Source organism: Mustela nivalis (genome assembly GCF_964662115.1).
Source record: "Mustela nivalis genome assembly, chromosome: 2".
Taxonomy (NCBI): domain Eukaryota; kingdom Metazoa; phylum Chordata; class Mammalia; order Carnivora; family Mustelidae; genus Mustela; species Mustela nivalis.
The window spans coordinates 146,507,775-146,624,152 of record NC_139021.1 but is presented as its reverse complement, the minus strand read 5'-3'; the positions used below and the strand labels follow the sequence as shown (position 1 = coordinate 146,624,152).

Sequence of the window (116,378 nt, the reverse complement as noted above, 5' to 3'; positions counted from 1 at the left end):
CAGAAAGCTTTCTGCATAGAGCAAAGGGCTTGGGCTGGTTCTGCGCAGCTGGAAGACCTTGGGGAAGTTAAGCTCTGTGGGTCTCTGTTCCCTCTTGTCTACAATGAGGATAACCTCAGAGAGTTGTGGCTGCACCCACAGGCCTAAGCATCTCCCATGTGATTAGATGGTGTTGTTTTCTGTACTTTAGAGCTGAGTGCTTTGGAAGCACAGAGAGGTTAAGGACCTGGACCACAATCATAAACAAGTCAGTGAAGGAGTCAGGCTTCCATTCCAGGGAATCTTAATTAAGAGACTGTCTTCTTAATTATGCATCCAAACTGAAAAGATGCTGGTTTGATAGTTTTACCTCACCCCTATCATGTTTTAAGGAGGTCTGCGCACAGGATGCAAAAGTAGTGCCTCTAAGACAGAGGGCAGAGGGCAGGGAGTACTCCTGACAGATGGGACACCTCCACTGTTCTGTATGCTGATGTGTGTACCCAGAGCAAAAGGGGTGAGTGGGAGAGACAGACAGACAGAGACAGAAAGGAGAGGAGCAGGGGAGGATGCAGGGCTAGAGGAGGCAAGGATCTGGTCACATAGGGTGGGATAGCCTCTCAGACTTCATGCTTTAGGAGAGGATTTCCCCGCTGCATTTATATCCACTACAGAAATCCAAAAGGCTTTTCATTATTGTGGGGATAGGGAACAAGACCTAGGTCATGGCTTTCATAGAGCTTACATTCTAGTGGGGTAAGACAGGCCATCAAGAAGTATTAAAAGAAGACAACAGGTCCCAAATGGAGTCACTTACACTCAGCCACATGATCATGGAACCAGGACTTATAGTTTGGGCTTTTCCAGAAATGGAATCTTAAATCAGTCCATCAGTAATCTGGTCAGTACTAGTTAGGTCATCTACCAGACAGACCTCAACGATCCCCTGCAAGAAAGCAACCTCGCAATAACCAACCTGCATTTTTGTGTAGTGTAATTTCCTGCTCCCTCTGACTGTCAAAGTTTTTCGTTTTGTATAGCTCCTCAGAGATCCTCTCTTTTAGGTTGGATACTGCCCAATTTTTATGAATCATTGAATAAAGCCATTAAGATCTAAATTTACTCAGTTGAATTGTGTTTAATAGAAGTACATAAGATACATTCAGATTTTGATAACTGCTCTGAAAAAGGTGATCCCAGTGGCATATTTTAGATAAATTAGCCTGGAAGTCCTCTCTGAGGAGGTGAATTTGAACAGAGTGAATGACAGACAGGGCTGCCATGCAACTAGACAGGTGTACGCAGAAAAAAAAGAGTTGTAGAAGTTTGCACAAGTGCTGGCACCACTGTTGACATGGTGGGTGACAGAAGAGGCAGGAGCCAGACAAGGCCAGACTCTGTACGGCCTTGTCACCCAAAGTAGAGTTATTATTTTTAAAAAATCTTTATTTATTTATTTGACAGAGATCACAAGTAGGCAGAGACAGGCAGAAAGAGGGAGGGGGAAGCAGGCTCCCCGCTGAGCAGAGAACCCGATGCGGGGCTCCATCCCAGGACCCTGAGATCACGACCCGAGCCAAAGGCAGAGGCCCAACCCACTGAGCCACCCAGGCGCCCCTGGGGTAGAGTTATTTTAAGGGACACAGAAAAGCAATTGAAGGCTTTGAATCAATGGACATGAATTGGCTTGTATTCCAACAAAGTTCTTTTGGCCACTGGTGGGTAGTGGATAAATTTGGTGGAGGTGACAGGGAGTAGCTGCAGGGAAGCTAGCCCAGGAAGTGTGGTCCAGGCCAAATGTAGTAGAGTGACAGGCCAGCAACTAGACAGGAATGGTCTGAAGACGGAATGAAGGGTGAAGGGAAGACACAGTGTCCAGATTAATCTTTGTATTAGTCCTGATGTAAACAGGAGCAGAAAAATAGGGTAACAGAGTGAAAGGGAGTGAGAAAGAGTCTTTTATAGATGGGAATTACTATAGATGCGGATAAGAATGATTCAGTAGAGAGGGAAATATGATGATGAACAAATGAGGGTGATAATGAGGAGAGAAGTATGAAAAAAGATGCAAGAAAGTGGAAGGATTGGCTTCCGAGACAAGAACTAGGAAGACAAAGGACACGAACATGGTTGCAGACAGGTGTATACAAGCGCATACTAAAATTTTTAAGAAGTCCTGAAAAATGAGGAACATGCTCACCTCTAGAGTAGCAACCCCATAACTTACTTGAACACAAAAGCCATTATTCACTTAACTTCTTAGTCTTCACTTTGTAACGCCTGTAGAGCAGAGTGGTTCCAAACTGAAGATTGGAGCCAGACTGCCCAGATTCAGGTCCTGGCCTCACCACAAGCTGGTGGAATAGCCCTGAGCAAGTTACTCAGCATCTCTGTGCCTCCATTTGATCACAAGAGGGGAGAACAGTTTTTTACCAAATAAAGTTGTAAAAACCCTGTGAGCTCATACAAAGCACTTAGCGCCTGGTATAGAGTAAGCACTCAGTGAATCTTGTTACTAAGTCAACACAGGACAACCTAGATTTGGTAGTAGGTATTGAGTCTTTGAAGGGTTTTAGGAAGGGTGCCTGATCATTACTTTGGCTGCACCATCTGCCCCTCCTCCACTTCCACATCTCTGTCTTCCCTTAGCAGTCTCCTGATGGCTTCGCAGTTCCCTTCTTTCACAGTAGCCACTTGGGGCTTGGCATGCCTCTTTCTTTTTTTTTAAGGCTTTTAATAAAATTTTTTATTTATTATAAACATATATTTTTATCCCCAGGAGTACAGGTCTGTGAATCGCCAGGTTTACACACTTCACAGCACTCACCCAAGCACATACCCTCCCCAATGTCCATAATCCCACCCCCTTCTCCCAAGCCCCCTCCCCCCAGCAACCCTCAGTTTGTTTTGTGAGATTAAGAGTCACTTATGGTTTGTCTCCCTCCCAATCCCATCTTGTTTCATTGATTCTTCTCCTACCCACTTAAGCCCCCATGTTGCATCACCACTTCCTCATATCAGGGAGATCATATGATAGTTGTCTTTCTCTGCTTGACTTATTTCGCTAAGCATGATACGCTCTAGTTCCATCCATGTTGTGGCAAATGGCAAGATTTCATTTCTTTTGATGGCTGCATAGTATTGCATTGTGTATATATACCACATCTTCTTGATCCATTCATCTGTTGATGGACATCTAGGTTCTTTCCATAGTTTGGCTATTGTGGACATTGCTGCTATAAACATTTGGGTGCACGTGCCCCTTTGGATCACTACGTTTGTATCTTTAGGGTAAATACCCAATAGTGCAATTGCTGGGTCATAGGGCAGTTCTATTTTCAACATTTTGAGGAACCTCCATGCTGTTTTCCAGAGTGGCTGCACTATCTTGCATTCCCACCTACAGTGTAGGAGGGTTCCCCTTTCTCCACATCCTCGCCAGCATCTGTCATTTCCTGACTTGTTGATTTTAGCCATTCTGACTGGTGTGAGGTGATATCTCATTGTGGTTTTGATTTGTATTTCCCTGATGCCGAGTGATATGGAGCACTTTTTCATGTGTCTGTTGGCCATCTGGATGTCTTCTTTGCAGAAATGTCTGTTCATGTCCTCTGCCCATTTCTTGATTGGATTATTTGTTCTTTGGGTGTTGAGTTTGCTAAGTTCTTTATAGATTCTGGACACTAGTCCTTTATCTGATATGTCGTTTGCAAATATCTTCTCCCATTCTGTCAGTTGTCTTTTGATTTTGTTAACTGTTTCCTTTGCTGTGCAAAAGCTTTTGATCTTGATGAAATCCCAATAGTTCATTTTTGCCCTTGCTTCCCTTGCCTTTGGCGTTGTTCCTAGGAAGATGTTGCTGCGGCTGAGGTCGAAGAGGTTGCTGCCTATGTTCTCCTCAAGGATTTTGATGGATTCCTTTTGCACATTGAGGTCCTTCATCCATTTTGAGTCTATTTTTGTGTGTGGTGTAAGGAAATGGTCCAATTTCATTTTTCTGCATGTGGCTGTCCAATTTTCCCAGCACCATTTATTGAAGAGGCTGTCTTTTTTCCATTGGACATTCTTTCCTGCTTTGTCGAAGATTAGTTGACCATAGAGTTGAGGGTCTATTTCTGGGCTCTCTATTCTGTTCCATTGATCTATGTGTCTGTTTTTGTGCCAGTACCATGCTGTCTTGATGATGACAGCTTTGTAATAGAGCTTGAAGTCCGGAATTGTGATGCCACCCACGTTGGCTTTCTTTTTCAATATCCCTTTGGCTATCGAGGTCTTTTCTGGTTCCATATAAATTTTAGAATTATTTGTTCCATTTCTTTGAAAAAGATGGATGGTACTTTGATAGGAATTGCATTAAATGTGTAGATTGCTTTAGGTAGCATAGACATTTTCACAATATTTATTCTTCCAATCCAGGAGCATGGAACATTTTTCCATTTCTTTGTGTCTTCCTCAATTTCTTTCATGAGTACTTTATAGTTTTCTGAGTATAGATTCTGTGCCTCTTTGGTTAGGTTTATTCCTAGGTATCTTATGGTTTTGGGTGCAATTGTAAATGGGATTGACTCCTTAATTTCTCTTTCTTCTGTCTTGCTGTTGGTGTAGAGAAATGCAACTGATTTCTGTGCATTGATTTTATATCCTGACACTTTACTGAATTCCTGTATAAGTTCTAGCAGTTTTGGAGTGGAGTCTTTTGGGTTTTCCACATATAGTATCATATCATCTGCAAAGAGTGATAATTTGACTTCTTCTTTGCCGATTTGGATGCCTTTAATTTCCTTTTGTTGTCTGATTGCTGAGGCTAGGACCTCTAGTACTATGTTGAATAGCAGTGGTGATAATGGACATCCCTGCCGTGTTCCTGACCTTAGCGGAAAAGCTTTCAGTTTTTCTCCATTGAGAATGATATTTGCGGTGGGTTTTTCATAGATGGCTTTGATGATATTGAGATATGTGCCCTCTATCCCTACACTTTGAAGAGTTTTGATCAGGAAGGGATGCTGTACTTTGTCAAATGCTTTTTCAGCATCTATTGAGAGTATCATATGGTTCTTGTTCTTTCTTTTATTGATGGGTTGTATCACATTGACTGATTTGCGGATGTTGAACCAACCTTGCAGCCCTGGAATAAATCCCACTTGGTCGTGGTGAATAATCTTTTTAATGTACTGTTGAATCCTATTGGCTAGTATTTTGTTGAGTATTTTCGCATCTGTGTTCATCAAGGATATTGGTCTATAGCTCTCTTTTTTGGTGGGATCCTTGTCTGGTTTTGGGATCAAGGTGATGCTGGCCTCATAAAATGAGTTTGGAAGTTTTCCTTCCATTTCTATTTTTTGGAACAGTTTCAGGAGAATAGGAATTAGTTCTTCTTTAAATGTTTGGTAGAATTCCCCCGGGAAGCCGTCTGGCCCTGGGCTTTTGTTTGTTTGGAGATTTTTAATGACTGTTTCAATCTCCATACTGGTTATGGGTCTGTTCAGGCTTTCTATTTCTTCCTGGTTCAGTTGTGGTAGTTTATATGTTTCTAGGAATGCATCCATTTCTTCCAGATTTTCAAATTTATTGCCGTAGAGTTGCTCATAGTATGTTCTTATAATAGTTTGTATTTCTTTGGTGTTAGTTGTGATCTCTCCTCTTTCATTCATGATTTTATTTATTTGGGTCCTTTCTCTTTTCTTTTTGATAAGTCGGGCCAGGGGTTTATCAATTTTATTAATTCTTTCAAAGAACCAGCTCCTACTTTCGTTGATTTGTTCTATTGTTTTTTTGGTTTCTATTTCATTGATTTCTGCTCTGCTCTTTATGATTTCTCTTCTCCTGCTGGGCTTAGGGTTTCTTTCTTGTTCTTTCTCCAGCTCCTTTAGGTGTAGGGTTAGGTTGTGTACCTGAGACCTTTCTTGTTTCTTGAGAAAGGCTTGTACCGCTATATATTTTCCTCTCAGGACTGCCTTTGTTGTGTCCCACAGATTTTGAACCGTTGTATTTTCATTATCATTTGTTTCCATAATTTTTTTCAATTCTTCTTTAATTTCCCGGTTGACCCATTCATTCTTTAGAAGGATGCTGTTTAGTCTCCATGTATTTGGGTTCTTTTCAAACTTCCTTTTGTGGTTGAGTTCTAGCTTTAGAGCATTGTGGTCTGAAGATATGCAGGGAATGATCCCAATCTTTTGATACCGGTTGAGTCCTGATTTAGGACCGAGGATGTGATCTATTCTGGAGAATGTTCCATGTGCACTAGAGAAGAATGTGTATTCTGTTGCTTTGGGATGAAATGTTCTGAATATATCTGTGATGTCCATCTGGTCCAGTGTGTCGTTTAAGGCCTTTATTTCCTTGCTGATCTTTTGCTTGGATGATCTGTCCATTTCAGTGAGGGGAGTGTTAAAGTCCCCTACTATTATTGTATTATTGTTGATGTGTTTCTTTGATTTTGTTATTAATTGGTGTATATAGTTGGCTGCTCCCACGTTGGGGGCATAGATATTTAAAATTGTTAAATCTTCTTGTTGGACAGACCCTTTGAGTATGATATAGTGTCCTTCCTCATCTCTTATTATAGTCTTTGGCTTAAAATCTAATTGATCTGATATAAGGATTGCCACTCCTGCTTTCTTCTGATGTCCATTAGCATGGTAAATTCTTTTCCACCCCCTCACTTTAAATCTGGAGGTGTCTTCGGGCTTAAAATGAGTTTCTTTGAGGCAACATATAGATGGGTTTTGTTTTTTTATCCATTCTGATACCCTGTGTCTTTTGACAGGGGCATTTAGCCCATTAACATTCAGGGTAACTATTGAGAGATATGAATTTAGGGCCATTGTATTGCCTGTAAGGTGACTGTTACTGTATATGGTCTCTGTTCCTTTCTGATCTACCACTTGTAGGCTCTCTCTTTGCTTAGAGGACCCCTTTCAAGATTTCCTGTAGAGCTGGTTTGGTGTTTGCAAATTCTTTCAGTTTTTGTTTGTCCTGAAAGCTTTTAATCTCTCCTTCTATTTTCAATGATAGCCTAGCTGGATATAGTATTCTTGGCTGCATGTTTTTCTTGTTTAGTGCTCTGAAAATATCATGCCAGCTCTTTCTGGCCTGCCAGGTCTCTGTGGATAAGTCAGCTGCCAATCTAATATTTTTACCATTGTATGTTACAGACTTCTTTTCCCGGGCTGCTTTCAGGATTTTCTCTTTGTCACTGAGACTTGTAAATTTTACTATTAGGTGACGGGGTGTGGGCCTATTCTTATTGATTTTGAGGGGCGTTCTCTGAACCTCCTGAATTTTGATGCTCATTCCCTTTGCCATATTGGGGAAATTCTCCCCAATAATTCTCTCCAGTATACCTTCTACTCCCCTCTCTTTTTCTTCTTTTTCTGGAATCCCAATTATTCTAATGTTGTTTCGTCTTATGGTGTCACTTATCTCTCGAATTCTCCCCTCATGGTCCAGTAGCTGTTTGTCCCTCTTTTGCTCAGCTTCTTTATTCTCTGTCATTTGGGCATGCCTCTTTCTTGATGTTCCCTGTACCTCATCTGTGATTGCTCTTGGTGGAAAGTTGGATATTTATTTAGGTTTCTTTTTTTTTTCTTTTTCTTTTTTTAAAGATTTTATTTGACAGAGATCACAAGTAGGCAGAGAGGCAGGCAGAGAGAGGGAAGCAGGCTCCCCGCTGAGCAGAGAGCCCGATGAGGGGCTCGACCCCAGGATCCTGGGATCATGACCTGAGCCAAAGGCAGAGGCCTTAACCCACTGAGCCACCCAGGAGCCCTCTATTTAGGTTTCTAAGGCAGGTGATAACGGACAGAGCGGGGAAGCATACCAGAATCATCTTGCGCACTTGTAAGAAAACCATCTCCTTCATCGTCTAATTCTGTATGAGAGTCACCTTTTCCCTCTAACCTCTTCTGAGAAAACAAGAGCCTCAGAGAGTTTAGGGAACTTGCTATAGGTAAGGCAACTAGTGAAGTCAGAATTCTACTTTAGTATCTGGCATTAGAGCCCATGCTCACATTACTACAGTAATTTCAGAGTGCTGTATATAGTTTCCTCATGACCCATTTTGAGGGCCATGAATATTGCATTTCAGAGGACAAAAATAGCATAGATGACAATAGGTCCTAGTCATTGGCTTACCCAGCCCCACATTTATTGAACACCTACTTCGAAGGCATTCTAGATAGAAGTCAAGACAGGTTCTTCCATCCAAGGACTTCCAGAGTGAAGCATCTTGAAGAGAAGCACATAGGGTGCCCACACAGAACATTAAAAGGCCCACAATATATTGCTGTCTTACATCCTGTGGAAAAAAGTTGGGGAATGAGTGAACAAATGAATCAATGAGTTAACAAGCATGCACTGGGTATGTGAAAGAAAATGTCATGGCAGGGAAGGTTAATCAGAGAATTATCTGAGCTAATTCTTAAGCAATAAAGATTTAAAATAGGCAAATACAGGAGTAAGCAAAATCTTGTGCACAGAGGATATACGATATATGCCACAGAGGAGGCTCCGCTGGAATGGGGTGAACATTAGGAATGGTACATGAGACAGAACCAAAACAAAATTCTTAACTGTTCTAATTCTAAAAACAAAAAGCAAAACACAACAAAAAAATCCTATCGATTTTGAAGCATTTCTCTCAGGAATTATTCTTACCAACTACACAAAGACTGGGACTACATGGGATGGAAAAAGGACTTGAAGGTCAAGAGTGTACAAAAGTTCTCCTTTGCTCTTCAACATTTCTCTACATTAAACCATTTAAAAAAAAGATCTACTTATTTTACATTAAGCCATTTCTATTCCTTTCCAAGATTATAGTCAGCAATTGCACTTGCTTACACTAATTATTTTTTTTTTTTTAAGATTTTATTTGACAGAGAGATCACAAGTGGGCAGAGAGGCAGGCAGAGACAGAGTGGGGAAGCAGGCTCCCTGATGAGCAGAGAGCCCGATGTGGGCTTGATCCCAGGACCCTGGAATCATGACCTGAGCTGAAGGCAGAGGCTTAACCCACTAAGCCATCCAGGCACCCCTACACTAATTATTTGTTTATAAAGGTACACAAAGTCATCATTATAGTAGCCCTGTGAGACCATCACCCATCCTTACGTGACAAACAAAGCAGCACCAGGCTCAACAAAACTGAGACTTGTCCAAGATGGCCCAAACTCTCCATCTGGAGCTCAGGCTAACCTGGAGTCACAGGATTCAGTAGGTCTCACCCTCTCTGGGGGTCCCTGGGACCCTGTCTCTTCAAGACACATGTGCTTTTAGCTCCTCCTTTTTGATCTGTTCTGGCTCTTCAGACTATTTTTCTCAACACGTGTCATGATTCTATTTCCTGCCAACTTTACAAGAGTCCTCTTTACTGCTGCTTCACCACTCAACGTTTAGCAATCAGATCTATGCCCCCACCTATCCAGGTAACCCTAAGCCTTACATATGTTATACCCGACAGGAATTCCCTTTTTCCTTCTGTCCACAAAATAACACTAACGGAAATGGTTTATGAGCCATACAAGCAGATGACACAGACCACACAATGGAAGAAACTGGAGAGATATTCAATAAGGGAGATATTCCTTTTTCCCCCACTCTGAAACATCTAAGTGGCAAGCTGATGTGTGTTCCATCATGGCCTCTTCAAACTATGATGTGCAAACTGGAAAATACACTATTGGATGTTACTTTCCCTGCACATCTTGTGTGCTGCCAAATCCTTAGAGCTCAGCCCCAAATGCTAATCTTTGCCATTTCACCTAGCTAATGGCAACCTGAGTCCTCTTTCTTCTATTCTCATTGTGCAAAAAGGACCTCAGCTCCCTCAGCTGAGCATCTTTGGCCTCCCAGTCACCAGCCACCACACCTCCAGTCTAAACAGCTTGCTCCCACGACACATGTCCCTCCTAAAACAAAGGTCTGGTCACATTACTCTCTCTCACAAACTACAATTTCCTACTGCCTTTAAAATGAAGACAATTTCTCCAAATGTTTCAATTCTGATCCCCAACTTCTGACTTTATTCTCTTCATTAATGCTGGCCATTCCACATTCCTTGCCCACGAACCCACTTTTAAACCTCCTGTTTTTCTCTTAACTTGGGAATACCCTTCCATATACCCAGGCTCAAAAAATGCCTCCTCTGTAAAACCCTCCTTTCCTCTGACCAATCTCTCCCGGTGTTCCTTCAGCATGGTTCTTGTTCCTCCACACAACACTATTTCAATCAGGCTGACCAAACTGTCATCCATTTTTCTATCTTTCATTACCGTAACCCAGCTTCCAACAGAGGAACTTAGACACTGATGCATTCATCAACTGACAAAATTAAATGTTAGAATTCTATCATTAACAAAGCATATCTGAAGTGCTTTAATTTCAGAGTTCAAAGACATCCTGGTTCATTAATGGTAAAGCTAAAAAAATTTTTAAATGCTAAAATCAGTACAAATAGATTATTTACATGAAGTCAATGGACCTTTGAAGATACAATACTAAAATAAATGGAGTACCTAGCCTGGAAAGGATAAACTACTCCCATCTAATTTAGCATCACTAGGGTATTACAACTGGGTGGATATTGCCGGAACATTTTGATGTCTATTTTTGCCACCGTCTCTCCCTGGAGGCCTCTCCAATGACTGTGATAAAACAGAGTGAGTGCACGCACGAAGCTGGCAACCACATCAGCTGATGGAGAAGCAGTGATCAGGTAAAGACCTACCTCCGGTCCTCTCCGTTCCTCAGAGCAGGAGATTCTGAGTGCATGTGTGGGTGGGGACAGCATGTATAAAGCATGTATAAGATGGTTTTCTGGAGCATGCGGAGCAAGATAAAGGGGTGTAGTCCTGTAGAGACATCCTAGATGTATATAATGAGTGATCTTGATACAGAGCAGTGTGGCCAGCACAAAGAGAATATACGCTTGGCAAAGGTGAAAACACACTCAAAGCTGAAATCCCAGTTTATTTTGAAATAGACCCTCTTTAAACTTATTTTGACCGAGTGGCCATGATGACTGTTCTCCCACATAGTTACCAAGAACTAGTAGGTTAAGGGCACTGAACAAAATTCCTTTTAGGTAAAGTTTCTCTGGAGATTTTAAACACAAAGAAAACCAAGACCAGACAAACCAGAAAACCAGGGTGATATTTTAGGCTCTTCCACTCTATATAAATCCCCAAATCTAAGGAGCCTTACTTAGTACTACCTCTTAATCCCAATCCACAGGAAATCTTGAAATTACCCAGAATTTTAATTTTGTTTTCAATGAAAAAACTCTTAATTTCATATTTTTCATACCACTTTTTTCTTTTTTATTTAAAATATTATAACCAATTAACATACTAGGTAACAATGTTTACATTCCAGTGGTGCATGTTTAATGACTAGGGCATGAATGATTAAAAACCACAATAATTATCTCAGCATTCCCTACAAAGTGCCCCATTTTGTTTTGTCTAGAGGAGAAGGAGAGGGAATGGAAGACAGGGAAGGAACAGGAATGAGGAAGGAATGGTATCCTAGAGGGAGAAAAGCAAATGTCAATTATCTTATGTAGGTTTCCAGGTTTTAAAACCCGTTGAACAGGATAAACTGTAATGAGAAAATAGATGTCACAGTCCAGGTAGACAGCTAGTTCAGTTTAACTTCATCATTCAGCTAAAAGATTAAGAGCTTCTCAAAAATATACCAAATATCGGGCCTACAAAAGTAATTTATTTCTTCGTAAAATTTACTAAGATTTATTCCTTTTGTAAAATGTAAAGAATGGACTGGTATCACGAGCAGGTTTCTACTTATAAAAACAGACAATAATAATGTCCAACGAACACATCTAACACAATTTTCGAAGATATACAGTGAAAGATTTTCTATGTGAGTCTCTCTTACTGATGATGCAAGGTATATATTTTACACACTTATTGGTATTGTGTCGACATTGGCTATAAAGTATTTAACACACATTTATAATTCACACTCAGTAAAGAGCTTACATTAAGGGCAATAGCTTACTTGGGAAAGCATAGAAAATTAGTGTGAGGTAGTTCAATAAAAACCTAGTTTAATTTGTAAGTTATTGTGAGAATAGAACATTTGTGCAAAACTAATCCACAGGTAATATTTCTCAGAAGTTTCAGGAACGAAGAGAATCTAAACTAGAAATGACCAGAAATTGCTACTCTTACAAGACTCTCCTTAGGAGCACTTAACTAAGAGCAGTTAGTTTGAAATTAATTAGGACTTTTGTTTTCCTTGAGTTTTCTAATCGTACCCCAAACTATACATTTCTGCTTCAATGCCCTTTACCTCTTCATCTTTCTTGCTATTAAGGAAAAATCAGTTTCCTCTGATTCAGGAAAAACCCAAGAGAGATCATAGAAATACAATGTACACTAACATGTAAAGGATATGGAGGCAACATTTCAGAGGGCTGCTAATGACAGAACAGTGGTGTTTGGTTTTTCTACTGAGAAGAGAAGTTTACTGGGGTCATGGGGCTTCATGCATTCACACTACAGCTAATGTGTGACTAAAGAACACTCACAAACAAACTACAACAGTATTTTTGAAAATAGACTATGTCTTTACCTCAAAATGTTGTGCAGGCTTGTGCCTAGGCAACACTGAGCAGGTATGTCTTCATATGTATAGCACATACTGGCCCACAGTATAAATCAAGTCTTATCTGTAACCCCAAAAACAGTTTTACTTGCCCACTGCTGATCTATCAGACACTGATGTCCTCTTCAGCCTCATCTTTTTAGACAAAACAGCAGGATTAACATGGAAGAGAATAATGAAAGGGCTTACAGGAAAGTTTGCTGCTTTGCATACCATCAAGCTTCTCTGTACTATGAAGGGGGCTGTGTTGGTAGCCCCCTCATTTGAAAGGCTGGCATTTCTCTTAGAAGTCTGGTGTAAAGCACTGTGCCTTGAACCAACCTGGAAGAGTGTATACCAGGAACGATCAACAGCCAAGGGTGTGTGACAAAATGAGAACTGTTCAGCAAACAGTATGAAGAGTTGAGATGCTCTATTTATGTATATTATAATTAAGCAATCCCAACAACACAATCATTTTACAAATGGTCAGTATACATTAGTAACAGAGTAGTAACCAGGAAGAACTGTGTAGAAAGAATTAGTGTCTCTTTCCTCCAAAGCTGAATAATAAAATAATATAAAGTTGTATAATAAATCTTAGTCAAAATAATTTTCTGACAGTAAGATCTGGGTATAACATATAATGTTGAAAAACCAAAGTTATAAGAGAAGCAAGGTGGCTTTACATAAGTACTGCTTGACAGAAATCTTACTTGTAATTTCTCTTAAAAAAAAAATCACACACAAATGTTTAAGATATTTTAAAGGTTCAAAAAGCTTGTGAAATAAAAAGAACCAGTACATCTTTAGCTTAACAGATTTAAGAAACAAGGGAAAGTTGCATTTAGATATTGCATTTTAAAAACCTAGGGCACGCAACACTTAACAGACTTTCTTTTCAGGATAGAATTTGTTAAGTATTTTAGTTTACATTAAGAATTAATTCTACATTAAGAATTCCTTTTCTCTGAATCAACTGAAACATGCTGGTTGGCAAGGAGGAGCTGGCATTTACAACAAATGATACAAGAAGAACACCTGGTTTTCCTTTCTTAATCAAGTTCTCTAACAACAGAGATGGCTTACTACTATCAAACAGAAAATATGGGAAACTTCTGAAAGCATGTCGATTGTTAAAGTGCAACAGTGAAATAATCTATCCTAGGGAAAATAAAGCTGATTAACTGCCAAATACAAACTAAGTACACACTCATGCTCAAATTTCTGCTAAAAATCGTAAATCCAATTCTGTTTCTATACTTCAAGAGGTGTTATAGTCTCAAAATTCTAATTTGCTTAATAAAATTAATGCACCATGTTGTATGAATAGAAAAGGGATTGATAAAAAGGCTGACATCTTCAAGAAGCTAGAAATCATGACTTGAAACCATCAAAAAGAAACCTGTTATTTCAAAGCATAGAAAAAGGCTAATGTATTTTAATCCTAAATATTGCACATTAACAATAACCTAAAATACCTAACTCAAAAGGAATCTTGCACTACATATACGAACAACATGCCAAGCGAACTTTCAGACACTGCATATTGAGATGTGCCAGTTCTGGCTCCTATTGGTCATGAATTCCCACGGGCTTTCTGCCTAGAACCTTGACACTTACTTAAGTATCCATTTGCCAGTTCATTATGTGAAATCCTTCTTGTTTCAAAAATAACAAAAGGTGCCGGGGGGCAATACAGAGAACTTGTATTTCAGAGATTATGAAACTTCAGTGACATTTCCTTAAGAAAAATTCAGTTGTGGAGAAAGAATTCTGCAGGTATAAAATGTAAACAGTTAACATACACTTGTCAGGAGCAGCGCCATTCTTACACTACTCAACATCCACATAGCATGTTTTATTGAAAATCAGGTATAAAAAAACAAAGACTCAGACTAAATAACCACCACTTATGCCTGCTCTGCTCAATGTGAAGAAACAGTCCTTAGAAAATGATATCCTATATATGGCTGTGTGCTACTATTTTCAGATGAACGGTAGGTATATTGCTCATTTGATACATCACCTCCAGAATTGAAGTAGGCTTTGGAACCTCCCAACAGTTAGTATAAATATGATTATGCTACAGGTAGAATCAAATGGCCAGAAAACACCTTGAGAATTGGTGCTCAACTGACTGACACTGTGAAAGGAAACCAGAAAGGTCCAAGGTCTGAGGGCCTGAGGCTGCAGGAAAGGGAAAGACCAGACTCAAGACCACTGCTGGGACCTACAGCCTGAGATTAACTCAGTGTATACAAAAACAGGCTCATAGCTAGTAGAAGTGAACCATCTGTTTATTTGCATTGAAATGTATTATTCATGAAGTATCCTCTTGACTTTATGTGATCATAAGCTTTGAGCATGCCACAGATTTGCAGAAAATACCATATTCTTTGAACTTTACTTTTGTTGTGTGCGGTTCGGGAATAAGACGGTGGTAGTAGACGCCCAGCATCTTTGAAGACATGCTCTGAGTTATACTGCCATTTAGATGATGGGGCCTTTGCCAAAAAACAATGTAGGATACCTACCAATTGTTGTAATTAAATTAGGATTGGCAAGTAGCAAATATTGGAGGTTTTTTAATGCGTTCATCATTTACAGTAGTTATTCCTGAATACAACTGGCTACAGGTTATTTTCCCTCACTCCTCTGGGGTTATTTCATTGATAAGCACATAACCCTGAAGGATAGCATCATGAACAAAACATCTGAAATAAAATTCTAATAAAAAAAAACTATAAAAATCTTAAATAATTCATGATATAGGCAAGTCACCACATAATAGTTGTTTTGATAAACAAAATTTTACAAATTCAGTAAAAAAAAAAAATCAGCAGCATAAGATAAAGCAAATATGCAAAAATTTTAAACCATGATAAAATAATTAGGTTTACATTATACAGTTAATTACAGCAAAATACAATACAGTTTTGTTGCTGTTTTAAAACACAACTTAAGTTTTAAATTACATCACTTGAAATTAAAAAAAATAAACTACTTTACTACAAAATGAATTCTACATTTTTGAAAAATCACTCAAAAATAAGACCACTGAATTGTTTTCAAAGTAGTTCTATCAATGACTAAATGACTCCCCATCCCCCCACCCCCCAAAGGCCCAAGTAGTCATCTACAGCAGCCCAGAGGTCCAGCTGATGCTTCTAGACTGCTGTCTGTATCTGAGGCCAAAGTCGGATCTGTTGACATTGAAGACACATCATTGACAGACGATGATGACGATGGATGCTGAGAGCCATTGATCACTGCTGCACCTGTGCTATGAGAAACAAAACAGCAAATCAGTTGCAGACAGAGTTGTACACTGAGCTACCTATACTGTACTGGCTACCTCTAGTGGTCAGTGGTCAATACCTTTTTTTCTCTTGGCTTTGAAAAGGCTCATCAGGTTGTGCGTGAATAATACTGGTAATACATGCAAAAGTGTCTGTACTGCATTTTGTCAGAGATCTCAAAGAGATACATGACCCAGAAAGTTAAAAACTACTGCCTTAATAAAAATGACTTATGTTATCTTCTCACTGTAGACTTCAAACAGTATTCTGGTACTTTTTTTTTTTTTTTAAGATTTTATTTATTTGAGAGAGAGAGTGAGAGAGAGCATGAGAGGGAGAAGGGCCAGAGGGAGTGGAACAAGTAGACTCCCTGCTGAGCAGGGAGCCCAACTTGGGGCTCCATCCCAGGACCCTGACTTCAAATCCCAGGCTGAAGTCAAAGTCAAGACACTAATCCTACTGAATCACACAGGTGCCCCCTAGTCATCTTGTTTTAAAGCAAAAGCCAAGACAAAGGCTAAAATCATTTTAAAAGAAAGGGCCCTTTAGTTTAATTGTCCTGTTTTCTGTGAGGTTACATGACTTGGCAGGATCACTAAAATGCCTTAGGTAAACTCAAGTCTTGTTACTTTTACTCCAATACGTACTTGACAAGAGCAAATATGGATTTTTTAAACAGATAAAGTAGGAGAAGATGGTTTCCTTTACTGAAAGTATAGCTAACAAGCATCTCCTGAATTAGGAAAAAAAAAAAAAAGTAACAGGAATATATAACCAATAGAGAAGTCCTTTCAAGGGGGCTGGGTTAGGAATAGGAGGGAATGTGGGGCGGGGGGAATATGTTAAAAGCGATTTATGTTCTAAGTGAGTACCTTTTTTTTTTTTTGGGTAAGTACTTCTCAAGTATGGGATCACTAAATAAGGGTCAGCGCAAATCTGAGTTTATTAAATAATGAAAGTTATACTGTAGTTCTTTAGAACATGTTTATGGAATAAAAGCAATGGTTTCCAAATTGAGAAGTAAGAATTTCTAGGGCTGCATTTGAGGCACTCAAAGATGCTAAAAACAAAGCCAGTGGAAATCTACTGCTCCAGAACCCAGCATTTGTGTTTGAAATTATACTACTATTTTAATGATGAACAACAGAATACTTTATCCTTTGAGAGCTTGTCTTCAAATGCAACAAGGAAATAGCCAGGGGCTTGGGAATAGGCAAATCTTTAGGATGCCGGGGAGGGGGCTGGGAAACAGAAAATGGAAACATTAGGGACAGAGCAAGTGACACAAGGTCAAATGAACTAAAAAGCACACTGAGTATACTTCAGGTGTGACCCTCTACTTCAAATTCCATCCATAGGACACTACAGAATGTGCCTGTTCTGACTGAAGAGTTCACAATACAATGACTAGCTTCTAAGACTGGTAGTGAAATATTCAAATATTCAAATATACATTTTCATGCCTCTTTTCTTAATCCAAATTTTATTCAAACTTCTTAATCTGATAAAAATTAACTTTTATTTATTTTATTTTTAAAATTATTTTTAAAGTAATCTCTATCCCCAATGTGGGGCTTAAATTTACAACCCTGAGATCAAAAGACGCATGCCCTACCAAAGTGAGCCAGCTAGGTACCCCAAAAACTAACTTCTAAATGCATTAAGTGGTTAATTTTTATCTGAAAACCAAATTATCTATGAAAAGAAAAGTACTTGTTTTTTTTCCCCGAACTTTAAAGCCATCAAGTAAATTCTCAAATATTTGAATGGCAATAATAGGAAAAATGGTTAATTTCAGGTAGCTGGGTCATTTCCCTCTCAAGTAAGTCTCTACACCCTCAAAGGCAAGCAAACTCACTGCAGTATTATCCAAACCAAAATAAAAACAGTAAAGTGGGAAAAATAATATATTTCATTTTATTTATGTATTTGATTTTTAAACATTTTATTTATTTGACAGAGAGAGAGAGAGCAAGACAGGGATCAAAAGCTGGGGGAGTGGGAGAGGGAGAAGTAGGCTTCCTGATGAGCAGGGAGCCCGATGCAGGCAGGACCCTGGGATCCTGACTTGAGCAGGCAGATTTTAACCCCTGAGCCACCCAGGCACTGTTCATTTTTAAAAATCAAGTTGAAATGGCAATGTGATTCTTTGATATTCTAATTTGTCAAACACTTTCTTCTGTTTTTACATATAATCAACTGAATATTTTTATTACAGCTTGATTCACTAACAGTTTTCTCTGCACCCTATAACTGAGAATACATAAATGTCTAGAAACCTATAGTCCTGTCCTTTCCACTTATTTTATAACCACAATCCAGTGTCAAGAACCAATTTCTTTAAATAAATTAAGAACAGATACAACTGCTCTATCTCATGAAATTAAGTTTATTCAAACATTCAACACTTCAGATATACCACTCATTGGGATAGGATTCTGAAGTATAAAAGTCTCCAAATAATGGACTTTTCAAAACCCACTTGAATCTCCAACATGAATAATTTACTTATGCTACTACTATACATCAATACAATGCCAATTAATTTTGCTATTAAAGCATTTATAAATAGCTTTTGTTACAACTATATTGTAGGTAAAAGCTGTCAAAATTAATTTATATTTTCAATAGAATCTATATTATAATTTGGAAAACTCAATCCTGATCAAAGATTTAAAAAAATAATTTAAAACCCATAAATAAAACAAAAAATGTTATAAAAAGCCACAGAAATTATTTAAACAAATGTTTACAGTACAGCAGAATGGGCATTTGAAAATATAGTTAAAAACTGTACCCCTAGGATCTTTTTTTTTTTTTTTAATGTAGAAGAGTTTTAGAGGGATGATTAAAATGTTATTGTTTTACTCAAATTCAAGACTATCTGTCAAATACTACTTGGCCTTCAAGGTTCAATTCAAATTTCATCTCTTTCTAAAGCTGCCCTAATGTCTGTAGCCAAGGGTCTGCTGTCAGCCAAAGACCATATGAGATGCTGGAAAAATCATGCCTTCTGAAGTTACTGGTAAACATGGCTTCAAGTAGTAGCTTTTTTTTTTTTACATATTTGTAATTTTATATTCATTTACTTTTTCTGAACTTTAGTTTCCTCATCTGTAAAATGTGCACAATAATCCTTTCCCTGAGGCCTTAGGTAAGGTTTGAATGAAATAAAGTACATAAACCACCAGTGCCTACCGTTTAACTTTTCCCCCAATGCTTTATGCTTTCATAAGTGTTCACTCCTGCAAACCAATTTTCTTCTTAGATATGGAACAATTTTTTTTTTTTTCAAGATTTTATTTGAGAGAGAGAGCATCAGAGAGGGAAGGTCAGAGGAAGAAGCAGACTCCCTGCTGAGCTGGGAGCCAAAAGCAGCAGTACTCCACCTGGGATTCCAGGATCACGATCTGAGCCAAAGGCAGTCGCTTTACCAACTGAGCCACCAAGGCACCCTATGGAATGATTTCTAATGGCAGTTTTACTGTTACTGCCTTAATTTAGCAAATCAAAAATACCAAAATGAGAAAGATGGTAACTTAGTATCACATGTACCAGATTCTTCAATGAAACCTCAGTTCATCCAAAGTAAAGACTATTAAAATCCTGGTAAGTATACTGAATTGTGAAAAAACTCTTCTTTAAAGAGAACAATGCCAATAGAAAAAGGTTTTAAATTCCTCTTCTTGGGCGCCTGGGTGGCTCAGTGGGTTAAAGCCTCTGCCTTCGGCTCAGGTCATGATCCCAGGGTCCTGGGATCGAGCCCCGCATCGGGCTCTCTGCTCAGCAGGGAGCCTGCTTCCTCCTCTCTCTCTGCCTGCCTCTCTGCCTACTTGTGATCTCTGTCTGTCAAATAAATAAATAAAATATAAAAAAAAAAATAAATTCCTCTTCTTTAGTGGAATGTCAGTATTATAGAAAAGATGTACATTTTATGAAATCAGTTACCAATATGTTAGTATGATGTATTGGTATAACATACCAGTGCTATAACATACCAGTGCTTGGTATTACGTACTAGTGCTTTCAGATTTAACTACCCAAATTGTATTCCCTATACTTCTTAAAGTTTGAACAAGAACAGTGGTAGAAATGGGGAAAACTGAAGGATTCATGCAACTGAAGATTACAACAGAAGAAGTAAACTGCAACCTTAACCAAGCTTATATTGTAACCAACCTAAAGGAGAGGGCTGTCCCCTTATAACTCCATTCTTGGTTCTCTCCTCCAAGTCCATAACTTCTTTGTATATCAACTCTGAAAAAGAAGTGAATAAAGACAAACTTTTCAAAGTCTGAGAGCCAACCTCAGATACTTATGTTTTAAGTAAAACATTTTTACACACATTAACTATAACAGTGTTCTTTCAATGGCAAAGAGTCCCTTAAGTGTCAGTATAAGATTCAAAGGTATTAGTAATAATTCCTTGATCCAGAACTGTGAACTATACTAAAAGAAACAAAATCTCTGCTATAACTAATGTTTCTGAAGTTGGATTAAGGATAGCACTGGGGTTAGAAGCCTTATCTTTTTTTACTCCACCAGCATTTTGTACTATACCATATCATCCTACACATCATACTACAAATGCTCAATTCTGTGAGGCTTTGAATCATGTTTTTCTTATTCACATCTATTTCCTGAGCTGTGGCATAGTACATTAGGTGCTTATCTAGATATCTGTTAAAAGATTTAAATGTGAGCATGTATGGAAGTTTATTCAATCAGAATGGAATATAAATACATTTTTATTTTTTAAAAAAGCAGGTAGCTATCCTCCAAATCCTTTTGATTTGAAGCATGACATGCTATCACAGTCAAGAAGATTTCTCCATGGAAATCTATTGTTTTTTTTTAAAACTAGACTTCTGTACTTCTTACTACTCCGACTGAAGAGATAGCAGATGCTGTCCTGAGGCTATATGTGCCTCCTGCCCTGTGTTCTTCTATGTCAAGTATGATGCACCTTGGGAGTCTGAATGTATACTTCAGAAGAACCTTCTAGTGGATGTTACATCACCATTATTCATCTTCTTTGGGTCATGGAATCCTGTGAGAAGTGCTTAAGAGCAATGAACCCTCTTCTAAGAAAAATGTACAAGCAGAACATGTTCAAAGAACTTGAAGGCATTTAATTTCTTAAATTAAACTGATAAAGAATCTAATTATAAAGTAAAATAAGTGGACATATAGATATGAAAAGGAGCTAAAGACAGCTAAGTTTAATTGCTATGGTAATCTTTTTGGTCTTAGAAGGAGAAAAATAAGGAAAGAATGGAAGATGCTTTTCTTGAAAGAAACAAAAAGGAATGATAAATATTTCAAATAGGAGGATTTTTAGGGCGCCTGGGTGGCTCAGTGGGTTAAAGCCTCTGCCTTCAGCTCAGGTCATGATCCCAGGGTCGTGGGATCGAGCCCCACATCGGGCTCTCTGCTTGGCGGGGAGTCTGCTTCCTCCTCTCTCTCTGCCTACTTGTGATCTCTATCTGTCAAATAAATAAATAAAATCTTAAAAAAAAAATAGGAGGATTTTTTTTTTTTTAAAGAGAAAACAACACCTGTTTGTGAAAAGGTATTAGGGCATAGGAACCAAAACTAATCAGGAGTACTAACTAGGCAAAGCACAAGTTAATGGTTCTGGCAATGGGCTTTTCTTTTTGTTATAATACTAAAACTCTTAAGCAGATCTTAAACAAAAGGCAGTTTGTGGGGAACTGAACTTCACTTGGACTAGGAGAAAAAGATAGAAAATAAAGGTAAACATGTTTAGAGTAATCAAAAATCAGATACATCTTTACACACAAACAAAAATACAGCTGACTGCTGAGCAACACAGGTTTGAAATGCATGGGTCCACTGATATGTGGATTTTTTTTCAATGAATACACATACAGATGTGTAAATGCATTTTGTCTTCTGACTTTCTTAATTTTTTTCCCTAGCTTACTTTATTGTAAGAATGCAGTATATAAATAATGTAAAAAATATGTGTTAATCAACTATGTTATTAGTAAAGCTTTCCGAAAACAGCAGATTAGCAGTTGTTTTGGGGTAGTCAAAAGTTGTATGTGAATTTTCAACTGTGTGTGAGTCAGCACCCCAACCCCTGTGTTGATGGGTCAACTATACTATGCATCATTAATTTTAAGATGCACTTTTTCTAGTTTAATAGCTATGAAATGGAGTTAATTTTATAATCAATGATGCAGTGCAAATGCCAGTGTTTTCTCTTAGAGGTATAATTATGTGTTTTACGATTGGTGGCCTATTAAGATTACAAGAAACACATAAACGTCAATTGCAAATATAATGATGCATAAAAATATCAGGTAAGATATTTTAATACATACTTTGGTCCACAATTATATCCTTGTACATTACTTATTACATATACAGATGTACTAGGTTCTACTCAATTCTATCATTCTGGTGAGGTCTATAGAGTCTAACTTTATGTTTCCCAAAAGTTAACTCAGAGAAAACTAATCTTGGTTATTCCTAAGAAAAAAGAATCAAAATCCTTCTTCCCAAACAGATTCACAGATGGAACACTTGTTCAGGTTTATACCTCCCCACGACCTTTAGCCTTTCCAACTATTTAGCTACTTAAGCTCTTAATAACATGTCTCCATTTTAAGATCAGGTAAAGAAAGGACCAAGCGACCTGTCCAAAGTCACGTAGCTAAAAGTGGTCAAATTACTAAATGACAACAAATCAAAAGGAAGTAAACAGGATCTAAAATTGTCTGTCTCAATGATCAAGTGATTGTCTGCCTCAATGATCCAGTGAATCTTCTAAAGAAAGAAATATTTTAACATTTCTATAACAGTGCAATATTAATGTTTACCCACATTCTCAAAGTAGAACTACTATATTAGATCCACAAAGATTAAAAATTAACTCATTCTGTTGGTGAGAGTGAGTGAGTGGGGGTAAAACAGACATTCCTACACAATGCTGACAGAAATATAAACTGCTATAATTTCTTTGGAGAGTAATCTGGAAATACTTGAAAAAAATCCTGGTTTAGCAAATCTCCTTGTAGGATTTTTCTTACAGGCATGTTATTTATTACATGTGCACAAGAAGACTGCAGAGTTGTCTGTAACAACAATAGACAGGACAGAACTTAAAGCTCTTCAAATGGGAGTGAATACAGAAATTATGACACAGCCATCAACAGAATACTAACCAGCTATTAGACCAAATGAGCCAGATATGCGGGGCAAGATGGAACAATCTCAAAGATAAATGATTATATCAACAAAGTAAGTGTGCACAGTATACAGCCATTTGTGATTAACACAGGGTGGGAGAGGAAAAGAGGGAGAAACCAAACATAAGTTTGTATATCTGTATACTATGGAAGAATGTTCTAGAAAGCATCAAATGTGCTGTGGTGGGAAACCTGAGAGATGCAGATTAAGTCAGGGACAGAGGAGACTTACTTTCTACTTCTGTAAAAATGTTAATAATCTTTTAACCAAATATCAGTTATGAATAATAGAAAGTATTTTTAATTTCCTTAACATGAATAAATCAACATAAAGATCCATAAGCTCTTCCAGTTTCATCTCTGAGAATCTGGTGAATGTTACCTTTCCATTCTTCTATTGTATGTTCCCTTTCATCTAACTGCTTGTCAGGTATCTTTGGTGGTGGCTGAAAAACACAAGGCAACGATAACTGAGTCAGTTTACTGGGAGTATATAAATTCTTTATAATTATTTGAATTATTAGCCAGAGAGAGACTTTAAAAAATACATCATTAGACCAACACTGACCAATCATCAACAATCTTCTTACACGGAGACTAGTTTTGGATGACATTTCATGGCAGGAAAAAAGATGTTTAACTTTTTCTTTTCTTCTAGTTTTTGAAATTGTCACATTTATATCACAGAATTGTGTAATGCTTTGCACAGAAAAGTTGGTTTGTAACTAGTTTTCAGTTTTCCCAAAGTGCTCAACATTCTAGCACATCACGTACTAAAGCAAAAAGATAAGAAACAGTGGGATCTAACTTTATTTTGTGTGGGGGGTGCTTGGATATGCTCATTAACTTAAGATGCTATTCATGCAAAATCAGAAAAACACCACAACCATTTATGTATAGTTTTAAAATTAAAAAGTGTCCTCCAAACCTATCTTTAATTCAATATATTCTTCAAACATTAAGAAAAGAACTTACAGCTTCTGCTTCAGAAGGATCATACCAGACATTGATATATGGGTGCTGGAGAGCTTCATCTACAGAAATCCTTTTAGATGCATCAATTACCAGCATTTTGGATAACAAATCCCTTGCCTGACTGGCTGTAAAAATAATGATGTTAATGTACATGTATTTCATAAAAGTTTTTAAATAAATTTTAGAAACTTGAAACTATCATTTATCAAAAAGTGTATGTTTTAAAAAGAATAGATTTTACTATAAAATCATGCATATGATCAAAAAAATAAAATAAAATAACAGAAAAAATGAACTAAAACCATCCACTTTGGTCCCCCACCCAGAGAGAGCACTGGGTTATATCCCGTAAGAATATAAATACACACACACACATACACACACGTGCGCGACACACACACACACCTCAAATGGGACTAAATATACATATTTATAAAAAGTACCTTTAAGTTTGTTGTGTTCCGAGTCAGCTGGGAAAAGTACATCGGGGAAGAGTTTCTCAAAGCTATATCCAGCATATTTAGGTCTGTTTTCAACATAAGTCCTTACTGTTGGCTGTAGTTTCTTCATGAATTCAGGGCATGGTGTTCCAAGCTGTTCAATAACTTTATTCCACTGATCAATATCTAATATCAAGTAGCTAAGAAAAATATTCTGTATCTAATGTTCAACACATTAGCCATAGCTATATTAAAATAACAAGAAAATGGCAATTTAAAAAATCCTAAGAAAGAATGTGGCAGTTATAAATCTATCTTATAGCCACTTTGTAAAAGGCAATGACTGTAGATAGAAAGGATCAATAAATAAGCTTTGTTAACCTTACTGTATGTGTATAACTACTAATACTGATTTCCATTAAAAGAGAAGCTTAAACCCACAAATTCTAAATACAAATGATAAGTGACTCAAGGAATAAAGATAATTACTACCCACAGGACTCTAAATTTAAACTGTACACAATTCTAGAATACCAAATCTATCTTTTTTTCCAGCTTATCAGAAAATGTAAATGCTTCCTGGAGGATAAGAAATTATAATCGGTCCTACTTTTTTTGTTTTTTGCACTAACAGAAAATAACCAGTAGCAATAAAAATGATGGCTTTAACAAAAGTGGCATTTTCTTTTACCATTCTTTGTTTAGCTTATGTTAATTAAAATGTTTTTAAAGCTCTAAACTTAAGACAATGAGACTGCATTTTGGTAAGTCGTGAGGTTAAGATTCTCTGGTCTTTTTCATCCTAGTCTTTATAGTTCAAGTCCTTTGTGCAGACTAACTCAAACTTTATTATTATAACCCAGTAAGTATGGCTTTTCCCATTCCTCCTACAACAATTCTAAGTATTACTAACTGATAAACACATAACAGATCACTGTTAATAGAAATACTAAAACTAGTCTGATGAACAAAAAGAATGGATCCAAATCTACTCACCACAATATAAAACTATTACTGCTAAAATTCTCAGATGAAAAAAATCAGTATGTTATGTTGAGCAATGAGACAACAACCAAAAGCCACAAAACACATAGGACATTAACAAAAGAGGAGGTGGCTGGGGGAACAAAAGGATGAACAGAAGCAAAAGACAAGTCTAAAATTCATATTAAATCCTAAGTACTTCTAGACTTACTCAAGTGTATAATTATTAGAATTTTTAATGCAAGCCATGATTTTTGATTTAGGTTAAATAATCAACTCAAAGCCAGCAAGTAATTGTGGATAATTAACTTGAGCAGTTGTCAGAATTAACATATAAAACAATAAATGAGGGAAAGGAAAGTCTATGTCAAATAGCAGGTGGTATTTTGAAAGAGTAATTTAACAATATTTTATTATTAGGGAGCGACAAAACATTATACCTGACCAAGCTGAAGAGCTATCATACATTTGACCTTTAGAAACTACATTTTAGGCCAAAGATAAGGATACGATCTGTACCTGGGAACAAAACACCACCTTTGATCATTTCTCCCATGATGCACCCAACTGACCAAATGTCAACTGAAAACAAAATGCAATGACATTAACATAAAGATTTTGGTTAAAATTAAAAAAAAAAAAATTTAAACATTAAAAAAAAAATCACATACACCATGTATACTTTAAAATTATAGAAAGCAGTATAAAATAAAAATGAATGACAGAGAATGTGCTCTAACTACCAGCAGAGACTGTATGTCCTACTGCCAGATGCAGCCTACAGATAGTTCGGCTTCTTGTCTCAACAATTTTTGAACTATAACAGACACAAACTTTATATTTGTTTAAAGAAACCCATATGTATGAATGTACTATATTTATTTTCATTAGAAAACATAAGGAAGTTCATCACCTAACTAATTTAACTGCTGCAGCAGCACAAGGATACAGTCCCTTCCTGGAAAGAGGATTTTGTGGCAAACCATTTCTCCCATAATGCACCCCACAGACCATAAATCCACTATATGTTTGCAGCACAAAAGAAGGAAAAGCAAAGCAAAACGTCATTAAAATCAAAGAAGCATAATATGACTACATATATAAAAACTGCAAAACATCACAAAAAGAAAAAAGTGATTTTAATTTTAGCTAATGGAATAATTTAAAACACAAAATATTTTTCAAAAGGCTTTGACTCACAAAAGCAAATGTGAAGTATATAGCCTTTTAACTACATATCTAATTTTAAAGTGAGAGCTATGCACAGAAATCACATAATTGATAAACTTACACATTTTGTCTCTAAAAATTGTTTATAAAATATGAAACAGAACTGAATACATCTTTGCAAATAAGGCTGAAAATGAACATGAGGTGGCAAAATTTAAAGTTATTTAAATACTATTCTGAAGTTCAACTGTGCATTATACTCTCTCTTTAAGTCAAATTAAAAAAAAAAGCATGAGCAGAAATAATCTAGTATATTAAAATATTTAACAGAAAAATGTGTTTCTGAGTCATTACAGTTAAAAAGTTAATTAAAAGCTCTTCAGAAATTTTCAAACTGGATTTCAAACTGGATAATTTTATTTGAAAAGTCCTATGTTTATTCTGAATTAAAAGTTACTGTTTTCTTGGCAATGTCATGGTACTTTTACCCTATTATCCCAAAAGGAACAAGTGCATAAAGAATGAACAATCAATGAAGAAAACTTTGTCTTCTTAAAATTGTATGTTTTCCACCTAAGGGTTTCTAAACCCATAAAACCAAACTGTTTTAAGAAGTTAGTTTTCATTGGATTTAATATTTTCCACAGATTTATTACCTAAAAAGGTCTCCTCATTGACCTACTAACCCTCATCAACTTTTAATGGGAGCTGTAATCAATGCTGAAAAGAATCTGCTAGACCAAAAAAAAAAAAAAAAAGGGCAATTTGGAGATCTCCACTTGGTTCATTAATATACCCTCACATTTTACATCTCTGGTTTGAAAATTTGGTTTAAAAAAAAAAAAAAGAGGAGGAGGTAGTTAGATTCATTGTGGTGATCACTTCATAATGTATATGATAACCTGAATCACTATGATGTACACTTGAAACTAACAATAACATTATATGCTTATTATATACTTCAATTAAAAAAAAAAAGAGTAGGTGGTTGCAGTTTAATAGAAGAGGGGAAGAATAAGCAAATTAAAAAGAAAGCCTTAGAAACTTGCATTTGTTTTTGAAGTTTCTAGGTACTGTTTAAGAGCAAAAGAAGAAAGGTGAAGAAGTGTGTGTTAGGGAGAGTTGCCCATGCTGGTGGACTTATGAAATCAGAAGTCTGTACTTTCTAATAAAGTTATCATAAAGAGACTGCCAGCCCATTAAACAATCTTAGTAACAAAGGTGGCAATAAATTTTGGAAATCCTGTAGAACTAAAGTTTCTTTAAAATTTCTTATTAAAATTCATATGAATCTACATGATTCAACTTTTAAGAATAAAATTCTAGAGTAAAAGGTAATACTCATAAACCAGTTCAGAGAACAACTCTCTTCCAGGGTTTTGATTTTTGGACTAAATCTACCACAGTAAATTTCCCCTATAGATTTCAGAGAACGACAAACTTTAAATATCCAGAACAAAATTTATGTAGGTAACCTTAAGAAAAACATTTTTTTAAACAAATTTCAAAAGTTCCAAGCATGAGAAGATATTGTCTGGGTTAGTGAAAACTTTCTCAAAATATGGTGTAACTGATTCAAACACAAAACTAGCTTTAAATGGCCTAACTGCTTACTCTATTAGTTTAAATATATTCCATTGTATTACAGTTTGCAAAAAGCTTTATGGTAGCTTGCAATAAAAGACAAAGTTGTTAAAACAAGTGGGGGTGGGATGTTACTGAAAGAAGAAGTTCTAATGTTTAACCTTACTGCTAATGCTATCATGATTAAGCATTATATTTGACTTTGTTTCCTGAAGCAAAAACGGGCAATAAAGTGATCTATACAATTCCTATCTAAGACAGGAAAGCATGTCACTTCTTTATATGATAGTTTGCCTTGCTGCTAATTTCTGGTAGGAAGCTATCTCCAAGATCACATTTATAGGACACTGAGTGACACAGTATCTGTGACAATTGATAGCTTTATAGCAAATGCAAAAGCAATCTTCATGATGGTGACTGGAAGTCTCATTTCTCAAAAGAAAAGAGTCTAATGCTAAATCTGACTCACTGAATTCTAAGGTATAAAACAATTTTAGAAAGTAAGAAAACATAACAGCATGTTAAAGAAAAGAATAATCATAAATAAAGTATTTGTTTTTAATTAATTCAGAAAAGCAAAGGAAATTAAGCTAAAATCCTCAGTTCAATGCTGTCTTAAAAAACACATCTTGAAGACTGAAGTAATAGTTTCTTGATTCAAAGTGAAGCACTGTTTCAGATTCCTTGCTAAAAAACACACCTAAGGTCCTATTCTAGGGAGTACTTTGGATGAAATTACCACATTTCAAAAGTTATAGTTTAAGTCCATAATAATCCTGTGTAGATTTATATATATCCTAAATATCTGAGATTCAACAAAACTCCTTACATTACATGTATGTACACACATATATAGAACATTTTTAAAAATACGTGAATACATGCTTGATAATTTTCTTCAACCTTGATTCTAATGCTGAAATATTTAATTGAATATACCCATATAAAATAATGCCATCTCTGTAAGGTGGGACACAGGCTTTGATGAAATAGTTTCTTTTGAAAGATCACCTTAATTAATTATCTCATCAGCTCTGCAGAATGGCCTCACTGTAGCTCCTAAAGTTTATACTAAGTGTTAAAACTTTAGTTTCGTAAGGTTGGAGGTATGTTCAAATATCACTAACGCAAAGTAGGATTATACTAAAGATAAACTGTCAGTACACCATATACTTCCTTGAGCCCCTGTTAGAAATACTCATTTTCAAGTTACAGGCAAGTGAACAGCATACGGCATATATTATTTTAGGAGCCATAGCAATAAATCCTTTATCCAGTTGTAGTGTTGATAGTTATGTACTTATGTTTAAATAAACAGGGGCCCCAACTTTTTCCAAAGATTTATAACAAAATTTATAGTTACTTTCAAACTTTTGATAAACATTTCAGTGATATATTTAACTTCTATACACTTCAGCTTAAATATTTACACAAGAAATCTGATAAACAAAAGCAAAAAACGGTATTTCAAGTAAATAGTGTTTGCTGACCGTTTTCTTTGTAGCCCATCCCTAGGATGACCTCAGGTGCTCTGTAGTAGCGAGTCACTACGTAAGGTGTCATCATAAAACTAGTTCCTGCAGTCCTGGCCAGTCCAAAGTCAAGAATCTTCAAAGTGCAGTCTGATTTTACCACGATATTACTGGGCTTTAAGTCCTTCAAAATATTAAAGACAGAAAGTGACTGCTATGATATATACAAACATTTTACAGTTCACAAGTTATTAGATCACTTTTCAAAAAAAAAAAGATTTTATTTATTTATTTGACAGACAGGGAGTGAGTGAGTGAGGACGGGCCGGGCCAGAGGGAGAGAGAGAATCTCAAGGAGACTTCTTACTGAGCGGGGAGCCTGACATGGGGCTCCATATCATGACCCTGAGATCATGACCTGAACTGAAATCAAGACTCGGACATTTAACCCACTGAATCACCCAGGTGTCCTATTATTAGATCACTTGTAAAACAATTCCTGATAACTACTGTAATTTCTCTCATTATAATTAACATTACTACTCAGATTCATCATAACAGGAAATTCTGAAAAACTAGCTTCATGGCATTTTTCACTTATGAATACATACATACATACATACTAGAGAATTTGTAATGTTTTATTTTCTAGAAATTGTGATTAGCTAGAAATTATCAATGAAGTGCAATAAAAGCAATTTGTAAGGCATTTCGAAGTTATTATAATAAAAAGGGAATCGTTAAGTTAGCATTTATGCTCACTTGTGTACTAAATTACCAGATTTTTAAAAAGTCTCATTTTTAGGGCAGCCCAGGTGGCTCAGTTGGTTGAGTGCCCAACTCTTACTAATTTCGGCTCAGCTCATGATCTCAGGGTCATGGGTTCCAGCCTGTTGGATCTGCACTCGGCAGGGAGTCTCCTTGAGATTCTCCCTCTCCCTCTGCCCTTCCCTCTGCTAGTGTGTTCTCTCTCTCTCAAATAAATATAATCTTTAAAAAAATGAGATTTTTTACAAAATATATTATCTCAGCAAAGTAACACAGCCTGTTCAAGAATTACATATTGCAAGCTTTGATACCACTTCAGTGTCTACTGTGATGGGTAAAGATTAATGGCTCTTTATACTATTGCATTCTAGCCTAGAAATAAGATTCCAAACTTAAATACTTTATTTTGGAAAGGATAAGAGCACAATACAATGTTTTTTAGAAATATTTATCAAGAAAAAACAGTTTAAAAAGTGCTTCAAAAATATTGCCTGAAATTCATCTTTGTATAACAATCTATACCTTTCTACAGATGTTACTAACATTGCTAATTATATATGAGAAGACTCAGTGAATTTGTATAAATCTGTGGCAGAGGAAGTAGAACTAACTTAATATTCCAACTTCTCCCACATACATACATACATACAGCTTCCTTTACATGCAAGGCCCAACCGTGACTAAAGGGTCAAAAGGATGGAATGGGAGCAAAGAATAGAAGGGCCATGCACAACATCCTGTCATCTCTTCCCCTGATTTATTGATTAGTACCATTCCAGGTGGACCAGGTGGACCATTCCATCAGCTGAGGTTGTTGAGTACCTAAGTAAGGCAGAATGCTTTCCCCACCATGATCTGCCCTGGACACACAGTATGGAAAATAAACCTTAGTTGTGTTAAGCTACTGTGAATTTAGGGTTTGTCACCTTGGCATAGCCTAGTGGTAACACTGTAATTTATAATAAGAAATACATATTTGGTCTTTGTCCCAACTACTGGCACAGAGCTCCTAAAACCCTTAGAATTATCTAAAAGGTAAGAGCAAAAAAGATGAAAGGAGGGCCTTTTGTTATTCATGATAAGTCCCTTTCCGGGCACCTGGGTGGCTCAGTCAGTTGAACACAGGACTTGATTTTGGCTCAGGTCATGGATGATCTTAGAGTTGTGAGACGGAGCCCCACATGTCTGGCTCCAAAAGATTCTCTCTCACTTCCTCTGCATCACTCCCTCTCTCATCCCTGTACTCCTGCTCTTTAAAAAAAAAAAAAAAAAAAAAGTCCCTTTTGACCATACAGGAGTTTATGATAATGAGGTCTTTTGTAAAGTTCCAAAGGATGGGGGCTGGTTGTGGGGGTGGGGAAGACAACAAAGTAATTAAAGGGTTGGAACTTCTAGCATTTCTTAGCCCACAACTCCAAGGAGGGAAGAGGGCTAAAGCCTAAGTTCCATCATCAAAGGCCAATGATTTAATCAATCGGTAATGAAGTCTGCATAAAGACACAAAAGGACTGGTAAGGAGAACTTGTAGTTTGCTGAACATGTAAAGTGCTGGGAGACTGGTACACCCAGAGAGGGCATGGAAGCAGTTCCCCTTCCCATTTACCTTGCCCAATACCTCTCTCCATGTGGCTGTTTTTGAGTTATGTCCTTTGTAACAAACTGGTAATCTAGTAAGTAAAATGTTTTCCTGATTTCTGTGAACCACTCTAGTAAATTAATTGAGCCTGAGGAGGGGAGTTTTTGCAAACCTCTGAATTCCAGCCAGTAGGTCAGAACCACAGGTAACAACCTGGGTTTGAGATTGGCATCTGAACAGCCAGCACTTGTAGGACTGATCCCTCAACCTGTTGGATCTGATGCTATTTCCAGGTAGGTAATACCAGGATTGAGTTAAAATACAAGACACCCAGCTTGTGTCCAGAGAACCTGGACTTGCTTGTGTGGGAAAAACTACCACACATTTGGTATTAGAAGTAATAATGTAAGAGTAAAGGAGACACCTAGAAATGTTTCTCCTTTATACCTGTCTATTCCAACACTGAAATTAGTGTCAGAAATGGGGTGTTACTATTATAAACACAGGATCGTAGCTTAGCAGCTTTAGCAGCAGGCAGCAGGGAAACTAATACCAGAGGTTGGACAGGTGATTCAGATTATGTAATAGCAATACTGATACTGCCCCTTGCAATAACTTGGAAAGCACAGCACTTGCATAATTAACCTGAAACTCAAGAACAAGGGTTGGCAAGTTAAGGCCTGTCTGTTTTTGTGAAGAAAATTTTATAACACAGTTCTGCCCATTTAACCACCTACTGTATACAGCTGCTTCTGTGCTACAATGGCAGGAGTTGAATAGCTGTGAGACTCTATGACCTGCAAAGCATAAAATATTTACTATCAAGACTTTATAGAAAAAGGTAGCTAACCTCTGCTCTAGAAGAGATTAGAAAGCAAAACTTTAGTAGTGTGTTGGTGGCTACTGGCAGCATTTGAAAGAATTGGCCAGTTTAAAAACAGATGAAAGGGAATCAGAATCTTGAATTTTAGGACCTTGCCATTCTAGAAAAATTAAATGCTACTAAACCCTTAAAAAGGGGGGGCAGACTGTCCAGTAAATCTCTTCCCTACCAAACTCAAAATATAGATATTCCTTGACTTCATAATGGGGTTATGTCCCAACAAACCCTCATAAGTTGAAAATATCACAAAAATGCATTTAATACACCTAACCTATCAAACATCATAGCTTAGGCTAGTCCACCTTAAACATGCTCTGAACACTTATCTTAGCCTACTGTTGGGCAAAATCATCTGACACAAACCCTATTTTATAAAAAAGTATTGGAATATCTCATGTAATTTATTGAGCAGTGTACTGAAAGTGAAAATCGAATGACTCTATGGGTACAGAATACTTATAGGTGTAGCTAACTGGGAGCTGTGGCTCACTGTTGCTGCCCAGCATCAAGTGAGATAAGTGTACTACATACTGCTAACCCAGGGAAAAAAATCAAAATTCAAAATATGAAATGCATATCACTTTTCACACCATTGTAAAATAAAAAAATTAGGTTGAACCACCATAAATGACCATTTGTACTCTCTCATTTTATTAATGAGCCTTGAGAGATTATTTGTTGAGGCAATGGAATGTGAGGGAATATGATGTTCACCAAATCTGAAAAATACACTTGATTTAGCCTGGTTTCTCCTCTGCTATCTTTCACCATGAGAAAATAATGTGCCTCAGGGAACCAGCCACTCCTTCAGCCTGGATGCTGAAAACTGAACAAGGACAAACCTGTCTGACCCCATGATCTGGAGCAGTGCCACACAACCAACCTGCAGAGCCCTGAGCAAGCAATGTTATGTCAAGCCACCAATACTTTGGATTTGTTTTTCATGCATTATTTGCACAAAATAAATCTGAAAACCCTTGAGGGAAAAAGGACTGCATTCTTTAGTTGATGAAAATGTCTCAGACCTGCCAACAGAAAAGCCTGAAAGCTTAAAGGCAGACATTAAGTCAAAGACATACAGCCAGGGACTAACAAATACTCTATGAAAATAACTGTAATTAAAAAGAAGATTTCTAAGTTTCTGAGAAAGCTGTACTATCAAAAAACTCCATTAGGCTGTGACTTTTCTAGCCTGAAAACAATGGTTTTCAATTCAGGGCAATTCTGCCCCCAGGGGATAGTTCGCAGGGTCTGGAGACATTTTTGGTTGTCACAATTGGGAAGTACTGGTGGCATCTAGTGAATAGAGGCCAGGAATGTGCTAAACATTCAAAAGAAACAACTCTTCATCCAAATCATCAACAGCATCGAGACTGAAAAGGACTGCCTTAAAAGGACACCTGGGCCCCCAATCTTGTACAGATAGTAAGCTGAGAAAGCTGAGCGACACCAAGAAGAACACATTTTCCAATAACCACTTTAGATATACTCAAAAGGACAGTAGAAAAGAAAGACTCTTCACAGAGTAGAGCCAGGTACTACAGAGAACAGTGGACAAAGCATTCCTTGCAGAAATGAGATTTAGGGACTAACCAACCCTCACCTCCACTTTCCCCAAAGGAAGTGACACAGTGTCTTCCCAACAGAATGTCTTTTTAAAAATAATTTTAAAGATGTATTTATTTATTTGAGAGAGAGTACATGTGTGGTGGGACAGAGAGTCTATGTCAAGCACGGATCCCAATACAGGGCTTAATCCCATGATGCTGAGATCATGACCTGAGCCAAAACCAGGAGTCAGATGCTTACCTGACTGTACCACCCAGGGACCTCTGCCCAACAAAATTTCAAATTACAAATGACCAATGACTAAACTTTTCAATTTCCCAAATGGGACTGTTTACTGGATCTGAAGTAGAGATTACGCTCCATCACTTCAGAAATAAATACCTTGACAGACTAGGACTTAGGGTTATCTCCCCTAACCAGGGGATGAGTGTACTAGGTGTAGAATCAAGGGAGCAAAGAAATGTTTGATGACCAGAAGGGTAGACTGTGTCAGAGACTAATGCTCACCACCATTCTGAAGTCTGCCTTTCACATTTCTCTGTCCCTTGTAATTAGGCAGGTCCTCATGTTCTGCCAATAGGTTCAGGGCAGAAGTGATGTGTGTCACTTCCAGGCCAAAGCAGAGAAGAGGCAGTACACCTGGCTTTCTCCTCCCCTGAAACAATGACCAGGAACTATGCACATGGTGGAGACTGGGTTTCTGAGTTACTGTGTGGAACCCCATTCCCAGTCCTGACTTGTACTAAAACCCTAAGGGATATTTTACCAGGCAAACCATCTTAGACTACAGAGATATTAGGCTGGGGTGAAGGGTATTTAGACTTAGTCGTAGACCAGAGAGATGAGTATCAGTTGTGGCCTCAAGACCACCTATTGGAGTGGGTGTGACCCATTAAACTTCTTGTAAGTTACTTAAGGAACAAACATCAAATAAAACCCTGGAGGAGCAGTCTCCAGAACTTATTGTATGAAGGAAATAGGAACAAGTGACACCAGAGATGTCCTACAGTGAGTTCTGAGGTGCCTGTTCTGATCCCCGGTTCAGGATCCCTTCCAGCTGCTAGCAGTATTGGTTGCTGAGTTCAGCAAATCTCTCTCCTGGAATTGTCTTCAGATACAGAGAGCCACCTTTTCCAAGGTCATGCTGCTCCTCAAAGTCCGACTGAGTCACCAGCTGAGGACTCTGGAATGACTGTATCCAATTCAATTTTTCCCTTTGTCCAGTATTACTTCCTTTACACCAAAGATGTTGATGCTGAGGGGACTCCCCAACAAACTTCTTACATGTATATCTTCTCCATCCTAGAGATTGTTTCCCAGATATCCTGACACCTAAGATAAAGGCACATTCCTCTTCATAGGTAACAGATCCTCGTATATCTTACTAGCTCAAATTTATTATGTAAGTTTTTACAGTATTATTGTATTTTTACCACTTTATCCATCCACACTAAGGGAATATGTTAAAATATCCTAATTGTACCATGTTTGTATAATTCTTCTTTTTTCCACAGTTTAAGGTTTGTGTATTACAACTCCACTGCATATATAAAGTTCTTGACAGTTACTTACCACATAGTAGATTACATCCTTTTTCCTCATAAAGTCACTGAAAAATACTTTGTCCCTGGCCCCACCATATTCAGTGCAGTTGATTAAACAGAATCATCCTTGTTCTCTTGTTTTATTTTCCCATACAACTTTGCCAATAACTTTGCTTTCAGTCTTTGGAAGCTAGCTACAATTGTCTGCATTACAGAAGCATACAGCTGTTGTTGGTACTGTGTGTCAAATTTGAACTCTGTTCATTAAGGGGTTAATCCCCTTTACCCATTATGTTATATATTGGTCTTCTGTAATTTAATGTTTCCTTTTAAAGTTTCTTTCTATTTCCTTTGTTTCCTCTTCTATCATGTAGTCTGTGATTTCTGTTTTACTCACCTGCTACCCCATTAATCTGAAAATTTTCTATTTGGAAGGTTTTACTTTACTAAAATCAAATTAACTTCCATGGAGGCAGATTACTGTCCTGGCCCACAGGGCAAAAGAAACTCATCTGCCTCATATAATATATAATGGGATGAGGAAGATAATATACTTCCCCATGTAAAGAGAGTATATATATTTCTCTTATGTTGCCTAAAGATGGCATTAAACATAACATTATAGCAGTTGCACAGGCTATATACCAATTCAGTTAGAATGACAACTAAGAATAAACCTAAATATCTCACATACATGATTGTTATAAAATAGATAACTTGAGCACAAATCTCTGTATTCATTTTGAGTTAGGTTATTTGACACAAGATAGCTCAAAGATATAATTCCACTGAATTAAATATTTTTCAAGAAATTCCTCTCAAATTAGATGCTATTCTTTTCAAAGAATAAGCTAGAACTAAAACTAAAATACAAAAATATACGTCCACATAAAAACCTGCACACACACGTTCATGTCAGCATTGCTCATGATAGCAAGCCAAATGTCTCTCAGGTGATGAATGAATATACAAAATGTGGTATACATCCATAAAGCAAACTATTATTTCACAATAAAAAGAAATGAAGTACTGATACATGATAAATAGATGGATGAACCTTGAGAACACTAGGCTAGGGAAGAGAAGCCAGACACAAAAGAGCACATTATATATAAATAATTCCATTTATATGAAATATCCAGAATAGGCAAATATATGGAGATAGAAAGTAGGTTAGTCGTTGTGTACGGCCAGGGGTGAAGGGAGTAACAGGAACCGAAGGCTAATAAGTACATGATTTCTTTAAGGTTGGTGAAAATGTTCTAAAATTATATTGTGGTGATGGTTGTACAATCTTTGAATATAATTACATACTTTATGAACTGTATGGTATGTGAATTACATGTCAATAAAGCAGTTAAAAAACAGATTACAAAAATATAAACTATTTCTGTATATATGAGAAATACAACTCTGATACTCAATTTTATGTAATTGGTAATGACAGCAAGATATTTTATATACTACTTCATTTCAGAGCAAAACTAAGCGTATACTACTCCATGTAAATCAGTGAAACACAACTTTCCCAAAATATAATTAAAGGAAAATGGAAAATGGAAGAGTAGACCGCTCCACAGAAACACCAAAAAGCAGAGCAAAATGGATCAGAAAAAACTTTTTCAGAAATCTGGAAAACAGTCAAATGTTCACAACAACCAAGTAAATGTAGAATCAAGAAAAACGCAAATTCAAAACAAGAGAAAAGATGTGTGGTGTTTTCACTAGCCCCTGTCCCACCCATCTTCCTGGTTGGGTGGGAGGGTCTTAAAGAAAGCAGCCTACATTCTCACTGTGGGACTCTAGATTGGGCTAGACAGAGGGCGTTTCTCAAAAACACTGTGAGGCAAATGAATAGCCCATTATGCCTGTGACAAAACATTAAAGTTAAAGAAAACATGACATGGCATACCATCAAGTGTGCAAAATATGCATGACGGAAGTCCCAAATAAGAGGCAAATAAAGAAAAAAAAAAAGGAGCAGAAAAAAATGACCGAAAACTTACAAATTTATGAAAGACATAAACCTACACATTCAAGCTATTCAGTGAACTCCAAGGATAAAAGCAAAAGAGATCTGCACTAAGACACATTTTAAACTGCTGAAAACCAAACACAAAAAGAAAATCTTAAGAATCAGGAGAAGCAATTTGTTACTTGTAAGAGATTCTCAATGAAATTAACAAGTGATTTCTCAAAAGAAATCATACAGGTCAAAAGGCAGTGAAAAGAAACATTTAAACTGCTGAAAGAAAAACAATGCCAAACAAAAATTCTATATCTCCTTCAAAAGGACACTCAGTAGTAAACGGAAGCTGTAAGAAGAAATAAAAAATTCTAGTAAAGGTAATTATATAGGTATACACAAAGGTCAGTATTACTATGTTTAGGGCTTCTCACTCCTAATTTCTTCCAATATGATTTAAAAGACAAATGCATTAAACAATAATTACATTTTTATCTTATTGGGCACACAGTGTATAAATATATAAGCTACAACACAATGGGGGAAGAACAGATTGTATACAGGAGTAGAGTTTTTGTGACAATAAGGTGGTAATAATTCAAAATAAATTGTTATAAATTAGAGACTAATCCCAATCCCAATGGTAGCCTTTAAGAAATACTCCCTCCAAAGATAGGAGAATATGTATTTTCTAAGCACACATGGATTATTCTCCAGAACAGACCACATGTTAGGTGACTGAACAAGTCTCAACAAATTTTAAAAGATGGAAATTATACAATGTATCTTCTCTGACCACAATGGAATGAAGCTAGAAATCAAGAAATAAGGAATACTGGAAAATTCACAAATTTATGGAAAATAAACAACATACTCTCAAACAACCAAAGGGACAAAGAACAATTCATAAGGAAAACGAGAAAATACTTTGAGATGAATGAAAATGAAAACACAATACACAAAAATTTAGGGAATACAGAAAAAGCAAGCTCAGAGGACAATTTCATAACTGTGTTTAAGCTGCTAATAAGTCTGTGTTATTTTGTTATGGTGGCTCAAGAAAACTAATACAATATAAGTAAATAGAAAGACATTCATGGGTGTCCGTGAATTGGAATACTAAATATAGGTTAAAAAGACAAAACAACCCAAGCAATCTACAGAGTCAATAAATGAAATCTTTATTAAATTCCAGTGGCCTTTCTGCAGAAATGGAAAAGCTGATATTTTCAAATCCACATGAGTCACAAGGAGCCCTGAATAGTCAAAACAATGTTTAAAAAGAATAAAGTTGGAGGGTTCACACTTTCCCATTTTTCAAAACTTACTAGATGGCTACAGTATCACTTTATCTATTTTTTTCTTTCATTGATTGTGCTTTTGGTACCATTTGTAAGGATTTATTGTCAAGTCATTAAGGTTTACCCTTATATTTTTTTTTAAGAGTTTTATAGCTTTAGCTTTTATGTTTAGGTCATTGACCCATTCTAAGTTAATTTTTGTGTATGGTGTGAAGGAAGGATCCAAATTCATTCCTTTGTTTGTGAAAATCCAATTGTCCTACCCCACTTATTAAAGATACTTATTTTTTCCCAATTGAATGGTCTTTGACACCCTTGTTGAAAATTACATAGGTAGGTGATTTTATTTCTGGACTCTTATAAGTTCTCTATTCCACCAGTCTATGTCTGTGTCCTTACAGCAGTCCCACATAATTCTGATACTTGAATTTCATGAAAACTAAAAACTTTTGTGCAACAAAGGATATCAAGAAAGTGAAAAGACAATATACAAAATGAGAGAAAATATTTACAAATCATGTATCTGATCAGGGTCTAGTATCTTATATATACTTATACAATATATAAAGATTTTCTATAATTCAACTTATATATATGTATATATATATAATATATAAAGAACTTACATATATAATATATAAAGAATTTCTATAACACAACAATGAAAAGACAAAACAACCCAATTTTAAAAAATGGCCAAAGGTCTTGAACAGACACTTCTCCCAAAAAGATATACAAATGACCAACGAGCATATGAAAGCATTCAACATCTTTAGTCATTAGGGAAATGCAAATCACAAGGAGATACCACTTTGTACTCACTAGGATGGTTAGAATAAAAGCCAGCAAGTATTGGCAAAGATCTGGAGAAATCAGAACCTTCACACATTGCTATGGGGAATGCAAAACGGTATAGCCACTGTTGAGTACAGTTTGGTAGTTGTTCTAAAAGTTAAATATATATATACCATGGGCCCCAATCCTGGGAAGATACTCAAAAGAATTGAAAACAGGAACTCAGACAAATACTTGTATATGAATGTTACAGCAGCACTATCCACAAAAGCTAAAAGGTAGAAATAATGCAAATGTCTATCAGTGGATGAATGGATAAACAAAATGCAGTACATATATATATTATTATATCATTCAGTCATAAAAAGGAATGAACTATTGATACATGCTACAATATGAATGAGACTGGCAACATTATGCTAAATTAAAGAAACTAAACACAAAAGGTTACATATGATTCCATTTATATGAAATATCCAGAAGAGATAAATCCACAGACACAGAAAGCCAACTGGGATGAGGTCAAGGGCTAGGGAGAGAGAGATGGGGACTGATTGCTTAATGGGTATGAGGATTCTGGGGGCAATGAAAATATTTTGAAATTTTCTATCGGTGATAGATGAACAATGTCGTGGATATAGTAAATGTCAATGAATTGAACCCTTTAAGATGGTTAATTTTATGTTGGTGAATTTCACCTCAATAGTTTAAAAAAAGAATATGATTATAGTTTTTTCTACTAACCCGATGAATAATTCCAGCAGAGTGAAGGTGCTTGATTCCACACAGCATCTGATAGAGAAGGTAGGACATTCTCTCATGATCTAGTTCCATCTGAATCACTTGGCAAAGATTTGCATCCATGAGCTCCATGACTATGTAACTTCATGGGTGAAAAAAGATGACAGCTAAGGTGTACAGCAACAGTCTAAGAATAATGTATAAACATAAAATTTTAATTATCACACTTACACATCTTGAAATTCTTCTAGGGATTTCTGTGGTGTGAAAACATTCAAAAGGCCAATTATCTGTGGTAAAAAGCAAAGAGACAAAAAAATTAGACAGCACTACTACTAATAATACTTTCATTTAGGAATAGCAAATACATGGGTTAAAAAAAAACCCATCATCAGTATAAAAATTTTGAAACCTTATGTTCTAAGCCCATGTACTCTCTCTTATTTTACATATTAAAACTTTATGTCCAGGGATTGGGGGCAGGGAGGGAACCAAAGCACACAGGATCTTTAGGGAGGTGAAAATACTCTGTATGGTACTATAATAGTAGATATTATGTCATTACACATAGGTCCACACCCAAAGAATTTATAACATCAAGAGTGAACCCTAATGTAAACTACTGACTGAATAATAAGGATGCATCGAGTGATTATAATGAAAGTACCAGTCTGGTGGGGGGGGGTACAGATAATGAGGGAGGCTATGCACGTGTGGGGGCAGGAGGTATATGGGAGATCTCTGCACCTTCCTCTCCTTTTTGCTGTGAACCTAAAAATGCTCTTAAAAAAACACACACACAAAACTATCAACAGAAGAGCTCCACATACCCATTCCATTTATGAATACTCAATTATCAAGGATCTATATTATACAATTCTCTATAAAATTTGTAAGCAAATTTTTAAATATCTTCTACCAGCTCTTATCTAATTTAATACCTGTATATAATCTCAACCCTCCCTATAACACCCTCAGTTTTTCATAGTACTGAACATTCCCAGTTTTCTTCATTCCCAAACTATTCACTGGTTCATCCAGAGACATGCCCTCTTTCCCACCATTCTGTCTTCCTAATCCTTTTCTTTACTCTACCTGTACCTTATTACCTATATTACATAGGCAATATATGTTGCTGTTGGTTGTTTTTTTTTTTGTTGTTTGTTTGTTTTTGCCTAAACATCTCTATGTGGATAATTTCCAAATATACATTAAAAGTTCTTGCTTAGGGGCACCTGGGTGGCTCAGTGAGTTAGGCCTCTGCCTTCGGCTCGGGTCATGATACTGGGGTCCTGGGACCGAGTCCCGCATAGGGCTCCCTGCTTGGCAGGGAGTCTGCTTCCCTTCCTCCCTCTCTGCCTGCTTCTCTGCCTACTTGTGATCTCTGTCAGGTAGAGAAATCAAAATCTTTATTAAAAAAAAGAAGGGGGGCGCCTGGGTGGCTCAGTGGGTTAAGCCGCTGCCTTGGGCTCAGGTCATGATCTCAGGGTCCTGGGATCGAGTCCCGCATCGGGCTCTCTGCTCAGCAGGAAGCCTGCTTCCCTCTCTCTCTCTCTCTCTGCCTGCCTCTCCATCTACTTGTGATTTCTCTCTGTCAAATAAATAAATAATAATAATAAAAAACTTAAAAAAAAAAAAGTCCTGGGGCGCCTGGGTGGCTCAGTGGGTTAAAGCCTCTGCTTTCGGCTCAGGTCATGGTCTCAGGGTCCTGGGATCGAGCCCTGCATACGGCTCTCTGCTTGGTGGGGAGCCTGCTTCCTCTCTCTTTCTCTTTCCTGCCTCTCTGCCTACTTCTGATCTCTGTCAAATAAATAAATAAAATCTTAAAAAAAAAAAGTCCTTGCTTAGTTTGTAAGTCTCAAATATATATTGCCACTTCACATGAAAATCTCAAAAATATAAAATTGAACTCATTATAATTCCTATCCAAACCCTTTACTTTTCCAGAGTGCCTCCTCTTTTATAAGAGAAGGTTTAGTAAAAGAGAAGGCTCACAGTGATTTTTTACTTTTTCAATATTTGCACCATAATAAATATTGAAAAGAATACTATCCCATTCTCCTGTCAGCTGAACTTTAACCTCTTCTTCCCATATAGATAGAGGATTTTAACATCTCATCTAGATTGTTCATACTATAATTACTTCTAACATTAAGGTTCCTTAAACATTAAGGAAACCTTAAACAATGGTTTCCATTGTATTGCTTACAATATGGTAACAAAACAAAAACAAAAAACAAACCAGATCATATTACTGACCTCTTCAAAAACTTAATACCAGAAAAAAAAAAAAAATCCCAAACTCCCTTGCAATACATTCAAAGCCTTCCTTCCAGGACAGAACATCAATCCAGTTCATCTCCTGTTAAACTCTCTATTAAACTTGATACTTTAGCCATCCTAAATAAGTTTAAACAATGTTACCTTTAAAAATTTTCAATGCCTTAAACATACTCCTCCCTGTCCTTGTCAAATTTACCTACTGAATCCAGTTACCTTCAAAATTGATTATGTAGTCTGACAACCTCTAGTCCTTGACAGGTTGCTGAATATTTTCTTTACTTAGTCCCCACAATATCTTACATGTTATCATGGCATTTAACACAGTGTTGTGTAGTCTCATTTTCAAGCCTCATCCTTATCACACCAGGATCTTTGTTAGAAAGAATTATTCACTTTTTCAGCCCTGGCACCATAGGGAGATACCTGACACACATTTTTAAAACATTTGTTGACAATTAGGGATAGGAAAGTTTTTCTAGACCCACTTCATGGGACAGAATCTATGTCATTCATCTAAGCATAAAGCTTTGCTTATAGAAGGTATTCAAATATTTGGTCAGTGAATAAACTCAGAAAAATAATTTCCAGATCAGAAAAGGTCAAACAAATTTGTTTAAGATAGGGAAAGTGATAATAAAAATGCATCCAGCTACTCTAAATGAATTAATTCCAGACTCCTAGATAGAGGAATGCACATCTAGAGACTCAGAGAAATAGTAAAACTCTTCATATCTGAGAAATCCTATAGTAGAAGAGAAGTGTTAAAGATGAAGAGCATATAAAGACAAGAGATTAGTGGTTGCTTAGAGCTAAGAGGGGTGGGAGATAGGAAAATAAGAGCTAAACAATATGGAGTTTTTCAGAGGTGATGAAAATGTTCCAGAAATATGGAAAGTCACATATACCAGTGAATATACTAAAAACCATTGAATTGTACATATTAAATGAATAAACTGTACAGTATGTGAATTGCATCTCAATAAAGCAATTATAAAATAAAAAATTAAGACACCTGTCTTACTTTTCAAAAAGGAAAGTAATGGAAATTATATCAATCAACGACTGGACAGTCAAACAAAAGTCAAGGACTGATTAAGTGGTTGATATATAAGTACTTTGAGAGAAGTAACACTTATTAGGAGCAGGTAAAAATTCACTGACAAACTGTACTTCCTTCTGTGAATAAAACGACGATGACAACAAAGAATGACCAGATAAGTATATGAAGACCTCAAAAAGGCATCATAATATCACATATCATAATATGTGAATAAGATGCAGAATTCAGGAGTGATGGGTAATTTTTATAGTTACACATGTCATTTTTGTGGTATACCCAAGGGTCACTAATAAACTAATCCAGCAATTATGAAAGAATCCTGAGCAAAACTGGGATGTGAAACTAGCAAGTGAAAAGTCAGAACAAAGGAAAAAGCAATCCCCAACAGTCTGGGAAAAGAAATCAGATTTCACATGTGAAATTCTAGGGAGGAATAGGAAGTAGTATACTTAACTTCCAAAACCAAAAGACAAAAAGTAAAAGATGGGGGGCACCTGGCTTGCTCAGTCAGTACAGCATGTGACTCCTGATTTTGAAGTTATAAGTTCAAGCCCCAAGTCAGGTGTGGAACTTATTTAAAAATAAAATCTTAGTAAAAGACAGTAAAGATGTGATGTATTAGCAGGCCTGTGACAAAGAATAACTTGCTAAGACAATGTGAATTAAATGGTGACCTGATTTCTAAACAGGATTATAATGTCCATGGTTAAGAGGAGATAATATGCCTTAGTTATCTTGGAGAATTCAATCAAACATGGAAGTACTGTGTGCTAGGTGGCATACCAAAGTATGTTTGGAGATAAGTGACCAAGTTGAAAGACAAACTCAAAAATATCTATGAAAACAGTAGGAAATGCACAACGATTTGAATGTATCTAGTACCACTGAAGTATATGCTTAACATGGCTAAGAATAGTGAATTTTATGTTATATATATAATACATTATATATATATATATATCATATTTATATTATTTTACCACAATTAAAAAAAAAAAAGAAGTGGGAAAAAACAGAGATGTTTAGACCAGCAAAGAGATTATCTGTGTGGAACATGAAACTGTTGAAAAGGTAAAACATTACAAAAACGTCTATCCATTAGGAGTATAAAAATTCCATTATTATTTCTGGTTTCTCTATATTGCTGACCCTTGAACAACATGGGTTCAAACTGTGTAGGTTCACTTATACATGGACTTTTTTGGGTAAATATAGTACAGTACTGTGCAAGAATTTTCCTTATGATTTTAGTTAACATTTTTCATCTAGCTTACTTTAAGAACACATATAATATACAAAATATGTGTTAATCAACTACTTATGTTATCAGTAAGGCTTCCAGTCAATAGTAAGCTATCAGTTGTTAAGTTTGGGGTTGTCAAAGTTATATGCAGATTTCAACTGCACAGGGGGTTGACATTCCTAACTCCCACATTGTTCACGGGTCAACTATATTTAGTTTTATATTCATTCTCTGAACAAATATGTTTTGAACATCTACTCTGTATCAGTACTCTTCTAGGTGTCAAGGGTACTGCTTGTGTGGACCCTGACATCCCCCATCAAAGGGTTAACTATGTGAAACATGCTTTCCATGCCCTCCATCTAGTTGATGAAACCAAGTTTTTTTTGCAGTCACCGAAGCTCAAGAAATAGAAGTCATTGGCCATGTACCCAATGCAAAACTAAGCAATATCACCACCATCATCACCATGAAACAGACTACAAGGGGGCATGAGCAGCTAGCTCTATCTGAGGGCAGGAGGATACCAGAAAAACCCTGACAAGCAACATGGCTGGCTCCCATATAGAACAAGAATGGCTAACATGACTTGTTCCCTATCACTGACTTTAATCTATACCTCTTTTTAAATGCTGTTCTTTCTCTCTGGGAGGCCATTTTCCTTCAACAATCCAATTTTTACCCCATTTTAAAGAATTAGTCTAAAGCCATGTTTTCTCAAAGCTTTCCCATTTCATGAAAGCTCATGCAATCTTCTCTCTCCTGAAATCTTAGCACTTATTTTTCATCTACCACAATTTGACCAACTTCCACTGCCTTATAATATATGATATTTCATTATGTATTTGTCTTCATAATAACACTATACGTTATCCCAAATAAGAAGCCTCATCCTTAACTTCCATGAATTTTCCCCTTCAGTGACTAATCTAGTAACTCCAGCACATACAGGCTTGCACAGTTAGCTCTCAAAATGTTGTAAACTGTGTTATCTGCAATCAGAAAGTACTGAGCTTATTTTATTTTACAAACTCCTTTGGACAAATACTACAAGACCTCTCCAGTCAGATGCTTTTGGTTTAGTACTTCATAAAACTCTCCCTTGTATATACTCCTAATTTATTTCCTCTCAGCTGAGAGAGATGACTCCATTAAAATAATCATAAAAGCATACTTAATTAAGTTTAAAAAAGTGTAACTATGTCTTCTCAAAATGAAAGTTATATGTTTAAGTCATTATAATCATTAGGGAAAAGGAATTAAGGATATTTCCCTAATTTCATTTAAATATTTTTTGAAGTTTCTGCTAAATTGCTTTATAAAATTACAGACTATCTTCAACCTAAAGTGACCAGTGAGTATCAGTATCACTTTAAAAAGTGTGAGTAGGGTAGGGAGAAATGATTTGAACTTTGTATCTAATATTATTGAATAAAATTCCACTGTCAAAGTAAAATGGAAGCAATTTCATCTCTGTGCTAAGGCTGGAGTTTTCTGAAATGTCAGCCTGACAGAAAACAAAAAGTAGAAAATGAGATCAAGCCTAAATAAAGTTCTAAAACACCTACTTCTTTTAAAACCCCCTGTGCAAATTAAATGTCAGAAAACTATACAATCTAAATTTCAGAAGCTGTCCTCTTGTGATATAATTTACAGTGTAGATATACACCCCTTTTAAATAATGTTTCAATCCAGAAGAATTTAAAGCACCTAATATATTTTTTAAAGTTTTTGTTATGTATTCATGAACAAATCTTGATTTCATCTATACTTAAGAAATTTTCTAAAATGTTCACTTACATTTTTGTGATTAACACATTTCATAAGAACTAGCTCTCTGTAAGCCCGTTTAGCATGAGTCTGGTTCTGAAATGGCCGGCTTAGCTTCTTGATTGCAACATTTCTTTCAAGAATGGCATCATAAGCTGCACTGTAACAAGAAATTCAAAACCAACAAAAAACCTTTAAAATGTGTAAAACTGAATTTATGAAACATTCATGCAGATTCCTTACTTTCTCCAAAGATAAAATGCAATTGTATCAATTTCCAATCTTTAATTTTCAACATGTTTCTTCTATACCTATTACAGCATATTCCAACAATGTATAGCATTGTTAACTGTTTCTTAAAATGCTAATATATTCAATGGACTGTGAAGACAGACACAGTGCTTGTTCACTGGGTGTCCTCCAAGGTCAACCTAGCATACAATGGGCACTCAATGCACAAATTTTTAATGAGTATTCAGGTCCAATAGATAGCTTCAAGCCTAAGGGAATCCTTCATCCTGTACCTACCTCAAAGAAAGACAGGATTAAAGAATACATATGGTCAAAAATTCTACCTAAATACTTGCTGAAGAATTCTACATAAGTAGATCACTTACATATTCCATGGACACAACAAAATGAATGCAGAAAGAAAAGAATACACATATAAAGGTATCTAAAAGGTTATTTTACAATATAAAAAGCACTTAAGATTTGTATTAAGGAAGAATTAAAAAATCAAGTTTACAAATATAAATGCCAGATCTCAGGACATTGGAAGCTGCTTTGTAACTGTTAATGAAAAACCTATAATTCTGTGACATAACACCATCCTCATTACTCTTCCTATCTCCTACCATGTGATGGTGACTAAAAAGCATGTTTTGCAAATGACAGAGCAGAGAAAGTAAAGCACAAATAAGGAGAACTATCTTAAAATTATAGAATATTATGATTGAAAGAGACTTTAAAAATCATTTGAATTCACCACACCTAGAGGTTAAATTGCCCAAGGTTTAATCAGAAAGCTAAAAGCAAAGCTGAGACCAAAAGACGAAGACATGAGGTTATTACTTTTCATACTTGACTACCTAAAATACTGTAGGACTTCTGTTTATGTGATATTTGGAAAGTTTACACACTGCTAATTAAAATTATTCTCTCATCTAACTGAAAACTTGAGTTTGTTCTCTAGCTATCTCGCTATATCAAACGTACTGAAGAAATATATATTAAGACATTGGTTCTCTGGCATAAATGGACACATATACACATAATATATATGCCTTAACTATAGTGTGTGTGCGTATATATACACACATACATACACACATGGCATACACAAAACAGACACATATAGCAAAACAGACATAAATATTATAACCTTAAGTTAGAAAATGTCATATTTACAGATATGTTCTCTCCAATTTAAAAACAAACAAACATTAGGGGTCATAAAAAAATAGAAGTTTCGACTGTTTCAGATCAAGTATGTTTTATTTGTAAGCTTTAAATTCATTCCTATTAAAATTTTATTCTGTTAAATCTAAGTAATATTTCAAACTCTAAAGTATCTGAGTAGGCTGCACTACTTTGTATTTAGATTTAGAGTTAGATTTCTAATTGTTGATACTTAAATGTGCACAAACTAGAGATCTCAACCAGGCCCCTATGAATCTTACTATCTATCAATGGGCCCAAAATAATACCTTTAAAAAAAATTCAAGTTCTTCAATTGATTCTGATGGTAACAGAGTGAGTTTAAAAAAAATTTTTTTTAAAGATTTAGTTATTTTAGAGAGAGAGTGAGAAAGAGAGAGAGAGAGGGAAAGCACACAGTGGGAAGGGGCAGAGGGAAAGAGAAATTTAAGCTGACTCCACATAGAGTGTGGGACCCCATGTGGGGCTCAAATTTATGACCTGGAGATCACAACCGGAGCTGAAACAGAGTCAGATACTTAAGCATTGTGCCACTCAAGTGCCCCCAGAAAGCATATTTTAATTTTTTTAAAAATTTATTTGAGAGAGAGCATGTGCGTGTGTGTGTATGTGTACGAGCATGGGGCGGGGCAGAGGGAGAGGGTGAAGCAGACTCTCCACTGAGCAGAGAGCCCAATAGGATCGAAGATCACAATCTGAGCTGAAGGGCAGAGGCTAACCAACTGAGCCACCCAGGGACCCAACAAAAAACATTTTAAACACTATTAAGAAGCTTATAAACACTACTACATTCCTTACAACTACCATGTAAATTTGGTGAGAAAACTGGATTAGAAGTGTTAATTTGCTATGAGTCACAAATACATCATAAAGCTAGAATCTGAACCATGAGCTGGTTTTCAGAATCCTTCCTGTATTGACTGTAGCACACTATTTTCTTTAAATTTAATTTGTGGTTTGATAAATGTGGTTGGTTAAAATGACAATTAACCAGCCAATAATACTTTATAAAATTACCCAAATTCTGAAATTTCTGGTATTATAAATTACTTCAAGAGTAAAGAAAGAGAATAAATGCTACTGTTCCCATTAGAGAAATCTGTTAGATTTTAGTATTTTACCATAATTCCTTTTTTTTTTTTAAAGTAGGCTCTATACCCAGCATGGAGCCCAACATGGGACTCAAACTCAGGACCCTGAGATCAAGACCTGGAATGAGATCAAGAATTGGAACTTAACTGACTGAGCCACCCAGGCGCCCCAAGGGCTGAATTTTTTAAAAAGTAATATATTATCACAGGTAAAGTCCCCTCCCTTATCTCTATTTTCAGAGGTAAGCATTATTCTGACTTTGGTATTTATTAATGATTTTTGTACTTTCCTACCTATGCAGGCATCCATAAATTTATGGTCCTATTTTGCATATTTTAAAACTGTATATAAATGGTACAATAATGCGCATATATTCGGCATTTTCCTTTTAAAGTCAACACTTTATTTCTGAGATTGTCCCTGTTGAAACCTAGTTCATTTTAAATGTTGTATAGTATTTCACTATATGACGATATCACAATTTTTTATTCTCATGGATAGACTTGCTGCTGTTACAAATTTTTGCTATTATAAATGGTGTTGCAAAAAACAACCCTATGTATGTCTCTTTATGTACATGTGCAAGAGTTTTTCTAGAACCTGGGAGACCTGCAGGGTCATAAACACTTCTGACTTTTTTTATACTCTGAAATGTATCTGGTTCAAAAAGAGTAATATACAATTACGTTGGAGTGAGGCTTAGAATTCCCCCAATCATTAGCTTATTATGCTAACTTAGTGACCTAAAATCATTAGCAGAACTGTCCCAAAAAGTGTTCTACCCTTCATTTTATAAAGAATTATGTTGGGGCACCTGGGTGGCTTAGTCAGTTGAGTGTCCGACTTTGTAAGCTCAGGTCATGATCTCAGGGTCATGAAATCAGGCTGCATTGGGCTTGTGCTCATCTGTAAGTGAGCCTGAGATTCTAACCCTCTGTGCCCCCTTGCTCCCCACCCCCATGTGTGCTCTTTCTCTAAAGCAAATAAATCTAAAAAAAAAAAAAAAAAAAAAGAATCATGTTGATCTATAAACCCTAGGCCTTTCATAGAAATTAGCCAATAAATCAATTTTAAAGATACATATGAGTTTTGAAACACATACAATGAGATGATATTAATTCACTTCATTCCCCAGTGCAAAATAAGATTTTTGAAATTCCAGAGTTCCATTATAGTATGAAAGTGAGGATTAAGTGAAGCTTCTTATTAAACAACTAGCTATGGGAATAGATGTATATATGGAATTGACAAGCATGCCACTTCTTGTTTCCTGATATGGGTATTTGTCTTTACATGGCTTTTGACCAAGTATTTAATCATACTTTATACTTAAAAGATGGCAGTGCTGATTTATAAAGTTGCACTTAATGAATAATAAAGACCACCAACCCAAGAATAAAAAAGTTTGCCATGTTACAGCTTTAATTTAAACTTCATAGTTTTATTTTAATTTCTTGAGGCAAGTTAAATATTTACCAAGGTATATATAAGAAAAGATGGCAGTTAGTGATTCTTTGCCTAATTTTTGGAAGTAAAAACTTACCATACTATTCCTTGAGCTCCTGAGCCTATAGGTTTTAAATTCTGATATCGTTTCAAGACTGTAAATGTAGAATCTCCAATCTCTACACTATAAAAATTGCTGTCACGCTTGCTTCTGCTCATGATGGCAAACAATTAATTTAATGGCTTCATCCAAATATTCACCGAGAAGCTGCAAAATGGAACAAAATGTGATGTTAACAAAACGAATTTACTTAATCTTAAAATTCAAGTCCTTACCCTCTTCACTGATAGTAACACAGATTGCTATACCATATTAAAAGAGCTGCTTCATTAAAACAAACTGAAGGTTTTAGAGGGGAGGGGAGTGGGAGGATGGGTTCGCCTGGTGATTGGTATTAAGGAGGGCAAGTATAGCAAGGAGCACTAGGTATTATATGCAAACAATGAATCATGGAACACTACATCAAAATCGATGTACTTTATGGTGACTAACATAACATACACACACATAAACACACACAGAAAAATAATGGTTAAAAAAAACCCCACAATTAGAAAAAAATACCACAGAGCTTGGTTAGCCTCTGTTATACTTAAGGAGATGACTAATAGTTACAACAAAATGTTTATAAGGGTTAACAGCTTCTCTACTATAGGTCACTAGTATTAATATGCGTATGTGTCTTAATTTATTGGAAAACTGTAAAATGAAAAAACCAAATAATTACACTAAACATACTTTTAAGGTCACTTCCATAGCTTAACATTTAAAACCAGTCCTTTTTATGTATTTATTATAAAATATGGAAACCTTAATTTTTGTGAGAAACTGATAAACCTTAATTAAAAAATAATTCACAATCTCATTTAGTGTGACATGGAAGAAACAACCAACTGCAGGCTAGTAAGCTGGTTAGCATGTATGATCCCTACGTAACAAATACAGAGCAGCATAGTGCTGTCACCATAACAGACCCCCTGATTTCCAAAAATTAAGTGTCATGCAGATGTGAGGTTATAATGGTTGAAAGGATAAGAAGAAGGGTAGAAAACATAAGATAAAATAAGAAGATATAAAATAAAGTTAAAAATAAGAAAATATATGAAAAATATATAGAGAAAAGCATTTAGTATATTAGGATGTGAAATAAAATAATACTGTTTTGAATTGTGTGGGGCCTCAAAAGCATGACCTAAGTTCTGACCACAGCTCTTTACCACATGCCTAACTACAAGCCAAGGAAGTCTTTTTCCACCTATTTGAGTTGCATTTATTTACAAACTGATTATCCATTCTCATTAGATGAAAGTGCTCTATTCCAAAATGCTCCGCATATCCGATAATAAACCAATTAGGTCTGAAGTATTACTGTGTTTGTGTGTTGTGTGTATTTGTATGGTTTTAAGACAATGCTAACAAAAACAAAATCCTGATAAGACTTACAATGCAAAGAATCAATTTAACAAATACTAAATGCCTAACCTGTTTCAGACACTATATTGGGCCCTAAGGCCAGATTACACAGAAGCTCATGAACTGGATTTTAACACAGTTGAATTCTTAAGAGTAGGACGGAAGGCACTGGGAAGTGAAGAGTGAGAGTACCTTGACCAGCATCCTAGCTGCTGCTAGGAGATTATATTGCAAGAGGAGGGGGACAAAAGCTGGAAGAGAAAAAACTAGTAAACTACTGTACTAATTTGGATATTGTACTAATCCAGATAAGAGATAAAATTAAAATTAATGAGGATTCTCAGATGTGATGAAACTAAACAAAAAAGTCCAAACAGTGTAAGCTTTAAAAGAGAAGGTAAGTAAATTGAAAGCAATTGAGAAGTCAGATAAATGATTTGGACACATTGAAGAGGGGCCAGAGAACTATTTCCAAAAATCAGTAACTAAACTAGTTATGTAACACTCCAGAGAGAAGTGCTGAAATGACAAATGTCATTAATTGTGCCTAAGAGGAAAGACCAGAAGCTTACAGAAAATGTTTGGTAATGATTTAAACATTTAGATATGCTCATAGGATGATCAAATACAGGTATTGGGTACCCAGAACAATTTCCTAATGTAACCTGAATTCCCTCCTGTCTACCACTGTAGGGAAAGAGGGAGAAAGAAAAATGAAAAGACTTGGGAAGAGAGGGAAATGTTGGGTGTAAGGCCCCTCATCAAATATTCTACATATTGATCCTGGAAACTCTGCCCAGGGCCCGGAGACAGTAATAATGGTCTTTAGTAATGTGCACATATGGTCAGAGGCAGAGCACAGAACCTCCATAATAGCAAGGAAAGGCTTCTCTCTCTTCCCAGAACAGAATGGGCTAGGAGCAGGAGTACCCATGGTACATAAACAGAAGTCTAGACTAAGATGTGGCAGCAGCTGAGCAATGACAGGTAATCCAACTCCCCAGGAACAGGCACAATAGAGTACCCCAGGTTAAGTAGGTAGGCCAGTCAGTGGTACCCTCCACAAATGCCACAGCTGCCATTCCCACAAATGAGAAATAGGAAACTATTCACTTATGCTCTCAGTTGAAATATTTAATACCTGAGTCCAATTCTATGCTGGGTACAATAAACACAACAGTAATCAGCAACTGTCTATCCCTTAATGGAACTTGCAGTTAAGACAAATAGACCTTATGTTGCTTAGTATCTGCCTGTGTATCAATATGGCTCCAAAGAGAGTATGAAGGGAAAGGACAGGATGCTAACAAAAGCAAAACTATACTAGTCTGGGCTCAGGAAAAAATTCTCTTGATTCTGTGATGTTTGAGCAAGATCTGAACACTGAATATGAGTTAACCAGGCATGGAGAAAAGGGAGCTTTCTAGGCAGAAGAAACAGCACATGCAAGGTTTGATGAATGTATACAATCCTATAACCACAACCCAAACCATGATATAGATTAATTTCCATTACTAGAAAATGTTCCCTGTGTGAGTCAATCCCTGCCCTCTATTTCCCACAAAACTCTGGCAACCGATGAACTGCTTAGTTGTATCTTTCCTAAATCGTCATATAAGTTAAATCACACAGCATTATGTAATTTGTGTGTCTGGCTCTTTAACGTGACTTTTTTTTTTTTTTTTTAAGATTTTATGTTTTAAAGTTATCTCTACATCCAACATGGGGCTCAAACTCACAAACCCAAGATCAGGAGTTCCATACTCCACTGAAAGAGCCAGCCAGGTGCCCCTGCCCTAATGCATTTACTATTCACCTGTGCTGCTTCTCTTTTTACTACCAAATGGTATTTCATCATGTGGATATACCACTGGGACATATGGACTGTTGCCAGTATGGAGGTTTACAAACAATGCTAGTAGAAACATTCACACTTTTTTTTTTTTTTTGGCCATTCATCTTGGGTAAATATTTAGGGGTGGAATTCTGAGTCCTATGTTCAACTATTATAAGGAACTGCCAAACAGTTTTCCAAAGTGGCCATACCATTCCTCATTCCCAGCAGCAAAATAAGAGTTTTTTCCGGCTCCACCTTCTTTTTTTTTTTTTTTTAAGATTTTATTTATTTATTTGACAGACAGAGATCACAAGTAGGCAGAGAGGCAGGCAGAGAGAGAGAGAGAGAGAGAGAGAGAGAGAGAGAAGCAGGCTCCCTGCGGAGCAGAGAGCCCGATGCGGGGCTCGATCCCAGGACCCTGAGATCATGACCTGAGCCGAAGGCAGCGGCTTAATCCACTGAGCCACACAGGCGCCCCTACCTGCTCCATATTCTTATGATTGCCATTTAACTTTAAGTATGCTAGTGGTATACAGTGGAATTCCACTGTAGTTTACATTTATGTTTCCTAATGATTAATGGTGTTGAGCATTTTTTCACAGGCTTATATGCAACATCTTTTTTTTTGGTGAAGTAGCTAATTAACACTTTTGCCCATTTAAAATAGAATTGCTTTAATACTTACTTATATATTCTGGAGATACATCCTTTATCAGATATTATGCAAGTATTTTTTCTCAGTCTGTGGCCTGCCTTTCCATTTCCATTTTCTTAAGTGTCCTTTTTTTTTTTTTTTTTAACATTTTACTTTGAAATAATTTTAGAACCACACAGAAATTACAAAAATAGTACAAAGATCCTGGCTATCTTCACCCAGCTTTATTCAAATAAGAGCATCTGACATAACCACAGCAAATTAAAAAATGAGAAAGTTGACATTGGTACATACTATTACAAAGAGAAAACCCGACACTGGTACAACACTATTAAACAAACTACAGACTTTATTCAGATTTTACCAGTTTTTACATGTACTTTGTATGTAAATTTATCACATACATCTATTAGTGTAATAACAATCAGAATACAGAAGTGTTTCATCTCATCAAAGAAAATCCTTTGTGTTAGCCCTTTATATAATTACACACTCTTGCCAACCCCTACCCCTGGCAACTAGGATGCTTCCACCACTACAATTTTTTTTCAATTAAATAACGTTATGTAAGTGAAATCACATAATATGTAACCCTTCACAGTTTCCAATATATAGGCCTTGCAAAATCTTGTTCAATTTCTCCTTAGTATTAATATTCTGGGTACTACTGTAAATGTTTTAATGTTAACTTATTTTTAAATTTTCAATTGTTCATTGTTAGTACATAAAAGAAAAGTTTTTTGTATAATAACTTTGTATTAAGCTCATTTATTAGTTTTAGTAGCCTTTTTTTGTGGATTCTTTGAAGATTTTCCACATATACAATCAGTTTCATTTCTTCACTTGCAATTTGGATGCTTCTGCATTACTTTTCTTGCCCAACTGTACTAACTACCATTTCCATACAATCCTGAATAGAAGTGGTAAGAGCAAACATCATTCCCTTGGTTCCTGATATGAGGGGAAAGCCATTTAGTCTTTCACCACTAAGTATATAAATGACAGGATTTTACTAAATGGCCTTTAACAATCTTCTGTTAAACACTGTTGAACAACGTTTAATAAACATTTACTAAATGGCCATTGACAAGATGAGAAAGTTCCCTTTAAGTCCTATTTCACTAACATTTTTTTTGTATTAATAAGTTTTTTAATACTAGTTTTTTGTATTAATAAGCAATGAATTTTGTCAAATGATTTTTCTGAATCTACTGAGACAATCATATAATTTTGTTTTCTTAGTTGGTTCATATGAAGTACCCTGATTTTCAAATGTTGAACCACCCTTGCATTCCTGTAATGAATCCCACTTGGTCAAAAGTATCCTTTTTATATTACTGATTCATTTGGCTTTAATTCTGGCGAAGGCTTTTCCATTTATTTTTATGGGGAATGCTGGTCTGCAGTTTTCTTTCACTGTAGCATAATGCTAACCTCATAAAATGAGTTGGGAAGTGTTCCCTTCTTTATTTTCTGGAGACTTTGTATAGATGTGATATTACCTCATCTTAAATGTTTGATAAAATGTCTCCATGAAGACATCTAGGATAAGTGTCTTTTTGAGGTAAGGCCTTCACTGCAAACCAAAATTTTATATATACATATATATACATAGGACTATTCAGGTTATCTATTTCTTCTTAAATAAGGTTTAGCAGTTTTGTGTTTTTCAAGGAAAAACATATAAGTTGTCCAATATAATGTCTATAGGATCCGTAATCATGTATCCTCTTTCAACCCTATACTGTAACCTGTCTTTTCTTCCTTTTTTCTTTTTTTTCCTGATCAGTCTGGCTAGAACGTTAGCACTATTTTTGAGCATTTTAAAAAGTTAGATTTTATTTTTGACTTTCTCTATTGTTTTGCACTTTTCTGTTTCTCTGGTTCCTGCTCTTGTCTTTATTTCCTTCTTTTTGTTTGTTTTGGGATTGCTATTCTCTTCTAGTTTCTTAAAATGAAAGCTTAAGTGTTGGCTGGAAAACTTTTTAATATAACCATTTAATACTAAAATTTACTCATCATTTTAGATTCTTCCCACAATTTGTTATAGCCATATAACAAAATAAATACAAACACATACACGTTTTACTTTATGCCAGGTCTTTCTTATTTAAAGTGCCTCATAAATTTTCTTTAATCCTCACAAAGGCCTATGAAGGTTTTCCAGTTGTTTATGGCTAAAGGGTAAATTCAGTTCTTGTTACTACTACTTGGCTGGCAGCATAAATCCCAAGTACTGATTTTGTGTGATGTTTCCTTATGTTAAGATAGGAATTGCTCTTTTTCTATCTTTCCCATGATGAAATTAAGTCTTAGAAAGGTTAATTGCTTATGGTTACAGAATTAGTAAGGGGTAGAGTGAAAAGTTGAGTCCTTCACCAACACACTATATTGAGTCCAAAATTTTAAAAAAAGTTCTTGGTGGTGAAAAAGGGTTTGAAGGGAGAGGAACAGTTATAAATACGTTGAGTCTGAGATATCTCTAGGACATCCAGATGTACATTATCAAATATCTGTAGCCAGATACAGGACTGGACCTCAGAGGGGAATGTGGGTAAAAGATACAAACTTAAGAGTTGTTGAACCAATGAGAATGATGTTACTCAAGAAGAGTGAAGGAGGAAGGGAGAGAGACCGAAGATTCAGCTTTGTGAGCAGTCACATTTAATGAGCAATTAAAAAAAGATAAGCCCACAGGGGACCCCGGGTGGCTCAGTGGGTTAAAGCCTCTGCCTTCAGCTCAGGTCATGATCTCGGGGTCCTGGAATCGAGTTCCGCATCGGGCTCTCTGCTCAGTGGGGGAGCCTGTTTCCTCCTCTCTCTCTGCCTGCCTCTCTGCCTACTTGTGATCTCTGTCCATCAAATAAATAAATAAAATGTTAAAAAAAAAAAGATAAGCCAACAAAGAAGTCAGAGAAGAGATAGCTAGACACAGAAAATGAGAGAACACACTGGAGAAGCCAAAGGAGGTGTTTTAAAGAACAGTGGTCAATAGCAGTGAATGCTGCAGAAATATCAAAGAAACCACGAGTAGATTAATGGGGTTCATAGAAGCTAGATGGGAATGAGCTGAAGTATAGGTAGGATATGATTTTAGAAACAGGTTAAGTGGTATCAGTATTTCTTAAGAGACATTTAGCAAAAAAGAGAGGAAACTGGGGGCGCCTGGGTGGCTCAGTGGGTTAAAGCCTCTGCCTTCGGCTCAGGTCATGATCCCAGGGTCCTGGGATCGAGCCCCTCTCATCGGGCTCTCTGCTCAGCGGGGAGCCTGCTTCCCCTTCTTTCTCTGCCTACCCCTGCCTACTTGTGATCTCTCTCTGTCAAATAAATAAATAAAATCTTTAAAAAAATTAAAAAAAGAGAGAGGAAACTGATAGAGGAAAGTAAATGGTCATGGGAGAATAATTATATATAATACATATCATAGTAGAGCATAGCACATACAACACAAAGATTTACCTACTATAGTAAGAATCCAATATAGAGAGGGTGAGAATAGGGGAATGAAAAAGAAAAATGAAGTTTCAGATAGCACCATCTCTCTGAAAAGGCAGAAAGGAATGGGATTCAGAACACATGCATGGCCATACAGATGGAGATACTGCTATAGCTGTGCCATCAGAAAATACCATCAAGACTGAGATGGAGGGGTGCCTGGGTGGCTCAGTGGGTTAGGGCCTCTGCCTTTGGCTCAGGTCATGATCCCAGGGATCCTGGGATCGAGCCCCACATCGGGCTCTCTGCTCAGTGGGAAGCCTGCCTCCTCTCTCTCTCTCTCTCTCTCTCTCCACCTACTTGTGATCTCTGTCTGTCGAATAAATAAATAAAATCTTTAAAAAAAAAAAAAAAGACCGAGATGGAAGGATCAACTTCCAAGACAAGGACATGAGGGATACTAGTGACATTACAGAGGATGCATTTGTTCTCCTGTTCTCTCCATGATGATACTGTAACGGCAAAGAGTGCGAGGAATAAATGTTATTGGTCACTGATGACTCTCATGGCCCCTATTCAGGAAGGTCTCCTCTTGGATTAAAAACAAAGGAACTATAGTTGTAGAATTTAGATGTGACTGGTTAGGGAGCTCACAGCAATAAGAGAAAAGATAAGCATTATTATTCGATTCAACAGATGACTAAACTGAGTCTCAAAAAGGCTAACATACAATCAAATGTTGTGAAAATGTTGAGGTTCAGCTCTAGTCTTCAAATTTCACCTCTTATTAGTTCTCTAGCAAAAATACTAAACTCAATGTCAACATGGCTAAATTATCATCCCCCAAAACTCTCATGCACCTAAAATTTCCTCATTTCCCTTTCCTTTTTGTGAAATATTTTCAGTTTTTTTTTCTATCCCAATTCTATCTACCCAAGACTAGCTTAAGTATGATACTCATGAAGCTTTTTCTACTAAAACCAGCACGAACCTAATTTCTCATTCAAACTACTCTGTATATTTAAATATGCAGATTTTACTACCAGACAGCAATCTCTCTCCCTAAGACTTTATTTATTTGAGAGAGAGAGAGAAAGAGAGAGAATGCAAGGAAAGGGGGAGAGAGAGAAATCCCAAGCAGACTCCATGCTGATCTCACAGCCCACAAGGATTTGAGGCAGGGCTCAATCCAACAACCCTGAGATCATGACGTGAGCTGCAACCAAGAGTCAGACACTTAACCGACTGAGCCACCCAGGCATCCCCAGCCTGTGATCTTTTTAAGGGTAAGAACTGTTCTCTACATCTTCAGATTTGTAACGGTTATAATTTAATACTAACTGCTTAAAGAAGTTCTCCAAGAATATGAATCTTTTTAAAGTCACAAATTATGTAATAAATTGTTCTATTTTCATCAGTGTTTTCCTTCATTAGAAGGAGAGAAAAAGATTGAATTAGTTTTTTATGACTCAAGGTTTATTTCTGTGATGTCTACACAAGGAACAAAACTCCACCACTATCAGTTTGGCCCACCTATAAAATGGCTGGTCTGTTAAGCCTGAATGTGGAGACAAACAAGTTAAATAAAACAGTTATATTAAAATTATTTAGGGGAAAAGAGTGAGTTCAATGCAGCCACACCAAAAGGCCTTACAACAGAAAATAACTCGGGTTGCATCACAAATATATTTAATGGCTAAGCTTAGAATTTAGCCAACTAACTTCAGAAGTTACCCTGCAGAAAAGTGAAACTCAACAAGCTCCTATAATCCTTGCAACAAATAAGCTATTAGTAAATATTAAGACTTAAGAAGCTTATTATTAAAACAGAATGAAGTAAAACCAACAAAGAAGAAACAGAATTCTCTACCTGTCCACCATCTCTAAAGCTGAATGGTGTGAACATACAGACACTACCTTTCTCCTAGAGTATATTTTACACTCTAGCTTAGGGATTTTTCCAATTTAAGTGTTCATAAACGTTAATTTTCAGGAATGTGTGTGTGTACACAAAAGGATTTTATATTGTCTTTTATGAATTAGTGAACTTTCAAGAGTGGTTCTGACTTTGGCTTTATATACTGACTTTAGACTCTAACTCCAGTGTATAAGAGTCAAATCTACATAATCCATAAAACTTGCACAGTCAAAATCAACCCTAAAAATTATTTAAATCATCATATACAATAACTTCTCAAGGCCACACTAAATATGAGATGTTACCCAATGGGAAACACAGGAACTAATTAAAACAGAACAGCAGATTCCTATATGAAAAGGGCACAAGCAGATTCCTGTCACTTCTTTCATTTTATCTGTCCATTAAGACAGGCATGGCTGGATATTTATAGTTAAACTCATGTAAGATGAAATGTCATTACCAGAAGCATTAAAATAATGCAGCTTCTAGGAAGAGGTCAGAATCTTATAAGAATTAATTCACCAGATTCTGACTTTATGAAAGTAAGAAACTAAATGAGCCTATATGAGGGCTGAAATAATGCCCCTCTAAATTTGAAGATTCTTCCTTATTCTCCTTCCTTTTGTGCACTACTCACTTACAAAGAGGAGGTTAGAATCTATTCCCACAGATCCTCTGTAAAAAAAAAAAAAAGGTAGAGGGCAAATCCTTTAAGCATTAGAATAATTAGTATGCTCCTTTAGTTATCCACTGAGTGCAGAAAGAAAGTATTCCAGCCAAAAGATAACCTCGTGCCTGGGCCACTACCAATTCTTTCTACTATGCAGCAATCGTATCTAGTATGCCCTCTTTTCTAGGAGAATTCAATCCCCACTACAAAGGGATTGGAGGAAGTAAGGTCCAGTTTGTACTTCAGCAACTGGTTTTTATAAGATCTATTTATAAAATAGATTTATCTTTTTTTAAATTTATTTTTATTTTAATAAACATATAATGTATTTTTATCCCCAGGGGTACAGGTCTGTGAATCGCCAGGTTTACACACTTCACAGCATAAAATAGATTTATCTTTTAATTAAGCTTACCTGAGTAGGTTTATTATATCACAACCACAAAATAATGCTAACACCAGTGTCCCTTCACAATTTCTGTATTTTGAGGTGGATGCCTTTAATTAAAATAGCAGCAGCCACATGAAATCCCTAAGCTTCAAAACTAGTTTCTAAGCCTTCAGACATTCAAATTATTTATTAAAGATCTAGGGACTTTATAGCAGTGTCCTCAGCAGTAAAGTGGCATGCTTCTGACTACTTTTGAAACAACAGTAACAACCCAATATGTATATTCCATTACCATTCACGTTTTTCTTAGCTGGTATCCAAGATTCTAAAATTACTTTGTCCTGAAAATGGCAAAAATCAATATTAGAAAGCTAGCTCTGGGCTGCTCAATTATATCTAGATTGTTAATGTTAGAGGTTAAAACGCAATGGGAATTTTCTCAGTGACATTCGATTTAATAAAAATAAGTAACCTACGGACGCCTGCATGGTTCAGGTGTCTGCATTCAGGTCTCATGGTTAAGTGTCTGCATTCAGCTCAGGTCATGATCCCAGAATCCTGGGATCGATTCCTGCATCAGGCTCACTGCTCAGTGGGGAGCCTGCTTCTCCCTCTGCCTGTGCTTGCTTTCTCTCTCTCTGGCAAATAAATAAAAACCTTAAAAAAAAAAAAAAAAGTAACCTAATTTGTAAAAATATACTATATCTCAAGGTACTCAAAAGATACTTCCATTTTAAAGCAAAGAAAAATGTATACTTGTAGATTCCTATAACATTTTTTTTTTGAGTTCTTAGGCAAGAAAGAATACCTATAGCTTTAAGGCGTTTTTGCACACTATGATACCTTGGGTTAACTCTTCTGCTATTGGAAAAACTGATCATACAAAAGAACTCTTTCCTTGAGAAAGATTCAAATGCCTGACATTTTCTAATTATAACTTTTGCCAAGTCTTCTAGTAATAAGATTCTCAGGCTCACAAGAGAAGAAAATGTTGATCACATTTAACCACCACAAGAGACACTTCCTAAAACCACAAATTAGGAATAGCAAATGAGAAGTGTCCCAGATGCATTTTACAGGGAATTTTATTCATATTAGTTAATTCCACATATAATTACCACTAGTTTATCTTGCCAGCAGTGTAATTATGATCAGAATTTTGAAAAAAAGTGCTTGGTAGGTGTTGGAAGAAAGTGATTCCATTACAAAGAACTTTCTGTAATTAAATATGCTGCTCCCAGGAGAAAAAAAATAATCACTGAATTTCAGAGTAAATCACACTTCGTTTCAAAATCTGAAAGCTCAGCAAGATGGAGAAGAAAAACAGCTTTTCCATCTAACTGTGATAACCAGATATAACAAATCTATGCTGAAGATTTATAAGATTAATAAAAAGGTTTAATTGTCTAGTTATAAACCTATAATCAATCACTCAAAAATACCTTTAATTTTATCCTCTAACTCATCTTCAGGTTGCTCTTCACTGAGTAAGACCTATACCTTGTACCACAAAAATCTCTTTTTTCACTACCAACACAATAACAGCAACAAAAGCTAAAGACTAAAAACACAGATTTTTTTTCTGCATAAATTTATAGCAGATACTAAATATTTCTCCTCTAATCCTCCTCCCCTCACACTTCCCAAGAAGATTTATGACTTGCTGTTATAATTCAATAACCTAGATATGGAAAAAGCTCATGAAATCACTGAGAAGGCAATTTAAACATAACATGGGTGTCCCACATGTTAAATGGCAGAAGTGATAAAATGGCTTTTCCTTGGTTTGGATTTTTTGATTCATGAAAGACAACAGTGCTAACCAACTTACTGTATTTACTTGTTCTTAAAGGGGACGCTAACAATTTTAACCTTATTATAAAACAATGAAGTACTCTGAAGGAAAAAGATCCTTGAATAATAATGTCTAATGATATGATGCAACAAAACGCACACAGGAAGAAAGCCTAGAAAAGCAAAGTATGCTAGACTCACTAAGTACAAGAATAAGTGATCTTAGGATCAAAAAGCCCCAGCAGGACTATAACCCTGAATAATCAATAATTATGATACTCCTGAGGCATTAAGAAATTAAATAAATGACCAGTGTATTCCATTTCAGAAAGCCAGAACCTTGTTAATACATTTTTATAAAGAAGCTAATCAAAGTTTTATTTTTTAAATGTTAGTATATAGGAAGACAAAAATCACACATAATACACATCATAAATTGGCAGTAAACATGTTACAAAAAAGTCAAAATTACTCCTCAAATCCTTACAATCACCCTTCATCCTCCACTATCTCTTGAATCCTCTGAAGAGCCACTTACAAGTTCCCAAACCCGGGCCGGCTCTTGAATCTAGAAAACCCTAGATTACCCTAGTCAGCTATCTTCCCTAATTTCTACAATACAGTTGACCAAGGAATGGCACAGGATTTGAACTGCGCAGGTCATTGCATACATGAATTTTTTTTCAATAAATACAATACACTACTATAAATATATTTTCTCTTCCTTATGATTTTCTAGGTAACATTTTCTTTTCTCTAGCTTACTTTACTGTAAGTATACAGTATATAATACATATATAATGATATATATATGATATAGTTATATATGATATAGTCATATATATGATATAGTTAATCAACTATATTATCAGTAAGGGTTATAATGAACAGAGGACTATAAGTAGTGAAGTTTGGGGAAATCAAAAGTTAGATGCAGATTTTCCACTGTGCAAGGCCTGGTGCCCCTACCCCTGCATTGTTCAAGGCTCAACTGAATCTATCTCAAATAGTCACCCAGTGTCTTAAATCTCAACCCTACCTTACTGAGGAGATAAAAGCAATCCCTTCCTAGAGAAAACCAAAGTCAGGAAATACTTTAGTTTCTCTTGCCAAACCAATATCCATATATTTATTTTTGCTTTACTATTATACTGTAACAGTGCTCTGGATAACTCTCCTGTTGCTCAAATAATCATCACTCTTTCTCCTAGCACTCAAAAATGACTAAGGCCCTGCTATCAAAAACAAAAAACAAAAAACATATACACACTTAAAAACCCTATTTCACTATCAACAGCAATCTCTAGCCATAGGCCCCCCTCTCTCCTTCCTCTCAAATTCTCATGTTATTCCAACTTCTTTACTCCTCACAGAGTCCTCAATCCTCTGCTTCCATTCTCACTTCCGTTAAACTCATTTGCCAAGGTGCTCAGCAAATGCCTTGCTCTGAAAGCCAATAGAACTGTACTTCTTATCACTGATCAGCAGAATCTGGCCCTGTTCACCACATTCTCCTTCTCTGAGTTCCCAAAAGTATTGCACGTTCTGATTTTTCTCACCTTCCATTCTTTCTTCGTCTTCCTCTGCAGGCTCCTTTTCCCTACCTGCCAGCCCTCAAACAGGACTGTCTCCAGGGCTCTCCTGGCTCTCTTCTCTTGTTATCTCTTCCAGGGCCATCTTACCACTCTCATGACTTCAGTTACCACTTAAAACTAGCTTTTGACATTTATCTACTCTTGAGCTTTTTCCTCTGCCCTAGATGCATACATTCAATGGTCTATTAGGCATCTCCATTTAAATGTCTCAAAGCTACCTCAAACTCTGCATGAGTCAAATGTAAAATGTAAAAATATGTAAAAATGAAGAATTCATTTCATCTCTTCCAATCCCCACTGAACCTTCTTCTATGTTCTTTCCAGCTCTGGGTACTATCATCATGAACTCAGTTATTCAAGCAAGAAACAGACATTATCCTTGATTCTCTCTCCTCCCATATACAATTTACCATACAATTCTGCAGATCCTATTTTTAATCTATCACAAACTCATTCTCTAATTCACCACTCTAACTCTGACCAACATTATTTATTGCCTCGATCACCGTTTTGTCCTATAAAGGCTTCTAGTCCCCTGCCCTCAATTCTTCACTCTGATGTCAGACTGATCTTCTGAAACTGATTAATTCTCAGAAATTTACTCAGCCCACAACTCACTGCACCCCCTTAATTATGAGAGGGGCGGGCTCTGAAGCCATTGTTTCTGCTATATGTTCTCCTGGCCATGGGCTCATTAGACTTAGGGGAGACGACTGACTTAATGAGTCAATTAGACTTTCTCCAGGGGATGTGGAATTGGGAGAAAAACTAAGAGGCTGTGGGTTAGCTTTGCAGTCAAAGGAAACAGAGAAGCCAGTAGAGAAAAAACAATGAAGTAGAAGCTAGAGACACCTTGTGGGGAAGGTGAGGAATACGGAGACAGAGAGAGCCTTGATACTAATTCAGGACCCATTTTTGGTCCCAGACTCTTGTGAGGTCCAGCTGCACTTCCTATCCTTGCATATGCTGAACTTTCTGGATCACTTTCTTTGTGTTTTGCTTCAGTTTCTTACTTAAAACTAAAAGATCCTTAACAAAAATAATCCTTCTAACATGCAAATTTGATCCTGACTCTCCCTTGCTTAAAATCATACCATGTTTGGCTTGTAGGATAAAGCCCAAATATTTCATCAGGGTTTCCAGGGCTATGGATGATTTGTCCCTGGCCTCCTCTTCATCCAGGTTACAACCACAATCTCTCTCACCTCCAAGGTGACACAGTTTCTTTTTATCTGCAACATACTTCTCCCCACTCCCTTTCCTTGTTAAGATCTACTCATCAGCAAGGCTTTGACTGTGCAGTCAGTCCCAGGGCACACTAGCTTTCCTCTATGGCAGCATATGCATTACCCTAATTGTAAATGTCTGAATTTCCCACTGGACTAGTAAAAACTCTGTTATGGCAAACAGTGATTGCTTTGTTCACAGTTGTGCTCATAGAAATGCACAGCAAATACCCAAATACTTATGAATGAATGAATAGAATCAGTTGCCAAACTGTTTTGATTTCACTCTGATCTTGATAAATTTCTATAGATACTACCCTATTCAATCTCATTTCTTCTTACCTAAATTCTTTCAATGAATTTGTAACTAATCTCTCTGCCTAATTTCAACTCATTCAAATACATCCTATTTCCTCTAACGAGCAGATACTAAAAGAGATGTTAATTCTCTCCTCTGCTTAAAAACTGACTCAAGCATAAAGCCTATCCAAGTGAACTACCTTTATTTCTTGACACATATCAAACTTTTCTGCCTTTAAGTCTCTGTTCTCTTCTGTGAAATGCCCCTCTCCATCTTTTTCAAGTGTTCAAATATAAGCCATCATATTACGCCAAAAATGGTACTTTTCATCTGAATTTTATCTATACTGCTTATGAAAACTTAGTTTTTACACTGTACTAAGTTACCTATATATCTAAATGTAAAATTTTATGTCAACCAAAATATGTCAAGTTTCTTCTTTATGCAAAGACAAAACATATAACACAATTCAGTGTAAATGATGTAACTGAGTTATTAATGTCCCCAAACATGACTACTATATTACAGTAATAAAACTGCATTTGTCTACAACAGAGAACTTCTCATATTTAGAATGTTTTCATTACCAAGGTTGCTGCTTTGTGCTGGTTAACGGCATTCCTAGCAATTAACTTGAAACTTACTTTGTATTAACTAAAATGTCTTAATTGTAAAAGTGAAGAAATAACCAACGTATCTCAAAGAATATTAAAATTTTCATTTGCGGCCTTCATATCTGAGATGGCTCTTGGTTTAACACCTTCTCATCGTTCGGTTAAATATTCAAGTCCAAAAGAAAAAGTGAAATAACATTCGTGATTACACAGCAGAGAAGATTCAAGAAAGCAAGATTTTTTTTTTGAAGGCAGCTATTAAAGTGCAATAATAAATCTTTCCAAATATCCAACTGGTTCAGAATAGTTGGTTGCCAGTACTTAGGGTGAAGTTTTCAATCCTATATGGCACTGTTTTCCAAACTATGATCCCAACCCCCTGACAGATCATGAACTCAATTCAGTGGATTAGAAATTTTTTTAATGAAACAGAAAAGAATAAAGAAGATCAAAGAGAGCAGCTCATGCGTTAATAAGTATTTGTGAAACTTTTACTTTCACACACACACACTGTGTACTGTAGAACAGTATTTTTGTGATGTTTTTGTAGACCAGATATTTGTTATGGACCACAATCATAAAAGTCAAAATACGGGTGTGTGGGTGGTCCAGTCGGTTAATGTCCAACTCTTGATTTTGATTCAGGTCATGATCTTGGGGTTGTGAGATCGAGCCCCACCTCTGGCTCCATGTTCAGTGCAGAGTCTGCTTGAGATTCTCTCCCTCTGTCCCTCCCCCAAACCCTGCTCATGCACATGCTCTCAAATAAATAAAATAAAATCTTTTTGCCCATGTGTCTTGTAACTATCATTGGTTTATTACTGGCCCTCCCCCAAACCCTGCTCATGCACATCAATTAAGTAAAATAAAGTCTTATTTATAAGACATAGGGGCATAAAATATATATTTAAAATATTCATTTAAAGAAATATTCTTTTTTTTTTTTAAAAAAACCTCCATTTCCAACTAATAGTAAGTTACAGTGGGTTAAATATATGAATATACCTAGGGTTCTCTTATTATATAGAGCATTCACTCATAGCTGCTTCAAATTATGGAAAACAGATTAAATAAATTGTATTCTATACAAATTCTCGTTTATTTTTTATTTTTTACAGACTTCACTTGCCAAGAACATTCTATAAGCTATGAAGTAGAACATGCTAGTTATTAAATTATTATCTATTGTGACATCTCCTTGAATCAGGAAGTGACTAAACAATAAAATATGCAATTAAGATTTAGATTAAGTTGATTCAGCAAGATACTATTGGTATTCGATTGTCATACCGCCATTGTAATTCACTGAACATGCTCATTTCTTGACCACTTAAGAGTTCTTTCCCTCTGTTTAAAAAAATCATGCAGGGCGCCTGGGTGGCTCAGTGGGTTAAGCCGCTGCCTTCGGCTCAGGTCATGATCTCAGGGTCCTGGGATCAAGTCCCGCATCGGGCTCTCTGCTCAGCAAGGAGCCTGCTTCCCTCTCTCTCTCTCTCTGCCTGCCTCTGCCTACTTGTGATCTCTGTCTGTCAAATAAATAAATAAAATCTTTTAAATAAATAAATAAATATATAAAAAATAAAGAAAAATAAAAAAATCATTCAGACACACATCATTTCAATAACAAATGACTAGGAATTCCATATACTTTTTTTTTTTTTGGTGGGGTCTGAACTCAACCCTGAGATCAAACCCAAACCAAGACCAAGAGTCAAACGCTCAAACAACTGAGCCACCCCGGCACCCTGCCCCACATACTTTTTAAAACATCTGTGCCAAAGTTTCTTTATAGACAGATAATTTTACATTTCCCTCAAAAGATGGAAAAAGAATCTCCCTAGTTTATCATTACCTAGGTTATCAAGAGTTGGCAAAGCTTTGGATTTTCATACAATGTAACATTTTATGAATATGGTAGTAATACTGTCAATGCCCAATAATACATAAAAAGGAATAAAAATCTCAGTACATCCAGGCAGTACGTAGGATAATTTACAAGGTGACAGGAGAGGTATAAATTACTCATGCCTGGTCATGGGAAGATGACATTGTTTAACTGCAATTTGATGACCCAATATGACATCCATGTGTTCAAGTCAGCAGTACTGATTATTTTTGTTTTCATAGTTGTTAAGGTACAATAACAACTTTGAAAACCTTGAAGGCTATGTACCTAAAGACTCTTTAGTAATACAATGAAAAAGGAAGAACACTACAGAGCCAAGAAAAATGATACTATAACCACAGAGAAATTAAATACCTGATATATAAATATATTTATATTTGTATAAATATATATATAAACACATACACACATTTGTTTTTCTTTGTATCAGTCTTGTTTACTTAAGAACCTTGGATAATAAGTGCATATCCTGTTTTACACAGTTTAGCTACATGATCCTTAAACAATAGTGAATAAAGGGAGTTTTATGAAAAGAAATAAATTGTTGTTATCTAGTATAATACCGTTAATATTTTGTATATTTTTATGTCAATGACTTGTCTTTTTACCTTAAACCATATAATACATTGCCAAACTGATGGAAGTAATTAGTCTTTATCACCATAGGTACTAAATACATACATATACAATACTTTAAAAAATGTTAGGTATAATTTCTCTGGATAAATCAACTTTTACACAAAGATTACTATCATTCTAAAGTTATGTCAAAGACAGTATGACTGACTACTCTAGTTTTCTGCTTTATAATATCAAAGCTGTTTAAAAGATCAGTTATCAGAGGCAATCGATTCACTGTTTGGATTATCTGCCTTTTCTGCCAAAATACAGAAGCATTCAAACAGTTAAAATAAACATTTAAAATGGTTCTGACGCTTCAGAAAATAATCATTTCCTCTTGGTCAAAACAATAAAAGCAACCCTTGATATCCCAGAGGATATCTCTTTTTCCCTTTTTGGAGGCACAAGGACCATCTTCCCAGGAGACAACACTGATGCCTAGAAAGAATAAAAGCCTTGAAGCAGGTCTTACCATGGATCCAAATTTTGCTTCTCCACTTACTAACTGTTTGATTCTGGGCAATTTACTTAGCCCAATAGATTCCTCAGTTTCTACATCTGTAAAACGGAGATACCTTTATTTATCTTTCAGGCTCCTGGGAGAATCAATTAAATTCTGTACATCACTTAAGAAAATGGAACATGATCAAACATTCAACCAATCTTATTTCCCTTTCCTTTCCACTTAAAAAACTCAGAACTAACCATAAACATAAAATATTTCTAAAAAATACAGCTTTAAAAATTTATTTATTTATTTGAGAGAGAAAGAGAATGAGAGAGACAGAGTATGAGAGGAGAGAGGTCAGTGGGAGAAACAGACTCCCTGCAGAGCAGGGAGCCTGATGCAGGATTCGATCCCAGGACTCATGAACTGAGCTGAAGGCAGTCGCTTAACCAACTGAGCCACCCAGGCACCCTAAAAAATACAGCTTTAAAAAATCTTATTTTCAGGGGCGCATGGGTGGCTCAATGGGTTAAAGCCTCTGCCTTCGGCTCAGGTCATGATCCCAGGGTCCTGGGATCAAGCCCCACATCGGGCTCTCTGCTCTGCAGGAAGCCTGCTTCCTCCTCTCTCTCTCTCTCTGCCTGCCTCTCTGCCTACTTGTGATCTCTGTCTTTCAAATAAAAAATTTAAAAATCTTAAAAAAAAATCTTATTTTCATACAATATCAACAGGGACAATGTCAAAATAAGATAAAACCCTCCTCATGATATACACATGATTGATTACAAATCTAACCTCCATCAGTCATTCCATTCTTCCTATCACTCAATGAAAAAAAAATTAATGGGGGCACCTGGGTGGCTCAGTGGGTTAAGCCTCTGCCTTCAGCTCAGGTCATGATCTCAGGGTCCTGGGATCGAGCCCCACATCAGGCTCTCTGCTTGGCAGGGAGCCTGCTTCCTCCTCTCTCTCTGCTAGCCTCTCTGCCTACTTGTGATCTCTCTCTGTCAAATAAACAAAAAAAATTAATGGAGTGGACTCCTTACTGATAAACATGTCCTGTTTATTCTTCTGGTGTTTTCCCCCACTGCCTAGTACAATGCCAAATACATGAACAATCAATAAATATTACTACCAAACTGCAGCAAATAACCTGATGTGCCTCAAAAACTCATAAAAGTACCACATTCTGCAAAATGACTCAAGAGACTATGAGTCAGGAAGAAAAGGATGTTATTAACCTTGTGCCCAGTTTGAGGGAATCTATATATAGATTACTGGCAACTGAACCCAGACCCAAAACAGCTCTTACAAGCAAAATACAAAGTCTTCTAAGCATTGTAATACACTTTACGTTCTTTACTTTTATATGAAGAATACTTCAGCTACTTTTCAGATGTTTGTAAATAATCAGAAAATGTGGGGGATTTGCATTCACAAATACATAAACCACTGGAAAAAGTGGTCCAGGTAAGAGCTCATCCAGACACCTTAAAAGCAAGCAGTACTCAGAAAACAAAAATCACATTCATAGCAGGCAAATAGCAGTAAGTGCTGCTAAAGTGGTACACCTGAGCCATCTAGTGGATATGAGAAAAAAAGTTTAATTCTCTAAGAAAATGCCTATTGTCCCAATTCTGCTCTGTGAAAAAAGTGTGTATGTTTTGGGTAATAGTAAATTATAATCTATAAAAAATAGTAGATAACTAAGAATAGGTATTGGGAAAAAATGAAGATTAAAGTGGTGACAAATTCATCTGGATGGAATTCAGATTTTACAGATAATTAAAGATGAATAATACAAATACTCATTTTTACATTTTTCTTAAAACCATATAGCCAAAATACATGTAACTATGTAAAAGACATTACAGAAAATAAGGAAGATTTCCTCGAAAGGCAAAGGTCTGAGGAAGGGCTGCAGGCAGTAGAAACAAGGTGGCAGCCTCTGGATAAAAAGAAGAAAAGGGAACTGGGAATAGAGTGATAGATGATGATATCTTTCTGCCTGAGGACTCCCATGCTATTAGGGATAAGAGGACCCTAGCTTACTTAGGATATCGTCCTTTTCTCCAAAATTCCGCCATAACTTCCAACAGAGCAGGAAGCCTTAGGAAAATGGAGAAGATTTAAACTCCAGGCCCCAGGAAGGATGAGTACTCTTTCAGGTATTCAAATCAAAAGCATTGCATCTCAAAGTGAAATATGAAATTTAAAAGCTTCAGAAGCCACAAATTAATTGAACAGTGTGAAATGGGCAATTTGCTTAAATCTGGTGGGCACTTTTTTCTTATCCGTAGAATTATGGTCTTGGAATAAATAAGAGGCAAGATCACTTTTAATTCTAAAATTTAATGGGTTTTAGTGTCCTCCCCCAATCAAGAAGTTAACTAAAAGAAAATGTGGTTTTTTTGGTTTGAATTTTTTCCCATCAACTCACATTATCAATAGAAACTGTGTCTCAAGCTCCAAAGAGGAAAAAAGATTCCATTTTATTTAATTATTTGACAGAGAGAGGCAGACAGAGAAGGGGGGAAGCAGGCTCCCCACTGAGCAGAGAGCCCGATGCAGGGCTCTATCTCAGAACCTTGAGATCATGACCTGGGCCAAAGGGAGAGGCTTAACCCACTGAGCCACTCAGGCGCCCCTCCAAAGAGGAAATAAAGATTACCTGACCCTAAAATGCAGAAACACCAGTGAGCATAAATAGGACACTAACTCAAGTTCATATTAATATGTAAGACAGAAAAACAAGGGTCTAAAGATTCAATTACAATACAACAGAAATCTTTGAAGCTAAGAATTTAGCTTGAAAAAAAGCCAACTTTTGCTTAAATATCAGTAAGTATCATTCTTTCAGAGATTTACTTAGGGAGGGGAAAAGAGGCGGAACGGATGGGTATATGGGTGAAAAGAATAAATGGTAGAAAAAAAGGACACAAACCGCCCTACCCTTAAAAAGAGGCAATACTAGCAACTATCAAGAAAGAGTAAAAAATAGCCCATTTTGCTGGGCATACAAGCCTCGTGAAGGATCTATATAGCTGGAAATAAGAGTAGGAAGGTGGGATGAATTTATTTTTGCACTGTAGACCACACGGAACCACCTGAGAACTCTAAGCAAGGCAAATGAACCTGGCCAGGTCAACGGAAATGAGGGAAGACTTGTAAGTACTAGAAAGAGAATCAACAGGATTTACTAACCAGCTGAATATATAGGCAATGAGGAAGAAGCTACTAGAATTGAAGGCAATCTAATGTGTGTGCCAGGAAATGTAGGGGTATTATTAACCCAAGTAGAAAACACAATGATGCCATGTAAATTATCATTTTATGTATGAACTGATAAGCTAAAGGTGAAAGCTAAGGAGTACACCTTTAGAAAGACCTATATTTAAGTTGCTGGTTGTTTTTGTTTTTAAGAAAGTTAAGGAAGAAAGTAAGAGAATGGGAAAGAGGAAAGGAGTAAGAAAAAAAAATGACAACAGCACTCAGGGTAAGAGGGAATACGTGGAGAAGTATATTTTAAAAGAGAGCAATGCCAATAGTGTGGAGTGGCTTGAAAACTGAAAAAGAAATAAAAAGGAAAGTGGTGATACCTATAATACATTTCCTTTTAAAAGGGTAAGCATTATTCCATATGTGATTTGGAAACATTTAAGCCTAGGAAAGGTAAGCTGAAAGGATTCACGTTCAGTGGCTTCTGTTTTGGCACTGAAAACAACCTAAGATCCTGGGGAGCATAAGAATAGATAGGAGGTAGAGGAGGAGAACCTAGGAACATGAAGAAAATGAAACCATTATAAATTAAGTGCAGTGGTGATCAGAAGTCAAAAAGGGGAGCCAACCAGAATAAATAATGAGACTGGCAACACTAAAAAGCAGAAAGATAAAAAAACTGTTTTTAGAAATGACAATTTTGATCTTAGTAATGTGATCAGGTGGTGGTGTCTGAGTTATGGAAATACAAAAGCAGAGCTCTAACAAGTAGGTCAGGTTCCCACTTCACACGTAAGAACAGCTAGCCAGTATCATTTTCATAATATTGATCAATTCAAGTCTTTCACTTCTTTTGATCCTATTTTGGCTATTTATATGTTCTTGAAAAAAAAATCAACCATTTTATCAATATTATAGATTTACTGATGCATAAATGTAGAAAGAATTCATCTTGTGAAACTTTGCATATATCAAAAGTGTATTACATATATACATACTTAATGAAATGAACATTAGTGGATTATCACCTATTACCAGTCCCTTGAAATTCCCGTCCAATGCTCTGTCATCGCCAAGAGGTAACCATTTATCCTTAAGTTTGTGGAATCATTCCCTTTTGAGGTAATTTTAAGACCTTTTCTTTGTCTTTGGTGTTCTGCTTTTTGACTGTAACAAAGCTAAGTGAGGATTTCCTTTTATTTACCCATCTTAGGTTCCTATGATTGTTGAATGCATAGGTTAGAGCTGTTCATAAGCCGTAGAAAATTCATAACCATTATCTTTCCAACTGCAGTCTATTCCCCAACCTCTCTTCTGGAAGGCCATTTAAATCAATGTTTAGACATCCTTAGGTCTCCTAACTGCTCTTTCACAGTTTTCATCTGTTTCTGGGGTGCCTGGGTGGCTCAGTTGATTGAGTGTCCGAGTCTTGGTTCTGGTTCAAGTCATGATCTCTAGCCCAACAATGCTGAGCATGGAGACTGCTTGGGATTCTCTCTCTCCTTTTCCCTCTGCCTCCCACCCCCAACAAATATATAGTTTTCATCTGTTTCTTTTGAATATATGGTGGATGATTTCCTCAGATGTATCTTTCAGTTCATTATTTCTTTCTTTAAGTTTAAATAACCTGTGGCAAAATCCATTTTAATGAATTTAAATTAGCAAAATTTTCAATTCTATAAATTCTAGCTGGTTCGGAAAAAAAAATCTTTTTGGATATTCTTTAAAGTATCTTAACCTTGGGACGCCTGGGTGGCTCAGTCAGTTAAGCATCTGCCTTTGGCTCAGGTCATGATCCCATAGTCCTAGGATCAAGTTCCACATCAGACTCCTTCCTCTGTGGGGAGCCTGTTTCTCTCTCTGCCTGCTCTACCTGCTGCTCCCCTTGCTTATGCTCTGTCCCTTTAACAAATTAAATAAAATCTTAAAAAAGAAAAAGTATCTTAACCTTGGAATATATTTTCAATATCTTTTATTTATTAAACAGTTATTTTATATTGTGTCTGACCATTCCTGTTTTCCAGCAGGTCTGCTGCTGACTCCTGTTTACAGTTTTTAGCTTCTTTATGTTTTTATTTTTGACTGTCAGCTGTTCTACTTATTTGAAATTTTATTTCTAGGAAAACTTTCACCCTGGGATAGAGATGAGTTTCTCCAGTGAGAATTTGTATTTGCTTCTACCAAGAGCCTAGAGATACTCACAGCCACTGCTTGAACACTACAATCTGGTAAAAACTCCAAATCAAATTATCTTAGGAAAACGTTTTTTAGACTGCTTAGGTGGGGTTAAATTCAAATCATGAATCATATGAACATCAGCTGGGTTCCTCAAAATTATCAGCAATGATCTTGCCCCAACATACCTAGATTAATGGTTCTCAGAGTGTGATCCCCAACCAGCAAAGTCAGCATCACCTGGAAATTTACTAGAAATGTAGATTCTCAGGCCTTATCACGTATCTACTGAATCACAAACTCTGGCAATATCAGCTAGCATTATGTGTTTGAATAAGCCCTCCAGGTGATTCTGATATATATTAAAAACTGAGAAGCACAGAGAAAATCAATTTTCCTTGCAGTCTTGACAGCTGATGGGGTCGGTGGAGGTTTCCAGTTTAGCCCACTGAGACTCAGCTTTAAGGGGAAAAGGATGAGTTACTAGACTCCACACCTCAAAGACCTTATTATTTCTTCAAATTCCTCAATGCCTCCTGGGGCTGAGGAAATTCAATTTTACCAAGTATCAAAATGACCTCTGAATGAAAATCAGTTTAAGTGCCACATACTTAACTTTTCATAGATCTCATGCCTTCACCTAGTTTTTTTTTTTTTTCTGATAATTTTTGATGGTTTAGCTAGAATTCTTAATTCTTTTTATTCTGAAGTAACAATAGATTCATAGAAAGTTGCAAAGGTCGTACAAAGAGGTCCATGTAGCCGGCATCCAGTTTTCCCAAAGGTTGTATCTTATTGGACTACCATATCAAATCAAAACTAGGAACGGACATTGGTATAACGTGTGTATAGTTCTACATCATCTTATCACATTTGTAGATCTGTGTAACTACGACCAACACAATCAGAATACAGAACTATTCTATCATCACAAAGACTTTATAGTCACATCCACCTCCCTCTTTTCTTACCCTCCTCTCCCTAATGTCTGGCAACAACTAACCTCTTACCTCTTCTCCATTTCTACAGTTTTGTCATTTCAAGAGTGTTATATAAATGGAATCATATTAACTATTCTTCGAGATTGACTTTTTTCACTTGCAGAAATGTCTTTAAGATCTATTCAGGTTGTTGCTTATATCACTTTCCTTTTTTATTGCTAGAAAGCATTCTACAGTATGGATGCACCACAGAGAAATCATTCACCTATGATAGGACATTTTAGTTAACTATTGCTGGTTGTTACAAATAAAGCTGCTATGAAAAATCAAATACAGGTTTTTGTATGGACAATTTTCCTTTTTCTGGGATAAATGCCTAGGAATGCGATCGCTGGGCCATATGGTAAGACTATGTCTAGCCTTTAAAAGACTACCAAATTATTTTCCAGAGTAGCTGTACCATTTAACATTCTTACCAGCAATGTATGAGAGACCCAGTTTCTCTGCCATCCTTGCTAGCATTTGGTATTGGCACTTTTTTACTTTAATGGTTCTGATACTTGGGTAGATATATCTCATAATCTTAATTTACACTTCCCTGATGGCTGATGATACTGAGCAACTTTTTATGTTTGTCATCCCTATACCCTCTTCAGTAAAACATTTCTTCACATCTTTTGCCCATTTTCTAATTGGACTGCTTTACTATAATTAGGTAAGAATTCTTTACATATTTCAGTTATGACTGCTCTGTCAGATATGCGGTTTGCTAACATTTTCTCCCAGTATATAGTTTGTCTTTTCATCCTATTAATAGGTCTTTAATGGAGCAAATGTTTTTGGTTTTGGTGAAGGACAATTTGATTTTTTTTTTCTTACATGAATTGTGCTTCTGGGTCACGTCTAGGAACTCTTCACCATGTCCGAAATCTCAGAGATTTTCCCCCTATGTTTCCTTTTAAGTTTTATGGTTGTAGGATTTACATTGAAATCTATGATCTACTTTGAATTAATTTTCGTGTAATGTATGAGGTTTAGGTTGCAGTTCATTTGACTGTCTATATATACCCCATTATGCCAGCATCATCTGCTGTAAAGACCATATCCTTCCTCCATTTTCTTTTGTACCTCTACCAAAAATAAACTGGCCTTACTTATGTGGAGTCATTTCTGGGTTTCTAGTCTGTCCCAGTGACCTACAGGTCTGTCTACCAGTAACATAGTCATAATTATTTTAGTTATATAATAAGCCTTGAAATCATGTAGAGTAGTTCTTCCCACTTTTTCTTCCTTTTTCAAAATTATTTTAGCTATTCTATTGCTTCCTTTTCTTTTCACATAAATTTTAGGATTTTGTCTATACCTACAAAAATATCTTGCTGAGATTCCAATAGGGATTTTGTCAAACTTGTTTATCCATTTTGAGAAAAGACTTTTGCACTTCATTGAGCCTTCCAACCTATGAATAAAATATTTCTCTCCACTTATTCAGATCTTAGATTTCTTTCCTCAGCATCTTATATTTTTCACTATACAAGTCCTATACGTGCTTTTCTAGTTTCATATCTAAGCATCTCACTTTTTTAAAGCAATTACAAATGGTACTGGTATTTTTAATTGGGAGTTTCTACATGTTCATTGCTAGAGTGTAAGAAACTGCTTTTTGTATGTTGGTCTTGTATCTTGTGATCTTGATGAACTCACTTGTTAGTTCTACACTTTTTTGTAGATTATCTGGAATTTTCTACACATACGATCATATCTTAGGAAAACAGGAACAGTCTCATTTCTCCTTTTCCAATCTGTACGTATGCCCTTTTTTCCCCTCTTGTGCTGGCTGGGACTTCCAACACTATGCTGTGTAAGAGTAGTGAAAATGGACATCCTTGACACCTTGTTCCCAATCATAAAGGTAAAATATTCATTCTTTCATCAAGTATAACATCAACTGTATGTTTTCTGTACAAGATCTTTATCAAGGTGAAAAAGTTCCCCTCTATTCTTAGTTTTCTGAAAGCTTTAGTCATGAATGGTGTACAGCTTTGTCAAATGCTTTTCCTACACTAATTTATATGACCAAGAGATTTTTCTGTTTACATGGGTGATTACACTGGCTGATTTTCAAATATTGAACCAACCTTGCATCCATGGAATAATGTCCACCTGGCCACAGTGTATATTTTATTATATATTGCTAAATTATATTTACATTTTGTTAAAAATTTTTTGCATCTATATTTATAAGGGGATAAAACTGGTCTGTAGCTTTCTTTTTTTGTAATGTCTTTGTCTGATTTTGTGACATGGTTAATACTAGTTTCATAAAATGAATTAGGAAGGGTTCCTTCATCTTGTACTTCCTGGCAGAGATTATGTAGAAAAAGTGTGAATTCTGCAAGCATTTGGTAGAATTCTCCAGTGAAACCATCTGGGTTCAGTTTTCATTTTAAAATTACAAATTTTATTTTCTTAATAGCTACAGAGCTATTCAAATTAAATCATACCGTGTGAGTTGTGGCAGCTTGTGCTTTCTGAGAAATCGGTTCATCAAAGCAGCTGAGACTTGTTCTTTGTTGAGAATTTCTATTTTTTCCTTTATTTCAATTATGTTTGCAATCGCTTGTTTGAAACATTTTCTTGATACTGCTTAAAAATCCTGTCAGTTAACTATGACATATGTGTTATCTTGATGCTGGCATGTAATTAACTGTCTTTTCTAATTTTAGTTGAGAAACTTCTGGTTCTTGATATATTTTCAAGTGAAACCTGGATATTTGAGGTATTATAAGACCCTGCATCTTATTTAAATATTCTGTTATAACAGGCTTCCTTTAACACTGCTCTGGTGAGGAAATTACACAGCTCATTACTGCCTAGCATGGGTGGTAGTACAGATTCTTCCCCAGGTTTTGTTGACCACAGTGGGCTGGGAGAGAAGTTGGAGCTCTCTGCTATTCTTGGTTAAGGTGGGAGTTCAGGATCCTCATCAGTACTGCTCTGGCTGAAAATAGTACTAGTGACTACTCCCCACATCACCTCCACTAACACCATGTGGGAAAGGATTGCCTTGTCATGCCTTAGGAGAGTGGAAGTCTGGGTCCCTATAGAGCCTTTGCTAATCAAGGTGATTTTTTCTATGTATTTGGCTGGAGAAGAGTGGTTGTTGCCTGAAAGCTTTCTCTCCCACTAAGCTATTCCCTTCTTGGTCCTTGGCTAAAAAGGGGATAGACTTTCACAGAATTTTATCTGAGCCCAACATTTCAGGGTTGCCAACTTCTCCACACCCTCTCTCCAATATATGAGGCAACAAGAAAACCCAGGATTTTTATCATCATGTTGAGTCCTAAGGTCCCAAGCAAACCTACCTTTTCTCCACTTTTCAGACGCTTATATTTGTTTTATCCACAATGTCCAGGGTTTTTAGTTATACTTGAGAAATAGGGGAAAGTATATCTATGTCATCTCTTTGGAAGCCTCACTCTAAAGCTTACATTTATATTTTCTTCAGTGTTAAGATTGGTTAAGAGGGGTAGGCTCTGTGTGTGTGTGTGTGTGTGTGTGTGTGTGTGTGTGTATGCTAGAGTGTGGGGTGTATATGTGTGTTAAAAAAATCAGATCTTTGACTCAAAGAGATGGTCCTATTTCATTCATACCCCTCCCTGTGCCACTAAAAATACCTGGCAATTTTACTTATTACAAAATATTTAGAATTGGCTTTCTAGCAGAAAATAACAAAAGAGCCCAAGGCTTATATACTTGCTGATTCAGAAGCCAAATTGAGTAGTGAAGGCAGTTAAGTCAACCACAAGGAAATAAAGTGGGGAATAAAGTGGGGAATTAACAGGAATATTGGATCAAGTCATAAAACTGGGAAATCTTGACAAGTTTATCTAAATCTTTAATATTTCCTATGGTCTTGTTTATTCTCTGCATACTTTAATTTCAGAGTAAAATGTTAAAATCTCCCACTATGATTTATCAATTAAAAAAGACACTTTCTCTTCTGTTAATGTTTTATCCCTTTAATTCCAACACATCTGATATTAGTAGTATTCTTAGTATCCTTTACAATTTCATTATCTTTTTTTTTAAGTTCATGAATTTATTTTTAACATTTAGCCATCCTGAATCACTTGGTTTTTAAATGGTTTTCTTTTAGAAAGCATCTACCTACCTTTTTCTGACTCTACCAGGATTTCAGTGGGCAGAGAGGAAAAAAGAATGAGAAAGATGCACAATCATATTAAAATCACCTAAAATTCCTGAACTTCTACAGCATTTTAACTTTTGTCTCATAGCAATTGTAACTATACAATTTGGGCATATTTACATACATACTATCTCTCCATGGACCAGAGGCATTTGGAGGATAAAAAGTTTTTTTATTACTTTTTAAATAATTTCCCGAAGTATGTAACACGTTGCCTTATTTATATAAGATATTTAAAAGATATATTTTGAATTTATATTAGACAGGAAGATTAGTCTCACAGCCCTAAGATGCTAGAAAAATCTATCAACAATGGGATCCTAATAAGCAGTCTGCCAGTTTAGATATGTATGCTGAGGATGGCCACCAACAAGATACTGTCACCTTCTACAGAGTGGCCTGATGTGAAACTCCCCAAAGCAGGAATGAACAGAAGAACTGCTTTGGTTAAGTACATGATGAAAAACTAATGACTACTGGGAAACAACAGCAGATGGCCAATCTGGCAACAACATTAAATGGGGGTAGCTCTTTAGGAATGAAGATGAAGAGGAAGTTATAAATAGAACCAGAATTTGTAAACGCAAAAGTGGCTCACAAAAATCTGTGCAGTATAAAAAAATGAGTATAAAGAAGCAAATCTGTTACCCTAATCTTTCTATAATTCATCTGGACCATAATTCCTTATAATAATTTTCAAAGGTGACCAACCATAGTAGCCTTTAAATTATCTATGGTCACCGAGGAAACCCATAATTAGAGTCAAAATATCATCTGGTCTTTGTTTACCCTGTCTATTCTATTTTACCAACTACTCAACTTGCATTCCCTTAAATGTATCCTGGGTAAATGAGAGAGACTGGAGGTATACCAGCACATACATACATGTTATGTTCAACGGGTAATCTGTCTAGAATTAAAATACTAGAAACCCACATATCAAATAATGCAGGTTTATAACTAATAAGTTTATAGCACGTATTTCCATATATATTTTTTTCCATATGTCACCACCTTCTTTTCTTTGTCTCCATCACTTCTGGCTCCCTGACCTCTACTGCCTTTTTTTGGAAAACAGTAGAAATAGGGCACCTGGGTGACTCTGTCCCTTAGGGGCCTGCCTTTGGCTCAGGTCATGATCTCAGGGTCCTGGGATTGAGCCCCATGTCTGGCTGTCTGCTCAGCAGGGAGTCTGCTTTTCTCTCTCTTTCTTTCTGCCTCTCCCCAAGCTTGTGTTTGAGCACTTTGTCTCTCTCCTCTCTCTTGAATAAATAAATAAAATCTCTCTTAAAAAAGAAAGAAAGAAAGAAAGAAAACAGTAGTAATAAAAACCTACAAAAGCTGCAGCACTTGCCTTGTGAAGCAAGACTGCAATCAACTGAAGCCTTCAGTTCAGGTCAAGTGAAGTCAATTATTTTGAGAACTAGGCCTAGCACCCACCCACCTCAGAGAAAAGGGTGATACAATTCATAATGGCTATCATTTCATCAAAACACTACTTTTAATGCCCATCATCATCCCCATGGAATTCTATACCTCTCTGACCTGCAACCAAGGCTTCCACACTTCCTCAACCTTCCCTATCTTTACATAGAGCCACTAAATCTGCGGCTCCCAATTCCCCTATATTCTCAATCTTTTTTTCCAAACATTTTCTTTGCTTCTTTGCTTTGAATAAAACCTTGTCATCTCAAAACACCACTTATGCTGCCTCCTCAAATGGTTGTATACGTATCTTGCTTACTCCCCATTACTACTATTATTCCCATACTCTCTAATGAGACATATACACAAAAACTTGCTCCTTTAAAGCTCATGTTACTCAGCTATAACACTCATCCCCCTCTTTGCTGCTATGACCTACCAGTCTCCCTGTTACCTCCCTCATTCACTAAGGACTTTCCTGCTTAAAGTCTTTCCCTTTACCCTAAACCCTATCATCCGCAGATATTATCAACATCCTTGAGATCAAACTGTCCAAAACCATAATCTTTCAGTTTTTGATATCCTCATCTACAGTAAGTCTACCTCTCCATCTAACCCTACCTCTTCCCCTGTCCATTATCTGGGATTGAGTCATCATTTGAAACTGACCCACTTAACAGAAAACAGTTAAGGTATGCCATTCTAACTACAATCTCTTCTCCAGGTAGCCTACTTATAACCACCCTCACAATAAACATTCTTTGAACTCAGATAGTCTTCTAGTCCCTGAATTTTCTAACTTGTCCCTATCATTCATATATATATATATATATATGCGCCAATTTAAATTCCATGTTCATCCTGTTAAAAATACTCTTAGGAATATCTTAAACTCCTTAAATTCCTGTTTTGCAAAATCCCAAGTCCAGATGAACTCAGACACCTGCTTCTGTGATGCTCACACCCAAGCGGAGGTAGAAAAAGTAACACAAAAGGACAGATAACTTTCACTTCATGATCAACCTCAATGAGTGTACAATGTCTTTTCTCTGTTAAAATTACTTTCCATTCTCTACAAAATTTATTTAAAATTTTCTCCCATCTCTTCAAACTCCCAATTCCCATCATTTCTTTCTCTTTACAGAAGAGCAGCTCTCAAACAAGAAGTCTTGCAACTTCTGGCTACTAAGCAGCCTATATACACTGTTAACACCCTCTAATCTGGCTTCTGCTTCCATCAGAGGTCTTGAAGATTACCAATGAAATACTCTGTCAATCTACATTTAACCTGATCTTTCAAAAGTACCTGAGACAGCTGAGCAACTGAATCTCTGAAGCATTCTCTTCCCTTGTGTTGTAAGTTGAAAAATGCTTCCCCCAAAATAGTAGGTCCTAAGAAATGTATATGTGATTTAGTCCTTGGTCTTGCCACACAACTCCTAAGAGAAAATCTTTGCAGTTTCTGCAGTGGTGAGAGTGCCTTTGTATGCTAATTAGATGGCTGGGGGCTGGGGGCCATAGGTAGCTTCAGGATATGTACTAGTCCAAAGCACGATTAGAGGGCTGGCACCTCCAGCCCTATCCTCTGACCTCCAAGGAGGGGAGAATGGCTGAAAATTCATTACATCACTAGACACTGGTGATTTACTCAATCTTTTCTTTTTTTAAGATTGTATTTATTTATTTGACACACACAGAGAGAGAGAGAGAGACAGCACAAGGGGGGAGTGGAAGGCAGAGGGAGAAGGAGGAATGTGGGGCTCAATCCCAGAACTCTGGATTATGACCTGAGCCAAAGGCAGACCTTTAACATACTGGGCCTAACCAACTGAGCCTGTATGAACCACCTAGACACCCCTGATTTAAACAACCTTGCTTACACAGTAAAAACTCTTTATAAAAACTCCTAAACAGGGAACCCTCCTACACTGTTGGTGGGAATGCAAGCTGGTGCAGCCACTCTGGAAAACAGCATGGAGGTTCCTCAAAATGTTGAAAATAGAACTGCCCTATGACCCAGCAATTGCACTATTGGGTATTTACCCTAAAGATACAAACGTAGTGATCCAAAGGGGCACATGCACCCGAATGTTTATAGCAGCAATGTCCACAATAGCCAAACTATGGAAAGAACCTAGATGTCCATCAACAGATGAATGGATCAAGAAGATGTGGTATATATACACAATGCAATACTATGCAGCCATCAAAAGAAATGAAATCTTGCCATTTGCCACAACATGGATGGAACTAGAGCGTATCATGCTTAGCGAAATAAGTCAAGCAGAGAAAGACAACTATCATATGATCTCCCTGATATGAGGAAGTGGTGATGCAACATGGGGGCTTAAGTGGGTAGGAGAAGAATCAATGAAACAAGATGGGATTGGGAGGGAGACAAACCATAAGTGACTCTTAATCTCACAAAACAAACTGAGGGTTGCTGGGGGGAGGGGGTTTGGGAGAAGGGGGTGTGATTATGGACATTGGGGAGGGTATGTGCTTTGGTGAGTGCTGTGAAGTGTGTAAACCTGGTGATTCACAGACCTGTACCCCTGGGGATAAAAATATATGTTTATAAAAAATAAAAAATTAAAAAACAAAAAAAAACAAAACTCCTAAACAGTGGGGTTTGGAGAGCTTCCAAGTTGGTATATACCTCAAGGTGCTAGAACAGTGGCGTGATTAGAAAGGTCATGAAACTCTTTAAACTCTTCCCCCATGCCTTGTCCAGTGAGGAGGCAGTGAGTGGAATGGTGGGGCCACAATTCAAGGAATACTGGCAGCCACCAGAAGCTGAAAGACTCTCGAGAGGGAGCTGGCCATGCCAACACCTTGATTTGGACCCAATAATACTGATTTCAGACTTGTTACCTCCAGAACTATGACAGAATATAAATTTCTGTTGGTTCAAGGCACTAAAATTGTGATAATTTGTTAAAGCAGCCAGAGAAAACCAATACCCTAGGGCTTCTTTACCAACTCACTGTCCCAGTATGCTAAAATCAGTTCTCGGGCTTTTAATAATTAATCATTCTCCACCTAGAAATTGAAAAAAAAAAAAAAAGAAAGAAAGAAAGAAATAATGAACAAAATTCTTCAAAGGCTATGACTTCTATTCCCTTACTGATTCATTTCACCCACATCCACAGCAGTTACCACCAATAGAACATATCCAAATGTGTATTTTCAACTCTGACTTCTCCTCTGATTTCAAACTCAACTTGCCTACTTGATAATTCCATTTAGATGTTTCAAAAGCAACTCTAATTCAACACCTCTAAAAACCAAACCTGGTCCTTCTTCCAGTGTTCCTTGTCTTAACAAATGGTATTCTGCCCTCCAGTCACCATATTATCCTTCCCTCATTCCTTGGAATATGTTAAGACTCTCTCCTGATAGCTTCTGCATATGTATTCTCTCAGCCTAGATTACTCTCTACAAGTTCTACTCAACCTACTTCCTCTCCTTACTATTGTGGAGCTCCTTCCTGCTCATTCTTTAAATCTCCAATTTCAGCTCAGCTGACAACTTCTCAGGAAAGCTCTCTCTCACTCTGCAATCTAAATTGAGTGTCCTTATACACCTTCATGATACCAAGTTCTCCTTCAGATCATTTACCAGAGTTCTAACTGCTTGCTTATTTTTGTGATTAATTCTCTTCTCCACTAAACTATAAACTCCAAAATGGCAGGGAATACTTGCTTTCTTCATAAGCAAGCATATGCATAATGCCTGGCATATGGGAAACACCAAATAATATTTGATAAGTAAACAAATGAAAACTGAAATATATGGCTTTAGATATGAGTGGCTTGCAAGTCACCTATACCTTTTACATTTAATTACTGGGGTTATTACATTACCTACCGCTTTTTAAAAGTTTACATTATGCCAATTCGCTTTCAGGAAAGACTTGTATAAGTCTGTTTTCGTTAATCAAAAGAAAATCAAAGAGAATTTCTATTTTTATTAAAAAAAGAAAAAGGCAAGGAATAAAAATAGCAGTTAGCATTTAAATGCAGGACACACCCCAAGCAACAATATACCACCAAGCTCCTCTCCAGCAACTACACTCAGCATCAAAGCATCAAATGACAATAGCTTTGAACTGTGTCTGTGAGCATCTGTGCATTATCTCAATTTATTTTGTGCCTTTGTTAGCAAAGTGTGTTCTGAGGTATCAGAAAAGCCTAAGGTTATTTTAGGTCTGGGAATGCTCAGAAACTTTTAAAATATATTAATGGTAACTGCTTCTTTGCTTTATGCCATTTTAGTGTACAAAGGTGTCACAGGAATGCTCTACTTTCAGATGGGGGAAGGTGGACCTGTAATATGTTTTAACCCTAATCCAGACATTAAGATTTTCCTAAAGTAAAAACAATAACAACAACAACAACAAAAAAAAAACCCACCACACACAAAAAAACACAAAAAATCATTGTCCATGTTATCCATTGTATATTAAATATGGTTCAGTTCCTTCAAAAGAATAGTTCTTGTAGCATCTCTAAAAATAAAAATTAATAAAGCTTATTTTTCTGTCTGGCATGTTGGAGGACAAGGATCAGATTTACCCTCTTTCAGTAACTAGAAAGCGGAGAAAACACTATTATCAGACACTGGACAACAATACAACACTGTTATCAGACACTGGACAACAGAGAGATTAGGTTTGCTACCTCTGAAAAAAGGAAAACAAAGTAGGTAAACTCTGTAACTGCCCTGCAGTTCTGCCTGGGGGCCCTCTCCAGACCACTGTGGAGAACACTGCCACACATAACAGCATGGCAGCTTCGAAGAGTTGAGTAGCTGTATCAGGAAGACAAAGGTGTCTGGAATCTTGAGGGCAGAGGAGAGAGAGAAGAGAGCTGCTCAGAGGAGAAAGAGCTCCAGAAATCAGCACAGGGTCCTCTTGTACCTTTGGCTGAATACTAATGTACATAAAGTAAGGCAAAATTCCCCAGGACTGAGGAACAGGACAACTGCCAGGGAGCTACAAAGATGAACAATTTCCAGAACTCATTCAGAAACAAGGATAAAAATAACCAGACTTCAGACAAGGAAACTACAACTTTAAAGTACTGAAAAACAAAATGTCAATCCAGAAATACATACCATTTGCCTTTTTCATTCTCATTCACAAATGTACAAGAACTTTCCAGAGCCCAAGAGATCTGTTATTTCGTAACAGATATTACTTTTTTTTTTGAAAAGCTACTTTTCACAAAAAAAAAAGCTACTTTTCACAAAAGTTGTTCATGTTAAGAAAAAAAGTTATCCATGTTAACTTGTAATTGGCTTATTATTTTACAAAAACTGGTAAGTATTTCTTAAAGTTCTTAATTTTAGTTTTAATAAGGTAAACTTTGAGAGCTATAGCCCATATAAAGAAAATGCCTTTGAAATCCTCACTTATTTTTAACAACATAAAAATATTTCAAGACTAAAAAAATGTGGTAATCATAGCTTTAGAAGCAGTGGACGAATCACATTACTGGTCATTCCCTTGTGGTGCCAAAGAGCCTATGCTAAACTTTTTCATTACAAAATCAACTTTCCTAATACAAAGCTTTCTTGTGGTGTCAATCTGAGTAATGCATATCTTTAAAAAGAGTTTTTCCATGCCATCTAAGTTGTTTAGTTATTAGTATATACTTGTCTATAAATTTCCCTTCATCTGCAGGATATGTTGCCACATTCCTTTCTTACTCTAGGTATTGGTAACTTGGGGACTCTCTTTTCTTAAACTAACCAGTCTGGCTTCAGATATCAATTTTGGTAATTTTTTTCTCAGAAATTAACTGTATAAATCTTGGCCTTCAAGTACTTGACCCAGACAGGGTTTCTGGTGATGGCCCCGTGAGTCCTCATAGGATACTATGTCAATAATGATATAATGAAATATTTCAACATTCAGAAGATATGCAGATATTTTCCAAATGATCAATGCACTGGCATAGGATTCATTTAAATGCAAGACATACCAATGGATTTTAATATAATTGAATATGAAAAAATTATTTATATAATTTCAGATTGCACATGGCTGTTATATTGCCAAATTTTAAGGTAGTATAAAAGAGAAATATTAAAATAATCTGTATGATAAAATGGGAAACTCACATTAGCACTGCAACTGTATACTGAAAAATAATGGTGTCTCAAAGGTAAGGCACCTGTGCAACTAATAGAGTTGTGAGCTACTTTTTCATGGAATACCATTTTTACTTGAAAGAATGAATGATACACAAACTATTAATCTGGAGTAGGGTATCTAGAAGATATTTTCTTGAAAATGAACAAAGTAAGCCTATTAGGTCAAGGGAAACAAATGACAAAATTTACCCGAAGGATAAAATTCAAACGTTCAAGTGAAAATTAAAATTCTGGATTCTGGAAAATTTAAATCTGTTCTTGTGAATGCTGGCAGCTTCTTAAGATATTTCTAATAAGATAAGCAGTGATATGAACAAATCATAAATTTCTTAATATCCTATAATGCAGCCACTCTAAATTTCTGGGTCTCAGGATCCCATATATTCTTTAAAAAAAAAAAAAAGTTTTATTCATTTATTTATTTGACAGAGATGGACACAATGAGAGAGGGAACATAAGCAGAAGGAGTGGAAGAGGGAGAAGCAGGCCTCCGGCCAAGCAGGGATCAAGGGATCAAGCGGGGCTTGATCCCAGGACCGTGAGATCATGACCCTGAGCCGAAGGCAGATGCTTAATGACAGAGCCACCCAGGTGCCCCTCCCATATACTCTTTAAAATTATTGAGGATCCCAAAGAACTTTTACTTATAATTTACACTGATTATATCTATCAATATGTACTATGTTAGACATTAAAAACTGAATGTTTAAAACTTCAGTTATACTTAAAATACAATAATAACAGGGCACCTGGGTGGCTCAGTGGGTTAAGCTGCTGCCTTTGAATCGGGTCATGATCTCAGGGTCCTGGGATCAAGTCCCGCATCGGGCACTCTGCTCAGTGGGAAGCCTGCTTCCTCCTCTCTCTCTCTCTCTCTGCCTGCCTCTATGCCTGCTTGTGATCTCTCTCTGTCAAATAAATGAATAAAATCTTAAAAAAAAATACAATAATAACAAACCTATTACATGTTACTGTAACTAGTATTTTGGTAAAAAATACTTTTTTTAAAACACTTTTGAGAAGAGTGCCATTGTTTTACATTTCTACATATTCCTTTCCCTGTTGGCTTAATTTCAGACAGCTGGATTCTCTTATGTCCTTCTGAGCTGTTGCCACATCACAGGTCAGGTAATGTGGCCTCTGGAAAACTTGAGAACAAGCACAGAAAGAGCAAATAACAACTAAGTATTGCTATAAAAACAGTCTGACTTCATGGAACCCTTGAAACCCCTTCCTATATTTTCTACTGTTAAAGTTCAGAGATGTTAACAAACCTTAGAAGACTGAGATACGGAGACCAACACTGCAAATCTCTTACAAAACTTCTTACTTCACTAAGGACACATTTCTTTTAGAGCAAAATCTATTTTTCTCTTCCTCTCATTAGCACTAGATAACATTCTTTTCAAAAGAAATGTTCCCTAACTTTAAAGAATTATCAGCAGGCCTTAATAACCAAAGGGAGGCAGAGAAGAGAAAATTACACCAGGAAATAGGATGCAGTAAATCCCATGTTAACATACCAAAGCACTGAAATTAGAATGCTAAGAATCTTGAATTTCCAGCAAAATATTCTCTTAAAATAAAAATACTTCCTATACAGTACCAGCAGAACTATGTACACCAGTAAACTTGTTAAAACTATTCAGCTCTCTTTGTACCTTATATGAAGTCTTTTCACTTACTCTCCTTTTATATCATCACACTTCAAAATTCACACTCTAATTTGGTTTACTGAATGTTTTTATTAAGGAGATCTTTTTGGAGATCATCACTGTTCAAGAAAATATTTATCTCTTGACAAAAAGAATTTCAGCAAAGGCCAATAGAGCAAAACAATGAAATACAAGGCTCTGAATTCTTCCAATTAGGGATCTCAAAATTCTATTGCTTAAATAACTAATGCCCACAATGCCACACCAAAGCATTATAGGAATATGATGTTGCCCACTGCACCATAATTAAGAAGAAAGGGCAGAACTTGATGCAAAACCACATACAACACTTCCACTTAACCATTACAGGAGAGGCCACACATAGCAGTGATTAAAGCTCAGACTCTGGAGCAGATTATCTGGATTCAGATTCTGGCTCCACCACCCTGAGCAATTAACTTCACTGCCTGAGTTTTCCCATCTATAAAGTGCAGGATAGAGTAGCGTAATGGAGATTGTCAGAAAGACTAAATGTGTTAATTTTTAAGTGCTAGCAGATAGTATTTGTTCAAAAAACAAGAAACAAAAAACAAAACCAAAACCTTTAAAGCTCAAACACTTTAAATATAAATGATCAAATAATTTTAGAGATGCAAAAAAGCCAAATGGAATAATTCAGAACACTGCATACTCAATTTTCTAACTTCTTAAAAAGGTATGCAATGTGCTATGCAATTATCTTTTAACTCAGCACAAGCACAAACTGCTAAAGTTCAAGTCAGCTTCAGGGACTTAATACAAGAATCTGAGTATATTTGAATACCTTTATGCCTACACATACTGAACAAGAAAACATTCTGTTTTTGAAATAAGGAAGGATGTAAAAAATAAAAGCATGGACAGGATATCTCTGTTGCTCTGCAGACTGCTGAAGAAAAGCAAAAAGCATAATCCTTTGTGGCAAATCTGTTCCAAGTCTAAGTGAAAGAAATGAATAATTATGCAAAACTCAGACTAAAACTAATTTCCTAAAAAATGGAGTGTTCCAGGCTGAAGCAGGGTAAGTACAACTCGAAACACAGACATCTTGTTCTGCCAGGAAGTACTCAATGACCAACAAGGTCAGATCAAAATGATAGAGCCATCACTTCAAGAAATTCCCACTGGCCAAATCTAGAGCCATGTGAGTATGAAAAAGAATAAAGATACATGAAACAAGCAAAAAGGGGTGGGGGAACAGAGCAGAAATCAACGGAACTGAAAACAGAAAAATAAAAGAACAAAAACAAAAGCTGTTTTTTGAAAATATAAATAAAATTGATAAACTCCTAGCCAGACTAAGAAAAAAAGAAAAAAAGAGGGAGAGACACAAATTACTAATATAAAACGTGAAAGGGGGTCAACACTACCGATTACAAGTACATTAGAAGAACAGTAAAAGAATATTATGAAAAATTCTATACTCACAAATGTGTTAACTGAGATGAAATAATAGGCCAATTCTGTGAAAGATAAAATCTAACAAAGTTCACACAAACAGAAACAGATAATCAGAACATGACTTTATCAATTAAAGAAACTGAATCAATATTAACCTTTCCAAACTGTCAGCACCAAGTCCAGCTGTTTCACTGATGAAATCTACCAAATATTTACGGGAAAAAATGACATTAATTATGAATTCTCCACAATCTCTTCCAGAAATAGAAGCAAAAGAAATATCCTCTAACTCAATGACTACGGCATTATCCTAATACCAAAATCAGATAAAGACAATACAGAAAAAGAAAATTACAGAACAGTATCTCTTACGAACATAGATACAAAAATCCTCAACAAAATATCAGCAACAAAATCCAAAAATACATAAAAAAGAATTCTATACCACAACCAAAGGGTATTTATTCCAGGTATGCAAAGTTGGTCCTAAAATCTAATGTAACCAACCACATTCACAGGCTAAAGAAAAAAAGTCTTATCACTGGAAGAGGAAAAGCCATTTGACAAAATCTTTTTTTTCCTCAATTGACAAAATCTAACACCCATTCATGATAAAAACTCTCAGAAAATTAGGACTAGCAACCATTCTCCTCAATTTGATAAAGAAATTCTCTAGCAAAACAAAACCCTATAATTAACATAAATTCAATGGTAAGAAACTGGATACTTTCCCTCTAGGTTTGGGAACAAGTCAAAGATGTCCCCTCTCGTCACTCGTATTTAGTATCATACAAAAATTTGTGACTACTGAAGTAAAACAACAAAAGAAAATAAGAAGTATATATATTGTAAAACAAAAAAATAAAACTGTTCTTGTTTGTCAATGTGATTACATATGTAGTAATTCCTAAAGAATTCACACACAATTGCTGGGGGGAGGGGGTTTGGGAGAAGGGGGTGGTATTATGGACATTGGGGAGGGTATGTGTTTTGGTGAGTGCTGTGAAGTGTGTAAACCTGGTGATTCACAGACCTGTACCCCTGGGGATAAAAATATATGTTTATAAAAAATAAAAAAAAAAGAAAAAAAAAAAAAAGAATTCACACACAAAAAACTCCTAGTTGATAAAGTTGTTTCCTTTTGGGCATACATAAGTTAATTATAATACTGCTCTAAACATACACATGCTGGAATTAAACAAGTAAATGGATCCTGTATGGTAGGAGGCAGGTTTCTCACTGTTAGAGGAAATTACTATCACTAGGAGAGAATGCCAGAAAGATCCATGTGGTAATGGATTAGAACTGAAGACAGTAAGCACTCATGTTTAGCTTAATATAGACACAGATGGTTATATAAAATATTTATAGATATGTGTATAAACACAAATGTATGTGTGTTATTAATACATACACACATTCATTTCTTAGCTCTGTCTGCTGAGAGTGACTAAGAAAAGCCACATCCCAGAGGCAATAAGCACACCTAGTACCTAGATCTTGGTTTCTAATTCTCTAATACCATTCTCCAATATAAGGAAATAGAGTTCCTTGGAAAAGTGGTTGATTCTAAAAGTGGGGCAGAAAATATGTAAGATAGGCTGGAAACACTTTGTAGTCACAGAAAGTAAGGAAATCCTTAAAAAAAAAATTAAAGAAAGAAAGAAAGAAAGAAAAAAATTACCTGCTTTGATAGAGGTATGTTAAAGGAGCATAGGTACCAACTGGGAGACCTCTCATTGGCCAAAGCTGGAATTATTTGAGCAAGAAAATAAAGTAGAGCTGGGTTATAACTCAAAGTATAAAATAATCATGAACTTATAACTGATACAAATTACTGAATTAATAAATGGGAGAAGATATAAATTACTGAATTAATAAATGGGAGAAGAGTTAAAACTCTCTGCAGAAAGATCCCACTAATTTATGCACTGTACTCTTAAGGAGACAAACATAACTCCTCACTCTTTGAGTGTGGCTGCACATATTAACTTCTTGCACACAGTGACTTCTGCCGAACAGTACAATGAGAGTAGAAAGGGAGTCACTTTATAGTGGAGAAATCTGACAAACACTATTTCAGCCAGTGATCAAGGTCAACATCAGTAGCTGTAAACTATGTTAACAACATGTACCTCTGATATGATGTGATGAAAGTGGCACTTTACCTCTATGATCTGTCTCCTCTAAACTCATAATCCCAGTCTAAAACTTAGAAAAACTTCAGACAAATTCCAACAAAGGGGAATCCTACAAAATACCTCACCAGTGCTCCTCAAAACTGTCAAGGTCATCAAAAACAATGAAGGAATGTCTGAGAACTCAATGACAAGAAGCTTCTAAGGAAACAGACCAACTAAATATAATGTGGTATCCTGGATAGGATACCTGTAACAGAAAATAACAGAAAAAGGACATTAGGTAAAAACTATGGAAAACTGAATAAACTATGTACTTTGGTTAATAATAATGTATTGGGGTGCCTGGGTGGGTCAGTCCTGGGATTAAGCCCAGTGTTGGGCTCACTGCTCAGTGGGGAGCCTGCTTCTCCCTCTCCCTCTGCCCCTCCCCTCCACTCGTGTGCACACACACTCTCTCTCTCTTTCTCAAATACAATCTTTTAAAAAACGTATGTATTGATATTAGTCTACTAACTGTCATAAATGTACAATACTAATATAGGAAACTGTTGATAGTAAGAGAATCTGGGTGAGGGTATAAGGGAAATCTAGGTAATATGTTCTCATTTTTTCTGAAAAGCCAGAATTTCTAAAAAAGCCTACTAAAAAAGGAATAGTGAGGGGAAGGAGGCAAGATGGCATTAAAGTAGGGGACTTTATTTCATCTGGTCCCTTGAATTTAACTATGTAACTATCAAATCATTATGAGCACCTATAAATTCAATCTGAGATGTAAAAAAAGAATTGCTGAAATTCCACAAATAGAAAACCGACCACTTTTTGCAAGGTAGGGGGTGTGGAGAAGTGAATCTGAGGGGATATATCAGAATATAAATGGTGTGTGTGTGGGAGGGGGAAACTCCATAAGCTGGCTACTGGAAAGTGATATAGCTGTGGAAAACCTTCAGGGAACAAAAAGCCACAAAGAATCACCCCAAGCAGCTTACACTGAGCCCAGTCCCAGGCAAGGGACAGTGCAACTCTGCCCAGGCAAAGACATCAGAGAATCAGTACAGTAGCACCCTCCCCCAGAAGCCCAGCTGGAAAAATCAGGAAAACACTAAGTTCACTGAGCACACAGAAATGCAAAACTCCAGCATTGGGGAAAACAGTATATAGAATTTGAGATATTTTTTTCTCATGATTCTTTTATATTTCAGTTTCAAATTTTCCTTTTCTTTTTTTCATTTTTCCCTTTTCAATGAGTTTCTTATTTTATCAACTATTTTTAAGTCTTTTTTAACCTTTATTTTTACATTTATACTTTGTAAATATATTCTTCATTTTTTACTTTTCACTATATTCAACTTTATTTTTGTACATATTCAAGTTTTGCTTCTTTTACAATTTTGGGATTTAATGTCTTCTAACAAACAGACCAAAAAACAGCTAAGACCAAGTGAATCACCCTGTTTTGTCCACTTGGGAAGATTATATTCTTTCCCCCCTCCCCTTTTCTCTGTCTCTGTCTCTCTCTTTTTTTTAAGTTTCCAACCTCTTTGGATATGTCTAGTGTGCATTTTGCTTGGGTCATGGTTAATATTTTTTATTTTGTTCTCTTGTTCACCCGTTCTCCTCTAAGCAAAATAACTAGAAGGATGAATTTACAACAAAGGAAAAAACTGGGGTAATATTGTCACAGGCCTAATTTATATGGATGTCAGCAAAATGTCAGAGCTGGAATTCAGGATACTGAATATAAAGTTACTAGCTGGGCTTGGAAAAAAACATTAAAGACACTAGAGAATCTCAGTGCAAAAATAAAATCTAATCAGGCCAAAATAAAAAATGTTTTAACTGAGATGCAGTCTAAAATGAATGCTCTAACCTCTAGGGTAAATAAGGCAGAAGAGCTGACACAGAAAACAAGATGAGAGGAAGGAAGCTAAGGAAAAGAGAGAAAAACGAATGGATCATGAGAGGAGGCTTTGAGAAATCAGTGACACCACAAAGCAAGACAGTATTAGAATTATTAGGGTCCTAGAGGAAGAAGAGAGAGAGAGGAGCAGAAGGTATATTTGAGCAAATCATAGCTGAGAACTTCCCTAATGTGGCAAAGGAAACAGACATTCAAGTCTAGCAGGCAGAGAATGCACCCCCCCCAACCCAAAATCAGTAAAACTAGATCAACACACTAGCATACAACAGTGAAGCCTTCAAATTTCAGAGATAAAGAGAAAATCCTGAAAGCAGCTCAAGATAAGAAGTCCTTAACCTACAGGGGTAGGAACATTACAATGGCAAGCAGACCTATCCAAAGACCTGGCAGACCAGAAAAGGCTGGCATGATATATTCAGAGTACTAAATGAGAAAACATGCAGCCAAGAATATCCAGCGAGGCTGTCATTCAGAATGGAAGGAGAGATAAAGGGTGTCCAGAACAAACAGAAACTAAAAGAATTTGTGATCATTAAACCAGCCTGTAAGAAACATTAAAGGGAATCCTGTAAGCAAAGAGAGCCCAAAAGTAACAGACCAGAAAGAAACAGAGGCAATCTACAAAAACAGGGACTTTAGAGGTAATACAATGGCACTAAATTCATATCTTTCAATAGTTACTTGAATGTAAATGGGCTAAATGTTCCAATCAAAATACACAGGGTATCAGATTGCATAAAAAAAAAAAAAAAAAAAGCAAGACACATCCATAGATGCTGTTTACAAGAGACTCATTTTAGACCTAAAGTCACCTCTAGATTTAAGACGAACACAGACAGCAACCTCTTTGACCTTGGCTGCAGTAACTTCTTGTTAGACATACCTCCAAAGGCAAGGGAAACAAAAGCAAAAATGGACTATTAAGGAATTCATCAAGGTAAAAAGCTTTAACACAGCAAAGGAAACAGAAAACAAAACTAAAAGGCAATCTACAGAATGGGAGAAGATATTTGCAAATGACATATCAGATAAAGGGCTAGTATCCAAGATCTATAAAGAATTTATCAAACTCAATATCCCCAAAACAAATAATCCAGTCAAGAAATGGGCAAAGGACATGAACAGACATTTCTGCAAAGAAGACATTCAAATGACCAACAGACACATGAAAAAAATGATCCACATCACTAGGCATCAGGGAAATACAACAAAACCATAAGGAGATATTACCTCACACCACTCGCAATGTCTAAAATTAACAAGTGAAGAAACAACACATGGTGAAGATGTGGAGAAAGGGGAACCCTCTTACACTGTTGGTGGGAATGCAAGCTGGTACAGCCACTCTGGAAAACAGTATGGAGGTTCCTCAAGAAGTTAAAAATAGAGCTACCCTTTGACCCAGAAACTGCACTACTACTTACTCCAAAGATACAAATGTACTGATCTGAAAGGGCACCTGCACCCCAATGTTCATAGCAGCAATGTCCACAATAGACAAACTCTGGAAAAAGCCCAGATTTCCACCACCAGATGAATGGATAAAGATGAGGTAGAAATATACAATGGAATATTACTCAGCTATCAAAAAGAATGAAATATTACCATTTACACTAACATGGATGCTGGAGAGTATGATGAGTGAAGTAAGTCAATCAGAGAAAGGCAATTATCATATGGTTTCACTCATATGTGAAATATAAGAAACAGCAGAGGGAAGGGACGGAAAACTGAATGGGAAGTCATCAGAAAGGGAGAACAAACCATGAGAGATTCTTAATTATAGAAAACAAATTGAGGGTTGCTGGAGGGGAGGTGCGGGGGGTGGGGGGAATGGGGTAATTGGGTAATGGATATTAACGAGGGCATGTGATGTGATGAACACTGGGTGTTATATGCAATTGATGAATTACTTAATACCACATCTGAAACTAGTGATGGCTAATGGAATTTTAATTTAAAAAAAAAAAGGAATAATGACTGGAATGATTATAAAAACAGTAAAAAAATGCTGCAGATTTCTGTCATACTGAAAGAGAGAGAAGAGATAAAGTTGCCTGCCACCAATGGAGATGACTGCTAACTAGACAGAGTCTAGTTAGAGTCTAGTTAGCAGTCTAGTTAGCAGTCATCTCCAATGGTGGCAGACAACTTTCTTTCTCTCTTCTCTCTCTTTCAGTATGACAGAAATCTAGTTCAGAGTAAACATCACGTTCAGAGTTTCAGAATTCAGTTTTCAGAGTTAAAAAGTTGATTATCAAAAGAAAATAAGCATTTCCTCACCTTTTCAGGAAAAACTCTAGTTCAATCCTACTTGACAAGAGAAAGGTCTTTTTAATGGTCGCTAGTTGGCTAATATATCCTGAAGGATGACAGGGTTAGAAAAGAACATTTCGTGAGCTCAAGTGAAATAACTAGTTTAGACAAGACTCATCAATAAAGGCTAAGAAACATTAGGCAAAGGCTGCTGGGAAACAGAATATTCTCAGGGAACCAAATCATTGCCTCACTGATCAGGTGCTAATTACAAAGAAGGAGGGGAAAAAATCCCATCTTTATAATGGATAGATCTAATGAATACCACCTAACCAAATGACTATAATTTGGGCAGACAACCTGGTGTTATATGTCTTGAGTTATGAATGAATATAAAGTACACAGGAGCATCTAAGCCAAAAAACCTAAATATAATCCAGCCTCTAGACCAAACTTTCTATTTTTAGGAAACACAGTAGGTGCAGATACAAGTTAAATACCACAAGGAAACAATCATACAAATCCAGAGTGTGGAAAGTTCTGCCAGACAACTGGTCTTATCTTAAGAAGGCAATATTGGGGGGCACCTGGGTGGCTCAGTGGGTCCTCTGCCTTCGGCTTAGGTCATGATCCCAGGGTCCTGGGATCGAGCCCCATATCTGGCTCTCTGCTCAGCGGGGAACCTGCTTCCCCCTCTCTCTCTCTGACTGCCTCTCTGCCTACTTGCGATCTCTGTCTGTCAAATAAATAAATAAAAATCTTAAAAAAAAAAAAAAAAAAAAAGAAGGCAATATTGGTGGTAGGGGGAAGGGAGACTTGTAGTACAGCAATCTCCCCTTATCTTTCCACAAAGCAGATGAAGCTCCTTCTGATCTACCATCAGCATGTCAATACTAGCCTAATGCTATTCACAATACCTATGTCATTCATCTCACTTGTCTCATCACTTAAGCATTTTATTACCTCATATCATCACAAAAAAGGTAGAAGTATAGTACAATAAGATATTTATAGACCACATTCACATAGCTTTTATATAATTATGATCAACATATCCTTATTAATCTCTTATTCTGCCTAATTTAGAAATTAAACGCTATTATAAAAATACACATATTGAAAAAAAAAAAAAAAAACAGGGTTTGGTACCTGCAGTTTCAGGCATCCACTGGGGGTCCTGGAACATATATTCCACAGATGGGGAGGCATATTAAGTGTCTAAAGCAATAACAAATATTATGCATGAACTCTGATTGAACCCTAGAGTTTGAGAAAACCATCTGCAAATGGACAACTGAAGAAACCCGAATATAGACTAAAACTTACAGCTCCATTTTAAAAGAATGACATCTGTAGGAAAATGTGTTTAATTTTTAGAGATGCCTGGCAGCATTTAGGGGTCAAGTGCATACACAAATACGTATTATATAAACAAATTTGTATAAACAAATACTACAAATACTACAAAATGTTAACAACCATATCCAAATGGTAGTCTGGGGTGCTTATTGTACGATTCTTTAAATTTGCATGTTAGAACATTTTTTTAAAGATTTTATTTATTTGAAAGGGAGAGAGAGAAATGGAGCACTTGCATCAACAAGGGAGGGGCAGAAGGACAAGCAGACTCCCCACTGAGTAGGGAGCCCAACACAGGGCTTGATCTTGGACCCTGAGATCATGGACCTGAGCCAAAGACAGAAGCTTAACCAACTGAGCCACTCAGGCACCCCTGAAGATTCTTAAAGTAGATTGGGGGTGGTGAGGGAGAATGGGGGGTAAAAAAAAAAGGCTGCCCGAATGAACTGTAAAGCACCAAAATATAGTAATAGATTCTATTGACAAATGTAACAAACTTTCACATTTTAAATTAGCATCCTATAACACATACACTGCATAAACATTAGGAAGGTGGAGCACGGAGGGAATCAGTTTAAGAAACACTTCCCACCTTCCGAAAGTTTAAAATATCAACCAAAACACTGCTGATAAAATCACCTCAGACAGGACACCTCCAATGTCTCTCATTTTCTCAGAAGAAAGGTGACTACAAAAGAGATATCATTTTCATTGTTCAATTACAGTAACTGAAAAGTAACAGAAAATTTTATAACTTAGAAATTTCAGTAATACAGGAAATGAGTTGGACGTTCAAGAATATAAATGAACTCAAGAAGAGTGTAAGTTAACTAAAATTAATAGCTATATGATTTCCTATACCTTATATTAATAATGGATTTCACAGAAGTAAGTTCTTCTTAATCCCTTAATAGAGGCTGTGCTGTAGATACATACTGCTACAAAGCATAACCATTGGCCCCAAAGTCAAACCCTTCATAATGCCTTAGAACAAATTAAAATTAAATTTGTGGAACAAATTTAAAAATTTTACTTAAGATAATGGAACAGATACTTCCCTGTGCCTGTTCCAATTCTACAGCCACATAACTATAACAATCTCATGCTGATAAATGTCAGCTCCTTTTACACATAACTGTCCTTTGATAGTCCTAATAGACATGAAAATGTTCCCTTAGCTTTATCTCTCCCAAACTTTGCAAAAATATCATTCTCTCTGCCATTTGCTTCCTCCCTTTTCTAATCCTGTCTGTTTTTCCCTTTTCTAATAATTGCTGTAATACATATAATATGGCTACATAATACATATATAATAACACTAGTACCCAAAATATCACCTTGAGAAAAACTAAAACTACATATACTGGAAATCTTAAGATATAGACCTTCATCAAGCTCACAAATTACTTTGGTGAACCAGGTAATTCAGACTAATCTACTGAGAACAAGAAAAACTGGATACCTGCTTCCCCCAGATAAAATCAGAAAAACAAACAAACCCCCCCCCCACCTCTTTGAAGGTTTCAGAATGCTAACAATGCAGTAAAAAAGGTAAGGAGGCTAAGATTTGAGACAGTAAGGAAATTCTCAGAGGTGGGCCAAGCATCTGGGGCCATTTTTCCTAGGTTACATCTGTCAATTCCATAAGGTAACTGAGAAAGCTTTACAGACCTACAAGACTGGAGAACTTAAATATGGGAGGTAAGAGCCCAATGGAGTATGGGAGTAGGGAAATGGGGACTGGAGGGGGGACTTATAACACCCCTGGTTTTATGTTAGGACCCCAAAGAATCATATCCTAAAAGCAAACAAAACATAAAATAGGCTAGCCTTTGCAAAATGTGGAGCCCATCTTTGAAACATTTCAGTCTCTGGATTAAGATGTACAGGATAGTTCATTATCCTATTTAGTTCCACTAGATAGCTTCCTACTGAAAGCAAACACAAGTCTTTCATGGAAGGAGGTAACATCATCCTTAAACCAGAAACTATCCCTAGGTTTTTGCATATGTAATGCCTTAATAAGAAACATCCAGGTAGAAAAGACGAAGACAACATGATGAAAAACTGAATAATACAAAAGCCTACATGAAAAGATCTACAAAGGATCAAAATAATAAAGTTACCCTATACAGACATGCTTAACATTTTCAAAAGTTTTTGTTTGTTTGTTTATTTGTTTGTTTTTTAACTGAGAAGGTACCTGGGTGGCTCAGTTGGTTAAAGGTCTGCCTTTGGTTCAGGTCATGATCTCAGGGACCTGGGATCCAGCCCGGAGTTGGGCACCCTGCTCAGCAGGGAGTGTGCTTCCCCTCCCACTCTGTACCTGTCATGCCCCCACCCCTCGCCCCCCTGGCCCCGCACCATGTGGCTCCTTCTCACTCTCTTTCTCTCTCTCAAATAAGCAAAAACTTTAAAAAGACAAAAAATAACAACAGAGTCATGAAAAACTGGCCCAGGACAAAAGTCTGCTAACTTTGAAATTTCAAACCATACCTCATTTCCTACTCCTTAGATTCAGCTCTGATTAAAAATTCCCACAGCTGCTCTAAACCTTCCTTATTCAGGTCCACACACCTCCCAAAAGAGTATCTACTAAAGAAAAATGTGTCATTCAGTAAAAGGAATTCTACACAAAAAGGCCCTTTAACCTGCCTTATTGGTCCAGTCCTTGAGAGGGAATATAGTCCATTCATTTGCCATAAGAGCATAAACTGTTATAGAGAACCGACACAGCTCAAATCGGAGATTTCCAAGCATTTTACATCATAACACATTATAGACAACCTCCAGGTGTATCTGTATATAAGCATACTCAACTTAATTGAAACACAAATTTCAAAAAAACCATTCTTAGCTAAAATAATCAAGGCCAGGTGGCTGATATAATGACTGGCATATTATAGATTAATAGAATAGAACTGATAGTCCAGGAAAAAAAAATTTTTTAAAAACAAGGATGAGGGGCGCCTGGGTGGCTCAGTGGATTAAGCTGCTGCCTTCGGTTCAGGTCATGATCTCAGTGTCCTAGGATCGAGCCCCGCATCGGGCTCTTTGCTCAGCGGGAGCCTGCTTCCTCCTCTCTCTCTGCCTGACTCTCCGCCTACTTGTGATCTTTCTCTCTGTCAAATAAATTAATAAAATCTTTAAAAAAAAATAAAAATAAAAAAAAATAAAAACAAGGATGATAAGACAGTTTGATAAGAAAGCACAGTATTTGCAACAAATAGTGCTAGGACATTGCATGTCCATATGCCAAAGAATGGAGTCAAATCCCTTCTGCACACCATACACAAAAAATTTTACTCAAAATAGATCACAGGACTAAATGTAAGAGCGCAAACTATAAAACTTTTAGAAGAAAACACAAGAGTTCTCTTCATAACCTTGAGCTGGGTGATGGTTTCATACATAAAACACCAAAAGCACAAGCAACAACAAAAGAAACAGAAACTGGATTTCATTAAAACTAAATCTTTTGTGCTTTAAACAATACTATGAAGAAACTGAAAACAGGAGAAAATATCTGCAAATCACATGTCTGATGAAGGAATTGTACCTACACTACCTAAAAAACCCAGCTTAATAATAAAAAGGTAACCCAACTTAAAAACAGGCATAGAATCTAAAACATTTCTCCCAAGATAGACAAATGACCAATAAACATATGTAAAGATGATCAACATCATTAGCCATCAGAGAAGTGCAAATCAAAAACACAATGAAATACCACTTCCCATCCATTAGGAAGGCTATATCAAAAGACAGTCACAGACATTGACAAGACGCAGAGAAACTGAAACCTTTGTACCTTGCTGGTGGTAATGTAAAATGGTGCAGCCACTTCGAAAAGCCAGTATGGCAGTTCCTCAAAATGTTAAATATGGAATTATCCATACGACCAGCAATTCCATCCAATGTGGTTAAATATCCAAAGGAACTGAAAATCTGTCACACAGAAACTTGTACGTGAATGTCTATGACAGCATGACTTACAGCCAGCTAAATGCCCACCAACTAAAGAGTGGATAAATGAAATGTGGTGCCCCTGTAGAATAGAGTATTACTAGGCCATAAAAAGGAATGAAGTACTGATACATGCTAAGATGAACCATGAAAACATTGTGCTAAGTAAAATAAACCAGCCACAAGACCATATGTTACATGATTATATTTACATACAATGCCTAAAATAAATCTACAGAGACAAAAAGTAGAAGATAAGTGGTTGCTTGGTGCTGGGGAAAAGTGGGGGGTTGCATAGGAATGGGGAGAGTGATGCTAATAGGTATGGAATTTTTAGAGTGACAACTATGTTGTAAAAGTAGGCTGTAGTGATGGGAGCACTACTCCATGAGAACAAACAAAAAATAACTTGTATATTTCAAATAGGTGAACTGTAACGGTATGTGACTTAAATCTCAACAAAGCTGTTAAAAAATTCTTAGTCCCTTACTTTATTACTTGTGATATTTCACTGTGATATTCTGTTTCATTTCATTTAAAAATACATTAGTAGTAACCTCCTGAATTCATCACTGGCTATTTGAAAAACACTGCCGGAGTCCTCCAACAGTAGAACGAATGCCCACTTCTATGATCAGGACTAACCCCATCACACCTCACATTCCAGAAAAAGTCCAACTCTTCCTGGTCATCTTCCCCAAGTTCTTACTGCCACAGTATTGAGTACATCCTCCACTTTGCCCAATCTTTCAATCCTCCTAGGCCCTTCACTGGCCTTCTGAAATTCCTAATTTGTGATAGCCAAATTTAGCTGATTATACTACCTTTACCATTCCTTATTATCATCTACCCTCCTTCAATTCTTCCCCACTAACCGAGGATGTTATCGAATAGTTAGTTCACAGTGAAGTATCCTTATTTCCTTACCACTTGCTTGTATTCACCAATGACTGACCCCTTTGACAGCTCAGCCTCTCTTATTCACTGGCCTCCTCATTTCCACAGACTTTTCATTCAACTCCACCTTAGCAGCCCACTCCAAGTCCATCCTGGGTATTATCATTGCTAGAAGAAACTACCATACCTGTTAAATCTCTACTTCAAGCATCCCACTCTGACCAACACATTCAAGACTTCTAGAGCATTACTTTATCCCATCCCACTCACCTCTAACAATTCTAACAATTCCCAATAAACTTTCTTACTACCCACCCTGACTTCACCACCTTTCTTAACCAGTTAAGATTTTATGATTAATTCCACTCCTGAAAGCACTCCTAACAAAACCAAAACCACACACACACACACACACACACACACACCTCATTTCCCTTGTCCCTTCCCTTTTCCTTATTTTATAATGACCTAGTTTTATGTATCACTTTGGCAGGGTGAGGGGCCTATCATTCAATCAAACACAGATCTAAGTGTTGCTATGAAGGTATTTTGCAGATGTTGTTAACATCCACACTCATTTGACTTTAAGTGAAAGAGACAGTCCTCAATAATGTGGGTGCTTCTTATTCAATCAGCTGAAATATCTTAAGAGCAAAACTGAGGTTTCCCTGAGGAAGAGGAAATTCAAGTCTGCAGCATCAGCACCTGCCCTACAGATTCCCAACTTGCCATGCTGATACTTGCTAAGATGTATAAGCATCTTAGCTTAAAAACTGAAACACTTTAACACAGGTAAAGTCCCAAAATAGTGCATGATAAATGGTTAAGTACTAAATACCTATCAGCTATAACATTATTAGAATATTCTGGATTCTTGTTTTCCCTTGGTTTTAATTTTTTATTTCTAGCTTATTCAACAGTGTGTGTGTCCTGGAGGAGTAAACCACCTCTGAATTTTGTGGGGGAGAAGTGGCAAGATACAAAATAAACTATGAAATATCCATTAAACAATTAGATCCCTACTGAATTTCAGCCAAGTATCTTCACACACAATATAGCTACCCCAAACCCAACAGCCAAATCAAAGTCACTCCCTCAACTCCCTCCCCTACCTTCATGCTCTCTAGACTTGCAGATTTTTGCCAGTATTATTTTTCTAAGCCTAAATCCTTCCTGTCCACGCTCAATTGCTGCTCACTTCTAAAGGGTCAAGCTATATAGAAGTTATATAATCTATTATCTAGAAGAATCTAGATAATAGATTGTTTTCTATGTGCATAGCACCCACAGGTAATTTCCAGCAGACTAAGTTACACTACTAGAAATTGCTTCTGGGTGCCACACACATAGAAAACAATCTATTTGTATTATTAAATAATAGACAAAAAAGTTAATTACCAACTCTGCATTCACTGTCATATAATCACTACTTTGTCTTTTTGACATTTTAAAAACCACAATTCAAGTTTTCTTATATTAATGTTGAAAAACTTTACATTGCTTTAATTACTCTCATAATCCCTCAATTTCAATTACTATTCATATCCTTTAAATATACAGCAAGTACAGGTATTTTGATCCTTATTTTATACATTGTGGAGAAAAACTATGTTTTAAAAATCATTGCTACCAATGCAATAAAAGAAAAAACTAGGGGTATAAAAGTTGGGAGAGGGGAGATAAAAAACTGGAATAAGTAAATAAAGGATGTATGATTTATACTTGAAAATAAAAAATTTGGGGTGCCTGGGCGGCTCAGTCAGTTGAGTGCCTCTGGCTCAGGTCATGATCCCAGCCAGCATCCTGGGACAGAGCCCCATCTCTGGCTACCTGCTCAGCAGGGAACCTATTTCTCCCTTCCCACTCTGCCTGCGCTCTCTGTCACGATCTGTCTCTCTCAGATAAATAAAATCTTAAAAAAAAAAAAAGAAAAGAAAAACTCAACTACAGAATTATTACAAACAGTAACAATTTCTAAAAAGCAAATTATTTAATATAACTAGTCAATAAGCAAAAAAAAAGCTTTCTTTTATATAACCAGGTAGCTGAAATGGAAGAAAAGATGCAATTTCTAAGAGCAAAAGAAAGAAAGAATAGCGCAAAATCTAAAAATACTGTTAGGAATTCAAAAAGGGAATTGAAAAAAATGAAAAGATTAAGTTTTCCCATATTCTTGGATAAAAAGAACACCATAAAACTGCCAATAAATACAAAAAAAGAATCCTAAACACAAACTAAATCAATGTAATAGAGGTTAATCAAGGTGGGAAAGGTGGTGTCAAGAAGGACATATTAACTTGAAAAGGGCATGAGTAAATTTTCTGGGTGATGGTAATGGTCTATATTTTGATCTGGGTATTGCACAAGTAATATACAGGCAAAATTCATTATGCTGTGCATCTTGCTATATGCAAACTTTACCTCCATAAAATAAGTAATTAAGTCATCTCAACAGAAATGGAAACTAGACTAAAGGGATTGATTCCCAAGTAGGCAGACAGATCAGTGGACCAGAAATGGTCCCAAATACACTTAGCAATCCAGTAAATTATTAAGGTAGCATTGCAAATCTGTAAGACAAAAATGGATTATTTAATAAATGATGTTGGGACAACTAGATGGTCATGTGGTGACAAAAATAAGGTTGAACCTATACATAATAGCTTGCCCCAGAATAAACTCCAAATAGGTTAAAAAAAAAAAAAAAAAACCAAAAACCAAAAGGCAGAGAGAGATGAACAAAAAAACCCTAAGAGTACTGGAAAGATAACATTTGATAATTGCTGGATAATGCTGAGTCAGGGAAAGACTTTCAAACAATGACATACAATTTAGAAGTCAATAAAGATTGGTAAGCACTTTAACTGCTGGGGGAAAAAAATCAGTGTGATAAAACCACCATAAACAAACTAAAAAGTAAAGAGCAAATAAGGAAAAATACTTCCAAAAAATAGCATACAGCTATTTTCCCTAATGTAAAAATAAATTCCCTAACATAAAAATAAATTCGACAAATCTGAGAAGTAACAAAAGTGACATAAAAATAGGCAAGAATATGGACAGTTCACAATAAAGAAAATATAAATAGCCCTTGAAAGACAAAAGATGTTTAATGTTACTCATAATAGCAGGGCTGATGGAATGTAAGTTGAAACAGTTTCTTCAAATGTTATTTTGGCAATATCTATCAAACTTAGAAAGCACATACATTCTAGGAATTCCACTTCTGGATATGTATACTACACGTTTCTATACAAGTGTTAAAAAATGTATATATAAGGAATCCACTGTACCATATCTTTTCATAGCAAAAGGCTGAAAACCATCTAAATGTACATCAAAAGGGGTACTTAAATCAATACTAAACCTGTATAATGGTGTTACAGACTGAACTTGTGTGTCCCCTTTGGGAATTCTGAAGGTAATTAGGACTACAGGAACTCATGAAGATGGAACCCCATGATGGGATTAGTGTCATAAAAAGAAGAGAGAGCAGTGAGGACATGTGAGGACACAGTGAGGGGACATGTCAAGCCAGGAAGAGTCCTCACAGGAACCAAATCTCTGAGCACCTAGATCTTGCACTTCCCAGCCTCCAAAACTGGAATGTTTATTGTTTAAACCACCCAGTCTATGGTATTTTGCTATAGCAGCCCAAGCTAAGACAAATAGTCTCAGTGAAGTGTGTTTAAAAAAAAAAAAAAGAAAGAATAAGCATGACATTTATGTCCTGATTGACTAACAGGAAACCATCCTAAGCTATACTGTTAAGTTAAAAATAAAAGCTAAAGAATACTGTGCATAGTATGGAACAACTTAAATGAAAAAGGTGAAGGCAGAGAACATACATTACACATACAAGGCATACAATCCATCACTGGCCATTCTAAAATCTTTAAAGTTCAGAAAAAATATTTCCTTATAAGTTTAGTACAAACCTATTTGGTGTCAAATTCTGACAATAATTTCCATAAGGCTTTTATAAAGATAAAATTTTTATCTTTATTGTACTATTTATGCTTTTGTTGCAGAAATATTAATGTATTTAATTATAAGATGCTACAACATTCCCCAATAGGGATTTTGAATAATGCAGTAAATGCACTATATTACCTTTCCACAGCAACCCCCCCCCCCCCAAACAAAACAATTCTGAAATACAACTGGATCTAGGGTTTTGGACAAGGTATTATATATCTCTATTTACTTACACATACATAAACCATCTTTGAAGGGATTCACAGGAAACTTAACAGTGTTTCCTTGTGGAGGAACTGTGTGGCTGTGCAGAATGGGAAGGAGACTATACTGTACATCTTTTTAAATCTTTGAAATTCTGAATCAAGTAAATACATTACCTAAGATGTAAATAAAATTACTAAAACTTTTCAATTCTCAGCTACATGCTTTGGTTTTCGTTTGACTAGAAAGTAACCCTTTCTTGAGTCACAGAGAAATCTGTGATGGCTTTCCTTTATTTCATTTTTGGCTGACCCATGTGGCAGCTGAGAGTCAGAGAGTCATCCTCTAAGGATCAAGTCAAGAAAGGGTGAGTATCCATCCCTCGTAATAGCTTTTAGCTGATATTTTGAAGCTTCATGCCAACCAAAGTTTTTCTTTTCTAGTGACCCCAAAAATATTTTTTTCTAGTGACCCCAAAAATATGGTGGGGGGGGTTGGGACCCTCAGCAACAGAAAGCCCATACTTCTCAATATTAGAAAAACTTAAGAAATGCTCCTACCATAAATATAGCTGTAAGTCATCAAAGCTTCAATACAGGAGTTTGAGGACTCTGATTAGTATTTGAGTAGCATCTTTTCTATCTGCTTTTCATATACTTCCTTTAATACTTTATTGTGTTCCAAAATGAATTTGAGGATAAAAGGTTTATCTTTTATAGCATACAGATTTTGACTTATCTGTACCACACTCTCAACTTTAACCAGAAATTAGGAAAGAAGACATCTTCCTTTCTGCGGTTTATCTAGTGAGTACATTTTAAAAGGTAATATGACAGATATAGGGTTTTGAAGTCCCCAAATGCTCCAACATCCAGCACTCAGACTTCAAGATTAAGGAAATTCCCAATGAAATGCCTATCAATATCTGGTTTCTTGCATTAGGACATAAATGCACTTACATTTGTCCTTATTTCCCATCAGGTTATACTCATGAAAAGTACAGACTAATTTCTACTTCCTGTTGCCCCCACATCACTTAATGAATACCACCTATGTAAAACCAGTGTCATTTCTTAGTTCCTGTCTTCAAGGAGTGATGTACCAATATAACCACAGACACACTACACAGAAAACTCAGAAAAACACAGGAAAAATATTTCCGGATACTACTTATAAATAGCTTCTCTCGTTTTTCTAGAGGCCTCTAGAAAATGATTAATGAACTGTTGTGGTTACCCAGTCTCTGACAAGTTTGCAGTCTTCACAAAGTCACAAATTCCAGTAAGACTAAAGATGGAAAAGCATTCCATTTTCTTCAAATACAGAAACAGGATACAGCTACTCCCAGCTCCTAGATTACCATTCTTTTAGAAATCTGTCAAAATCAACCTAGGAAAGCTTAGACAATTCTCTGCAGTGGGAAAGGTAAACACGGCAAAATAACTTTGTATCAGAGAATGTGGCAAATAATTTTTTTTAATATTTGCTTTTAAATTAAATTTAAAGCAGAGAGGATTACTGTTCCAAACGTTAAATTATTCCAGTCAATTCAGATTAGATGAGACAATCCAGTTTTAAATAAACCCCCAAAGATGCAGAGGGAAACAACTGGCATTTACTGGAGAACTCAGATGTATACATGAAATTTGTTTTTAATTTACCTGGCATTTTCCATTTGTTCCAAGTTAAAAATAATAAGTGATAATAACAGCTAAAATTTCCTGAATACTTACATCTAGGGTCCAGATACTGTACTAGTGCCAAGCACTTTACATGCAATGCCTTACTTAAACCTTACAGCCCTATGAGATTATGTGCTATTATTATTCTCACTTGACAAATAATAAAACAGGCCCAAAGGCAGTATATAACCTGAACTAACCAACCTGGCCATATAGTTAGTTAGATTTGGATCCTGAATTTGAACTCAGAGCTGACCTTAAAACTTATGGTAACAACGACTATTACGTTTGGGCTTCTTAACTTCCTAAAGGACTGGCAGATTTTAACCAAAACTGACATACTGCCAAAAGGTAACAGGAGACAGACATATATATGTACTGTATAACCCACCACTGTGAAGAAGAACGGCAGCTAATATGTGTTCTAAAAGAACTTATACACATACATATTCACATGTAATTTCAAAAACGGATTTCAATGAAATTTAGCCTGCCCAGATATTTGGAGGCAGGCTTTTGTTTGTTTGGGGGAAGCCCTCTCATAAATCTTTTAAAAGAATATAAATTCACTGTTTAGATATGCCTTCATTCCAATCCTTGATTGGAAGCTTCTTAAGGCAACTCTTCATTTTCACATCTTCCACCAACTCTCTGAGAGTAAAGAGTCTCATTAGTAAAGCATGGTGCCGTGGAATGAATAAAATCTATCATTCAAAAAACTTAAGCTTACAGTGAAATTTTCATTTGTTTTATAAGAATAGATTACAGAAAATACTTAATTTTTTCTGCTTCTGAAAATTACAAAAGTCTAAATTTCATTGCTGTTCCTGACACAGGATTCTGATTATCACCCAAAAACTTTTTATCCCAATATGTTTTCTGGAAAAACCTATCCCAAGAACAACATTTCTATAAAAAATAGTTCCAAAAGGGGTGCCTGGGTGGCTCAGTGGGTTAAAGCCTCTGCCTTCGACTCAGGTCATGATCCCAGGGTCCTGGGATCGAGCCCAAGGAGCCTGCTTCCTCCTCCCTCTCTCTGCCTGCCTCTCTGCCTACTTGTGATCTCTGTCTGTCAAATAAATAAATAAAATCTTAAAGAAAAAAAAAAAAAAAGGTTCCAACAGCCTCAGCTTACAGTTTTAAATTCAAAAAGGTTAAGCAACTTTTCTATGGCTCAGGAACTTGTTGATGACAAAGTCTAGAAGACAGAACTGAAAAGTGAACCTAGGTCTGATTACTGGACAGGTCTAGTTTCACCTATTGCCCTAATAGGACAGCTCTTCTTTTAGTACTCCTGTCTCTTTTTAGGTAATAAAGTCTGTTGACTCAGAACTCATTTCTGAAATCAAAGTTCAAGTTAATCTGCATTAGAGTAAGAAAACTAATTTTCTAAATGTTCATGTAAAGAGCTCATGACTAAGACAATAAGCATCACAGCTCTGAAATAGGCAAATGATTCATATCTAGAACTATGTAGCTACAATGACTTCCTTGCACTACATGAATCCAAACAACTTATTCTCCATACCACTGATTTGACCAGAGACCTCTACAGAGCTGGCATCTTAATGTCAGATATTATTTCATACTTCTACATGTGCCACACAGTGGTTGAACTATCTAGATGATTCGAGTATGTCCAAACTCAATTCACAGACAAAGCAGACTAACTTGAATCAGACTTTTATTCAGTAACTTCCTCGACTGTCTCTAGGATAGTTTGTGACTAACTGGACACTTAAGTTATTTCAAGTTGCTTCACTGAGCACTGAGTATCTTCACAAGGTCATTTCCATAAAATTAGGCATTGAGTTTAGATTCTAATCTCATTAATTTGGGTAGAATTTTTTATTAAATTAATTTCCTCTCCAAGTGGCCTTTCTCTGAGGACCTAAAGGAGTACAGGGATATAGTTTCCCACACTGCCAGGACAAAAAGACAGCCCATTTCAAACTTATTAATGGAATATACTCACCAAAAGAATTAGTGCTATCTCTTCCTTTAAACATAATTTAGAGTGGAAAGGGGAATAACTGCTCATGGGTAGAGTTTTTCTTGGGTGATGAAAATGTTCTGGAATTAGATAGTAATGATCAATGTAGAACTTAGTGAATATATTAAAAACCACTGATGCACACTTTAAAAGAGTAAATTTTCTGATATGTGAATTATATCTCAATAAAGCTTTTTTTTAAAACCAAAAGAAATTCAAAAACAAAACAAAAAACTGGTTTAACATGTAGCCTGACAATGAGCTACTGCCAAAGGATTTGTATTAGTAACCCTTCCTGAAATCTGACATACTGTAACTAGGTAAAGTACTAAAAGTTTGGTATCTCAAGATTTTCATTCCTTATCTTAATAAAGTATCATTTCCTTTTTACTTGTCTTCTACATCAGGCAATAATGAGCTCACCTCAAATTCTCTCATATCCAGAGAATATCTTGGATATTCTCTCTCATATCCAAAACAAATGCTAAAATTTATTAAGTAATGAGTGGAAAAAAGATAGAACTTGGATAAGTAAGTATTATTTGGGTTTTTAGGCCCATATGCTTCACCAGTAGAAAAATGTTAAATTAAGTTAGGCCCAAATGCTTCACCAAGGTAGAATTTTAAATTAAACATTTCTAAAAATGCAATTAGAAATTAAACATCTCTAATAAAACTTTTTATGTAGCTTATTTCCTATAGTCTAGCTTTTCCACTTATAAATGTCATCAGAAACTTTTCAAGCAATATTCGCAAAAACACAAACTCAGTCATTTTAGACCCCTATTGTAATAACATTATGCCTGTGTGTGATACACAGACTTTTAGACAAGGTTTTGTTGTAAGATAAGGAATTAGAAGTGACGGGGGAAAAAAGGTAAGAAAATATTCAGGGGCGCCTGGGTGGCTCAGTTAAGTGTCTGCCTTCTGTTCAGGTCATGATCATAGATCTGTCAGGCTCCCTGTTCAGTGCAGAGCCTGCTTGTCCCTCTCCCTCTGCTCCTCCCTGCCCCCCCACCTATAAGCTGTCTCTCTCAAATAAATAAAATCTTTAAAAATAAATAAAATATTCAAGAGCCCCTACTGTGGTACCAGATAATACATATGAACCAATCATTTAGACATCTGAAAGTGACAGTATGCAAGAGGCTTTACAGAGAACTTTAAAGACTGGATTTAAGCCTGGATTTTAAACACTACTAATTGTAAAGAGCTTTTCATCAATCTGACTCTTTTTGAACACTTACTCTATTTCAGGCTAGGTGTCGGAGACAGATGCAAGACAGGCCTGTCCTCAAGGAAGTCTCACTTTGATTGCTTGCTTTTGTCAGGCACAGCACTAAACATGTTCACGGACAGCATATGACCACCTAGGTTTAACCCATAGCAGGGTAATTTGAGATAAACATTACCAGTGACTATAAGACTGTAAGGCTATTAAACTTAAAAGTTAAATTTGTAAATAAAGAAAGCCATTGTATATTTAGACCAATCTCCTAATTCTACTTCCCAAACACTGTAAGTTCCAGATTGTACCAAAACGAAAACACAACAATAAAATGACCCAGAGTACAACTATACCCTTTTTAACACACACCACTTACATAATTATCTCATTTAAGGGACATCTATTACAGTTTCGTCAAAGCATCCTCTTTCATTAAATGATACTTCTTTTTACCTTCAAACTCTCCATCTAAATACAGTACTGAACAGTTGCTGAATGAATGAATGAAATAAACAGATGTTCTAATTGCCAAAGGTATTTGCTGGATGCTTATCTCAAAACACAATGGACTGACAGACCAGAGTTCTATAGAAAAGACTACTGAATTTCAGAGGTAAAAATAGTAACCACTGAACATTGATACCATGCATGCAGTCAACATGTTATTAAGTTCACAGTAAACATCTGATGGCGAACTCTCAGAAATTAAAATGAAAAGCGATCATCACAATACTCTAAAATGGACTTGGTTCTACCATCTAAGGACTGGAAACACAAGTGCAAGACAAAGAGAGGAGAGGGTGGGGTGAAAAAGTCAAAAGGTCACCACCGAGTGACCCTCAAGAGAAAAGCCCGATGACCACTAAAGCTCGCTCACAGCTTGATGGACACCTTCCGCGCCAGGTCGAGGGCCCAGGCTCCCCCCCCGCAGCCTAGAGCTGAAGGCCACCCCAGCCCTTTTCGGCGCCGCTGCCTGCGTTCGCCCAGAACCTTAGCACAAAGAAACCACCGAGAAACAAAACACAGACCCCGTGGGCGCCGGTCGGCGTCGGGACCCGGCCACCGGAGGAGCGCTCTCGGCTCCCCATTGCCGGGAGAGGCAGCCAGGGCGCGGCGGGCCGCTCAGGCGCCTCCGTCCGGACCTTCCCCGAAGTGTTTCAGAACTTGCCACCCACCCTCCGCTCCATTCTCCCCTCTGGATGAGGATGCGAGACCCCCGTGAGAAGGGCGCGCGAGGACAGACGGGCGGAGCTGGGCGGCGGACAGGGAGCACCAGGGTCCCGTAGCCCCACGCCCCCTGACCGGCCCCCGCCTCCCGGGCCGCTATTGTTCCCGCGCCGCCCCCGCCGCCGCGCGCTCCCGCCCCCACTCTCGGGAGGGGGTCACGGCTGAGGAGAAGGCGGCGGCGGCGGCGGTGGTGGCGGCGGCACAATAACATAAACACGGCGGGGCCGCGGGCCGCCCCGGCCCTGCGACGCCCGCCGCACTCACCCCACAACGCAAAGAACGACGACAGGAAAGCCCGCCGGCGGGACTGGCGCCGTCCGGGCGGTCGCCACGGCCGTTACCCAGGGCTGCTCGCGGCTCCCCGCTCCTGGCCGCGTCGTTCGGCCTCCGCCGCTCCGCTGAGTAACAGGGACGCGGGCCGTCACCACGCACGCCCGCCCACGTCATCGCGCAGGGCCCCGCCCCCGCGTCTCGGAAATGGTCCGCGGGGCGGGGCAGCCCCGGGGCCCGGATTGCGGGGGCGGGGCCCGCAGTCCGGGGGCGGAACTACTCTAGGGGCCGGGAGGACTGGCGGAGGTCGCCTGGAGGCGGAGCTGCCGGGAGAGTTTCTGATAGCCAAGTGTGAGGGGCGTGTCAGGGAGCCGGGCGGGGCGGGGCCCTGCGCCCGGCACGTGGCGGCGTGTGGCTAGAACGCCAAGCTTTTGCCCGGGGGCATTCCACTAGTGGGAGCCAAAGCCTCAGGGGCTCCTCGCCTCAGGCTTTGAAAGTGAGGTGCACTTAGGCCAGACCCTCCCCACCCTCTCTCTCCCGGGGAGCAGGCACCCAAGTCTGAGCGCACACCGGAGAGACAAAATGCTCCTTACCTTGACCGACAACACATTACATTCTGAGGACACCTGTCCAGAGCCCAGCAACCTACAGCAAGTAATTTTTCTTTTCAGCCACCTGGAAAAAGCCGTCTCCTCTTTTCCCAAAATCCACCTCGTGCCAGATTGAATGTATTATCTTATTTATCTCTGAGCCCCACAAAGCATGTATTTATTATAGAAGTGACATATTGGCGAGCCCTTAAATATCCAACAACGGGTGACTAAATTATATGCATCCATGCAATAGAATATGTCTTAGCAATTTAAATGTTATGTGTTCAAGGAATTTTTTTTTAAGATTTTATTTATTTGAGAGAGAGAGAGATCACAAGTAGGCAGAGAGGCAGGCTGGGGTAGGGGTGGGGGTAGCAGGCTCCCTGCTGAGCAGAGAGCCCAATGCGGGACTCCATCCCGGGACCCTGAGATCATGACCTGAGCGGAAGGCAGAGGCTTAACCCACTGAGCCACCCAGATGCCCCAAGGAGTTCCTAACAATACAGGAAAATGCTGACAGTATATCATTAAGAGAAAGAAGCAGGTATGTATATAATGATCCTACCTACATATTATGTATCCATGGGGAAAAAAAAAAAAAAAACTGAAAAGAAATTTGCCAAATTATTTTAACAGTACTTCATCATTGGACTCTGGAATGAAAGGCAAATTGATTCTCTTCTATATTTGCGAAATTTTCCCTCATGGTTTCCAAATGAAACAATTATGTTCATAATCAGAAAAAAGTACATTACTTTAATAATGAATACATAAATATTTGTTGAATAAATGGGTAAATTCAGGTACACTATCTCCCCATGTCCTGTTGGGCTGGCTTGTTCCCAGTGATTCTGAAATGAAATATATATATATGAGCAATCATTTATACATTCTCTCCCTATTTCCTTGCTCCCTCTCAGACTTCTTTATTTCCTTCCTTCCTTTATTTCTCCAATAAATATCTATTTCATGTCCACTCTGTGCCAGGCACCGTGCTAGCCCTGGTAATACAATGGAGCTTACAGATGTAATCAACATAATGTGGAATTAATAATGGTAAAGAAATCCAAAATGATTACTGCATTATAATGCAAACTGATATGGAAACAAAATATTATGAAACTTACTGATAAAGTTTTTAAGGCTAGGAAAGTCTTCCTGGAGGAACTGCCTCTTAAGCTAAGAATAGATTTAACCAGGCAGAAAATGTTTCAGATGGATGTAACTTGGTGAGCAAGGGTCCCGTGATGAGAAGGAGCAGAGTGAGTTAGAGAAATTGTGGAAAGATCAGCACTGCTGGAAGAACAAGAAGGAGCTATGAGATGAAGTTGGGAAGACAACTGAC

General features: G+C 36.7%; 1 protein-coding gene across 31 annotated transcripts; it reads right to left on the bottom strand.

Moving 5' to 3' along the window:
• Positions 1-11,276: 11,276 nt before the first annotated feature.
• Positions 11,277-114,644, bottom strand: MAPK8 (mitogen-activated protein kinase 8). 31 transcript variants are annotated; one of them, XM_082719912.1, is made up of 16 exons: positions 114,435-114,618; positions 112,963-113,085; positions 111,698-111,795; positions 98,786-98,854; positions 97,664-97,742; positions 51,307-51,477; positions 47,262-47,391; positions 41,107-41,165; positions 40,879-41,017; positions 29,751-29,916; positions 26,456-26,527; positions 24,526-24,708; positions 24,083-24,207; positions 23,490-23,553; positions 20,070-20,147; positions 11,277-15,874 (listed from the first exon to the last, which is right to left on the bottom strand). In XM_082719912.1, the coding sequence occupies exons 6-16, from the start codon at positions 51,426-51,428 to the stop codon at positions 15,858-15,860; spliced, it is 1,155 nt and encodes a 384-aa protein (XP_082576038.1). In that variant the 5' UTR covers positions 51,429-51,477; positions 97,664-97,742; positions 98,786-98,854; positions 111,698-111,795; positions 112,963-113,085; positions 114,435-114,618; the 3' UTR covers positions 11,277-15,857. The 31 variants fall into 31 exon arrangements, with proteins under 31 accessions (XP_082576038.1, XP_082576030.1, XP_082576045.1 ...); XM_082719904.1 differs by lacking the exon at positions 26,456-26,527 and adding an exon at positions 26,017-26,088; XM_082719919.1 differs by lacking the exon at positions 26,456-26,527 and adding an exon at positions 26,017-26,088 and having other exon boundaries at positions 11,277-15,869.
• Positions 114,645-116,378: the final 1,734 nt, after the last annotated feature.

Coding starts and splice junctions, on each gene's coding strand:
- MAPK8 (XM_082719919.1), bottom strand. CDS start 51,428: ATGAGCAGAAGCAAGCGTGACAGCAATTTTTATAGTGTAGAGATTGGA. Junction 24,709..26,016: donor TTTGTTCCCAGGTACAGATC/GTATCCTTATCT, acceptor ACTTGATATTAG/ATATTGATCAGTGGAATAAA. Junction 15,870..20,069: donor GGGACAGCCCTCTCCTTTAG/GTTGGTTACAAT, acceptor CTCATAGCACAG/GTGCAGCAGTGATCAATGGC.